The sequence below is a fragment of the Pelodiscus sinensis genome, chromosome 3 (genome assembly GCF_049634645.1).
Source record: "Pelodiscus sinensis isolate JC-2024 chromosome 3, ASM4963464v1, whole genome shotgun sequence".
NCBI lineage: Eukaryota > Metazoa > Chordata > Testudines > Trionychidae > Pelodiscus > Pelodiscus sinensis.
In genome coordinates this window covers 8,110,889-8,232,784 of record NC_134713.1, presented here as the reverse complement: position 1 = coordinate 8,232,784, position 121,896 = coordinate 8,110,889, and the positions used below count along the sequence as shown (strand labels likewise).

The window sequence follows — 121,896 nt, the reverse complement described above, 5'->3', positions numbered from 1 at the left end:
TTTCCTCTGGTCTCCTCAATGTGGATGATGAGTTTCAGAGCAGAGGGCAGGGGTCTAGAAACCAGGAAGCTCCACAGGAGGTGTTAGATGCTGTACAGCCAACCTGTGACTGAATCCTGCTCCTCTGATGACACAGAGGGAAAAGATTTGTAACCATCATAAGAAATAAAGATCCACCTATGAGCTCATTGGAACCAACAGAGATGGATGGTCAATGGCCTATAAACACCTACGTGTTGAAATAACATGTGATAGAGATATTTTTAAAGTATTTTCGTTTTAGTTGGATTTCTAGAGGAGAGTGATAGAAACAGTCCCCCTGCCTCCCACCAGTACACACACATCAGCAAAACGACCTTGAACCACTTTGCTTTTATTAAAAGGAAAAGTAACGCATTGTATAAGGGGGATGCTTGGGTTCTCTTCTGCAATGCCTTCAGCTCACAAGGGTCTTTACAGCCCAGATAAACAGCACTTTAGCATTCCACTGAAGCAGGGTTGGATGATTTTAGAAGCACGTGTCTGCCTGCCAGATTCCCGGAGATCCTGCCTAGACAATCAGTCAAAATCTCGCCTGCACAAAGAAAAGAGAATCAGATGTTTTGATGTCTGGCATAGAACAGGGTTAATATGATGTTTGACTGTAAATCAAACAGCGCAGCAGGAATTGCTCAGTTAGTCCATGGAGGAGAAGGTTCCTGGTTAACTCCAGCACTGGTAATTCATTTTCCCTACTGTGATATTCTGTACAGAGTTTAACTGGGGATAGTAATATGAATTAGGGATGCAAAAGGTTAACCAGTTAACTGGTTACCTGGTAAGTGTTAGCTTTACTTTCATGCTTATCCAGTAAAATGGACGGCCAAGCCCAGGGAGAGCAATCCCCCAGCTGCAATAGCCTGACTGGCAGGACCCTAACCATGGTGGGCCCGGTTGGGTGGGAGCAGCCTTCCACAGTTAACCAGTTAAATTATTAAAAGTATATTGTTTATCGGTTAACTTTTTTAATGGGCATTTACATCCCTCATATGAATCTAAACAGGTTGAATGGCTACCCTATAAAAATGACCCTGCAAAAAGAACATGATTGGGATGCCACAAATTTCTCTGCACGCAAAGCAAATCAGTCAAGAGAGTCACCTTGTAGCTGCTTAGTCTGGACACCTCAACCCTAGTTCCTATAGACCCCAGGGGCTCTCAGTTTCTCATCACCTGTCCTTTATCTGGGTCTCTAGTGCTTTAGTAGGTGGGAAAAATCTCTCCCCTTCCCAGATACTTCTCAGGGAGCTGTACCTCATGCAACATAAATTTGACCAGACTGGGAATTCTGTATAGTTTGAAACAAGCAGAGCAGGAATAAAAGGGGCTGCAGTTTTAATCAAATTAACTTTATAAAGGAGCCTTCATATTTAAAACATTTTTAAAAAACCCTTCTGAATAGTGTTCCCATTGATGTCACTGAGGTTTTTATAATTCCTTCCCTTGGTCTTCAAAAGGGGGGGACTATAAAAGGTTAAGACTCTGTAATGAGCTTCTTTAAGGATTGAAGGATGCACCAGCTCTGAAATGGCTTTAAATCCTCAGTGATGCTGTTTTAATCATTTTTTTTAAATAATGGAGATTACCTATCTCCTAGAACTGGAAGGGACCTTGCAAGGTCATTGAGTCCAGTCCCCTACCTTCTCAGCAGAACCAAGTACCATCCCAGATGAATTTTTGCCCCAAATCCCTAAATGGCCTGCGTAAGGATTGAACTCACAACCACAAGGATTGAACTCACAACCATGGGTTTAGCAGGCCAATGCTCAAACCACTGAGCTATCCCTCCCCCACTAAAGGCTAATGCTGCATCTAGACTGGCATGATTTTGCGCAAATACTTTTAATGGAAAAGTTTTTCCGTTAAAAGTATTTGCGCAAAAGAGTGTCTACACTGGCACAGATGCTTTTGCGCAAAAGCATCCATGCCAGTGTAGATGCTCTCTTGCGCAAGAAAGCTCCGATGGCCATTTTAGCCATCGGGCTTTCTTGCACAAGAAATTAACTTGCCTGTCTACACTGGCCCTCTTGCGAAAGAATACTTGCGCAAGAAGGCTTATTCCTGAGTGGGAGCGTCAGAGTATTTGCGCAAGAAGCGTTCTGATTTCATACATTAGAATGTCAGCGTTCTTGTGTAAATTCTCGCAGCCAGTGCAGACAGGCGGCAAGTTTTTGCATAAAATCTTGCCAGTTTAGACGCACCTTTTGAGCGAACACATCCAATGATATGCCTGTGTCACCCACTGGTCAGTGTTTGTTACACATCCCCTCTGTGTCTTAATGTGATGGAATGCCCTCTTGTATTTAGACCCTACTCATTATTGTAATAATCTTTGTACAAGGAATATGCCTTGTGAGGTATCTATCTATTCCTAGTAGATGTTGTTTAACACCCTTCTTAGTTATTAATGGACTATAATTCATAATCCTCCTGTAAGATCAGTACATCAATCTACTTCTTTTCAAATACAGAAGAGGAATACTTATTGAACACTTAGGGTGTATCTAGACTACAGGGTTTATTTCGAAATAAAGTGGCCCTTTTTTGAAAAAACTTCCCCTGCATCTAGACTGCTGCCGCGTTCTTTCAAAAGTAAATCGAAAGAACGCAGCCATTTTTTTGACTGCAGAAAACCTCATTTTATGAGGAATAATGCCTTTTCCGAAAGTGCTCTTTTGAAAAAAGGCGCTGTGCAATGCAAACTGTGCTTTTTCAAAAGAGAGCATCCAGTCTGCCTGGGTGCTCTTTTTTGAAAAAGTGGCTTGCTTTTTCGAAAGTACTGTACTGGTTGTAGTCTAGACGCTCTTCTTCAAAAAAGGCTTTTTCTTTCAAAAAAGCCTCTTTCGAAAGAGGCTTGCTGTCTAGACGTAGCCTTGAGGGTTTCGCCTCATTGTTAACATTTTTACCACCATCTAGGAATGAAGTCATTGCATTGTACAGATTTCTTTTCTTCTTGATATATTTAAAAATGCCTTATAATCCTTAGCTCTGTCAGCCTATGGAGTCTTCGCTAATGTCCTTAGCTTCCCTTATCTTATGGCTACACTTCATCACTTCTAATTTAGATTGATTGCTACCTATTTTCCATATTTCTAATTTGTTGTAGATGTTATTTATTTCTATTTTTTTCCTTCACTTCCCCTGTAGATTGATAGAATAGACTTAGTCCCTGCACTTTCTCCTGCAGACATTTATTTTCCTGCTAGATTGCTGTTTTGAAATATGAAAACAGTGTAGACAATGGGATATTTGGGTTCCAATCCCTGTCCATATATGAAGCTCTGGCTGCATAAGGAGTTTGTAAAAACACCAAAATGGCCTAGGGAAGAATTCTCCCAAAGCAGGAGCAGCACATGGCTACCATAATAGGGCAGCCGAGCCATAATAGGGCTGTGCTGTGCCTGTTGCAAACACTGGAGTTGGAATGGTGCTGGAAACATTGCTGGAGGCTGTCAGGCCTATGGGGGCAATCCCCGAAGCACTGAGAACTATGCAGAATCTGGACTGTTCCAAGCTGCGGATTAGCCTATAGGAAACATGGGTAAGGAAGGTGTAAATAAGAGCAGCCTTTGGTGGCCTTCTGCTCCTTTGTCCTTTACCACTGGACTGTGCTACAAGCACTGAACCTTCAAGAGCATTAAATGACAGCTTGGATATTAGGGAGGAGCAAATATTTGTTCACACTGCAATGTTTCCCCTGTGGAATGTTGAACTTACAATTTACAGCAGCTGTATCTTCGAGAGCATATTCCAACCAACTTATAATTGTCACGACATGGTCCACTGACACAGATACCCCCGCTACGTCTACATCGTCTCCTGGAGCTGCGAGCCTCAGAGGATCCTGCACAAAAGAAAAGTGTCTTCATCATCATTCTTCAGAACAGGATAAACACGAGTGGTGCTTCTTGGGTGATGGGTAAAGCCCTGCAAATCTGCGGACATCTGCTTTATATCTACAAGTATCCACATTTGCGGAAGTCAATGTGGATAGCCATGGCTCATTTTTGTGGCTACAAATGTGGATGCAGATATACATTTTGTATCCACACGGGGCTCTCATGACAGGCATTTCCCATTCACCGAGACCTGGGGAAGTCAGCCCCATTATTTCCCAATCTCACACTATTATCACAATCTCAGCACTATTTCCATGGCTACCTTTCTCTCCACATGCAGTGTCAGCCTCTAAGAAAACAGCTGAGTTAATTAAACAGGAGCACTGACTCTCAAGCTGCAGAGGTAAGAACCCTCTGAGCACAACTGTTGTTCACTGCCTCCTGAGTTTAAGGACTGGAAAGCAAATAGCTGCCTACATCACCAGCTTCCCTGAGTGGCTGCTACGCTGGCCCTGACAATGATGTGCCAGGCAGTATACTCAATGGAATTTGGCCAGGTAGGGTTGAAATGGCTTAGCACTGCATTGCATGATGACACAGTTTCAGAAGTAAGGGCCCCCTTCTGGTCTGAACACTTGCCTGACTCTGAGAGTTGGCCCAGATTTTATTATGAAGATTCACTTGGGTCTAGCATCTTCACGGCCATTCGCTAGTTTGTGTTTCTATCTGAAGGGTCATTGTTTTGAAAATACAGCTCAAATGTGCACAGCTAAATCTTGTAGATTTTTTAGGTTAGACCATTTAAGCTGGAGGTTGTTGGGCAACCTAAATTGTCATTGTCGTGTCAGCAAAAACGGTGCCACTCATGGGTGGCAAGTGTAAGAGGCAAGTGCCTTCTCTGGGTCTTAGTGCTCAACCGCTCATCCCTTTCTATCCCTATTCTGACTCTCCCTACAGGCTGCCACAGCAGGCTGTGGCAGTCTGATGAGTCTTCCTACAGCATGGATCTAGTAACTTAAAAGCGGAAAACCTTCCAGCTTTCCAGACCATTAACTGATAATGAAGCTCTTTAACAACCTGGAGGCGGAGCTCTTTAACAACCTCCTTTGCCAGCCTGGAGGTATATACAGTATTGTCAATTTCTGAATGTACTGACAAAAACAGTTGTGCCTTACATATTTACTCAGAACCTGTTAGTCTGCAGGCTAACCCTATGTTTAAAATGAGCTTTAAATATTTCATTAGTTTGTTGCTGAAGATTATAAAAATCACATCTCTAAAAAAAAAACCGTGCATAGATTTTTAGATGCACGGGTATTCACAATCCGAGTATTCAGCTTTAAATGTTTGGATCTTCAGAAACACAATTTTTAAAATAAATTCTTCGAAAGACCTCCTTTATCTAAAATATACATTTTAATTTGAATTACAATAGCACAAAAATTTGCTTCCAAAGTCGTCTTGTCAATCCTTGCTGTAATTTTTCTCCCTTCGTAACCCCTGTTGATGAAAGCCCTTAAAGGTACAAACCCTCTTTTCTTCCAGATAGGTGGACAAATTAGTTTCCCTTTCTTTATTTCTGACTATCTGATGAATTAGTTTTAAGAGAACCCTCCACAAAAAACAGTACCTTAGTAAGATATAAAATCTGATGTTATGCTTAAAATCTCTGGAAATACATTTTAACATAAACATATGGTGAACTTTCATAAACATGTCTATTTTTATGTAGATTACACAAAATAAATTAGCAAATAACATTGTTATGACACTAAACCACTCTCACGGATTAATTTAAAATAATATCTTTGTCATAATGTGTTAAATATGCAGTAATCGGGAATGATTACTTTATGAAGGCTTCAGAATTCATTTACAAATAAAATAAGCTTAGAAATACAGATGAAAAAAAAATGTAAAACAGAAGAGCTGCATCATGTATTCCATAATATTTAATGTTGTATTCATCAGGACAACTGACTTATCCTCACTACAAAGTTTTTGCAGATAAATCTCTGACCAACTTCAAAAAACCTGAGACTGACATTTTTTATTCCCAAATCTAATGTGTTTAATTTAATGCATGTCCCATCTGCACAATCTGGAATGCAGGGGAACATATGCTCCATGTTCTTTAAGGAAAAAACTGTAGAAGAGTTTTCTTTTTCAAATGTCATTTGCTACATTTGCGTTCAGGATTTTGACTGGAAGGGGGTGAGCAGGGAGGAGGAGGGAAGAGAGGAGGAGACAGTGGGGCTGGGCAGGGCCTGTGCAGAGTTGGGATTGGGCCTGGGTTGGAGTAGGAGTGGAGTTGGAGTGGGGTCAAAGGGTGGAAAACTTGCTTCTCCAAGTAGCAGCTTCACCCACCACTTATGGTCCAACTGCTTCCAGCCCTATGCACCTTCTGTTAGATCTAACGTTATAGTGAAAGAGGTTGCCTAAGCTTCATTTTTTCTATATCCCATCTGGGTGTTCAGGACTGTGATGGCCTGTTATAGGAAGACTATGTGTTTTGCAACTCCAATGTGGGGTGATTAAATTGCAAGTCTCAGCAAACTCTCAGGAGAAGATGGAAGGGAATTTTTTGGATAGGTTATCATTCAATCAAATCTCAATGATTCTTATTGGGAGCAGCAAAGACACATCTCTGATTTCAGGACAAACTTTCTAAAATGTCACATGTTGTCTGCAAACTGAAGAGGCGCTGGAACTCCTCAGGGAAAAGTCAGAAACTTGTGACTAATAGAAAGCATTGGACCGTAGTATATGTCCCCAGCTACCCCCCATCTCACCTTCCTTTTCATTTTCATCTTACCTGGGGCACCCAGCAGCAGCACGAAGATGAGAGCAGAGAGCAGATAAAGGATCTTCATGGCTCACCGTCAGCTGGGAACTCACCGTCACTAGAGGGAACAGACATCAAGACAGAGAGGAGACAGAATGGCCTTGTATTTCTTGGACACTGAGGCGTGTGATGTGCTGAGCTCAAGAAGTATTGTTCTAATCTAAGTTACAATGAGATGTTTTATAATAAGAACATAACATTAGAGTGGCCCTATTGGGTCTGACCAATGGTCAATCTTGCCCAGGATCCTGTCTTCTGACAGTGGCCAGTACCAGGTCCCCAGAGGGAATGAACACAGCAGGCAACCATCAACCTCCCCTGTCAGCAGGCAATCATCAACCTCCCCTGTCACCCTTTCACAGCTTCGCACAAAACAAGGCTAGGGACACTATGTCTCCCCATCTTGGCTATTACCTATTGATGGACTGCTCCTCCATGAATTTATCTAGCTCTTTTTTGAATTCTAAATCTCTGAGGGTATGTTTACACTTGCACCCTATTTCGAAATAGGGATGCAAATGCAGACATTCGAAATTGCAAATGAAGCCGGGATTTAAATATCCTGCACTTCATTTGCATAATCACGTTATGGCGCTATTTCGAGTTAGCACTATTTCGAATTAACAGATGCTGTGTAGATGCGGTTATTTCAAGAGAAAACCCTTCTCTCGAAATAACTGTTAAACCTCATTGTACGAGAAATAAGGGTTATTTTGAGAGAAGGGTTTTCTCTCGAAATAACCGCATCTACACAGCGTCTGTTAATTTGAAATAGTGCTAACTCGAAATAGCACCATAACGTGATTATGCAAATGAAGCACAGGATATTTAAATCCCGGCTTCATTTGCAATTTCAAATGTCTGCATTTGCATCCCTATTTCAAAATAGGGTGCAAGTGTAGACATACCGTATTTTCCGGCGTATAAGGTTACTGGGCGTATGAGACGACCCCCTAATTTTTTAGTTAAAAAATTTAGTTTGCCAGAGCAAAGCCTCAGAAGCGCGGCACCCCGCTGCTGCTTCGGCTTTGCTCCAGGTGCCTCTGGTCTGCTGGGGACCGTCTCCAGCAGACCAGGGACACCGGGAGCAAAGCCTCTGAGGACGCCCCGGTAGCGTGACAGCCCCGGCGCGTCTGGGCTGCCCCGCCGCCTGTATACCCGGCGTATAAGATGACCCCCGATTTTTGGAGGATGTTTTTTAGCATCAAAAGTTGTCTTATACGCCGGAAAATACGGTACCCTGAATGATAATCATGATTGCTATCAATATAGATCCATAGAAATACTAGAGAAATACAGTGCTATAAGGCAATACACATTTTAAAAACGGACATTTTGTAACTAATTGTAATTCACTAGTTTCTTAAATTAGGTTTCTCATGGTAATCTCATTCTCCTTAGCCAAAGTACAGACAGGAGAATTATGAAAGATGGAATGCATTTCGTTAACCAGTAGAATTGAAAGCAACTAAGAAAATACAGAGAGCAAAATAAAAGTGGTTGGATGCTCATGTTTATGACATTTATAAGAATGGATTCATTCATCATGTGATATTGCAGTTTATCAATAGATAATAAATCATATCAATTCTTTCCAGGTCTTATGATAGTCATGTTTCTCAATTAAACTTTACCTAAGTTCTGAACAATGCTGAGCAGGTGACTTTGGTACCAACATGGAACCCTGAAACCTTAAATGCAGATTTGTTTCCATTTCTAATTAAGCTGATCACCAGTGAAATCATTGGCATGGATGTTGGAAACTTTCAGATAAGTGGGAGTATGGCTAAAGGGGAATGCTGAGAAATTGTAGTGCTAGGAAGCTGGGGCAGGATGAACAAGGAGGACTAGACTAAGCCATGTGTCATGCCTGTACACGGCAGTGATGTGGAATCCAGTAGGGTGTAGACAGAAGCAGAGGCCAAAGGGAGGCAGAGACAAAGGTGGAGGAGAGAAAAGGGGAAGGAAAGAAGGAGGAGAGAGGGAGGAGCTGCAGGAGAGAGGAGCTTCCTTGGTTCTGCATGAGTGCTTCTCAGCACTGACAGCCTGGGAACCAAGCCACCCTACCTGTCACTGTTTGTACTGGTGCTTGCAAAACCCTGGGCTGTCAATGTCAGAACACAATCTAGCAGCACCTTCTCTCCTCCATTGGTTCCTCCCCTTTTCTCTCCTCCCTCTTCTCATTCACCTCACTCCAGCTTTGAATCCTTTCTTGAATTCCACCCCTTTCTTCCCCTGCCCTTTGCCCTCCTAATCTCTTCTCTGTTCAGCCTTCGCCTTAACCCCTTCATTGGTTTCTGTCTTGCCTGCTTACTCTCTCTTTCTCCTCACTTTTGCTCCCCTCTCCACCTTCTCTCTCATTCTTTCTCCTTTTTCTCGCTGTCCTCATCTCTGGCTCCAAAGTCCTCCCAAACTGCAGTGTAGTGTTATTTAACCAGGAGGTGATTAACTAACACAACACTACAGGAGAGATAGACTGGGCATTCAGATAAGTAGGATTTCTGGATGTAGGGAATTCAGACAACTGGAGTTACCCTGTAGATGGTTTTCCCTCAGTTACCTTTAAAATATGAACAATCTTTTCATTGGAGTAAGTACAACAAGTGCAGTTTTGCTACTTATCCATTTAAATTGGCATGATGGTGTGTCCTCCCGCTCAGCCTCCCAATCGCCCAGAGTGGTTGCTAGAAAATTTATGCAGGTAGTTCAATGGTGGCTTGTTCTCTCTCAGGATTTCACAGCTGTCTGCCTGGATACGACTTTCAAAGGAGAGTTAATCAGTTATTATCAGAAATGTGACTTTAGTACTCACCAGACAGGGGGTGCTCTCAGGAGCCAGCTGATGACAGTCCCACTGAACAGAATGAGGCTTTGAAGAGAACAGCTTGTTTTATACCATTGCTGAAGGGTTGGTTTCTTCTTGACAAAGCAGCTATGGATCAATCAGAAGGTGAGCCCTGCTTCTGGGGCAGATGTGAAATGTGCAACCGCCGTTTGGAGGTTGGAATTCTTGCAACCCTGGCTATGGAAAATTCCATGGTCTTTGTGCAAAATCTCTTGAGCCACCCCAGGTTGTGTAATACACACTCGACCACAGAAATTTGTGCAAAACATCTTAGGACATATAACACCCACCTCTGAACAGCAAGGGGCGTCCTCAGACCACTGTCCATAAGCCTCCCTGCCTCTCCGTTCTTGGCCAACATCTCCACGTCCTCCTCCAAGTGGCAGTTTCTTTGTTAGCACCTTGTGCTTCGTGCAGAAAGATCTTTCTTCTAGTCAGGAGGGATTCTATATGTAAAGTCCTTTCATGTTCCTGGATGATTCTTTATGTGTTTTACATCTCATCATGCAGCAACATAAAGCCACTTTACTCATTTGCATGGTGCATTGCTAATAAAGTTGGTATCAATTAAATCCATGGTAAAACAAATCATTCTAATGCCTCCGTATCAGTAGGTGAGGAATCTCTACATTTCATTTGTAAAATAGTAGAATTGAATGAAATATTTCAAAATACTAATAAATAATAGCAATAATTAACAATACAAATGTTAAGTTCCCTTTGCAGGTCACTCCTTGTTTACAGACCACCCCCTCCCAATCTAAAATACATACTAATCACACACCCCACAACAATAACATTAACACAGGAACCAATCCCTGCATCAAACTCCACTGCCAATTATGTCCACACATCTACCCTAGTGACACCATCATAAGACCTAACCACATTAGCCATTCCATCAAAGGCTTGTTCACCTTCACATGTATTAACGTGACATATGCCATCATGTGCTAGCAATGTCCCTCTGCCATATACATTGGACAGTATTTATGCAACAGAAAAAATAGACACAAACCAAACATCAAGAATGGTAAAACACAATAATTAGTGGGAGAACATTTTGACCTCCCTGGACTCTCAGTTACAGACTTAAAAGTTGCCATCCTGAGGCAAAACAACTTCAAAACCAGGCTGCAATGTGAAACTATCAAGCTGGAATTCATATCATAATTGGGCACTATTAGAATGGGTCTGAATAAATAATTTTCCAATTTAGGTATTCTCACTTATACACATCCACCTGGATTGAATTAGCTTTGATGTAATACTTTCAACGCTGTATCCCTATTGTCTGTTTCTTTTTCTTTCCTTCATGTATCTGATGAAGTGAGTTGCAGCTCATAAAAGCTTATGCCATAATACAATTTTTAGTCTTTAGAGCCCCGCTGGATCCTGGTTTGGTTTAGTAATAATAACGATTGTTATCTAGACAGCATCATTGATCTATCTCCTAGGAGAACTTCAGAAATATACAATTGTGTAATGCAAGATATTTTTTCAAACCGATGTTTCATAAATAATTTTAATTAAGCAGTTATTTATTTTTGGTTTATCATGGAAATCTCTTTTGTTCTGATCCAAAATACACATTGGAGAATTATTACACATGTATGCATTTTATTTGACAAAACAGAAATGGCAAGAATGAAGAAATGACAGAAAGACAAACAGAAGCGATTAGATGCTCATGTTTATGGAATTTATAAGAATGAACTCATCATGTGATGTTACAATTAACCAAGAACTAATCAATCACGTCAATTCATTCTAGGTCTTATCATAGTCTTGCTACTCTGTAAAGCTTGAACACCAGGTGGTGACAGGCAGAGTGGTGGAGACAGGCAGAGCAGACAGATCCCCAGCACGATCAGTCAGGAGAAGATGAAATCCCGGCAGAACTGATGCAGAATTTAGATGCAGGCATCAGAACACTTTACTTGAGCGTGTGTTGGGGTTTTTGTAGGGGAACAATAATAGTTTCAGAAGAGATTATTGACGCACAGGTGCAAGGGAGTACACAGATGGTTCAAGGAGTATTCTAAAGTTGTTTTGTTTAGGCTACACCAGGGATTCCCAACCTTTTTCGGTCCCTGTACCCCCTTGGCTTTTAGTAAACCTTCCCATGCCCCCTATTCAATATAAAAGGAAATAAATTCTAGACTCGAGAATCCACAACTTTTTTCACTAACGCTACTACTTTTGGAATATTTCAATTAGGATAATCTAGTTATTTACCAAATATTCCCCGTCCCTCCTTGACAAGCTTCTCGTACCCCCTGGGGGTATGCATACCACAGGTTGGGAACCCCTGGGCTACACAATGGGAACTGATCATTCCTGGTTATGGTTGGTGTTGCTTGGAGATGGCTCATAATGCAGGTAGAGAGCTTGAATATTTTGTCTACCAATTGAGGGTTTAATTACTGAAATTAGTCTGATTATTATTGTTCTGAGTGCGGACAAGAGTGGGTTCAGTAGCATCGGGAACAGAGACTTCCCAATGCTTTCCTGCTTTCTGTGTCCCAAAGTTCAGTGTGATTCCTGCTTTGGAATCTCTGTTCTCCGTTCTGTATGCTAATGGAGATGTCTTTCTGTCTCATCTTCCATGCAAATGAGGCTAGGGGTCTTTCCTCAATCCTGTCACCTTTGTCCAGTGGGGTTTAGGTGTGTCTTCCCCTGCCCTTTCATTGCTTTTTGCATTGGCAAAAAGCCCAAGCAGAGGCTGGGGAGAGGGATCTTCTATGAGTACTATGCCCTGGTCCCCCAAGAATACACAGTTGGTAGGTAACAATGACATGAAGGTGTGTACTCTGGTTCAGTCTCACAATAGCCCTGGGTAGTTTCTTTAGATTACAAATGTGTTCTTGTTCTCCTTCTGGATTTCACAGACCTCTCTCCGATAGGACATTAAAGAAAGCTGATGGAGTGATTTTCAGGGAAGAGACTTTAGTGCTTACCAGACAGACAGTGCTGTCAGTACTCAGGTGGGTTACACCTTCTGTCTCTCTCATCCATGGAGTGACACTTTGAACAGAATAGCTTGATTTTTTTTTTTTGCAGATTCCTAAGGCTTGCATTTTTCTATGCAAAGCTACTGCGGGCCAGTGAGAAAAAGATCCCTGCTTCTGAAAATGATTTGAATGTCCAGCCACGATTTGGGTATTGGTATTCTTGCAACATTGTGCAAAACTCCATGGTCTTTGTGCAAAACATCTTGTGTCCTCTCAGATTGTGTAAGACACGTTAGTCCGCAGGGGTTTGTGTAAAATGTCTTGGGACATCTAACGAACACAGGCTGGTTTAGCTCTGATCAGCAACTTACTTCTTAAGGCCCCTTTCTGGTGGCCTCCCTGAGGAGTGTGGTCCTTCACCAGCTTGACTTAACTCTGTGTCCTTCCTCATGTGGTAATTTCTGCATCAGCCGTTTGAGCTGCCTGCAGAACTGTCTATTTTGCAGGCAGGAGAGATTCTTTATTTACAGTCTTTTCACATCCTTTGATGATTCTGTATGTTTCATAGCTCATCACACCCGAACATAAAGTCATTTGACTCATTCATTATTTATAATGTTTTCATTACTTATAATGTTTATAACAATTAAATCTATAGTTAGACAAACCACTCTACATGGCACTGTACTAGTAGCTGGATACGCTCTTCTTTTCGTTTGTAAAATAGCAGGATTACATCATGAATTTAAAAATGCTCACAGTCCAGAATAACAATATAAGCTGCCTCTGCACCCGTCAGAACATTGATCAGGCTATGTTGTTGTCTAGGCCCCTATATTACATTTTAGCAGAGTTCACCTTTCGAATTTTCATTTCATATTGGCTTCAAATTTATCACTTTATTTGATATAAACCAAAGCTTTTGTTACATTTTTTATAATTAGGTAGGCATTATTGGTGATGCAGTACAGTGTTCCCCTGAAGATTTTCCATCCATGAGCAGAGTAAGTTTTGACAGGTGAACCAATAGTGAGGTCATCATGTACACTTGTTCAGATGTGTGTCACTATGGCACCCAAGTTATTAACAAATATATATTTTTAAAAACATAGCTCAGTGGTTTGCATATTGGCCTGCTAAACCCAGGGTTGTGAGTTCAATCCTTGCAGAGGCCATTTGGGGCAAAAATTTGTCAGGGATGGTATTTGGTCCTGCTGTGAAGGCAGGGGACTGAACTAGATGACCTTTCAAGGTCCCTTCCAGTTCTAGGAGATAGGCAATCTCCATACAATATATATATATATATATATATTGTGGAAGCACAGGGAATTGGTATGTAGCCATTTCAGGTTTGTCAGCAGTGAAGCAAGAGTCAAGCTAACTCTAACCCTAACAACGGGAGATCTGTAAAAGATCTCGCTTCTTGTCTGGTTTTAGGAGATAAGGATAGAATACTGACTCTTGCAGGGACTTTGAGATAAGGAGCATCTGGGTGGAACTAAAATAACTGTTAGCCATTGGTGTTTGTAATGGGAAGGAGACTAATTGTTTATTGCTATTATATGTAATGGACAGTATATAAACTGCTTCATAATTGTGTAACCCCTCCTGTTGGTTAGCCCAGTGGGAGGTTATTCAGCATAGGGGAAGCTTGTGACTTCTTACACCACTGTGGGGGGAGGGCTAGGCCTGAGGCTGCTTGGGGTGCTCTGCGTTGTGTATGTGTGAGTGCACCTCAGACCAGACCCACTCCGACAAATCACCAGAACAGGCTTTATTCTGTAAAAAACATAGAACAGGAAAACAGTTCAGCAGCCCCTTCTCTCAGCATGCAGCCTGTGTGCTGCTTCTAGCACAGTCCTTGCTGAGACCCTGCTGGGAGCAGAGGGCGCATCCTGGCAGGAACCAGGAAGTTCTCCCAACATGCTGCAGTTTGTAGTCCACAACTTGTAGTTCCCAGGGCTGCTGTTGAAACACACTGGACCTTGGGCTACAATTGCTTGCATTCAAAGATCTGCCAGGGAAGGGGGAGGGGGGGGGCTGTCCTCCCCCCCTTGCCCAAATCAGTTTTTCCCTTGCTGCAGCTCATAATAAAACTGCCTCTGGCTACTTGTTGCTTAAAAAGGCAAAGTGAAGGCTTGTTTCCTTCCTCTCTCTCTCTCTCTCTCTCTCTCTCTCTCTCTCTCAATGTTATGGAAGAAAGAGTACTAAAACAAGGGATAATTAACAAGGTGCATGGCTTGAAATGTTTACTTACTACGAAGTCAAATAAAAAGAAAATTAACACTGCAAAGTTTTCATTATGCTAGATTAGCCTCAAGGCTGCTCTAAATCTGTCCTGTCCACAGTCCCATAGAAGTCATGGGAGGCCAGGAAGAAGCCAACTACAACACTGCTCATTGCTTTAGTTTTCCTCCAAAATGCTCCCCTATTCCAGGAGCCTGGAGGGGAGGGCACACACACCACAGAGCCATTTCATTGGCTCTAAGCAAGATAGAGAGTCCCCTACCTACCCTGGGAATAAGACCCAAGTAGGGAAGGGAGATCACTGCCTTTAGGATAAGTTTGTGCCACCAAAGTGCCAAGTGCTTCTAGGACAAGAGAGAATTGAGCCTGTTATTCATTGTTTTATCTGTATTGTGAGGCTCTAAGGATACCCAGATCATGGGCAAATAATAAACAGTGTTCGTCAATATTTTGCAAACATCAACCCATATTGCCTGACTTTGGAGAATCTCTTTATGTGTAGCAGAATGTTGGTAAGAGACTATCAGGGAGGTCATAAAGTTTACATAGTTGGTGTGGCAGAATGTGATCATTTAAATTACATATCTAGGTATGCAAATGTAACCCATGCACTTAATAGGGAGCTATCCCTTTAGGAGACCCCTGTGTGGGAGGTAGGAGTGAGTTGAGCGTTACTGTTGCTGAGCAGATTTAGCACTCTACCCAGAAACTTTTGGAGGTGGGTCCAATAGTTTGGGGTCAGACTTCAGGAGGAAGCAGGCAGGATAGCTGCTTTTCTAAGGCCTGTGTGAGCTGGAAGTAGCTAAGCCAGGAGCAGAGAACTGTGCAGCAGGTAGTGATGTTGTTAACCCTCTACCAGTGATCAGGACAATGCTACTTAGAGCTAGGAGAACCTGGGAGGGGAAATAACTTCTGTGTGAATTGTTTGCTTTAAATGCTGTTTTGATTTTAGTCAGACTGTTCTAGTTCATTTTCTCAGTCCATGTGTTTTTTCCAGCTCCTCTGTAAATGTAGCAATGGGGAAGAGTCATTTCTATTGTGTGGGTCTCAGGTTTTTTGTATTTTCTTGTACTAGGGTTTCTTTAAGTCTGTTCACTTGTGAGCTAACTGACTAGTAATCAGTGAGCTGTCTGCCTAGCAGTGACCCTAGCAGAGGAAGAGTCTGCCTGGACTCCAACTGAGGATTCCCTACAAGCAAGTGGAGAGAGACATCAGACTCAGCGTATGGTGCAGTTTTGATGATCAGAGGCACACACTGAGACGTTGGTGAACCAAATCTAAGCTGTTGGGACCGTTCCGTCTTTTCTTACTGTGTTTGTGTGGACTGAACTGTTCACATTTCACTTTTACTTTTCTCTTTACTTATGTTTATTGTAATTCTAGATATTATTTGTGGGGTATAAAATAGCTGTGTTCTGTTGTAAGAATTAGATTATTTGTTTCTTCATAAAATTGTATAAAGTTATTTAATTAAATTTATTCTTTTGGAACTTGAATGTAGGGAGGCTGACACTGTGCAATCTTTGCTGAAATTCCTTACAGACTAAACTCTGGGTCTCCAGTACTGCAGTGGAAATGGGGGTTTCTTTAGACGCTGGAGAAAGGCGGTGATGTCTAGCCACTCCAGGTTACACAGGCAGGCTGCTACCTCCATTATGCTTAAATATTGTGACTTCTAAACAACAGGTGCTTTGTGTATTGCAGCAAATAGTTTTTAAGGTACTGGGGCTGTTCATGCGACTACACACAATGCTCGCTAACATATACTGACAGATTGGGCCATTGGCCTCCTAACCCAGCCATGTTTGCAGAGCCTGCACATATGTGGCATTCCAAAAGCCGCTCTTCGTGATGCATGTATCTGTAAAATGCCTTGCACACCTGTGTGTCTGACTAACAAAACCAACAAGTCAGTCATGAGAAATGTTGTCTGTGCATTTGGCCAATCAACTGTATAATCAATGTTGTGCATGCTTTACCAGTGCCCTTCTGAGGAGGCTACCCAGCTTCCTTCCCCCAGTGTCTGAGCCAGGCAGCCTTGGCCCCTGGAGCAGCTGCCTTCCTGCCTTGCAGCTGTGCCCCCAACCCCCAGCAGCAGCCGCCCACCCGCCACATCGCCATGGTCCCAAACCCTGGCAGCAGCCCCCCACCTGCCATGCGGCTCCAACCCCTAGCAGCAGCTGCCTGCCTTGCGGCTGCAGCCCCAATCCCTACCAGCCTCCTACCCACCATGTGGCTGTGGTCCCAACCCTCGCGGCAGCCGCTCGCCCACCTACAGCACCAACCCCTGGCAGCCCTCTGCCCGCCCATCACATGGCCCCGCCTGCCAGAGCAGCCACACCACTCACCTTCCAGGTCTATCAGGAAGGTGAGCACTGCTGTGTTTAACCCATTGTCAATTACTTACAAGGTTTCCAAACTTAAAATATTTGAAGTGGCTGGTGCTGTGAGGTGCAGACCATTTCTTTAAAGTAACAAGCTTTAAAACCCTGTTGAGGAAAACCAGTCTCTCCAGTGTATTACTAGGTACAAAAATGCTAGGCCTGATTACCTGTGAATACATCTGATCCAGCAGAATTCTGGGGACTACAGCAGCAGGGGACCAGGAAGTCCACTTGAAAGCTCCCAGCTGTTTAAAGTGATATCACCCAGTTTCTATGCACCACATAACTATTATATGTATTTGATTCTTTTAACCAATTTAACCTTCCTTCCTTCCTTCCTCTTTAGATTTTTCAGGAGGCATGAGGGATCCGTCTAAAAAGGATTTCTTTCTTGACAGATCCCCCTCTAGACTGCCACTTTTTGCAGACAAAGTGCTGAGTTGGCAAAAACGGTGGCCATTTTTATGCAAATTAAGCACAGGATAGTTAAATCCCCGTTTCATTTGCAGTGTCGACCTGCCTAATCTGCATCCCTCTGCCGACAGAGGGATGCAGTCCAGACATATCCTAAAAGACTGGCAACAGTACGATTATTGATTAAAGTCTCAGTAATCTATTAGCCTGAATGTATGGCTGGCCCTTTGGAATCAAAAGAACTCTTTGGTTGATGACATTGGTTTTCAGAAGCCATTCATCATTGAATTCCATGTTTTGTGTGGTGATACAAGTACTTGAATGCCAAAGGAAACTGCTTCTCTAGCTTCCTCTTAGCCAGTGAGGAGAAACAAGTTTACTTTTGTTGCTGGTTTGACATATCTTTTGGGGGGATAAACCACCAGTTTGGGGATGTATCTGCCCTATTCTTCAGTAGTTTGTCCTGAATTTGTTATGACCCAAAGATGCACTGCTACCCTATGTGACCCACAGAGGTACACCAGGGACGGGCAAGATATGGCCTGTGGTATAGATCCAACCCACCAATCAGGACCTGAGGGTGGGGGAGTACACGAAGTGTCCTCCCACCACTAGGGGTGTGTGGCACCTAAAGTTCCCTCTAGGCATTGCATGCCCCTGGCAGGATGGGTTGATGGGACAAGAGACTTTGTGCACTCCCCTACCCCAAGCCAATTGGAGTCTGGGGGTGGTGGTTTGCACAAAGTCTCCTTCCCCTGCCAGGGGTGCATGGCACTAGAGAGAACCACCAGCTGTTCAAATGGCTGGCGGTTCCCTCTGGGCACTGTGTGCCCCTGGCATAGCAGGGAGGGAGGCCGAGAGATGAAGTTATGATGACTTCAGTGGAGTTACCCGTGACTTATGACACCAAGGCCATGTCTTTGCTAAATGGAAGATCGAGGTTGCCATGAGCGATTTTAGTGAGTCTAGTTAAGATTCACTAAATAGAACTCAGAAGGCACCCTCATCGGCAGCCCATACTCCTGCTAAGGGAAGCCGATAGGAACATTTGCTCCCATTGGCCTTCCACCGTGGGGAGGATGGGAAAACTCCAAACAAGTTATGTCAACTCCAGCTATGTAATTAATGTAGCTGGAGTTGCGTATCTTGATATGACCTTCCCCTTTAGTGTAGACCAGCACTCAGTGTAAAAGTGAGCAGAATCTAGGCTCAAAGCAACTTAGATTGATTACCTCTGTTCTCCTCATTGTGGACTGTCATAAATAGGAGCTGCTAAGGAGAGTCAGACTTACCTGAAGAGTGAAGAAAGGCTTAAGCAACTGGAAATGCACCTAAGCAGAGGGCTCAGGCATTCAGCCAATGAAAGGCAGATAGGAATTTCAAATTGAGAGGGGGTGTGTGTTCTTTCTCTCTTCTTTGTTTGATATCAGAGCTGTTTTTTCCAGATATGGAGGGGATGGGCTTTCCCACGAATGGACTTATTGAAATGTGTAAGTAGGGAAAAGTTTAGATAGTCCATCAGGTTTTATTGTTTACCTTCTTTGGGGTGTTGGAAATCATGTCTGAGCTGGTTAATTGTTTTTTTTTGTTGTAACTAAGGATTACAGCCCAGGGATTTTCCCTGAGTCAATGTCACTTCATGGCTATCTTACATCTAGTCATTTACTATGGTTGCAACAGTAGTTTTGTTTTGATAATAAAACCGGCATTGGTTGATTTTTTTCAGGTATTTAAAAGGGTGTCACAAGGAGGAGGGAGAAAAATTGTGCTCCTTGGCCTCTGAGGATAGGACAAGAAGCAATGGGTATAAACTGTAGCAAGGGAGGTTTAAGTTGGACATTAGGAAAAACTTCCTAACTGTCAGATTGGTTAAACACTGGAATAAATTGCCCAGGGAGGTTGTGGAATCTCCATCTGTGGAGATATTTAAGAGTAGGTTAGATAAATGTCTGTCAGGGATGATCTAGATGGTGCTTGGTCCTGCTATGGAGGCAGGGGACTGGACTTGATGACCTCTCGAGGTCCCTTCCAGTTCTAGTGTTTTATGATCCTGTGATTGTTGTGTACTTAAGTTTATGTGCCTACTTACCCAGGCAGAGTCTATTGTTCTCTGCTGATTCCCTCAGTTTGTCTTCCCAACTCCAAGCAAAACAGAGGTTGGGGCAGGCTGAAGAACTTTGCCTTAGGGAGGAGATTCCCAAGTGATGTCTTTCCTAAAGAGGGGTTATTTTATATTTTCTTTTATTCACTTGGATGGTGGCAGCAAGAAATCAGTCTTTGGGGTTTTTGTGGATCTCAGAGGGACTGAGATCGAACAAGTTTGTCTCTGGGAATGTTAGAGACAGGTTTTACAGAGCTCATTCTACTAGCCGGCTCCCCATCTCTGCACTCGGAGGCTACGTCTACACTGGCATGATTTTCCGAAAATGCTTATAACGGAAAAGTTTTCCGTTATAAGCATTTTCGGAAAAAGCGCGTCTAGATTGGCAGGATGCTTTTCCAGAAAAGCTCTTTTTGCGGAAAAGCGTCCTTGCCAATGTAGACGCGCTTTTCTGCAAAAAAGCCCCGAACGTCATTTTCGCGATCGGGGCTTTTATGCAGAAAAGAAATCTGGGCTGTCTACACTGGCCCTTTTCCGAAACAGTTTTCTGGAAAAGGACTTTTGCCCGAACGGGAGCAGCATAGTTTTTCCGGAAAAGCACGGATGATTTTACATTAGATCATCAGTGCTTTTCCGGAAATTCAAGGGGCCAGTGTAGATAGCTGGCAAGTTATTCCGGAAAAGCGGCTGATTTTCCGGAATAAGTGGCCAGTGTAGACACAGCCGGAGTGTCGGGTTCGGGGAATTGAGCCATGACATGTACAGTGGTGTTTCAGAGCAGAGGGATAGTCCAGTGTTTCTCAACTTTTTTTTATAAATTACCCCTTTAAAAAAATTATAAGTACCCCAAGTACCAAGAGTTTTCAGACACACAATTACTTTTTCTACTATTGCAACACATTTGTTTAAACAACGTAATCATAGCCGGGTGGGCGATGACATTTTTGGGCATAAAAAGTACAAAAATAATAAAACACTGTAAAACTTAAAACAAAAATTCAGTTCTCTCCAATTTTCAGTTGTGTTGAAGTACCCCCCAGACTTCTCTCAAGTACCACTAAGGGTACTTTTACCACTGGTTGAGAAACACTGGAATAGTCTAGTTGAAATAGAGAACTGTGGTAAAGGCTACACACTGTACAGTTCAGCTGGGACTGAACCAAGCTCCTCTGAAACCACAAACTGTTAGGATTTGTAACAACTGTACACAATAAGGACCTATTCATAGGAGCTCTTGGAAGCCTGCAGAGATGTGTGAATTGTGGTTTACATATAGCCATGCGTGGTATTAACGTGTTATTTTGAATTTAATTTGAAAAAACTAATTGGATTCTAAAAGAAGAATGCTAGAAATAGCCCCCTTGCTTCCCATCAACACACATGCACACATGATGATCTTACACCAGCTTGCTTTTATTAAAAGGAAAGTAACAAATTTTATATGTGTAATACAAGGGCTCCCTTCTGGAGTTTCTCTACCTCACAAGGTTCTTTTCAGCCCAAATGAATGAGACTTCAAGGTTCCATTGAGGCAGGATCTGATGATTTTAGAAGCAAGTGGCTGTCTCCCAGATTCCTGGAGATCCCCCCAGGCAATCAGTCAAACTCTTGCCTGTACAAAGGAAAGAGAGTCAGATATTTGATGTTTTCCCATAGAAAAGGATTATACGTTGTTTGATTTGAAATCATATGGCATGGGGAAAAACGGCCCAGTCACTAAATGAAGTTCTTGGTTAATCCCAGCACAAGAAAGTGGCCACATTTTGTTACAGAATTATAACGGACATAGTATCTAAAATGCTGAACTGGCTGTCTACAACAAAGACTAAAGTTTAGAAAAGCATGACTCACTCACGTAGTAGGGTGTTTTATTAAGTGCACTATGTCTACAACTGAAGCTAAATTGACAGTTAGGTACTGTAATTTAGCCTTTTTGAGTTGGGGTCTACTGACCTACCAAAAAGTCAGTCGGGGGCCACACACAAGTGAGAAGCAAAAAATCCCCCAAACAAAAAAAAAACAAAAACCCAAACTAACACTGACATGGCCCCTGACTGAGAAGGAGAAAGATCCTTCCCACATTCCCCTCTCACCCCAGAGCCTAGGGGGTCCCAGGCTAATAGATTTTGTGTACTTCAGCCCCACGGATACCCAATGTTGGGGCGGAGGGGGCCCTGAGCCTCAGGGGCAAGATCCAAGCAAGCCAGGCCGGCTTTAGGTTCTCCACCTCTGATTTAGATGATACATAACTAACTCTTAAAGATTGCCGGGAAATTCTAATTCTACCTGAAGCCTGACTCTGTTGGGGTACCAGTTCTATGCTATCAGCCCTGTCTGGTGAGAGCAGGGATCTCTGGGTATATTCAGGGAACTTCAGGCATGTTCTGAGCCAGGAGATCATCCCTGTAGTTGGTAGCACGGCCACTCCAGCCTCAATCCTTGGTTCCCACTCTGCCGGCCCAAGGAGCTCCCAGTTTCACATTCTTGCCCCCCAGTGAGCTCCTCTGGTGTTTTAGTGGGTGGGAAAGTCTCTCACCCTCCCAACTGTTTCTCTAGGACCTGTTCCTGCTGCATCATGAATGTGACTAGCTGAGTGTCCTGCATTCGGTCAGAAAGAGGCGGAACAGGAACAGAAAGGGAGGCAGATGTGGAATGCGGCCGCGTTAACTTTACAAAAGGACGCTTCATGATTAAATTATTTGCATTCATGCTGGACAAAGTTAACATGGATATTGGCAAGGTTTCTATGATGACCTCCTCTGGAGAGAAAATAAAGGGCTAAGAGCTAAGCTGCTTTAAGGATGGACAGGTTCATCAGCTGTTCATGCTGCACAGCCTCCCGTTTGGAATGTGAGCTTACCTTTGGCAGCATTTGGCACCCACTAAGCATTTTGCAATGTATATGGAATTAGTGGGACATCTAAGGTAACATTTTCCCCCACGGCGTCTACATTTCCATGGGCTTATCCTAGCCTCGGAGAATCCTGACAAAGAAGAAGAGTGTTAATTATTCTCCAGAGGACGTTTAACATGGGTGTCATTTCAGATGTTGGTGGGGGGTGGGGATGACCTCTGCATGCTATGATGGGGAGAGGGGCAGTGAGGGGAAGAGAGTGAGAGAATGAGGGGAACAAACTGAGGACGGAGGCTTCAGCAGTTTTACTGACCATGCTTTGTACAAGCAAAGCACCAAATGGGTGGGGGGAACCAATCCCATCCGTGCTTCCCTCCTCCGCCCCCCCCCCCACCATCATCTGTATCCAGGGGCTACTAAGGCACTGGAAAACCCTACACTTTTGGGCAGAAAACTTAGCAGTTTGCTGAGAGGAGCACTGTATCTAATTCCTATATAAAAGAAAGAACATTAAATAAATATTGGACCCACTCAGCTGTAACACTAATATATTCTGACATCTGGTTAGCCACTCCTAGCTCCCTATAAATGGCATCCTTGAGGTGTAACCCACACTTCTCTGGGTGCGATGCACTGTCCCACCTAGTTGCACCAAGACCTCTCACAGAGACGATAATGAGTTTGCTCTGCAGCCTTGGCTACTAGCCAGCTGGCTTAGCTACTAGCTAGCCAGCTCATGCAGTAGAGGGTCATGCAGTAGAAGGTTCTAGGTTTGGCTCTTTCTGCAGATGACTGGGGTCTGCCAGCCTTAGAAAGGGAAAACTGTAGGAGAGATGACAGGCATCTCCCATTCACTAAGACCTGGCCAAGTCAGTCCAGTTACCTCCCAGTGTAAAACTATCACCGCTTTAGTACTATTAAATGGTTGTAGTTCTATGCACGTTCAAGGGCAGCCTCAAAAAAGGGAGTGGAGCGATTTAATTAATAGGGCACTGACTCTCCAGCTGCACATCTTAGAACTGTCTCGAACAGAATGGGTATCCTTTGCTGCTTCTTGCCTTTAAAGTTTAAGGCAATGGTGAGCAATCTGTGGGCTGCAGACCCACTGCCTATCCCCATCCCACCTTGCTCACTGGGGCACTAGAGCCCTGCACTTATCTGCTCCTCCCTCTCTCTCCAAGCACTTTCAGAGTAGCTATGAATTGCCTAATTTGCACTCCGTCTATGCCCCTCCCACTCCCTTCCAGAGTTGGAACACTGCGCATCAGCTGTTTGTGGCGTTCCAGATCTGGCAGGGAGAGACGAGCAGGAATGGAGCATAAATCAGGTAATTGGAGTGCTCTGGAAGTGCTGGGAGGGAGAGGGAGGAGCAGGTAAGAGCAGGGCTTTGGTACCCCAGTGTGAGTGGCACATGAGGGCATGGGGGAGTAGCCAGAAGGGGTGAGAGGCCACAGGTGGAACCCCATTTTGCCTGAACTTTTGCCTGAACGGGAGCAGCATAGTATTTCCGCAAGAAGCACTGATTTCTAACAGTAGGAAGTCAGTGCTTTTGCGGAAATTCAAGCGGCCAGTGTAGACAGCTGGCAAATTTTTCCGGAAAAGTGGCTGATTTTCTGGAAAAACTGGCCAGTCTAGACACAGCCTGAGGGGACATAGATTTTGTTTTGACTGATCATAATTCAGACAAATCTCAATGTTTTTTTTCTTGGAAGCAGCTGCTAGAGCGCATAAGAAAAATTAGAATAATTTTTCTAATGGAAAATGTTAGACAGTCCCAATCCAGGCTCCTAGTTGTCCCTTTGTGTCATCGTTTGTTTTCATGTATATCTTACCTGGGGCATCCAGGAGCACCAAGAAGACAACAGCAAAGAGCAGATGGAGGATCTTCATGACTTAAGCTTGGCTGGGGATTCAGTGCCACTAGAGAGAAGAGACACCAAGATAAAAAGGAGACAGAAGACACCGGGGATTGCGACATGCTGAGCTGTGTAAATATATCGTTAAATCAATTTACATTTTAATATGTGTTCTGCAGTCTCTCAAGAACAGTGTTTGTTAGCCATACAGCACAACAGACATCCTAGCAGGACTTCAGAGAAATACAATTGTGTGAAACGAGCTGTTTTGAAAGAATGACATTCCAGAAATAATTTAAATTAACCAATCACTTCTGTTGTGTTTCTCCCTGGAATCTCGCTCTGCTTAACCAAAGTATACACTAGAGAAGTACTGGATATTTTGTATTTTATTATCCAAAATACAATAGAAAACAAGAAATTACAGAAAGCAAAATACAGGTGGCTGGATGTACATGTTTATGCAATATCTAAGAATGAACAAATCATGTGATTGACCAAGAAATCATAAATAACATCAATTTAAGGCCTTATCACACCCTTATTACTGCGGAAAACATTGTGCCAGTTCTGTACTACATTAGGAAGTTGACTTCGCTACCAACATAGAACTGGGAACATTTAAATGCAGATTTTTGTTCCCTTCTGATCAGTCTGTTCACCAATGGAATTATGGGAGTGCCTGTACCAAGGCAACCAAAGAGCCAGACACATCATGCAGATGCTGATTTAAATCAGCAGTTTTCAGCCTCTTTTTAATCTTGCCCAGCATTAGCAATGATTTTACCTGCACCTGCCCTTTTACAATAGTGAGGATACTGCCACCTAGCTGTGATGATGTGCTTGTGGGATCGGAGGTCTTTTAAAGCACAATATTACCTCAGTATCCACACAGGTCTCAGGCCTCCATTTTTAACTTCAGCACCAAAGACTGCTCGTGGGTATTGTGAACCCGAGCACCAGGTCACAATCTCACCCACTCATGGGGTTGCAAAGGAGGGCGGAATTTGACTTGTGAATAGGCACTTCGGAGCTCAATCCAGTTCACTCAGATTTCTCTTGGCTATGCACAATGCCACTGAAAGTTGGCTTAGGTTTCCCTCGGTTGTGAGGGGGAAGGGCAGCTGGGCCGAATTTGAGTGAGTGACGCTGAGACACTTGTATTATTACTGAATTACAAGAAGGCTCAACATTGCCCTGGGGAAAGTGTGTCAGGTCTCTTCCCTGGGCTGACAACCTCTCGTTAACAACCTATTCCAATTTCCCCAGAATTTCTGCTCTGTCCTCCAGTTTTGGTCACTCTCATGAAACATTCAAAGGTAACTAAATATTCAAATAGTGGAAAAAATGTTTCCCTTTATGGACATTTAAGAACTTCTCCCTCTTTTTGCCCAAGTGCAGAGAGCAGAGTTGTGGCACATGTACATCCTATATATGTTCTAACACAGCCCTTAAAGCAAATAAGAATTCACAAAAAGGAGAAGGAAGGTGATTAGAGCATCAGCGTTATGACAGCACAGGAGTCAGGATCTGTCCCCATCCCTCACTGTTTGTTTTGGTGTTTTCTGAGCCTGTCGCTGTTGGCTGTGTTGAAACAGCACCACGGAGACCCCTGTTTCATGCAGCTACAGCCCCGCTTCCTGTCTTTCTTCTTCTTTCCTTTCCCTTTTCTCCATCTCCTCTCTGCATTCTACATTCCCTTCCCTCCTGCCCTGCTCTCTTTCCCTGAACTCCTGATCTGCCTTCCCTAGTCCTGTCTCTCCCTTAACCCGTCTCCTTTCATTCTTCACCTTAACTCTTTCTTTCTTTCTTTCTTTCTTTCTTTCTTTCTTTCTTTCTTTCTTTCTTTCTTTCTTTCTTTCTTTCTTTCTTTCTTTCTTTCTTTCTTTCTTTCTTTCTTTCTTTCCCCTCACTTTTCTACCCCCTTTCTCGCTGTCATCACTCTTAACTCTGTAAATCCTCCCAAACTGTATTTCCCCTAATCTTGAGTGTAGCTCATCAATGGGTGGTTAACTAATACAGGACCATAGAGAGCACACCTCTGGATAGACAGGATTTCTTGATAAAATAGAATTTGGATAGCTAGAATTAACCTGCAGACGGTTTTAACTTAGGCAGCTTTAAAATAACCAACTTTTTTTTTGGGAGGGAGGGGTGTTAAACACGACGCATGTAGCTTTTCTACTTTTCCATTCAAACTGTCAGATGAATTCTCCATTTCAGCCTCACTAAACTTGGTTTCTCGAGAGACCTAGAAAGTTCATTCAATTAGTTCACTCACTCAGTGGGTTCTGACAGTCATATTCTTCTCTTTCTTGATCTCTCAGCTGTGTCTCTAGACAGGACTTAAAAGGAAGAGGTGGCAGGGTGATTATTAGAGAAGTGACTGTAATAGTTACCAGACACAAGGCGTTTCCAGTAGCCAGGTGATGACAGTCCTGCTCACCGTCTCTTTCGTCCAAGTAGTTGAGCACCAGGGAGTTACACCTTGACCCAACCACCCTGTCTTATACAGTGGTTGAAGGCTTGGTTTTTGTCTTGGCAAAGCAGCTGTGGGCCAATCAGAAGGTGAACCCTGCTTTTGGGGAAGATGTGAACTGTCACCACAAACTGAATGTTGCGCTTCTTGCAACTTTGGCCGTGGAAAATTCCATGGTCTTTGTGCAAAAGATCTTGTGCCATCCCAGGTTGTGTAAGACACATTGGTCCACCATGATTTGTGCAAAACATCTTGGGACGTTTAACGAATACCTGCTGGTTTAGCTCTGATCAGCAATTTACTTCTGTAGGGTGATGCCTGGCCAACTTGACTCAACTCCATGTCAAACCTACAGTCTCAACAATAACAGTCATAAGTCCAGACACAGACTGTGTCTTGATGGACCTGACCTTCATATTGATGTGCTATGTCTGACAAAGCCAGTGGTGTCTCTCGGGGTTCATCTCATTTATGTGATGCAGGAATCTAGTAGGAAAAGTGGGTGGGCTTACTCTCTGCCTAGGAAATGTAAGGAAATTTAAAAGGGTTCTGTGATGGATGTGAAGATTACAGGCCTGCTTGCACATCTCTGCCCTCGCTGGTTTCTGTGTCACTCAGGAGTTTGGGCACTGACCCATCCTGGGAAAGAATTTCACAAGTCTCCCACTCTTGGGACATGTCTGCCCTGCAGTCGGAGGTGCATACACAGAGACACCCAAACTAGCTTGGATCTAAGTTGCTCAGTTTTTCAGAGCAGCAATGCCACAGAAGCACAAGCTAGCAATTCAGGTACATATACAGAATCAGGAGTGATTTTTAGAGCCCGTGCTGCTATTCAATACAACTACTTGTATTGTTATTCCAACTAGCTAGAGGAAAGCTAGCTCGGGAACGTCTAACTGGGCTGTAGACACATCTCTGCCTGCAGTGAAAACATTCCGTGTGAACAGGATTTACGTGCAACACCCCCATCTGTGCTATATTACCATGTACGTTGATCTGACTTGTGCATCTTCCCTGTGCCAAGAGCTGTACAGGGACAAACCACTTGCTGAAAACAAGGGGGCTTATGTAGCTAAGGGAAGAAGGCATTAGAGAAAAGGATTTGAAGTAATCAGAGTGATGACATTCATGTCTCTCACCTCATGCTTCATGGCACATTACATTAGATGGCATTTCTCTTTGAGTTACAGGAGTGAAAAGCTAATGGCTTGCTGAGTGGGGCAATTGACTGGCATATCTATACCAGTGCAATTATATGCCCGGATCTGGATGCTCTCACCCTCAAAGGAGTGCCTTTTCCTGGTTTATCGCATGTCTCTTTGGAAGAAGTTTGGAGGAGGGGTGACCTGTCCATCTATTGTCCCAGTCATTGTTGTTTACCACAGCATCTGGTGTGGAGGAGTGGGAGGGGGCAGCCATGGTGGCCATTTCTCCTGCCCCTTTTCCGCAGATGGAATGTCTACACTGCAGTGTTTTTCCAGAATAAAGGGCATTAATCCGGAAAAGCAATACTTGCGTCCACACTGCCATTGCGTTCTTTTGACAGAAAGGCGAAAGAACGGAGGAGTGTTTCCGACAGTGGTAAACCTCTTCCTACGAGGGAGAACACCCTCTTCCGAAAAAGTTTTTTCAGAAAAACGAGTGTGTGGAGGCGGAAGAGGGAGTTCTGTTGAAAAAAGAGACCTTCAGGAAATAACATGGATGCCCTGCTGGCTACTCCACCCACACTCATCACAACTCTATAGCTCCTGTCTCCCGGCAGCTCTTAAAGACGCAGGCACCCGGGACAAGGCTTGTGGCAGGAAGCATGCCCTGAGGGCTGCAACTCACTGCGTGTCTCACACTGCTACACTCCTTAGCACCCATGGGCCAACCTCACCGCCCTCCCCGAGAGCACACTGGCCTTCCCAAGGAGCATGCTTAGGGCTACCAGGATCCTGCCAGGGGCACAAAAAGACGAGTGCCATCATGGTCTAGGGCAGAGATCCTGGCCCTCCTGGAGGTATGGGGTGAGGAGGAAACCCTCCAGGATCTCTGCTCCAGACAGCACAATGCTGACATCTATGGCTGGATGGCCGAGGCCCTGGCCACGAGAGGCCACCACCCCAAGAGCCTTGAGCAGGCAGGGGGAGGGATAGCCCAGTGGTTTGAGCATTGGCCCCCTAAACCCAGCATTGTGAGTTCACCCCTTGCAGGGGCCATTTAGGGATCTGGGGCAGATCTCTCAGGGATGGTACTTGGTCCTGCTGCAAAGGCAGGGGACTGGATTCAATGACCTCTCAAGGTCCCTTGCAGTGTTAGGAAATAGGTGTATCTCCATTATTAAAAGGAGCTGCAGCAGGGCTGGGCCAGGGAGTGCAGCTCTCACTCTGGGGCAGAAGGCTGCCCCACCTCAATGAGCAGCACTGCATCCTGGGGGCCAGGGCAGCCCCTTCCCCACCCCTGGTTGTGGACTCAGGGCTGGAAATGTCCATTGTCACCCACCTGAGGGTCCCAGAGGACCAGGAGGAGATGGCCAGCACCCTCATACTCAGCCTGGAGCCAGTACCCTAGGGCCTGGATGTCTCCCAGGCATCCTCTGAGGCCAGGGCAGGATCATTAGGTCAGATCTCTTAGTTTTTCACATTCACATACACAGCGTGGGGGAGGCAGGCGCTGAGGAGCAGGAGTGCGATTGTCACTTGGCCTTCTAGGCCTGGCCCTGGCACTGCTGTCCATGCTTTATAATAGGCCGCTGATATTTACTGGAGTTCACATTAAGAATGGGATCCTGACAAAATTCCTGCTGACTTCCCTGGGGCCAGTATTTCACCTTCAATTGTAATTTCCTCTATGGAAGGATCTGTCTGTGTCTAGATGGTCCCACAGGTTGTTTGCCTGAAGATAAGAGGAGGATAAAAGACCTATGGACTGTATCGCAACACAAGACAATGGAAGACAGTGAAACCATTGATTTGAATGAGCCTCTCCTATCTTGTACAGATGACCTTCTGATCTTCTGAGCAGATGTTATTTGCATAGTGATCCTATCTAGTTTGCCAAGGTGATCAGTGCTGGCTGGCTTTGATTAAAATCAGAGGCCACACCCTCCTTTTCCCAGTGGGAGAGCTGACTTGAGCGGGACAGAAAATTGCGGTGGCTGCATTATAGATGTGAGCACATGTAATTATTTCTTTTGTTAGCAATATGCACTACAGTATGGCTGTGTCTACACTGCACCCCTTTTCTGGAAAAGGGATGCAGATTAGACACTTTGAAATAGCAAAATCCGCGGGGGATTCTCCGGAAAATAAGCCCTTTTCCGGAGGATCTTTTATTCCTACTTTATTCCTACTTTGAAGTCGAATTTACCATTAATAAGAAGATGATTTATTAGATGATGAGCTTTCGTGGGCCAGAACCTACTTCCTCAGATCAAATAGTGGAAAAAAATAGTCACAACCATATATACTTTGTATAAGTATATATGGTTGTGACTATTTTCTTCCACTATTTGATCTGAGGAAGTAGGTCTGGCCCACGAAAGCTCATCATCTAATAAACCATCTTGTTAGTCTTTAAAGTGCTACATAGTCCTGCATTTTGCTTCACCAGACTAACACGGCTACATTTCTTTTACCATTAATAATTATGTCATAGACATCCAGGTATAGTCTAGAATCCTTGGCCTCATAATTTTGGCCAAACTTCTTAATATAATTCAACTCAGATAGCCCCTACTGCCTGTGTGGTTTATAGTTGTTACATTGTGTAAGCAATGGTCACTGAATAAGCTAACCGCAAATTCATCCTAAATAGAGTAGTAACTTCCTCTTTTACCAGATTCTTTTACTTTATTACGTTTTATACCTAGAAATTCAAAATAGAGATATTGTAGAGTAAGCGCTTACCTGATAACATGTAACTTTTAAAATGATGTTGACAATCGAAACGATCTGTAACTTTCTGACTGAGCAAGATTCATTGCCAAGCTGGTCTCACTAAAACAAATATTGCAAGCAGTTTAGTCCTTGCAGTGTGTATGAAAATAGAAATGTTTGGAAAGATTCCTATGGGCAGAGGCTTGCAGAAATGTGCTGCTTCACAAAACCAGTAGGTGCTTAGTTTGTGTCACAACACATTTTGCACAAACCGCTGTGGCCTAACGTGTCTTATGGAAATGCGGTTGGCACATGATATCTTGCATGAAGACCATGGAATTATCTGGAGAGAAAGTTGGAAGAATTCATAAGAGATGCTTTGTATTGTCATTGCAGGGTGAAAAGGAACAAGATGTACTCTGGTTGTACATTTCTAATCTTCTCCAGAACTAAAGGTCACTTTGGGTACATCTACATTGCATGGCTATTTCTAAATAAGGTATGCTGTTATTCCGGAGGGATATACTGCAGAAAAGCCTCAAAATTAGTTCGGTGCAATCTTCCCTAATGTAGACGTGCTATCTCGATTTAGAGCCAGAGGAGGCACTGGGGAGGAATAACTGAGAATGGCCCTGGTGACGGGCTATTTCAAAATAGCAGCAGTGGAGCGGCTACACACACCTTATTATGAAATAGCTATTTCAGAATAGACGTTATTCCTTGTAGCATAAGGTTTACAGATTTTGGAATAAGCCATCCATTATTTCAAAATTATTGCAAAATAATGGAAAGGCTGTGTAGATGATCCCATTGTTATTTCAAAATAACGCAAGATATCTCCAAATAATGGTGCAGTACAGATGCACCCTTTCCGATTGACCCAGAGCAACTTTGATAAGTAGAGAAGCCAAGCGGTACCACCCTCAGAGATGATATAGACAGGCAGTTTGATTAAAGATGGTGCTTCTAAAAATTAAAATATCTGCATGAAGAAGGCAGACAGCACTTGACATCTCTTGGCCAATGAAAGCACCACCAGTCTGGTATCGGCTCAAGCTGGATCCCCGGTAAGCACTTCTGACACCTCTGACAACTCCATCCTTTAAAATCCTATTTAAGGTGATAGGTGCAAAATCCAGGAAGAGCACACAGCTGTCCCTCATTCACCCCCTGAGTGAATGGACTACTGAATGGCCATTAAGACTTTCTTAGTGCAAGAGTCTTCTGTGTTCAGACAGACGTGGGGGATGCACCTGGCGGCTCCCTGCTGTATGAGGCTGTCTCCTGAATACTGTAAACTCTGGAAGATGCTTTCTAGGGGATGTTTGCTGTGTCAGGTAAGCTCAGCGTCTCACAAGGGAGACCCTGCAGTATGAACAGAAAGATTTCCTCCAAGCTGTTGTTTAATGCTCTGGGTGGCACAACACACACAGCCCAGCCCACAACAGGTAGGAGAAGAAGCTTTTAGCTACTTCTGTGCTTCTCAGATTCTGGGTGGCCCCAGCGTATATTAGAACCACCCAGTTGGCTGCTGTTTCTTAAGAGGAGAATTACTCAGGCTGCCTGTGCAGGATCATCCCTAGAGAGATGTGGGGCCAAGGGTAAGCCCCCCCATCAGCACCCAAGGGGCAGAGCCTGGGGCAAAATCCTGCTGCAGGCTCTGCCCATGTCCTGCCCTCCTCCACTCCATTCCCCCCCACTTCTACCCTTAAACCCTGACTTCCTGAGACCTGGGCCACATGCACCAAGGTCATGATGCATCATTTGAAAATCACTGCTCTAGGATGAGGTCTCCCTGACATTTGGGTGGTGCTGCACCTGCACAGCTGACACCAGATAATCTGCTAGGCTGCTGGCATGTTCCCTCTGTTTTCTTATCCACTGAGCAATAAATTGAGGGGTGTATCACTGCTTGAATCTGGCATGCCCCCACATGAGTCACAGTCTTTGCTAAAGTAACCAAACCAGTGTGGCTCTTAACTAAATGAAGTGTCAATTAATACAAAACCTGCAAAAATCACAGCATAAATAAAGGATTGCCACACGGGATGGATGAGTATGAGTGTCTAACCCATACCCACCCAATGGGAGCTGTGTATTGCTAGGTACAAAAATGCTAGGCCTGATTACCAGTGAATACATCTGATCCAGCAGATTTCTGGAGACTACAGCAGCAGGGGAGGAGGAAGTCCATGCAAAGGCTCCCAGCTGTTAAAGAGATATCACCCAATTTCTATGCACCACATAACTATTATTATATGTGTTTGATTTTTTAAACAAATTTAACCTGCCTGCCTGCCTGCCTCAATCTTTAGATTTTGGATACTAACAGATTGGAAACACAGCGATTATTGGGTAATATCTGAGTGACCCATTGACCTGAACGTGTGGCTGGCCCTTTGGACTCAGAAGAACTCTTTGTTTTGACGAAATTGGTTTTAAAAAACCACTCATCTTTAAGTTAAATGTTTTGTGTGGTGATACAAGCACTTGAACACGGAAGGAAACTGCTTCTCTGGCTTCCTGTTAGCCAGTGAGGAGAAACAAGTTTACTTTAGTTGCTGGTTTGATATATTTTATGGGAGAATAAACCGCCAGTTTGGGAATGTACTTGCCCTATTCCCCAGAAGTTTGTCCTGAATTTCGTATTGACAGTTATGACCCACAGAGATACTGTTACACTAGGGTGGGCAAGATATGGCCTGTGGTGTAGATTCAGCCTGCCAATCAGGACCTGGAAGCAGATGAGGACACGTTGTGTGCTCCCCCTCCCCCAAAGGTTTTTGGCATCTAGAGGAAACCACAAACTGAACCTAGGCAGAGAGCATTCACCCAATGTATTGCAGAAAGGAATTTCAAACCGAGAGATGGTTTTTTTCCTTTTTCTTTTCTTTGTTTGAGATCAGAGCAGTTTTTTCAGATATGGAGGAGACAGGCTTTCCCAGGAATGAACTTCATGAAATGTGTGAGTAGGGAAAATTTAGATAGTCCATCAGATTTTATTGTTTAAGTTGTTTGGAGGGTGGAGGCGGGTACTTGGAAATCATGTCTGAATTGGTTAATTATTTTTCTTTGTTGTAACTAAGGATTACAGCCCAGGGATTTTTCCCTGAGTCAATGTCACCTCATGGCTATTTAACAACTAATCATTTACTATGGTTGCAACAGTAGCTTTGTTTTGATAATAAAAGTGTTTTCCTTTTTGTTTTGATTTACCAGGTTTGGTTGATTGTTGTGTCCTTAAATTTACATGCCTAGTTACCCAGGCGGAGTCCATTGTTGTCTGGGGATTCCCTCTGTTTGTTTTCCCAACTCCAAGCAAAGCAGAGGTTTGGTCAGGGGGAAGAGCTTTCCCTTAGGCAGGGGATTTCCAAGTGATGTCTTCTCTGGAAAAGGGATTATTTTATATTTTCTTTTATTCACTTGGGTGGTGGCAGCAAGAAATCAGTCTTTGAGGGTTTTTTTGGATCTCAGGGGGACTGAGATGAAACAAGTTTGTCTCTGGGAGTGTCAGAGACAGGTTTTACAGAGTTTATTCTGATAGCCACTCCCCAGCTCTGCACTTAAAGTGTCAGGTTGGGGTATTGAGCAGTGACGTGGACAGTGGGGTTTCAGAGCAGAGGGATAGTCTAGTTGCAATAGAGAACTCAGGTGAGGGCTACACACTGTACAGTTCAGCTGGGACTAAATCAAGCTCCTCTGACACCACAATATGTTAGGAATTGTAACAAATGTATGAAATAAGGATCTATTCATAGGAGCGCCTCGAAGCCTGCAGAAATGTGTGATATGTAGTTTACAGATACCCATGTGTGGTATTAACACGTTATTATGTATTTAACTTTAAAAAGATAAACTAACTGGATTCTAAAAGAAGAATGCTAGAAATAGTCCCCTTCCTTCCCATCAACACACACACACACACACACACACACACACACACACACGCACACACACACACTTTGGTTTGATGATGTTACACCAGCTTGCTTTTATTAAAAGGAAAGTAACAAATCTTATATGTGTAAAAGAAGGGCTCCCTTCTGGAATTTCTCTTCGTCACAAGGTTCTTTTCAGCCCAAATGAATGAGACTTCAAGGTTCCATTGAGGCAGGATCTGATGATTTTAGAAGCAAGTGGCTCTCTCCCAGATTCCTGGAGATCATTCCAGGTAATCAGTAAAAATACTTCTGTACAAAGGAAAGAGTCAGATTTTTGATGTTTTCCCGTAGAAAGAATCATATGTTTGATTTGAAATCATATGGCATGGGGAAGAACCGCCCAGTCACTAAATGGGGTTCTTGGTTAACCCCTGGAACAAGAAATCTGCCACATTTTGTTACAGAGTTGTAACAGACATAATATATAAAATGCTGAACTGGCTGTTTATTAAAAACTCTAAAGTTTAGAAAAGCATGACTCACTCATGTAGTAGGGTGTTTTATTAAACACACTTTGTCTACAGATGAAGTTATCTTGTAATTTAGATCAGGGGTGGGAATCCTTTTTTGGGTCGGGGCCCCTGACCCACCGAAAAGTTAGCAGCAGGCTGCACACAAGTGAAAAGCAAAAAAACCAACCAACCAACCAACCAACCAACCAACCAAAAACCAACCCTATCCCAAACAAAACAAAACAAAAACGAAATCAAACTAACCAACCAACCAGACAAAAAAACCAAACCATCACTGATGTTGCCCCGGATTGAGAAGGAGAAAGAGCCTCCACTTATTCCCTTCACAGAACAGAGTCTAGGAGGCCCGAGGCTAGTAAATTTTGTGCACTCCAGCCTCAGAGATATCGAATGTTCGGGGGGTGAGGAGCAGTGAGCCTCAGGGGCTGGATCCAAAGAAGCCAGGGGCCGGCCTTACGTTCCCCACCCCTAATTTAGATGATACATAATTAACTCTTCAAGAATGCTGGGAAATTCTAATTCTACCTGAAGCCTGACTCTTTTCTGGTAGCAGTTCTATGCTAACAGCCCTGCCTGGTGAGATCAGGGATCTCTGGGTATGTTCAGGCATGTTCTGATCCAGGAGATCATCCCTGTAGTTGGTAGCACGGCCACTCCAGCCTCAATCCTTGGTTCCCACTCTGCCGGCCCAAGGAGCTCCCAGTTTCACATTCTTGCCCGCAGCGAGCGCCTCTGGTGTTTTAGTGTGTGGGAAAGTCTCTCACCCTCCCAACTGTTTCTCTAGGACCTGTTCCTGCTGCATCATTAGTGTGACCAGCTGAGCGTCCTGCATTCGGTCAGAAAGAGGCAGAACAGGAACAGAAAGGGAGGCAGATGTGGAATGCGGCCACGTTAACTTTACAAGAGGAAACTTCATGATTAAATTATTTACATTCATCCTGGACAAAGTTAACATGGATATTGGCAAGGTTTCTATGATGACCTCCCTTAGAGGGAAAATAAAGGGCTAAGAGCTAAGCTGCTTTAAGGATGGACGGGTTCATCAGCTGTGAAACTGAAAGAGAATCATGAACCTTTCTGTTCATGCTCCACAGCCTGCTGCTTGGATTGTGAGCTTACCTTTGGCAGCAGACACCGATATAGCATTTTGCAATGTATATGGAATTAGCGGGACATCTAAGGTAACATTTTCCTCCACGGCGTTTACACGCTGCTCGGCTTATCTTAGCCTCGGAATATCCTGGCAAATAAGAAGAGTGTTAATTACTTTCCAGAGACGATGCGACAGGGGCTTCATTTCAGATGTTGGTGAGAGGTGGGTAGGTCCTCTGCATACCATGATGGGGATTGAGGGGAAAGGAGGAGTGCTGAGGGGAAGAGAGTGAGAGCATGAGGGGAACAGACTGAGGACAGAGGCTTCACCAGTGTTACTGAGCATTCTCAGTACAAGCCAAGAACCCAAAGGGTGGGGGAACCAACCCCATCTCCTCCCCCACATCATCTCTATCCAGGGTCTACTAAGGTACTGGAAACGCTACTTTTTTGGTAGAAAACTTAGCAGCTAGCTGTCACGAGCACTGTATGTACAGGCAGTCCCCGGGTTACGTACAAGATAGGGACTGTAGGTTTGTTCTTAAGTTGAATCTGTATGTAAGTCGGAACTGGCGTCCAGATTCAGCCGCTGCTGAAACTGATCAGTTTCAACAGCGGCTGAATCTGGACGGCAGTTCTGACTTACATACAGATTCAACTTAAGGACCCCAGGCATCCCCAAGTCAACTGCTGCTGAAACTGATCAGCGGCTGATTCCAGGAAGCCCGGGGCAGGGGCTTCCTGTAGTCAGCCACTGGTCAGTTTCAGCAGCGGCTGACTTGGGGATGCCTGGGGCAGAGCAGCTAGGGTGCTGCTGGGTTGGTCCAGTAGCGCCGCCGCTCCTCGGCGCTACTGGACCAACCCAGCAGCACCCAAGCTTCTCTGCCCCAGGCGTCCTGATTCAGCCGCTGCTGAATCTGACCAGCAGTGGCTGAATCAGGAGCCTGGGGCAGAACAGCTGGGGTTCTGCCCGGTTGGTCCAGTAGCGCCCAGAGCGGCGCTACGGGACCAACTGGCAGCGCCCCAGCTGCTGTACCACAGGTGTCTGGAGCAAAGCGGAGCGCACGATCAGCTGACAGCCCAGACGTGCCGTGGCTGTCCGCTGCCTGCGTGCTCCACGGCTTTGCTCTGCTTTGCTCCCCCCCCCTCCTCCTGGTCTGCAGACCAGGGGGATGCGGGGGGGGGGGGGGGCAAAGCAGAGCCAAGCCGCGGAGCGCGCTGCCAGCTGACAGCCCAGACGTGTCTGGGCTGTCAGCTGATCGCGCGCTCCGCGGCTTGGCTCTGCTTGGCTCTGCTTTGCCCCCCCCCGTCCCCCTGGTCTGCAGACCAGGGGGACGGGGGGGGGGGGCAAAGCAGAGCCAAGCCTCGGAGCGCGTGGGCAGCGGACAGCCCTGTCCGCTGCCCACGTGTTCCGCCGCTTTGCTTCCTCTCCCTGGTCTGCTGGAGACCAGGGAGAGGAACCCCGTTCGTAACTGCGGATCCGACATAAGTCGGATCCGCGTAACTCGGGGACTGCCTGTAATTCCTAGATAAAAGAAAGAAAATGAAATAGATATTGGACCAACTCAGCTCTAACACTAATATACTCTGATATCTTGTGGCAACTCACTTGAGAGACACTGGTTAGCCACTCCTAACCCCCTATTAATGGCATCCTTGAGGTGTGACCCACACTTCTCTGGATGTGATGCACTGCTCACCTAGTTGCACCAGGACCAATGAGTCTGCTCTGCAGCCTTAGCTACCAGCGAGCTGGCTTAGCTACTAACTAAGCAGGTCATGCACTGAAGTCCCAGGTTTGGCTCCCCCTGCGGATGACTGGGGTCTACCAGCCTTACAAAGGGAAAACTGTAGGAGAGATGACAGGCATCTCCCATTCACTAAGACCTGGCCAAGTCAGTCCAGCTACCTTCCTGTGTAAAGCTGTCACTGCTTTAGTACTATTAAATGGTTGTAGTTCTACCCACATTCAAGGGCAGCCACAAAGAAGGGAGTGGAGTGATTTAATCAAACTCTCCAGCTGCACATCTTAGAACGGTCTCAATCAGAATGGGTGTCCTTTGCTGCTTCTTGCCGTTAAGGCAGCGGTGGGCAACCTGCAGGCCACAGATCCACTAGTTATCCCAATCCCACCATGCATCTTGCACGCTGGGGCAATGGAGCACTGCGCTTACCTGCTCCTCTCTCTCCCTCCCAGCACTTTCAGAGTAGCCGTGAATTACCTAATTCACACTCCATCTTCGCCCCTCCCACTCTGTCCCAGAACATCCACACATCAGCTGTTTGTGGAATTCCAGATCTGGCAGGGAGAGGAGGAACAGGGATGGAGCATGAATCAGGTGATTGGAGTGCTCTGAAAGTGATGGGATTGAGGGGGAGGAGCATGTAAGAGCAGGATCTTGGTGTCTCAGTGTGTGAGGGGCACATGAGGGGATAGAAGAGCACAAGGGGCATGAGACCACAGGTGGAACCCCATTGTGCCATGGCCTGCTGCTGCCCATTGAAGTGAAGGCAGGCCACACATGCGGCCCACCTACTGCTTGTGGTTGTCCATTCCTGCTTTAACTTCACACAGGGATATGAGTCCTGATTTATGAGAAGTCAGCTTGGGAAAGGCACAGAATTACACACTTGTCAGTAGTAGAAGTTATACTTTAAGTCTCAGTCTCCTGACTCCTGATCCTATGCATCATCTCTCAAACCTTTGGGCTTATTGAACAGGGTTGTTCAGCATGGAATCCAGATGTTCAGTTCTGTGATGGCTCGTTATCAGAAGAATATATGCTGTGTTGAGATAATGGGGTGAGGTTTAAGCAGCACGCCTTACCAAGATTTGAGGAAAATGCTGAGGGGACATGGATTTTGTTGGGATTGATTATAATTCAGACAAATCTCAATGTTTTTTTCTTGGAGGCAGCCGCTAGAGCGCATAAGAAAAAGTTAGAATAATTTTTCTAATGGAAAATTTTAGACAATCCCAATCCAGGCTCCCACCTGTCTGCTTGTGTCATTGCTTGTTTTCATGTATATCTTACCTGGGGCATCCAGGAGCACCAAGAAGACAACAGCAAAGAGCAGATGGAGGATCTTCATGGTTTAAGATTGGCTGGGAATACAGTGCCACTAGAGAGAAGAGACACCAAGATAAAAAGGAGATAGAAGACTCTAGGACAGTGGAGACTGCGACATGCTGAGCTGTGATAATATATCTGTAAACCAATTTACATTTTAATATGTGTTCTGCAATCTCTCAAGAATAGTGTTTGTTAGCCATACAGCACAACAGACATCCTAGCAGGGCTTCAAAGAAATACAATTGTGTGAAACAAGACCTGTTTTGAAAGAATGATATTCCGGAAATAATTTTAATTAACCGATTACTTATGTTGTGTTTCTCCCTGGAATCTTGCTGTGCTTAGCCAAAGTATACACTAGAGAAGTACTGGATATTTAGTATTTTATTATCCAAAATACAATAGAAAACAAGAAATTACAGAAAGCAAAATACAGGTGACTGGATGTTCATGTTTATGCAATATCTAAGAATGAACAAATTATGTGATGTCACAATTTACCAAGAAATGGTAAATTACATCAGTTTATTTAAAGTCTTATCACAGCCTTTTTACTGCGGAAAACTTTATCCCAGTTCTGTACTACATTAGGAAGTTGACTTTGCTACCAACATAGAACTGGGAACATTTAAATGCAGATTTTTGTTCCCTTCTGATCAGTCTGTTCCCCAGTGGAATTATGGGAGTGCCTGCGCTATGGCAACCAAAGACGCTAGACACATCATGCAGATGCTGATTTAAATCAGCAGTTTCAGCCTCTTTTTAATCTTGCTCAACATTAGCAATGATTTTACCTGCACCTGCCCTTTTACAATAATGAGGATACTGCCGCCTAGCCGTGATGATGTTCTTGTGGGATCAGGGGGCCTTTTAAAGCACAATATTACTTCGGTAGCCACACAAGTCTCAGGGATAGCACCAAAGACTGCTCGTGGGTATTGTGAACCTGAGCACCAGGTCAAAATCTCACCACTCATGGGGTTGCAAAGGATGGCTGAATTTGACTTATGAATAGGCACTTAGGAGCTCAATCCGGTTCACTCAGAGTTCACCTGGCTATGCACAATGCCACTGAAAGTTGGCTTAGGTCGCCCCCTGTTGTGAGGGGGAAGGATTTGAGTGAGTGACCCTGCGACACTGTATTATTACTGAATTACAAGAAGGCTCAACATTGCCCTGGGGAAAGTGTGTCAGGTCTCTTCCCTGGGCTGACAACCTCTCGTTAACAACATATTCCAATTTCCCCAGAATTTCTGCTCTGTCCTCCAGTTTTGGTCACTCTCATGAAACATTCAAAGGTAACTAAATATTCAAATAGTGGAAAAAACATTTCCCCTAGCCATTTCAAAGCATCTCCCTCTTTTTGCCCAAGTGCTGAGAGCAGAGTTGTGGCACATGTATATCCTATGTATATATGCTCTAACACAGCCCTTAAAGCAAGTAAGAATTCACAAAAAGGAGAAGGAAGGTGATTAAAGCACCAGCGTTACGAAATAGCTCAGGAGGAGGGAGCTGACTCTATCCCTGACTGTTTGTTTGGTGTTTTCAAAGTCTACAGCTCTTGGCTGTGTTGTAACAGTGCCAAGGAGGCACGTGTTGCATACGGATACAGCCCCACTTCTTGCCTTTCTTCTTCTTTCCTTTCCCTTTTCTCCTTGTCCTATCTGCCTTCTACATTCTCTTCCCTCCTGCTCTGCTGTCTTTCCCTGAACTCCTGATCAGCCTTCCCCAGTCCTGTCTCTCCCTTAACCCGTCTCCTTTCAGTCTTCACCTTAACTCATTTTCTTTTCTTTTCTTTTCTTTTCTTTTCTTTTCTTTTCTTTTCTTTTCTTTTCTTTTCTTTTCTTTTCTTTTCTTTTCTTTTCTTTGCCCTCACTTTTCTACCCCATTTCTAGCTGTCATCACTCTTAACACTGGAAATCCTCCCAACTGTAGTTCCCTTAGCGTTGAGTTTAGCTCATCAATGGTGGGTAAACTAATTCAGGACTACAGGGAGTACACCTTTGGATAGCTAGGATTTCCTGATAAAAAGAAGTTGGACGACTGGAATTAATCTGCAGGTGGAGTTAGGCAGCTTTAAAATAACCAACTTTTCAGGGAGGGGTGTTAAACATGACAGAAGTAGCTTTGCTACTTCTCCATTCAAACTGGCAGGAAGGTGAATTCTCCATTTCAGCCTCACTAAACTTGGTTTCTTGAGAGACCTAAAAAGTTCATTCTCTTTCTTGATCTCCCAGGTGTGTCCCTAGACAGGTCTTTAAAGGATGAGTTAGCAGGGTTATTATTAGAGAAGTGAGTGTAATAGTTACCAGACACAAAGTGCTCCCAGTAGCCAGGTGATGACAGATCTGCTCACAGTCTCTCTTGTCCAAGTAGTTTAGCACCAGGGAGTGACACCCTGGCCCCAAAAACCCGTTTTATATAGTGGTTGAAGGCTTGGTTTTGTCTTGGCAAAGCTGCAGTGGGCCAATCAGAAGGTGAGCCCTGCTTTTGGAAAAGATGTGAACTGTCACCACATATTGGAGGTTGGGATTTTTGCAACTCTGGCTGTGGAAAATTCCATGGTCTTTGTGCAAAAGATCTTGTGCCACCCCAGATTGTGTAAGACACGTTGGACCACCATGATTTGTGCAAAACATCTTGGGACATCTAACAAAAACCTGCTGGTTTAGCTCTGATCAGCAATTTACTTCTGCAGGCTATATATGTCCTGCAGAGTGATGCCTGGCCAACTTGACTCAACTCCATGTCAAACCTACAGTCTCAACAATAACAGTCATAAATCCAGACACGGATTGTGTCTTGATGAACCTAATCCTCATGTTGATGTGCCAGGCCTGGCAAAGCCAGCGTTGCCTGCTGGTGCTAAGTGCCTCTTGGGGTTCGTCTCATTCATGTGATTCAGGCAGTCAGGTAGGAAAAGTGGGTAGTCTTACTCTCTTCCTAGGAAAATGTAAGGAACTTTAAAGGGGCTCTATGGTGGACGTGAAGATTACAGACCTGCTTCCACATCTCTGCTCTCATTGGTTTCTGAATGTGTCACTCAGGAGTCTGGGCACTGATCCATCCTGAGAGGGAATTTCACAAGTCTCCCACTCTTGGGGCATGTCTGTCCTGCAGTCGGAGGTGGGACTACAGCACACGCCAAGACACCCAAAGTAGCTTGGATGTAAGTAGCTCAGGTATCCATAGCAGCGATGCTACAGAAGCACAATTTAGCAACTCAGGCGCGCGTGCGCACACACACACACACACACGAACAGCCATGCTAAGTCAGACCAAAGGTCCATCTAGCCCAGTATCCTGTCTTTTGACAGTGGCCAATGCCAGGTGCCCCAGAAGAAATGAAGAAGAGCAGGGACACATCAAGTGATCTATCCCCTGCCACCTCTACCCAACTTCTGACAAGCAGAGGCTAGAGACACCATCCCTCGCCATCTTGATGGACCTGACCTTCATGAATTTATCTGGCTCTTTTTTGAACCCTACTAAAGCCCTAGCCTGCAAACTCTCTCTCACTCACCCACACAGTCCCTCACACATGGTCTCCCTTCCCACTTGCCAGTGCTTTATTTGTGTGTGTGCGTATTCATTGGTTGATCATTTAGTTCAGAGCTGATTTGCTTTTTTTACTTGAACAAGGATTTATGGGGGTGTGTGAAAGTCCCAGGAGGAGTGATCCCATCTCCCCCCCATAACTGTTTTGAATGTTCTTATTTTATGTTGCTTCAGAGGGGTAGCCGAGTTTCTGTAACTGGAAAATGGAAAATCCACTCAGCAATGCATCCCAAAGTCACTGTGTTGTTTCAGGCTAATGCCACAAGCCAAATACACAGGGAAGGTTAGGACCTTAACTTCATTTACAAGTTTGGGAGCCATCAAAAAGGTATGAAAAAAGACATTACCTGGCTAGCACACTACCTTCCTAATGACTTAACCAACCGACCAATGGGTATTTAAGCACAATTTGCACCTTCTCTATCCGCTTCTTGTAACTTGAACACTCTAATTCACTATTTTTTTTCTTTCCTTTCCTTTCCTCCCCCCCATCCCTATTTATTTTTGCATCTGGACTTTTAATAATCCATTCCTCTGAAGAAGAGGGGTGTACCCACGAAAGCTCATGATACCATCAGCATGTTTTGTTAGTATTTAAGGTACTGCTAGATTATTTGTTGTTTTTTAACATTTTCCCAGATTTGATGTGTTTGATTGGCTCTCTAGGGATGGCAGCCTGCTTCCTTCCTGTACGTGAGGAACCTTTCCTAAACTGCTCAGCTATAACTTTGACAGGCAGCATTGAAGTAAGCAGGGCAGTGGCATACAGGCCTGGGAGACTTCAAGGTGGGGGGGAGGAGAATGGAGGAGGCTTCGCACGCTCCCCGTCCCCCAGGCCCTAACTAATTGGCCTAGGGGCAGGGGAGTGAGGGAAGTCTCCTCCCATGCCAGAGGCATAGGCACCTTGGGGGAACTTGGGTTGGGGGAAAGGTACTCCCTCACTCCCAGACCAATCATAGTCTGGGGGTGGGAAACCCAGAAATATCTTGGCCCTGACCCTTCTGCTCGAAGCCCCGCCCCTTCCTGAGTGGCCTCGGGCCATTTCAAAAATTTCTGAAGTGGCCCCTGGCAAAAAATTATTACTTACCCCTATGCTACGGGCAAGCACTCCAAAGGAGATGCAGCAATAAACAGGAGTTTGACTTGCTCAGTGACACTTGTACAGTTTCTTATTTTAAACCTGTTTCAGTGGCTCTCCCTGCATCCCGATCCTTTCTCATTCATCTCTCACCTCCCGCCAGATTCCCAATATCTGTCAAACAAGGTGTGGTCCAGAACGGACCACACTATTCCTTGTGGGAGGACACCAGGGATGTGTAGAGACACGATTACCTCCTGGTCCAGAATGTTATGCCCCTCTGCAGGGAGCCCCAAAACTACTTTTATTTTATTTTATTTTATTTTATTTTATTTTATTTTATTTTATTTTATTTTATTTTATTTTTTGCTGCCAGATCACAGTGCAAATAGGTCTGTGCAATGGGTGTGCAGCATTTAGATGTTTTTCCAATCAAAGGAATCAGTTTTCTTTGGATGGTTGCAGGGCAGGATGCAGAAAGGGGTCTGGGAACATCAGAAGTCAGCAGTGCATGTTGATTTCGGATCTGCTGTTTATCTGCTCCGTGCAACACTTTAACTTGGTAATTAGGGGGTTCAAATGCATTCTCGGATGCAGAACACAGACTTATCTAGACCAGCACTTCGCTTACCGGCCGTATAGGGATGTCGTGAAATGGGTTGTATCCATATATTGACAGTGGTTCAGGTAGCCCTTTCTACACTACGATCTTATTTCAAAATTACCCCCCAAGTTGAATTTATAAGCAGAGCATGCACATTACCAACCCCATTATTTCAAAATAACAGGCCGCTTATTTTGAAATCTGTATGCCTGCTTTCCTTGGGGAATAATGCTAAGTTCAAAATAGTTATTTTGAAATAGCATTAGTGTGGATGCTCTGGTGCTGCTATTTCAAAACAACTACTCTCCAGAGTAATTTGAATTAATTGCTCCCTGCTGCTTCCTGGGGCTGTAAGTCAAGGTAGTGCATCCACATTAATGGAACCTGCCTCAGACTAGGTTTGAGGCTTCCCCATGGTGGGAACACACTATTTTGATTTTGTACAATCAGGCATTATTAAGTCGAATTTCGTTATTTCAAAATAATTTCCTAGTGTACCCATGCCCATAGAGTGGTACAACTTTTATGTTAAGACAAGCTGCTATAAATCCTGCAAATAAATCGCAGTCTAGATCAGCAGTGAAAGTAACTTAACATTTCTTACAGGTGCTGTCCTATTGCAATCCAGGCTCCTGACAGTTCTTTCAAAATCTCCCTGCTGGCTTTTGACGGTTCTTGCCAGAGCTGCCCACCAGGGCGCACCTTCTTCCTTTCATATCTGGTTTGGATACTGATCAAACTACACACCTGAGACAGGCTACCTGAGATCATTAAGAGTCTCAAGAGCCATAGCATTGGAGCTTGTCTACACATAAGCATTGTGATCTAGTGATTGGTCTAGGAAAGCAGTACAGCCTTGGCGGTAAGGAATCCATTCTATTGGGATAAAGATTCTTATTAGAGCTGGTCAGAAAAATTCTGATAAAACTAAATGAGGCATACGGTTCCCTGGGGATGCAAAGAATCTCCTGATCTGGAGATATCCTGCTAGGAGCCTTTTATCCTCCAGAAAGAGATTGGCTTGCCCCTTTTCATAAAATCTAGCTGTTGTGAAATGCTGATAAGCGCATGTGTGCCAATGTGGAATGTGAGTGTATGTGCGTGGGAGCCATTTCTATCCTTCTGAGAAATCCGTTGTTTGAAAGTAAAAGATAGTACAGATGAATGAAAACACACTGATCTGTATAGAATTTTGAAGGAACACATGGCAGCTGTTTGTGCTTTCTATGTCCTCACAGGGATTGACCTGAATTGATTTCATGTACATGCTAGAAATCTTTTCAATTTCTTGTTTTCAAGAAGAGTTAGTTCTGGCATAGTTTGACTGTCCCATCTATGACCGTCATGTCACTGCTTCATGGGATTATATTCAGGGCACACAAACGGAGAAGCTAGATCAAAACCATAAAATACTCTTCCTGGAAGACTGCAAAGAAAGTCTCCTTCATTTCTTAGACTTTAGACCAATAACAAACAGGAACCCAAACACACAAACACACACAGACAGACAAAGAAGGCTGCTCCCTGAAGGCATGTCTACACACACACACACACACACACACACACACACACACGAAGGCCGCTCCCTGAAGGTATGTCAACTAGACGATCCCTCTGCTCTGAAACCCTACTGTCCACGTCACTGCTCAATTCCCCAACCTGACACTCTGAGTGCAGAGCTAGGGGGTGTCTAGCAGAATAAACTCTGTAAAACCTGTCTCTGACACTCCCAGAGACAAACTTGTTTCATCTCAGTCCCCCCGAGATCCAAAAAAACCCTCAAAGACTGATTTCTTGCTGCCACCACCCAAGTGAATAAAAGAAAATATAAAATAATCCCTTTTCCAGGGAAGACATCACTTGGAAATCCCCTGCCTAAGGGAAAGCTCTTCTTCCTGACCAAACCTGCTTTGTTTGGAGTTGGGAAAACAAACAGGGGAACCCACAGACAACAGTGGACTCCGCCTGGGGAACTAGGCATGTAAATTTAAGGACACAACAATCAACCAAACCTGGTAAATCAAAACAAAAAGGAAAACACTTTTATTATCAAAACAAAACTACTGTTGCAACCATAGTAAATGATTAGGTGTTAAATAGCTATGAAGTGACATTGACTCAGGGAAAATCTCTGGGCTGTAATCCTTAGTTACAACAAAGAAAAACAATTAACCAATTCAGACATGATTTCCAACTACCCGCCCCCGCCCTCCAAACAACTTAAACCATAAAATCTGATGGACTATCTACATTTTCCCTACTTACACATTTCAAGAAGTTCATTCCTGGGAAAGCCTGTCTCCTTCATATCTGAAAAAACTGCTCTGATCTCAAACAAAGAAAAGAGAAAGGAAAAAAAACCCTCTCTTGGTTTGAAATTCCTTTCTGCAATACATTGGGTGAATGCTCTCTGCCTAGGTTCAGTTTGTGGTTCCCTCTAGGTGTCAAAAACCTCTGGGGGTGGAGGAGCACACAATGTGTCCTCACCTGCTCCCAGGTCCTGATTAGCAGGCTGAATCTACACCACAGGCCATATCTTGCCCATCCTGGTGTAACAGTATCTCTGTAGGTCCTAACTGTCAATACGAAATTCAGGACAAACTTCTGGGGAATAGGGCAGGTACATTCCCAAACTGGCAGTTTATTCTCCCATAAAATATATCAAACCTGCAACTAAAGTAAACTTGTTTCTCCTCGCTGGCTAACAGGAAGCCAGAGAAGCAGTTTCCTTCCGTGTTCAAGTGCTTGTATCACCACACAAAACATTGAATTTAAAAATGAGTGGTTTTTTCTGAGTCGAAAGGGCCAGCCACACATTCAGGTCAAAGGGTCACTCAGATCTTACCCAATAATCGCTGTGTTGCCAATCTGTTAGTAGCCAAAATCTAAAGATTTAGGCAGGGAGGTAGGCAGGAAGGAAGGAAGGAAGGTTAAATTTGTTTAAAAAATCAAACACATATAATAATAGTTATGTGGTGCATAAAAATTGGGTGAGATCTCTTTAACAGCTGGGAGCCTTTGCATGGACTTCCTCCTCCCCTGCTGCTGTAGTCTCCAGAAATCTGCTGGATCAGATGCATTTCAGAAGGGAGACCTTGTAAGCTCAGCATTTCAGAAGGGAGACCTTGCAGTGTGAACTGAAGGATTTCCTCCCCGCCTTCTTGCAGCCAAGCTGTTGTTTAATGCTCTGGGTGGTGCAGCACACACAGCCCTGCCCAGCAAGAGGTAGGAAAAGAAGCTTTTAGCTACTTTATGCTTCTCAGATTCTGGGTGGCCCCAGCATATATTAGAACCACCCAGTTGGCTGCTGTTTCTTAAGAGGAGAATTACTCAGGCTGCTTGTGCAGGATCATCCCTAGAGAAATATGGGGCCAAGGGTAAGCCTCCCATCAGCACCCAAGGGGAAGAGCCCAGGGCAAAATCCTGCTGCAGGCTCTGCCCATGTCCTGCCCTCCTCCATTCCATTCCCCCCCACTCCTACCCTCAAACCCTGACTTCCTGAGACCTGGGCCACATGTACCAAGGTCATGATCCATCATTTGAAAATCACTGTTCTAGGATGAGGTCTCCCTGACATTTGGGCAGTGCTGCACCTGCACTGCTGGCGGTCTGTTGCCAGCTGGGCTCCTGGTATGTTCCCTCTTTTTTCTTATCCAGTGAGCAATAAATTGAGGGGTGTATCACTGCCTGAATCTGGAATGCCCCCACATGCGCCACAGTCTTTGGTAAAATATCCAAAGCAGTTTGGCTTTTAACTAAGTTAACTGCCAATTAATGCAACCCCCCCAACAAATCACAGCGTAAATAAAGGATTGACACATGCGATGGATTCGTGTGATTGTCTATCCCACACCCACCCAATGGGAGCTGTGTATTGCTAGGTACAAAGATGCTAGGCCTGATTACCAGTGAATACATCTGATCCAGCAGAATTGGTTTCAAGAAACCATCTTTAAGTTCAATGTTTTGTGTGGTGATACAAGGACTTGAACACGGAAGGAAACTGCTTCTCTGGCTTTCGGTTAGCCAGTAAGGAGAAACAAGTTTACTTTTGTTGCTCGTTTGATATATATTATGGGGGAATAAGCCACCAGTTTTGGGAGGTAACTGCCCTATTCCCCAGAAGTATGTCCTCAATTTGATATTGACAGTTATGACCCACAGAGGTACTTTTGCACCATGGATGGGCAAGTTACGGCCTGTGGTGTAGATTCAGCCTGCCAATCAGGACCTGGGAGCGGGGGAGCACACAAAGTGTCCTCCCCCACCCCCAGGGGTTTTTGGCAGCTGGAGAGAACCACCAGCTGTTCTAAAAAGGAGGCGGATCCCTCCAGGCATCTTCTGCTCCTGGCAGGATGGGGCGGGGGAGGTGAGCAAGAGACTTTGCATGCTCCCCCATCCCATTCTGGGGGCCGGGGTGTGTGCAAAGTCTCCTTCCCCTGCCAGGGGCACATAGTACCAGAGAAAATCACCAGCTCTTCAAAATGGCTGGCGGTTCCCTCTAGGCACTGCGTTCCCCTGTTATGGAAGGGGCAGGGGCCAAGAGATGAAGTTATGATGACTTCAGTGCAGTTACTCCTGCTTTAGGAAGCCAAGGCCATGTCTTCACTAAATGGAAGATCGAGGTTGCCATGATCGATCTTTCAGAGTTCAATTTAGTGAGTCTAGTTAAGACTTGCTAAATCAAACTTAGAGGGGGCCCCATCGCCAGCCAGTACTCCTGCTTTTGCAAAGAGTAAGGGAAGCTGATAGGATCATTTGCTCCCATTGGTCTCCAATTATGGGGATGATGGGAAAACTCAAAACAAATTATGTCTACTCCAGCTATGTAATTAATTTTCTTTAGTGTAGGCCAGCGCTCAGTGTAAAAGAGAGCAGTATATAGGCTCAAAGCAACTTAGCTTGATTTCCTCTGTCCCCATTGTGGACTGTCATAAATAGGAGCTGCTGAGTAAAGACTGACTACCTGAAGAGTGAGGAAAGGCTTAAGCAACTGGAAATGCACCTAGGCAGGGAGCATTCAGCCAATGTATTGCAGATAGGAATTTCAAACTGAGAGGTTTTATTTTTTTTTTATTTTTTTTTGGTTATAACTAAGTATTATAGCCCAGGGATTTTCTGTGGGTCAATGTCAATTCACGGCTAGTTAACACCTAGTCATTTACTATGCTTACAACAGTAGTTTTGTTTTGATAATAAAAGAGTTTTCCTTTTTGTTTTGATTAACCGGTTTTGGTTGATTGTTGTGTCCTTGAGTTTACATGTTTAGTTACCCAGGCAGAGTCCATTGTTGTCTGCGGATTCCCTCTGTTTGTTTTCCCAACTCCAAGCAAAGCAGAGGTTTGGTCAGGGGGAAGAGCTTTCCCTTAGGCAGGGGATTTCCAAGTGATGTCTTCCCTGGAAAAGGGGTTATTTTATATTTTCTTTTATTCACTTGGGTGGTGGCAGCAAGAAATCAGTCTTTGAGGGTTTTTTTGGATCTCTGGAGGACTGAGATGAAACAAGTTTGTCTCTGGGAGTGTCAGAGACAGGTTTTACAGAGTTTATTCTGATAGCCACTCCCCAGCTCTGCACTTAAAGTGTCAGGTTGGGGAATTGAGCAGTGACGTGGACAGTGGGGTTTCAGAGCAGAGGGATAGTCTAGTTGCAATAGAGAACCCAGGTGAGGGCTACACACTGTACAGCTCAGCTGGGACTGAACCAAGCTCCTCTGACACCACAATCTGTTAGGGTTTGTAACAACTGTACGAAATAAGGATCTATTCATATGAGCACCTCTAAGCCTGCAGAGATGTGTGAATTGTAGTTTACAGATACCCATGTGTGGTATTAACATGTGTTATTATGTATTTGATTTTTAAAAGATAAACTAATTGGATTCTAAAAGAAGAATGCTAGAAATAGCCCTCTTGCTTCCCATCAACACACACACACACACACCCTTTGGTATGATGATCTTACACCAGCTTGCTTTTATTAAAAGGAAAGTAACAAATCTTATATGTGTAATACAAGGGCTCCCTTCTGGAGTTTCTCTACCTCACAAGGTCCTTTTCAGCCCAAATGAATGAGCCTTCAAGGTTCCATTGAGGCAGGATCTGATGATTTTAGAAGCAAGTGGCTGTCTCCCAGATTCCCGGAGATCATCTGAGGTAATCAGTCAAAATATTTCTGTACAAAGGAAAGAGAGTCAGATATTTGATGTTTTCCCATAGAAAAGAATTATACGATGTTGTCAGCCGACGGTCAGGGCAGTGAGTGGTGTGTATGTGTGTTATACACCCGAGACTTCAACTGCTGAGACCAGGGTCCCTTCGCAGCGGGCAACCTGAAGGAGGTTGACGGGCGCCCCAACAAGTTTACAGGGAGAGCTTATTACACCTCAGATTTGTACTGCCAGGATACATGATCCCTTCGCAGCGGGCAGCCTGGGGAGGCTGAGAGATGCCCCAACGGATCTGTCCCCTGGAAGCGACACGATCCAGCGCTCAGACTCTCCCTATATCTGTCCCTTATGATCGGCTGAAGTTCTTTTAAATTGTGCTTGGTTCTGTTACAGCACCTGAAGGAGTCAGGTTAAAGCTTAAACAGTTACTATATTATTGTTACAGGGTAAACTTAGCTGTTAAATGCTACTACTGTGTTACAGATAACACAGCCACTACAAAGGACAGGACAGAAATTACACTAATAAGTCACTTACAGGTACCATGAAACCCTTTTGGTTCTCTGAGCTCTTATTAAATGCATGCAAAATAGACACCTAGCAGGTATATATTCTCACCCCTGCGTTCCAGACTTGGCGTGGCCAGCGTCTTTCTCTCAATCCCTCGGGAAGAAGTAGGACAAGGTTGGGCGTCCCACAGACCTCGGGAGACAATCAATACCTGCCAGCAGGTGTAGATGATTGGAGCTCAAATGGGGTGGGCTTCTAAACCCCTCTTTATACCCCTTGGGTCATGTAGGCTTCTTCCTGGTCTCAAGTGGCCAATTAGGAAAAATGGCTTTGAACGCCAAGTTTGCCACGAAGGGTGCAAAGCATAATTCACTCTTGGGAAAATGCAGACAATGGGCACCTCTGGTATGTGATGGGCGAAGATTCCTCTCCTGGGACAGTGCAGGCGTGTCAACTACTGGTACTAGCCATCAGGGCGACGGGAGGCCCCGGGTCGTCAGCTAGCCCATTTACTGTCTGGTTTCTGTTTATGGTAGAGTCAGGGACAGGCAGTACACCTGCGTTACCAGGGCATCAAAGGCTGACTGCCTTTCTCTTGCTCTCTGGGGGGGGGGGGGAACCAAGTTGGGGTTCATGTCTGGCTACAGATGTTTGATTTGAAATCATATGGCATGGGGAAGAACTGCCCAGTCACTAAGTGGGGTTCTTGGTTAACCCCCGAAACAAGAAATCTGCCACATTTAGTTACCGAGTTGTAACGGACATAGTAACTAAAATGCTGAACTGGCTGTCTACAAAAAAGACTAAAGTTTAGGAAAGCATGACTCACTCATGTAGTGGGGTGTTTTATTAAATGCACTTTGTCTATAGCTGAAGCTAAATTGACAGTTAGGTATTGTAATTAAGATCAGGGGTGGGTTGCCACTTTTGAGTCGGGGGCAACTGACCCACCAAAAAGTCGCGGACTCCACAGAAGTGAGAAGCAAAAAAAATCAAAAAAACAAAAACCACCCAACCCCAAACAAAACAAAGAAAACCCCTCCCCTTATTCTCCTTGCACACCAGAGTCTAAGAGGTCCGAGGCTAGTAGATTTTGTGCACTCCAGCCCCACAGATATCCAGTGTTCGGGGGGTGGGGAGCCCTGAGCCTCAGGGGCTGGATCCAAACAAGCTGGGGGCTTACGTTCCCCACCCCTGATTTAGCTGATACATAACTAACTCTTCAAGAATGCAGGGAAATTCTAATTCTACCTGAAGCCTGACTCTGTTCGGGGAGCAGTTCTATGCTATCAGCCCTGCCTGGTGAGAGCAGGGATCTCTGGGCATGTTCAGGGAACTTCAGGCATGTTCTGAGCCAGGAGATCATCCCTGTAGTTGGTAGCATGGCCACTCCAGCCTCAATCCTTGGGTCCCACTCTGCCGGCCCAAGGAGCTCCCAGTTTCACATTCTTGCCCCCCAGTGAGCCTCTCTGGTGTTTTAGTGGGTGGGAAAATCTCTCACCCTCCCAACTGTTTCTCTAGGACCTGTTCCTGCTGCATCATTAGTGTGCCCAGCTGAGTGTCCTGCATTCAGTCAGAAAGAGGGAGAAAGGGAACAGAAAGGGAGGCAGATGTGGAATGCGGCCACGTTAACTTTACAAGAGGAAGCTTCATGATTAAATTATTCACAATCATCCTGAACAAAGTTAACATGGATATTGGCAAGGTTTCTATGATGACCTCCCTTAGAGGGAAAATAAAGGGCTAAGAGCTAAGCTGCTTTAAGGATGGACGGGTTCATCAGCTGTGAAACTGAAAGAGACTCATGAACCTTTCTGTTCATGCTGCACAGCCTCCCGCTTGGAATGTGAGCTTACCTTTGGCAGCAGGAACCGATGTAGCATTGTGTAATGTAGTTGGAATTAGCAGGACATCTAAGGTAACATTGTCCCCCAAAGCTTCTACATTTCGCTGGGCTTACCCTCGCCTGGGAGAATCCTGACAAAGAAGAAGAATGTTAATTACTTTCCAGAGACGATGCAACAAGGGTGCCGTTTCAGATGTTGGTGGGGGGTGGGGATGACCTCTGCATGCCATGGGGCTGGGGAAGGAGTGCTGAGGGGAAGAGAGTGAGAGCACGAGGGGAACAGTCTGCGGGCGGAGGCTTCAGCAGTGTTACTGAGCATACTCAGTAAAAGCCAAGCATCCAAAGGGTGGGGGAAACAACCCCATCTGCTCCCCCCCATATCATCTCTATCCAGGGGCTACTAAGGCACTGAAAAACTTTACTTTTTTGGCAAAAAACTTTAAGCTGACAGGAGCACTCTATCTAATTCCTATATAAAAGAGAGAAATTTAAATAAATATTCTACCCATTCAACTCTAACACTAATATATTCTGACTTCCTGTGGCAAGTCACTTAACGGACACTGGTTAGCCACTCCTAGCCATCTAGAAATGCCACTCCTAGCTGCTCCTTGCCCCCCATAACTGGCATCCTTGAGGTGTAACCCACACACTTCTCTGGGTGTGATGCACTGTCCCACCTAGTCACACCAAGGCGACTCATAGAGGCAATAATGAGTCTGCCCTGGAGCCTTAGGGTACGTCTACACTACAGTGCTAATTCGAACTAACTTAGTTTGAATTAGTTAATTCGAACTAAGCTAATTCGAACTAACGCGTCTAGAACCAAAAACTAGTTCGAATTAGCGTTTTGCTAATTCGAACTAGCATGTTTACATTAAGTGGACCCTGAACAAGGCTTAAGGATGGCTGGAAGCAGTGCCGGAAGGGCATCAGAGGAGGACTTAGAGCGTGGAGATGCTGTCTCAGGCTAGCTGAGGGCTGTGCTTAAAGGGTCCCGACCCCCACCCCGGACAGACAGTTCTCAGGGGTGCCCCGCAGGCTGCCATCTGGGGAGAGGGGGCAATTGGGGGACTGCAGGAGAGCTTCCACCCCCAGAAGCCCACAGAGCCAGCCCAGTCCTCCCCATCGGGGGCTCGTGCCCCATTCCTCCCTCACCTCCTTCCACTTACCCTTCCCTAGCCCCTTTTCTTGATGTACAAAATAAAGACAATTGTGTTCAAAAATGGAATCTGTCTTTATTGAACAAAACTGGGGGGGACTGGGAAAAGGAGGTGGGAGAGGGGAAGAGAGAGGCTGGGAGAGGGGAGGGCAACTACAATGACCAGAGGTTGGGAACAGGTCCCATATGAAGAGAGGCTACAGAGACTGGGACTTTTCAGCTTAGAAAAGAGGAGACGGAGGGGGGACAGGATAGAGGTCTCTAAAAGCAGGAGTTGGGTGGAGAGGGTGCATACAGAAAAGTTCTTCATTAGTTCCCATAAAGAAGGACTAGAGGACACCAAAGGAAAGGAATGGGTAGCAGGCTTGAAACTAGTAACAGAAAGTTGTTCTTCACAAAGCAAAGAGTCAACCTGTGGAACTCCTTGCTGCAGGAGGCTGTGAAGGCTACAACTAGAACAGAGTTTAAAGGGAAGTGAGATCAAGTCATGGAGGTTGGGTCCATGGAGTGGTATTAGCCAGGGGGTAGGAGTGGTGTCCCTGCCCAAAGTTTGTTGAAGGCTGGAGAGGGATGGCACGAAACAAATGGCTTGGTCACTGTCTCCGGTCCACCCCCTCCAGGGTCCCTAGGGTTGGCCGCTGTTGGCAGACAGGCTACTGGGCTAGATGGACCTTTGGTCTGACCCAGGACAGCCATTGTAAGCTCAGGGCTCAGGGTCGGGGGTCTCAGTGGACCACCTTGATTTTCATGCACTCCTGCTCCTGGGTGGCCAGGCTGGCAGCTCTCCTCCCTAGACGGCCACCTTCCTGTGCCTAGTGCGGAGATTGTGGATGAGGTCCACGATGTCCGCATTAGCCCAGGCGGGTGCCCGCCTCTTGTGGTCCCGGGCAAGCTCCCGGGAGCTGCCAGCCTGGTCCCGGGAAGAAGGGGAGGGGTGGGGGGCATCGGGTGGGTGGCTCGATCCGTGCCAGGTGCAGGGTCTGCTGGCTGGGTGCTGGCAGGCTTGCACCTGGCACGGGCACCGTAGCCAGCCCGTGCCCCTTTAAGGGGTCCGGGGCCGGGAGTGAGGCATAGAGTTTCCCTGGTGTTGGCCAGAGTGGCCACCAGGAAAACCTGGGAAGCCTTAGCCTCCCACTAGTTCGAATTAAGGGTCTACACAGCCCTTAATTCGAACTAGCTAGTTCGAACTAGGCTTAATCCTCGTAAAATGAGGTTTACCTAGTTCGAACTAAGCGCTCTGCTAGTTCGAATTAAATTCGAACTAGCGGAGCGCTAGTGTAGCGCCTATTAAAGTTAGTTTACTACACTCTGTAGTGTAGACATACCCTAAGGTACCAGCGAGCTGGCTTAGCTACTAATTAACCAGCTGATGCAGTAGAGGAGGTCATGCACTGAAGTCCCAGGTTTGGCTCTGCCTGCAGTCTGCCAGCCTTACAAAGGGAAAACTGTAGGAGAGATGACAGGCAGCTCCCATTCACTAAGACCTGGCCAAGTCAGTCCAATTATCTTCCTGTGTAAAACTATCACCGCTTTAGTACTATTAATATGGTTGTAGTTCTACCCATGTTGAAGGGCAGCCTCAAAGAAGGGAGTGGAGAGCTTTAATCAAACAGGGCACTGATTCTCCAGCTGAACATCTTAGAACGGTCTCACTCAGAATGGGTGTCCTTTGCTGCTCTTTGCCTTTAAGGCAGTGGTGGGCAACCTGGAGCACTGCACTTACCTGCTTCTCTTTCTCCCTCTCAGCACTTTCAGAATAGCCGTAAATTACCTAATTCACACTCCATTTTCACCCCTCCCACTTTCTTCCATGGTTAGAACACCAAGCATCAGCTGTTTGTGGGGTTCCAGATCTGGCAGGGAGACGAGGGGAAGGGATCGAGCATGAATCCGGTGATTGGAGTGCTCCGAAAGTGCTGGGGGGGAGGGGGAGGAGGAGCAGGTAAGAGCAGGGCTTTGGTGCCCCAGAGTGTGAGTGGTACATGAGGGAGTAGTCAGAAGGGGCGTGAGGCTGCGCGCGGAACCTCAGTGGTCCACGGGCTGCTGTTGCCCATTGAAGTGAAGGTGGGCCCCTCATGTGGCCCACTATTTTTGGTTGCTCATCCCTGCTTTAAGGGGTGGAAAGCCAATGGTGGCTTTTGCTGTTAACTTCCTTTTGTGGCTGGGGCATGGTTTTGATTCCCTCTGGCTCTCACAGAGCTGGGGCAGGCATTATGATCAATGCAATCTGACAATGTAGGGTTAAATTGACTTCCTAGATGACTGTAGCTTTTTGAAAGAGAAGGTTTTGAAAAAGTCCCGTCTGGCTGCACAGAAAGCCAAGTTGGCTGTTGTAGCAGGTTCTGAGAGAGGATGGGATTAAGGCGCTGAGATGAAGTGCTGCCATGTTAGAGATCTGGTTTCTATTCTCAACCATGTACCCCCTCAAAGGGACATGAGACCTGATTTATGAGATGTCAGCTTGCGAAAGGCACAGAGTTACACACTAGTCAGCAGCAGAGGTTATATTTTAAACCACAGTCTCCTGACTCCCGATCCTATGCACCATCTCTCAAACCCTTGGACATATTGAGCAGGGTTGGTCAGACTTCATTTGTCAGCATGGAATTCAGATATTCAGTTCTGTGTTGGCTCGTTATGGGAAGAATATGAGCTGCGTAGACAGAATGAGGGGAGGTTTAAGTGGCACACCTTACCAAGATTTGAGGAAAACGCTGAGGGGACATGGATTTTGTTTTGACTGATCATAATTCAGACAAATCTCAATGTTTTTTTCTTGGAGGCAGCTGCTAGAGTGCATAAAAAAAGTTAGAATAATTTTTCTAATGGAAAATGTTAGACAAACCCAATCCAGGCTCCTAGTTGTCCCTTTGTATCATCTCTTGTTTTCATTTATATCTTACCCAGGGAATCCAGGAGCACGAGGAAGAGAACAGCAAAGAGCCGATGGAGGATCTTCATGGCTTAAGGTCTGCAGGGAACTTAGTGCCACTAGAGAGAAGAGACACCAAGATAAAAAGGAGAGAGACGACACTAGGACAGTGGTCCCCAATGCGGTGCTCGCAGGTGCCATGGCGCCTGCCGGGGCATTTATGTGCACCCACCAAGTGACCAGGGCCGGCCCAAGCCACTCTTGTGCTCCAGACCTTGGGTAAGTGGCACATGTGCGGCTCCCGCCCCGGGCGCACGGCACATGAGCGGCCCTGCCCCCGGGAACCTGGCAGCCCCAAAAGGTGTGGGACTACTGCACTAGGACACTGGGGATTGTGACATGCTGAGCTATTGAAATATATCTTTAAACCAATTAACATTTTAATATGTGTTCTGCAATCTCTTAAGAATAGTCTTTGTTAGCCATACAGCACAAGAGACATCCTAGTAGAATTTCAGAGAAATACAAATATGTAAAACAAGACATGTTTTGAAATAATGATATTCTGTAAATATTTTAATTAACCAATTACTTATGTTGGGTTTTTCACTGGAATCTCGCTCTGCTTAGCCAAAGTATAGACCAGAGAATTACTGAATATTTTGTATTGTATTACCCAAAATAGAATGGAAAACAATGAAGAAATTACAGAAAGCAAAAAAAAGGTGACTGGATGTACATGTTTATGCAATATCAAAGAATGAACAAATCATGTGATGTTACAATTTACCAAGAAATTGTAAATCACATTAGTTTATCGAAGGCCTTATCACAGCCTTTTTACTGTGGAAAACTTTTTCCCAGTTCTATATTACATTAGGAAGGCAATGTTGCTAGCAACATTGAACTAGGAATATTTAAATGCACATTTTTTTTCCCTTCTGATCAGTCTGTTCACCAATGGAATTATGGGAGTGCCTGTGCTATGGAAACTAAAAACCCCAGACACATCATACAGATGGTGATTTAAATCAGCAGTTTTCATCCTCTTTTTAATCTTTCCCAGCACTGGCAATGATTTTACCTGCATTTGCCCTAGTGAGAATACTGCCACCTAGCCGTGATGATGTGCTTGTGGGATCGGGGGTCTTTTAAAGCACAATATTACCTCGGTAGCCACGCCAGTCTCAGGGCTGTATTTTTAACTTCATCACCAAAGGCTGCTCTTGGGTATTGTGAACCTGAGCACCAGGTCACAATCTCACCCACTCATAGGGGGCCGAATTTGACTTGTGAATAGGTACTTCGGAGCTCAATCCGGTTCACTCAGATTTCGCCTGGCTATGCACAATGCCACTGAAAGTTGCCTTAGGTCACCCTCTGTCGTGAGGGGGAAGGGCAGCTGGGCCGAATTTGAATCAGTGACCCTGCAACACTGTATTATTACTGAATTACAAGAAGGCTCAACATTGCCCTGGGGAAAGTGTGTCAGGTCTCTTCCCTGGGCTGACAACATCTCATTAACAACCTATTCCAATTTCCCTGGAATTTCAGCTCTGTCCTCCAATTTTGGTCTCTCTCATGAAACATTCAAAGGTAACTAAATATTCAAATAGTGGAAACAATGTTTCCCTTAATGGACATTTAACAGCTTCTCCCTCTTTTTGCCTAAGTGTTGAGAGCAGCGTTGACTCACATATACATCCTATATATGCTCTAACACAGTCCTAAAAGTAAGTAAGAAATCACAGAGAGGAGAAGGAAGGTGATTAAAGCATCAGCTTTATGACATAGTACAGGAGGAGGGAGCTGTCCCCATCCCTCACTGTTTGTTTTGGTGTTTTCAGAGCCTATAGTTCTTGGCTGTGTTGAAACAGCGCCAAAGAGGCCCCTTTTGCATACAGCTACAGCCCCACTTCCTGCCTTTCTTCTTCTTTCCTATCCATTTTCTCCATCTCCTCTCTGCATTCTACATTCTCTTCCCTACTGCCCTGCTTTCTTTCCCTGAACTCCTGATCTGCCTTCTGCAGTCCTGTCTCTCCCTTAATCCGTCTCCTTTCAGTCTTCAACTTAACTTTTTCTTTCTTTCTTTCTTTCTTTCTTTCTTTCTTTCTTTCTTTCTTTCTTTCTTTCTTTCTTTCTTTCTTTCTTTCTTTCTTTCTTTCTTTCTTTCTTTCTTTCTTTCTTCTGCTACCTTTACCCTCACTTTTCTACCCTCTTTCTCGCTGTCATCACTCTTAACTCTGGAAATCCTCCCAACTGTAGTTCCCCTAGCCTTAAGCGTAGCTCATCAGTGGTGGGTAAACTAATTCAGGACTACAGGGAGTACACCTTTGGATAGCTAGGATTTCCTGATAAAAAGAATTTGGACAACTGGAATTAACCTGCAGGTGGAGTTAACTGAGTCAGCTTTAAAATAACCAACTTTTTGGAGAGGAGGGTTAAACATGACATATGTTGCTTTACCACTTCTCCATTCAAACCGGCATGAAGTTGAGAATTCTCCACTTCATCCTCACTAAACTTGGTTTCTTGAGAGACCTAAAAAGTTCATTCTCTTAGTTCACACAAAGGGTTATGACAGTTGTATTCTTCTCTTTCTTTATCTCCCAGCAGTGTCTCTAGACAGGACTGTAAAGGAAGAGTTAGCAGGGTGATTATTGGAGAAGTGACTGTAATACTTATCAGATAGGAGGCGCTCACAGTAACCAGGTGCTGAACGTTCTGCTCAGGGTCTCTCTTGTCCAAGTAGTTTAGCACCAGGGAGTGACACCCTGACTGAACCAGCCTGTTTTATACAGTTGTTGAAGGCTTGTTTTTGTCTTGGCAAAGCTGCAGTGGGCCAATCAGAAGGTGAGCCCTGCTTTTGGAAAAGATGTGAACTGTCACCACAAATTGGACGTTGGGATTTTTGCAATTCTGGCAGTGGAAAATTCCATGGTCTTTGTGCAAAGGATCTTGTGCCACCCCAGATTGTATAAGACACGTTGGGCCACCATGATTTGTTCAAAACGTCTTGGGACATCTAACAAATACTTGCTGGTTTAGCTCTGATCAGCAATTTACTTCTGCAGACTACCGCCTGCAGGGTGATGCCTGGCCAATTTGACACAACTCCATGTCAAACCTGCAGACTCAATAAAAAGAGTCATAAGTCCAGACACAGACTATATCTTGATGGACCTGTCCTTCATGTTGACGTGCCACTCCTGGCAAAGCCAGTATTGCTTGCTGATGTTAAGTGCCTTTTGGGGTTCATCTCATTCACGTGATGCAGGCAGTCAAGTAGGAAAGGTGGGTGGGCTTGCTCTCTGCCGAGGACAATGTAAAGAAATGTAAAGGGGTTCTATGATGGATGTAAAGATTCCAGGCCTGCTTGCACATCTCTGCTCTCATTGATTTCTGAATGTGTCACTCAGGAGTCTGGACACCGACCCATTCTGGGATGGAATTTCACAAGTCTCCCACTCTTGGGGCATGTGTGCCCTGCAGTCGGAGGCGGGACTGCAGCCCTGGCCAGGACACCCAAAGTAGCTTGGATGTAAGTATCTCAGGTATCCATAGAAGCGATGTCATAGAAGCACAAGCTGGCAACTCAGGTACATACACAATCTCTCTCTCTCTCTCACACACACACACACACACACACACACAAACAGCCATTCTGGGTAAGACCAAAGGTCCATATAGCCCACTATCCTGTCTATGGACAGTAGCCAATGGCAGGTTCCCCGGAAGAAATGAACACCCTCTGTCGCTCATTCCCAGCTTCTGAGACGCAGAGGCTAGAGACACCATCCCTTTCCATCTTGATGGACCTGACCTTCATGAATTTATCTGGCTCTTTTTTTGAACCCATTTAAAGTCTTGGCCTGCAAACTCTCTGTCACTCACGCGCACACTCCCTCACACTTGGTCTCCCTGCTCATTTGCCAGTGCTTTATTTGTGTGTCTTCGTATTCATTGGCAGATCATTTAGTTAAGAGATGAATTGCTTTTGTTACTTGAACAAAGACTCGTGTGGGAGCGTGAAAGTTCCAGGAGGAGTGATCCTGCCTCCTTCCCCCAATAACAGTTATAAAACCCTTCAGCTGTGTTAGTCTGTACAGGATAAACTAAAAAAAACCAACAAATGGTCTGGTAGCACTTTAAAGACAAGCAAAACATATAGATGGTATTGTGAGTTTTCGTGAGCACAGGCCAGTTTTTCACATGACTGGTCTGAAGAAGTGGGCTGGGCCCATAAAAGCTCATGATACCATCTATATGTTTTGCTTGTCTATAAAGTACTTCCAGACCATTTGGGTTTTTTTGATTGTTCGGATTTAATGTTACTTCAGAGGGGTAGCTGAGTTAGTCTGCAACTGGAAAAGGGAAAATCCACTCATTAATGGATCTCAAAGTCACCATGCTGTTTCAAGCCAACTTCATAAGCCAAATACACAGGAAAGCTTTGGAACTTAACATCATATACAAGTTTGAAAGCCATCAAAAACTTATGAACAATAACATTACCTGGCTAGCACACTACTTTCTACATTCTAATGACTTAAACAACTAAACAATGGATACTTAAGCACAATTTTCACCTTCTCTATCAGCTTCTTGTAACTTGAACAATCTAATTCACTATTTTTTTCTTTCCTTTCTTCCCCCCATCTTCTGTTTATTTTTGGATCTGGACTTTTAATAATCCAGTCATCTGAAGAAGTGGGTTGTCCCCATGAAACTGATGATACCATCTACATGCTTTGTTAGTCTTTAAGGTGCTGCTAGATGATTTGTTATTTTTTAAGATTTTCCCAGATTTTCTGTGTTTGATTGGCTTTCTAGGGATGGCAGTCTGCTTCCTTCCTGTACACTAGGACACTTTCCCAATCTCTCAGCTATAACTTTGACAGGCAGCATTGAAGTAAGCAGGGTAGTGGCGTACAGGCCTTGGACACTTCAGGATTTCATCAGCAGCTGTGCTCTCTGTGCCTTTGTTACTTCAGGAGTGACACATCAACTAAAATGACCAATGCCTGTGTAAAATGGTGCCAGTGTCCACTGCCTTTGCCTTGCACGTGTAGTTCCACACAACCGAACAATTTTGTGGCCATTTGCCTGACCCTGGCGTGCTATACCCAGCTGGGCTGGTGCTGTGTGTGGTGCTACGGGTAAGCACTCCAAAGGAGATGCAGCAATAAACAGGGGGTTGACTCGCTCAGTGCTACATGTATAGACTCTTATTTTAAACCTGTTTCAGCGGCTCTTCCTGCATCCCGATCCTTTCTCATTCATCTCTCACCTCCCGCCAGATTCCCAATATCTGTCAAATAAGGTGCAGTCCGTAACAGACCACACTATTCCTTATGGGAGGACACCAGGGATGTGTAGAGACACGATTACCTCCTGGTCCAGAATGTTATGTACCTCTGTAGGGAGCCCAAACACTATACTTTTTGTTTGTTTGTTTTGCTGCCAGATCACAGTACAAACAAGTCTGTGCAATGGGTGTGCAGCATTTAGATGTTTTTCCAATGAAAGGAATCCGTTTTCTTTGGATGGTCACAGGGTAGGATGCAGGAAGGGGTTTGGGAACATCAGAAAGTCAGCAATGCACGTTGATTTCTGATCCGTTGTTTATCTGCTCCGTGCAACACTTTAACTTGGTAATTAGGGGGTTCAAATGAATTTTGGGATACAGAACACAGACTTATCTAGACCAGCACTTTGCTTACCAGCAGTACAGGGATGGCATGAGATGGGTTGAATCCATATATCTGCAGTGGTACAGTTATCCCTTTCTACACTGTCCTCAGAGGCCAAGGAGAACAAGTTTTCTCCCTTCTCCTGAGAACACCGTTTTAGGTACTTGAAAACTGCTATCATGTCCCCTCTCAGTCGTCTCTTTTCCAGACGAAACAAACCCAATTCTTTTAGTCTTCCCTTATAGGTCACGGTGTATAGAAGAAATACAAACCCTACATACACAATATGGCCTCACCCCAGTGGAGCTGTTTTCTGAATTCCTCTCTGTACCTTGAGTCTTATCCAAAACCCACTGAAGACAATGGGACTTTTTCCCTTCACTTCAGTCTGCTTTCTACCAGGCCAATGCTGATTATTAGGTTCCATAATGAGAATGTGAGCCTGGCAAAATTTCTGCTGACTTCCCCCTGGCCAGCATTTCCCCTTCAATTGTGATGTCCTCTATAGAAGGATCTGTCAACTGAAATGATGACAGAATAATAAGGAATGTTACTATTAATAATTATGTCAGAGACATCCAGGTATAGGCTAGAATCCTTGGCATAACTTTGGCCAAACTTCTTAATATAATTCAACTCAGATAGCAGATACTGCCTCTGTGGTTTATAGAGTTGTTAGATTTTGTAAGCAATGGTCACTGACTAAGCGTAACACAAATTCAACCTACATAGTGTAGTAACTTCCTCTTTTACCAGATTCTTTTATTTTATTTTGTTTTATACCTAGAAATTCATAATAGAGATATTGTAGAGTAAGCGCGTACCTGGTATGGCAGTGTAACATATAACTTTAAAATGCTATAGACAATTCAAACGATCTGTAACTTTCTGACTGAGGAAGATTCATTGCCAAGGTGGTCTCACTAAAAAAAATATTGTAAGCATTTTAGTCCGTGCTGTTACCAGATTAGCCCAATACTCTGGGGTATGCTCATTTATTAAGGTTACTCTTATGGGACTGGGGGAAGGTTAACAATTCGATCAGTGTGCTGTTGGTGCTTACTTGTGCTCTCATATGGAGGTGAATTCTCCCTGCTGCCAATTCCCCCTCCCACTGGAGCTCTACTGCAGGAACTAGGTTCCTCAGGATGGGGTTCTTCCTACCTTAGCAACACACAGAGACACTCACACCCACTAATCAGAGCACGTCATGGCACAGGTTGACTATGCGCTGTGTGAAGAAGAATGAGGAAGACAGGGCTTCTGAAAGAGTGTGTTTGCATTCTGAAAAAAAAAAAGTGGAAAAGGGAACACATTCCCTAGACGTGGCAGAATTTTTCTGGGATCCCTCCGGTATCTCAGAAAACCCCAACAGTGTAGACATACCCTAATTGACAGGGCTGAAGAAAGATGTTTCTAGTAAGTGAGCATCAGACTGAAAGTGGGAACCTGCTGTCCCAAAGTGCTGGACTTTCGTAAAAGACAGTGCAGCTAACCATGAGGAGAGAACAGCCTCTGCCTAAGGCTGTGATTAGTTTTCAAAAATAGATTCCTCACTTTTTGATGCACGAGCCAATGACTGAGGCATGTTTCAGGGAACTGTTGGAGTGGGGTCAAACATGGCTGGTGGGAGATCATGGGACTAAATATAAGGGCAGAAATCTTCTCCTTTTGTGTAGTTGTTCTAGTCTTTTTTGAACATCCAGGAGCTTGATTCTCAAGATCTCCTTTAATGTCAAAACATCAGGTGCTGAGGCACACAGGTGTGTATTGCATGCTCCCGAGGAACCTGGGGAGGTAAGTGGGGAGGTAACACAGATAATGATGTAAACTAGCAGTGCTCATCTTTTTTTTTTCCAGCCATATCCTATCTGTTAATTTATTTTTACCTGCATTTCCTCTTGGCCCTTTCAGAGTAGTGAGAACGATACTGGTACCTAGAAGTGGTAATGCCATTGAGGTATCAGGTGGCCTTTTTAAAGCCCATGCCACAATATTCACAAACTTTCCAGGGCTGGGCCGTGTCTCTTAAGGGTGTTGTGACCCTATGTGCCAGGTCACAACGTCACTCACTCATACGGTTGTTCCATGACAAAGAACCAAATTTCAGTGAGTTCTCTCACTTACTGAGTCTCAGCACCACTCATTCAAATTTGTCCACCCGCAATATCACTCAAAGTGGGCCCAGTTGCCCCTCTGTCCTGACGGGGAAGGCATTTGAGTGAGCAGCATTGTGACACTGTGAGATTACTGAATTACTAAAAGGCTCAGTGCTACTCCATAGAAAATGTGACATGACCCTACCCCAGCTGAGAACCTCTCCTTGAAACTGTTCGAATTTCTCTGCAAGTTTACCAGAAACGTTTGGTTTTACATGACTTCTACTAAACCATCAAGGGTAACTACATATTCAACTAGCAGAAATAATGCCTCACTTACCAGCCAATTCAAAGCTCCTTCCTCCTTTGTGTCGGATGCAGAGTGGAAAATTATTGCATATTTACATACTTTAACATAACACTTACCACCAGTAAGAAATTATGGAAAGAAGAAAAGTGGCTAGATGATTATATGTCAGATATTTCCCGAGACTGACAGTGTTGGAGGAGGGAGCTGACCCATCCACTCACTACTTGTACTGTGCAAGCAACTCCTGTGGCTACCCCCTTTCTTCCTGCATCTCTCTTTCTTTCCTTCCCCTTTTCTCTACCTCACCTTCCTCCCTTCATTCTTCTCTATACTGCCCTGCTCTCTTTCCTTTAACCCCTCCTCTGGCTTCCTCTGTTCTTTCTCCCCTTGAACTCTTCCCCTTTCAGTATTCACCCGAACAACCAATTTACTTGTTTCTTTCTTGCCTGATATCTTCTGCCTCATTCCCTCACACCTATTTTTTTCTATGTTCTCATCCCTTACTCTGGAAATACTCCCAAATTGTACTTCTTACAACTTTAAGATTACTTCAGCAATTTGGAGGTTAGAATTCTTGCAACTGTCTGTGGAAAATTCCACAGCCATTGTACAAAACATCTTGTGCCAACCCAGATGGTGTAAGATACACTGGGCTGCTGTGGCTTGTGCAAAACATCTTGGGACATGTAACGAACACCCCCTAGCTTAGCTCAGATCAGCAGTGTATTTCTGCAGGCCACTTTCTAGGAGTATCCCTGAGAGCTTCAAGCTGTAGTCACTGGTAAGCGTCAGTCTTGGGCTGGCCTGAAGTGCAAATGGAAGTACCTGAAGTGACTCCAGGTAGGTTTAGAAGTTAAAATAAAAAAAGAACAAGTGAAAATTTACTTAGAAATTTAAATGTCTGCAAGTCACCAGGGCCTGATGAAATGCATCCTAGAATACTCAAGGAGCTGATAGAGGAGGAATCTGAGCCTTTAGCTATCATCTTTGAAAAGTCATGAAAGTCGGGAGAGATTCCAGAAGACTGGAAAAAGGCAAATATAGTGCCCATCTACAAAAAGGGAAATAACAATCCAGGAAACTACAGACCAGTCAGTTTAACGTCTGTGCCAGGGAAGATAATGGAGCAAGTAATTAAAGAATCCCTGCAACATCTGGAAGATAATAAGGTGATACATAACAGCCAGTATGGATTTGTAAAGAACAAATCATGTCACACCAATCTGATAGGTTTCTTTGTAGGATATTAAGCCTTGTGGATAAGGAAGAAATGGTGGACATGATATACCTATAAGAGGGGTAGCCGTGTTAGTCTGGATCTGCAAAAGTGACAAGGAGTCCTGTAGCACCTTATAGACTAACAGATGTATGGGAGCATAAGCTTTCGTGGACAAAGACTCACTTCATCAGATGCATCTGCTCCCGTTCTGGTAACTACACTGGATGCTGACTGAAATTGTGAAATTTTGATGTTATGTTGTTCGAAAAGTGCTCCCCCCCACTCAGATACCACAAGCTCATCTCCACAGCTAGGTGGCAGTATCCTTCTCACTACTGTAAAAGGAGAAAGGGCAGAAGAAGGTGAAAGCAAGATTTAAAAAAATGATTGAGAATTGCTGGGTTGAGTCATTATCTGCATTTTGTGTCTGAGGTTTAATGTGTGAGAACTTACTGAATGATCAGTCTTGGTTACATAACTTGTCTGATTTTCTGAATTTCTAATGTTAGAAATCTTTGCTTGCCATGGCACAGACAATCCCTTAATTCCATTGGAGAACAGACTGATCAGAAATGAAATGAACAAGAATCTGCATTTAAACATTTCTATTTCAGCGTTAGTGGCAAAGCTATCCGGCCGTGGTGGTACAGAACTAGGATAAAGTTCTTCTAAGTTATAAGATTCTGTTGAAACTCTAAATGAATCACTGTGTTTATTGGTAAATTGTAACACCACAATCAGTTCTTTAGGAATTTCATAAACATTAATTCTCTGTAATTCATTAATTGCTTTTAATTCTATTTTGGTTAATAGATAATTCTGCCTTCTGTACTTTGGTTAAAGAAAAAGAGATTTTAATGAGAAATCTAAAGTTAATTAAAATTATTTACAAATTATTTACCTCTGTTTTATAAGGTATGTTGCCTCAGACAATTGTATTTCTTCTGGAATTCTTCCAGGATAGTGGTCACCGACTGGTAGATACAGATCTACCGGTAGATCTTGGAGCCTCTGACAGGTGATCCTGACTGGTTTGGCCAGGAAGCTATCAAATGCTGTCACTTCAGTTGCCCCTCCACCCACTGTCATGCTGTTCCTGCCCTCTGCCTTGGAGCTGCCCTGTGGGAGCCTCCTGCTTCCTGTGCACAGTGTAGGAGGGAGAAGAGAGGGACACTGATGTCAGGGTAGCCCTCCCCCCACCTTCTGTATCCTATCTCCACGCAGAGAGAAGGGAAGAGGATGGAGGGAGCTTGGCAATGCAAAACTGCATTGTGTATCTCTGGTGTGTATACATGGTGTGTATCTCTGTTGTTCTCACAAATACACACAGTCCTTCACTCTCATCTCCCGACCCAACACATACGTGGAGGGTTGCTGTTACTTCTTTTTGGTTTTTGACTAGTCAGTGCATTTCATAATTTTCATGGATGTTGCCGGAGCAGAGAATCCCAGTTAAGAGAGTTTCAACCTGTAGCTGCTTGATGTGTCCTGCATCGTGTCTGTGAAGCAAAAGGGTTTCTCTTGCTGACGGTGTGGAAGGAGCAGGCGGAGCGGCTATTTGCTGAGTTTCAAAAGCCAATCCCAGGGGCTGTGTCTAGACTGGCAAGTTTTTCCGCAAAATCAGCTGCTTTTGCGGAAAAACTTGCCAGCTGTCTACACTGGCCACTTGAATTTCTGCAAGAACACTGACTTCCTACTGTCTGAAATCACTGCTTCTTGCGGAAATACTATGCTGCTCCCGTTCGGGCAAAAGCCCTCTTATGCAAATCATTTGCGCAAGAGGGCCAGTGTAGACAGCACAGTACTGTTTTGCGCAAAAAAGCCCCGATGGCTAAAATGGCGATCGGGGCTTTTTTGCGCAAAAGCGCGTCTAGATTGGCCACGGACGCTTTTCCTCAAAAAGTGCTTTTGCGGAAAAGCGTCCGTGCCAATCTAGATGCTCTTTTCTGCAAATGCTTTTAACGGAAAACTTTTCCGTTAAAAGCATTTGCAGAAAATCATGCCAGTCTAGACGTAGCCAGGGAGTTTGAAACAGCAGTTTGACAGCAAGCCACAGACACATGCCAGGATGTACTGTGCCCAGCCTGTCCCTGGGGTGTTCGTTGCCGCATTGAGCACCATAGATTGCAAGTTCAGTGCTCACTGGAGACCCAGATAGGAAACATGGGGTAGATCAGCTGTATCTTTGCTTTATTTCAGTTTGCTAGCTTTTAAGGATCTACTCTGTCAGCAAAAGAGGGATGGCCAGACTTGCCTGATATTTCTAAGCTCGATCACAAGCAGAACCGCCCCTCCCCCACCATCAACTCTTCACAGTCACTGATGCCTTATAAAGAGGCAAAAAGGAGCCAGGCCCAATTTAATTTTCACCTTTGCAATTAACCTGCAATGACCTGGCTAAGTATCTGCAGGGTAGTTGAGCATTAGGAGGGCAGGTGGATATTCCTCAGACTTTGTTACATTTCACTCCAGCATCCAGTTGGGTTTGAAAGGAGGCCAACGTGGGGTTTGTTTGGCAGTGGCAGGGGAAGAGGAGACATTTCGTATTTGTGCAGGGGGTGATTGTGATTTTACCTGGAGACGTTCATCCATCTGGAAGTGTGACAACCACATTCTCCAACGCCTTTCAAACCCAGACACAGTCAGCAGGGCGACAGCCAGGTGCCATTTAAAGGTAAATGCTTGGATTCCAGTCAGCAGCTGCAAAGGACCAGACTTGAGTATCGGCACCTGAAGGGATAGAAGAAATCAGAGACAGACAGCCAGGCTGATGTGTCTGTTTCTTATCTCCCCACAGAGCAGGGAAGTGGGATGCTTATTTTGAAATAGGGGGCCTCTAGTCCTTCCCAGGGTGCCCTGCTGGCCGCCCTGGCCACAAGGTAACTTCTGACCTAATGCCCTGCTGGAATCAGTTCTGGCTGGCCTTAAATACGATTCAGCATCCAATCAGTGCGGACGCGCTATTTTGAAATAGCAAAAAGCTATTTCGTAATGCATTTTGTGTGTAGACGCGTTATTTCAAAATAAGATATTTTGAAATAATGCTGTAGTGTAGACATACCCTGAGGGACTCAATGGGCAGGTCACCCCTGCACCAAACCCCTTCCAAAGAGCCAAATTACAAACCTGCAATAGGCACTCAGAGAAGCCGTCTAACTTTACAGACAGGACAACATAATGTTAAAGGAGTCTGAACAGGTGTCAGCTCTTTGTTGTCTTGCGATGATTTTCTCTGATGCTTTGCTCCATTTGCTAAATAAACCCACTTGATTTCAGAGAGCTGTTTGTCATTAGCTCTTTTCATAAGCTCCCCAGGGCAAGAGGAACAAGCGAGACTGTATAATAATAGGTGTTTGGCATAGATGGAGGGCTGTCCCCAAATCCTCATCTCAGGGCAAATCTTCACTGGAGGCAGAGCTGTGTCTGCAGCCTGTGGAGACGTACCTCAGCTAGCCTTCTCTGGTTGGCTGGAATAACAGTGGTGAAGCCACCGCCACTTGGACAGCAGCATGGGTTGTAAAAGACACAGAGGAGCCTGGAAGCCTACTTGTGTTGCTAGGCTGTTCTTCTATGATGTCTACCATGACCTAGCTAATCCAAGCTCATTCTGGTGTGTACGTGTGCTGTGGTCACATCACCAGTTGCAGGGTAGACCTTTCTGTAGACTGGGAGACTTGTGAAATCTCATCCCAGAATAGTCGAAGCCTGAGGCCTAAGTAGCCTCGTATTTTGATATCCGCTATAGAACACTTTGAATATGTCTTATATTTCCCTGGGCAGAGGATCAGCCCAGCAATTTCTCTTTCTTTCTTATATGAAACATGTGAATGAGAAGGATTTAGCATTAGTAGGCACCATTGGCTTTGCCAGGCTTGGCACATCGAGAATTTGTGTCTGTACTTATGACTATTATTGTTCAGATTGAGGGCTTGACATGGAGTCGTGTCAAATTGGTCAAGCACCACTGTGAGGGGTACCCCCAAGAAGTGGCCTGCAGAAGTAAGTTGCTGATCTGAGGCAAACGAGCAGTTGTTCGTTAGATGTGCCAAGATGTTTTGCAGAAACATGGTGGCCTAATGGGCCTTACACCATCTGGGGTGGCACAAGATGTTTTGAATAATGATCATGGGATTTTCCACAGCCAGAGTTGCAAGAATTCCAACGCCCAAACGGTGGTTGGACATTTCAAATCTTTCCCGGAAGCAGGGGTCATCTGTTGATTGGCCCACAGCAGCCTTGCCAGTAAGACACCAACTGTATAAAACAAGCTGTTTGGGTCAAAGTATTTCTCCTGACTCTAAATTATCTGGACGAGCGAGACGGTGAACAGAACTGTCATCACCTGACTCCTGGGAGTACCCCTGTCTGGTAACTACTATTATCACTTTTCTCATAATCTATTAACTCTTCTTTTAAAGTCCTGTCCAGAGAGACAACTGTGAGACCCCTGAAGAGAAGAACAGAGTTGTCATAACCCCTTGGGAGAGTGAACTACCTGAATGAAATTCCAGGTGTCTCATGAAACCTTTTGGGGTTGTGTGAAGCTAGAGAACACGTCTTCATGCAACTTGGAATGAAGTAGTAGCAATACTACAGCTGTTACGGTTACCACAGTGAAAATTTGGCCATTTAAAGCTATCAGAGTTAAAATCAGCTACAGGAGATTCAAATTATCCAAATTGCCTTCATCAGGAAAACCTAATACTCTAATTGCAGTGTGTCTCCTCTAGCAGTCCAATGATGAACTAACGTGAAGACTGCAGGAACTGCAGTTTGGGAGGGTTTCCAGAGGAAGGGATGATGGTAGCAGGAAATGGGGTTGTAAATGAAGGTGAAGGTAGGGAGGAGAGAAGATGGGGACAGAGAGAAAGAGAGAGCAGGCAAGAAAGAACTAGATAAAGGGGTATGGTGAAGACTGGAAGGCGAAGAGAAAGGGCAGGGAGGAGGTAAAGGAAGAGAACAGGTTGGATGGAGAAGAACAAAGGGAGGCAGCAATAAAGATAAAGAAGAGAAAAGGGGAAGGAAAGAAGGACAGATGAAGGCAGATGGGATATAGCCACATGGGACAGCAGCCTCCTTGGTGCTGATTAAGCACTTGCAAGCACTAGCAGTCCAGTTGCCTGCAAACATCAGCACAAATAATGAGGAGAGGTGGTGCTGGAGCAGCTCACAGCACTGTGAGTGCCAGGAAATAAAGCTGATCATCTAACCACCTTCCTCCTCCTTCCTGTGCTTGCTTGCTTACTTACTTTAAGGGCTGTGTTAAAGCACATAAAGTGTGTCAATGTGCGATAATGCTCCACTCTACACTCTGACAAAAGAGGAAGAACTTTTGATTTGTCTAGAGACTGAACCATTGTTTCCAGTATTTGCATATTTACTTACCTTTGAATGTTTAATGAAAGTGTCCTAAAATGGAAGATGATTGGTAAAATTCCAGAGAGACTGGAATGGTTGCAATGAGAGCTTCCCAGCTGGGAGAAGAGGCAAATCACACTTTCTACGGGCTAACTGTGAGCCTGCTAGTACTTCAGTAATTACACAGTGTTACAGCCCCACTCACTCAAATTTGGCCTGGCTGCCCTTCCCTTTCATGACAGAAGGGCAACTAGACCACATCTGAGTGAGTAGTGTTGTGCCTTCATGTGCCAGGTAGCAAAGCCACTCACTTCAATGTGAGTGGCTTTGCCCTCCCTCATGACTACGTATTTACAGCCCCGTCAGTGAGTGACATGGGGACTGGGCACAACACCCACTAACAAATCCAACCCTGAAAATGTTGTGGCTATTGATGTGTATGCTTTGAGAAAGCCCCTTGATACCACAAGCCATTGCTGCAAAGAGGTGGCAGTACCCATCTCTATATTGTAAAATAGCAGAAGGAAGGTGTTGGTAAAATAGGTGCTAATATCAGGCAAAATTGAAAAAAAGGTTGAGAACTGTTGGTTTAAATCAATATTATCATGATTGTCTGCAGTTTAATGTGTGATAGCTAATAGAATTGAGAATTTTGTCTGAGTTTACAAATTCTAACAGTTCTTTGCTTGCAAATTCTCACATTCCTATAATTCCACTGGGCTGATCAGAAATGAACAAAAGAGAACCAGGATAAAGTTTTCCTAAATAATAAAACCATCCATGAATTGATGTGGTTTATTATTTCTTGATCAATTGTAACAGCACATGATGAATTCGTTCTTGGAAATTTCACAAACATGAGTATCTACCACCTTTCTTTTGATTTCTGTAATTTCTTAATTGCTTTTAATTCTCTTTTGGGCAATAAAATGCACAAATATGTGATAAATCTGCAGTCTGTACTTTGGCTAAGGAAAAAATAAATTCCAATGCGAAAGTTTATATAATTGATTCATTAAAATTATTCCCAAGACATCTCATTTTAAAAGAACACCTACCAAAAATGTTTAAATTAAAGCAATATTTCCATAGTTTAGCAGCTCACAATTCTCAATGTTCTAGCAACTTCCATCTCCTTTCTGTCTTGGTGTCTCTTGTCTGCAGTGTCACCGAGTTCCTGGTCAGCCTTCCGCCATGAAGATCCTTCATCTAGTCTTTGCTGTTGTTTTCTTGCTGCTCCTGGATGCACCAGGTAAAATGTCAATGAAAACAATCAATGATATAAAGGGTTACCTGGGAACCTGTATGAAGATTGTCTAGTGTTTTCCATTAACATTTTTTTCTACCTTTCTTTGAGCTCTAGCATCTGCCTCTAAGAATAACCATTGAGGTTTCATTGATCTATGGCCTGTCAAAACAAAATCCTTGTCCTCTCCATTGTTTCCTCATATCTTGCTGAAGTATGCTGTGTAAGCTAACCCACCTTCTCTCTGCATGGCATACACTCTTCTCAAAATGGGCAATCACAGAACTGAGCATCTGGCGTTAAATGGAGTCTGACCAACTCCTTATATACTCATGGGTTCTGCTTCTGACTGTTGTTAATAATTCTCTGCCGTTTTCAACCTGACTTATTATGAACCTGGTATCGTGTCCCACTGAGAAGTTATACTGCAAAGAAAAGAATCCAGGTCCTTAAAGTGGCAGTCTCCCTCTCTTTGCCCCAATGTTTCTCAATACCTTTCACAAAAATGTGCTTGTCTTTCCCCGCCCCTCCCAAGAAATAATATCATCTCTTTGTGGGACAATATTTGTAGATGTGTCAATGAAGCGTGTAGGGTTTCAGTTTCTATCCTTTGGCGGAAAAGAGTTTTGGGAAAACACAACTTAGGGTGTTCAAAATATTCTAAAATATTTGGCTGTCCACATTTGGGCTGCCCTTTCAAAACAACAGGTCAGTCAGGGAAAACTGAACACTGCCAGTTAGGTAGAAACTATTCATGAGGGCATGGGCCATTGGTGAAGGCAGGGCTGGAAGGCCCTGCCCCTCCTATTAGGCCCCGCCCGTGGGATGTGGGGTGGTATGCCACATGCATGCTCCCCACTTCCAACCATAGGGCTTGGAGGGGAATGGATGCATGTTTGCCATAGCCTGCCCAACCCTGGTGGAAGGCGTACCGCGCCGCATGGCCTGGCCAAGTCCAGGCCAGCCTGGAGCACTGGGGAGAGGGAGGAGGCTGGGCTGGGCCGCACTGCATGCTGGGATGCGCAGAACACCAGAGAGGGAGGTAGTAGGACGCACTGCTCCACATGGCCTAGCCTAGCTCAGCCCAACCCAGCCTCTTGAGCACCAGGGGAGAGAGGAGGTAGGGTGTGCTATGCCTTGCGGCTTGGCCCGGCCCAGCCTCTCCAGCCCCAGAGCACTGGAGGAGGAAGAACGATGCGCCACATGGCCTGGCCCAGCCTTCCCAGCTCTGGAGTACTGGGAGGGTGAGCACTAGGGGCAGCAACACTCCACCCGCAGAACATGGATGGGACTATGCCTGGTGGTTTGGGAAGGCAGAGCCTTCCCCCGCCTTCCATACCTGTCGCCCATGCCTCAGGGAATCTTTTGAAGAAAATTTGAGTGGAGTCTCATAGACAGGCAGATATTTATCCCCGAAGGGACTTTCTCAAGCCCTTCTCCCTCAGAAAGTTATAGTCAACCAACCCGGCACAGAGCCAGTCAACCCTCCTTAGCCAAACTGCATTGCTGATATCACATGGCACATGACTGTGAGAGCCAGAGGGAATCCACACCTCAGCCCATCCAGAAAGAGAAGTTAGTAAAGTAGGCAGCCCCTAGCTTTCTGTCCTTTATATTCATGGGCCATTGGAGGATACCCATACTCGGAGCTACGGTTCTGAAATCTCCAGCTAGAAAATCAGTGCCCCAGTTTATTTAAATTGCTGCTTTCCATTCTAGGAGACTGCCATTGAACTTGGAGAGAACGGCAGCCATTTAAATAACCCGTGGTAAACGTTTGGCCTAGAAGATAATGGGGCTGACTTGGTCCGGTCTCAGTAAATGGGAAACGCCTGGCATCCTGAAACCACAACCCTTCCTTTGCCCTGCTCTGCAGAATGATGATTCAGACTCTTTTTTTCTTTCTTAGGATTCTCCAAGGCCAGAACGACCCCAGGGGACTGTAGATACCGAGGTGGATCCTGCTTCCTTTGGCGATGTCCCACCCCTTCTATATACATTGACAAATGCATTCCGTTTGGCCACTGCTGTCAGAAGTAAGCTCGGCGTTCCCCGGGAGTGACTCTGCCGTGTGAGCGGGAATGTTCAATGTTCTCTTTCCATATAACGGCCGATGAATCCTTCCCTCCTTAAAGCAGCACAGTTCTTAGCCCTTTAATTCCCCCCTTTCACACACTGGGGCGAGTGGTCATTCGACAAATCTCGGTGATGTCAATGTTAACGTTATTCAGAATGAATGCAAAGGGTCTAAGCAGAAAGGTTTCTCCATAAGGTTAACTTGGACACCTTGCAAATCTGCTACCCCTTTTATTTCTGTTCTGTTTCTTTCTGACTGAATGGGCCCTAAGTTACAGAAGATATTCAGCTAGTCAAATTTATGTTGCAGCAGGAACAGGTCAGACAGGGCCATCCTCAGACATACGCAGCATACACAATAGCACAGGACACCTGAAAATTTGAGGCAGCCCCAAATTATCCCCTCCTTCCCTGCTCACTTGCTCCTCTTAGACAGCTGGCCTCTGTGCCCTCATTCCAGAGTGTAGAGGAGCCATTGGGTGCTTCTAGAGAATTTGCAAGCAGCCGCTTTTGTGCAAAAACTTGCCAGCTGTCTACACTGGCCACTTGAATTTGCACAAGAGCACTGACTTTGTAATGTACTTTGGCTCCCGCTCGGGAAAAAGCCCTCTTGCGCAAGAATACTTGCCCAGCAACACCTGTATCCAGTTGCCCCGCACCTTCTGGCTATCGTGCCCTGGGCATGGGCCCAGTGTGCCCATCCCTAAGGCTGGCCCTGAGGTCAAGGGAAGCTCCGGGCCCTGAAACAAGCCAAACAAGGAGAGTGGAAGCCCCTCTTCCCTCAGTAGTCCCCTTCAGGTAACTTTCATTAATCCCCATAAGTTGAAAGAACAGTTCTGGTCCTAGAAATGGAGTTAGGAGGGTAAGAGATTTTTTTCCACCCATTAAAATACTAGAGAGAGGGCAAGAGACATGATGTTGTGAGCTCCTTAGGGCTTCAGGGTGTGAGCAAGGGTCTTAGGCATGGCTTCCGGTGCTAGTAGCTGTAATGCTAATCTCTTGGCCAATTCACTGAGCATGCCCAGAGAGCCATGCTGGCGGAGCCGCTAACATTGAACTGCCATCAGAACTGAGGCCTTACTAGACCTGCTAAATTGAATGCCAGAAGGTAGATCTTCACCTTCTACCTGCACTGGAGATCCATCTTCTGACATTTGATTTAGTGGGTCTAGTAAGGACCTGCTGAATCAAACACTGAGGGTGTCCCTAGGTGGTGCCAGTACTCCTTGATTTGTGAAGAGTAAGAGAAGCTGATGGGAGAATTTGCTCTCGCCAACCTTCCACTGTGGAGAGAGTGCCAAACTCCACTTAAAGTACATTGATTCCAGCTATGTTATTTATGTAGATGGAGTTGCGAACCTTAAGCTGACTTTCTGGGTCTAGTATAGAAGGGTATGTCTACACTACCCTCCTAGTTCGAGCTAGGAGGGTAATGTAGGCATACCGCACTTGCAAATGAAGCCCGGGATTTGAATTTCCCGGGCTTCATTTGCATAAGCAGGAAGCCGCCATTTTAAAATCCCCGCTGGTTCGAACCCCATGCAGCGCGGCTACACGGGGCTCAAACTAGGTAGTTCGGACTAGGCTTCCTATTCCGAACTTCCTATTCTGAACGTCCTATTCCACGAGGTGTACCGGTAGTTCGGAATAGGAAGCCTAGTCGAACTACCTAGTTCGAGCCCCGTGTAGCCGCGCTGCACGGGGTTCGAAGCAGCGGGGATTTAAAAATGGCGGCTCCCCGCTTATGCAAATGAAGCCCGGGAAATTCAAATCTCGGGCTTCATTTGCAAGTGCGGTATGCCTACATTACCCCGCTAGTTCGAACTAGCGGGGTAGTGTAGACATACCCGAACTGGCCTGTGTTAGGCTGTAGGTAGAATTAGACTTTTCCTACATTCTTTCAGAGTTAGTTAGTTATCACCTAACTAAGCATGTCTCATTTTAGGTGCAGCTGTAGACAAGATGTCTGTTTGGTAAAACAACTATATGGATATACATTGTGCTTTTCTATATTATATAGGCTTTGTAGGCAGACAGATCATCTGTTTAAGATGCATATAACTGTTCATTTTGAAATGCCAAAAGGATGTCGCAGTGGGGATAAAGGATATTCTGTGCTGGGGCTAATCAAGAACTTCTTCACTCACCTTTCAGTGAATGGGGTGTTCTTCCCAGGCCATATGATTTGATACAAAATCAGATCCTTCTTCCATTGGAGGACATAAAAGAATCTGATTCTTTTGTCTTCATACAGGCGGTAGTTCAATTGATTGTCTGAGCAAGATCTCTGGGAATCCAGCAGACAGCTACTTGCTTCTAAAATCAACAGATTCTGCTTCAACGGACCCTTGAAACGCTATTAAGTTCAGCTAGAAAGAAACCTGTTAGCTGGAGGAATACCAGACGAGAGCCCTCAAAAAATATAAATCAAATATTTGTTACTTTCCTTTTAATAAAAGCAAGTTTGTATGATATTGTTGTATCAAAATGTGTGTGTGCTGTTGGGAGACAAGGTGGCTGTTTCCATACTTCTTCTCTTTAGAAATCTACCTGATTTAACTATAAAAAATACAATAAAATATTCTAAAAGTTACCCCTCCCATGTTAATACCACCCAAGAGTATTTGTAAACAATGGTCCATATCTCTTTAGGTTCCAACCAACTCCTGTGGGTAGTTCTTTATTTTTATAGTTATTACAAACCCTATCAGTTTGTGGTATCAGAGGAGCTGGGTTTATTCCCAGCTTGACTGTACGGTGTGTAGCCCTCACCCCAAAACTCTATTGCCTTAGACCTTCCTTCTGCTCTGAATTCCCGTCGTCCAAAATGAGGAGAACAGAGGAAACAAAACCCAGTTGGGGTATGTCTACCCTGCATGCTTATTTAGGAATAAGCTATTCCGGAAGAAATACTCCAAAATAGCTTATTTTGAAATCACACGTCTACACTACAGGGAAGCCTCAAAATTACTCTGAGGCAGGCTCCCCTTATGTGGACACACTACCTCAATTTAGAGCCCCAGGAAGCACTGGGGAGTAATTACTTAGAATGGTCCTGGTGAGGAGCCATTTTGAAATAGCAGCAGTGGAGCGTCCACACTACTGCTATTTTGAAATAGCTATTTCGGAATAGGCGTCATTCCTCGTGGAATGAGGTTTACAGAAGTCGGAATAAGCTATCCGTTATTTTGAATTCATTTCGAAATAACAGAATTGCTGTGTAGACCAGGGCTCCTCAACTTTGGAAGCCCTGGGGACCACAATGATGCTCACAGCACATGCCCAGGGCTGCAAATTAAGTGTGGTTGAATATACTTGCAAATATATGCAAATAGCTTCTTTCACACTGACTGGCATGAATACAAAAATTAAGCCTTAACCTGCAGCGCTGGACCCAAATGTGGCGAATGGGAGCCAGTCAGCACCTCTCAGGCTCTGCCCATAAGGCTAAGCAGCCAGCACTTCCCATAATGCCCCAGTGCTCCCAGCACCTCCTCTCTGGGGGCTAGAAATGCCAACACCTTGTGCCTGCCTGTTCCAGCCAGCCCGTCCTCGTGCGTCTTTCAATTCTCACCTCGCCTGGGCGACACCTCACTGTGGTGGAGAGTGTTCCCAGTGGAAGCCATGTTCAAAGGATCCCACCTCTGGGCCATATATGGAGCCTGGTGTAAACCCAAATCACACCGCGGGCCTCAAACAAATGGGCTGCAGGCTGCATGCGGCCCATAGGCCACATGTTGAGTGGCCTTGGTGTAGATGCTCGCATTTTTATTTTGAAATTACGTCAATTATTTCAAAATAACGGAAATAAGACGCACCCTTGTTTAAGATCTGAGCCTCGATTCCGCTCCCAGTCTTTTTAATCTCTTTATATGGGACCTATTCCAAACCCCTCATCATTTTTGTTGTCCTTTTCTGAACCTTTTCCGTGGGCCCAGCAAAACTACTTTATCCTGGGAGTCCATCTTGGTTGCAACAATCTTATGGCCCATTGAGATGAAGGAGGGCCATTTATGCAGCCCACTCACTAGTCTGGGTTGCCCATCACAGAACTAAAATGCTTTCATTATTCTTTTTGGTGTGATCACTATATTTCCACAGCAAGTCAGTGTTTCATCTACTACAGGCAGTCCCCAGGTTACGTACAAGATAGGGACTGTAGGTTTGTTCTTAAGTTGAATTTGTATGTAAGTCAGAACTGGTACATATTGTAGGGGAAACTCTAGTCAAACATTGCTCCAGAGCTCAGTTTTATTCTCCCACACCTCACTTCCCTCTGGGTACGTCTACACTACAGCGCTAGTTCGAACTAACTTAGTTCGAATTAGTTAATTCGAACTAAGCTAGTTCGAACTAACGCATCTAGAACTAAAAACTAGTTCGAACTAGCGTTTTGCTAGTTCGAACTAGTAAGTCCACATTGAGTGGACTCTGGACAGGGCTTAAGGATGGCCGGAAGCAGTGCCGGCAGGGCATAAAAGGAGGACTTAGAGCATGGAGATGCTGTCTCAGGCTAGCCGAGGGCTGCGCTTAAAGGGTCCCGACCCCCACCCCGGACACACAGTTCTAAGGGGTGCCCCGCTTGCAAAGAAGTTCTGGCTTGGAGTGCCCTGAGTGCCCACACTGGGCACATCACACCACTCGGCCATCAGCCCGGCTGCACTTGCCGCAGGCTGCCATCTGGGGAGAGGGAGTAATTGGGGGGCTGCAGGAGAGCTTCCACCCCCAGAAGCCCGCAGAGCCAGCCCAGTCCTCCCCATCGGGGGCTCGTACCCCATTCCTCCCTCACCTCCTTCCACTTACCCTTCCCTAGCCCCCCTTCTTATTGATGTACAAAATAAAGATAACGTTTCTTCCAACATTGACTCTGTCTTTATTGAACAAAACTGGGGGGGACTGGGAAAAGGAGGTGGGAGAGGGGAAGAGAAAGGCTGGGAGAGGGGAGGGCAACTAACATGATCAGGGGTTGGGAACAGGTCCCAGATGAAGAAAGGCTACAGAGACTGGGACTGTTCAGCTTAGAAAAGAGGAGACGGAGAGGGGACAGGATAGAGGTCTCTAAAAGAAGGGGTTGGGTGGAGAGGGTGCATACAGAAAAGTTCTTCATTAGTTCCCATAAAGAAGGACTAGAGGACACCAAAGGAAAGGAATGGGTAGCAGGCTTCAAACTAGTAAGAGAAAGTTGTTGTTCTTGACAAAGCAAATAGTTAACCTGTGGAACTCCTTGCTGCAGGAGGCTGTGAAGGCTACAACTAGAACAGAGTTTAAAGGGAAGTGAGATCAAGTCATGGAGGTTGGGGCCATGGAGTCCTATTAGCCAGAGGGTAGGAGTGGTGTCCCTGCCCAAAGTTTGTGGAAGGCTGGAGAGGGATGGCACGAGACAAATGGCTTGGTCATTGTCTTCGGTCCATCCCCTCCAGGGTCCCTAGGGTTGGCCGCTGTTGGCAGACAGGCTACTGGGCTAGATGGACCTTTGGTCTGACCCAGGACGGCCATTGTAAGCTCAGGGCTCAGTGTCGGGGGTCTCAGTGGACCCCCTTGATTTTCATGCACACCTGGTCCTGGGTGGCCAGGCTGGCAGCTCTCCTGCCCTAGACGGCCACTTTCCTGTGCCTAGTGCGGAGATCGTGGACGAGGTCCACGATGTCCGCACTAGCCCAGGAAGGTGCCCGCCTCTTGCGGTCCAGGGCAAACTCCCGGGAGCCGCCAGCCTGGTCCCGGCAAGAGGGGGTGGGCTGGGGGGCATCGGGTGGGTGGCTCTGTGCCGTGCCAGGTGCAGGGTCTGCTAGCTGGGTGCTGGCAGGCTTGCACCTGGCACGGGCACCGTAGCCAGCCCGTGCCCCTTTAAGGGGTCCGGGGCCGGGAGGGGGGCATAGAGTTTCCCTGGTGTTGGCCAGAGTGGCCACCAGGGAAACCTGGGGAGGGCTAGCCTCCCACTAGTTCGAACTAAAGGGCTACACAGCCCTTAGTTCGAACTAGCTAGTTCGAACTAGGCGTTAGTCCTCGTAAAATGAGGTTTACCTAGTTCGAACTAAGCGCTCCGCTAGTTCGATTCAAATTCGAACTAGCGGAGCGCTAGTGTAGCACCTATTAAAGTTAGTTCGAACTAACATCCGTTAGTTCGAACTAACTTTGTAGTGTAGACATACCCTCAGTCCTTTATTCTCAAGCTGAGGTGTCTGCTGAGAAAAGCCGTTCCGAGTCTCCCTGGTCTGCTGCTGGGGGGGGGGGGGGGGGGGGCACTAGCTTCACGTCTCCCTAGTCTGCTGGGGGAAGCAGCTAGTGCGGGGTTGCCTCACCCCGTTTGTAAGTGGGGATCCAATGTAAGTCGGATCCATGTAACCCGGGGACTGCCTGTATGTCTTTATTAAACAACAAATGGCACAGCCCACTTCTCACGAAAGCTCACGATACCATCTACATGTTTTGTTAGTCTATAAAATGCTACCAGAGCATTTGTTGTTTTTTAAGTTTATCCTGTACAGAGTAATGTGGCTACTCCCTGAAGCTTCTTCTGTCTTCATTGTGAGTTCCTAGGTACGTAGCACATAACATGCAAAAAATAAAACAAAACAAAAAACCCAAACAAATCCAAAACCCCCACCCTGATAAAAGATAAAGTTGTTTCCCAATTAAAGGAGAATTTGTGGTTAGCTTAATTAGCAATGGTTGCTTACACAATCTAACTCCTCGGTGAAGCACAGTTGCATCATCTGCTATCCAGGATGTCAGAAGGAGTTTGGCCTTAGCTATGAAAGGATTCTGGTCCATGCCTGGCTGTTGAAGACATTCTTGTTAATTATAAATACCGTCTTCTCTGTGGCATCTTTACAGTTGACAAACCCTTGCCTGAAGGAAAGTCCAGTGGAGGGTGAAATGCTGGCTCTATGGTAAGTCAGTGGGCGTGTTGTCATTGATTCCGTATGGCCAGAATTACACCCTGAACATCGGCACCAACTGAAGAGCCTTGGCCTAGTACAAATGTGCCTGAAATGAAGGGGAAGACAACTGTTGTCGTTTGTGGGCTTTGGATACGGCCGAGACTAGAGAGAGCAATTAAAAAATCAGCTGTTCTGAGAAGTGAGCGGCATGAGATTTCCGGGCATGGAATTCTGTATCTTTTATGCACCATAGTGGGGGCTGGCAGACTGTCTGGGCTGCTGGGCCAGATGGGACGCCCTGGCTCCATTCTCCCATAAGGGGCAACGGGCAGGTTGGGGACTAGCCTCCCCCAGCCAACCCTTCAGCACTGCCTGGATTGTGCTGCCTGGGGCTCTGGCAGGGATTTAAAGGGTCCGGCTGCTGCTGCAGTATCAGCGATGGTCACTGGGAGTCCCTGGCCCTTTCGAATCACTGCCTCCTTTGCAGTTTAAGCACCCATCCCTTATGGAGAGGTTGTTAGAACAGTGGAAAAATGGCAAAATAACCTTACTCACGGTTCATACCATTGCTGGAGGGCAGCGGGGATACAGCCACTCTGTGGAGAATGGCTCCTTCAGAGCTGTACAGATACCCACGTGGGAGCCAAGAGGGCTGTGGGGCAGAGGTGCTGGCAGTGAAGCAGCTGGCAATATGGAGGGGGAAGGCTGGGTGGCACTAAGCAGAGGCAGGTACAGAGAGCAGCGGGCCCAGCACCCACACCCTGTGCTTTTTCCTCTAGTTCTCCTCTATAATAATGGGGCTGGAAACCTGGATGCCACGTGTGATGTATTTAAAATGGGGTTACACTTACACGCTATCAAATGAGGTTTGTATGGGGCATTCTGCTGCTGCTTGTGGGCTTGGGGTTTTGGAGGGAAGGGTGCAAGCTGTGAATTCCACCCTCAGTCTGCAGAGAGCCATGGCAAAAGGCGTTGGGATGAGTTGAACCCCATCGTTGAGGGAGCAGCCTGCTTTCTCGCTCTCTATATTCCAGCCTTTTTGTGTCAGTGCAGCGGTTCCTGGCCTCTTTGACACTAGGGACTTACAAACCCATTCACCAACTTTTGGTGGAGCGGCAACATTTTATTGGCATATTTGCATATTCATTATGGTGGGCCGGCGGTTGGGGACTGCTGTGTTTGGGTTCTGGGCCATGCTTTGTTTGATAGATATTAGGAACCTAGGAGGAGGCGGGAGCAATCCATGTAGTGGGGGTCCTGAGAACCGCTCAACCAAACTGTAAACTATTTCCAGCCGCAGGTTGCGGTAGCACCCCAGCATCCCCACTTCCAGCCCCTGGGGGAGGAGGTTAAAGAAACGAGGAGGGTTCAGGAAAGGGGCTGAGCCAGACTTTAAAGTCAATCCCAAAGCAGGGTGAGACAATGAGGGGGGCTTACAGCTATTTAGAGGATGTGGCCACCCAGCAGGGAGAGAATTATGGAAGCTGATACAAGGGAGGCTGACAAGGACTGAGTAAGACTTCTGTAAACTATTCAGTAAACTGTTTCCCATCTCTGAAAAGTTCACATAGAAAACAACTGGCCTGAATTTTCTGGTTTGTGCTTGTAACAGGGTGGCACTCACTTCCCTCAAGCTCTGGCTGAGCGCATGGGCTTCTCTATTGCTGTTTAAAGGCTCTTTGGTGACTCAGCCCTCCAGCCGAGTCTCACACACCCTGGGTGAGAATCACACAAGACCTTCTGGAGTATGCATTTAACAGGGGCCCATCTTGGTGCCCTCTGGAATTGACCCTCTGAGTCTGTTCCCCAGGTCTTCCTCTCCTGGAGCAACATCCTCTCCCTTACCTCAGGGCTTTATCTTAATGTCCCAACAGTGTCCATCGGTCTTCACTAAGCTCTACCCACAGAGTTGTGTGTGGTGCTGTGGCTCTCTCAGCCAGCCAGTTCCCCAGTCTGCACACCTTGAGGACTCCAAAGACACTGACTAGCTCCTTTTATAAGGCTTTCCGGGCTCCTAGTTTTCTGATTCCTCTGCTGCCACTCTAGCCTGCTTGGAGGATTTCCCTATTGCCTTAAGGGGTGGGGTGTGGTAGGACCACAGGGCTTCTGGCAGGAACCACAAGGCCTGATTCCCCACCCTGCCATCACAGTGCACCAGAATATTTGGAGTGGGATCAAGTACGTCTTTTGGGAGATGTGATTGATTGAAATAGCTGAAGGATTTGCCTTTGGTAAACTTGCTCTAGTCTTTATATTGAAAAACATGGGTTTGATTCTGATCTCCCTGACACCAGTTTTACACCAGTGTAAATATGATGGTTTCAGTGGAGTTACTCCTGACTTGTACCAGTCAGTGTAAAAGAGAACAGAATATTTGTAGGGGACAGATAATGAGCCAACTTCCCAGTAATATGATATCACAACACATGGTGCTTAGGAACAAATCTCCTGATTTTAAGAGGAATAAGGGATCTTTCGGAAAAGGCTTTATTTTCTGAAAGATCCCCGTCTAGACTGGCGCTTTTTGCCGGCAAAGCCCCGAGCCGGAAAAAAGCGGCAGCCATGTTTATGCAAATGAAGCGGGGAAGATTTAAATCCCCGCTTCATTTGCAATTGTGCTGTGTCTAATTTGCATCCCTTTTACAGAAAAGGGGTGCAATCTAGACACAGCCGTTGAGCAAAAAAACAACAAGGGGGGGAGGCTGGGTCACCTTGCACTCCCCCTGGAATTTCTTCACACCCCCCAGTTTGGGTACCCCATGCTCTGAGGTGTCACAGGACTACTTGTTGTTCTAACACTGCTCCTCCTCAGAGATTTTTTACATCTAAACAGGTGTTCCGGCTCTTTTTTCTCTTGAATTCTTTTTCTCCATTGCTTTGTTCCATTTGCTAAATCAGCTTTCTTGTTCACAGAAGATGTGTTATCTCCAGAGATGGGTTATCTGGCACAAGCCAGACTGACTTAATAATAAGTGGTTGACATAGATGGAATATTGCACCTACACCATGGTCACAAGGTGTGTCCCTAGGTTGAGGTGTGTCTCCAGCCTGTTTTGAGGTACCAGAGTTAGCTATACCTAGCTAACTAGAATTACAAAAGCAGTGAAACACTGGCAGTGTAGGCAGCAGCAAGGACTGTCAAAGTCTACATGGTATCACTTGGCTATGTCTAGACTGGCATGATTTTCCGCAAATGCTTTTAACGGAAAAGTTTTTCCATTAAAAGCATTTGCGAAAAAGGGCGTCTAGATTGACATGGACGCTTTTCCGCAAAAGCACTTTTTGCGGAAAAGCGTCCATACCAATCTAGATGTGGTTTTGCGCAAGAAAGCCCTGATCGCCATTTTCGCCATCGGGGCTTTTTTGCGCAAAACAGTTTTTAGCTGTCTACACTGGCCCTTTTGCGCAAAAGCATTTCCGGAAAAGGGCTTTTACCTGAACGGGAGCATGAAAGTATTTGCACAAGAAGCACTGATTTTGTACATTATGAAGTCAGTGCTCTTGCGCAAAATCGAGTGGCCAGTGTAGACAGCTGGCAAGTTTTTGCGCAAAAGCGGCTGCTTTTGTGGAAAAACTTGCCAGTCTAGATACAGCCACTTGAGTTTCTAGACTGTGCTTCCGTGGCATTGCTGCTGTTGGTACCTCAGCTAGGTAGCTCAAAGCTAGAGTGGGTGAGTGTCCCTATATTGTAGTGACACCTCTGATTTCAGAGTAGACATATCCTGAGCTTGGGAGAATTGTTAAAGTTCATCCCAGGACTGTTGGTATCAGAGGCCTGACTCCTGAGGGGGACATTCAGAGACCAGCGAGAGCACGGCAGAGCACGCAATCCTCATCCTTGACTTCTATCATAGAACCCTTTTCTTGCATTTTTTTTTTCATTTTCATAGGCAGAGTGTCAGCCCACCCTCTTCTCTTTCTCTCCTGCCTGAATCATGTGAATGAGACAAACCTGGAGAGGTGCTTAGCACCAGCAGGTACCATTGTCTTCACCGGGCTTGGCACACAAACAATTTGTATCTGTCCTTTTGACAATTATTGTTAAGTCTGATGGAAGTGGCCTGCAGAAGTCAGCTGCTGATCAGAGCCAAACCAGAAGGTGTCCGTTAAGTGTCCTAAGATATTTTGTACAGACCACTGTGACCTAATGTGTCCTACACAATCTGAGATGGCACAAGATTTTTGGCACAGAGACAGTGGCATTTTTCATAGAGTTGCAAGAATCACAACATCCAGACTGTGGTTGGTTAATTGAAATCTTCCCCAGAAGCTGGGGTCATCTTCTGATTGGCTCAAAGCAGTTTTACAAAATCTATAAAACAGGGAGTTTGGGTCAAAGCATCACTCTGTGAAGCTAAAACATCAGGACAAGAGACAGCAAGCTGGACTGTCATCACTTGGTTGCTGGGAGCGCTTCCTCTGTGGTAACGACTATAGTCACTTCTCTGATAATAACCCTGCTAATGTTTCCTTTAAAAGTCCTGTCTAGGGAGTAGACCGTGAGACCAAGAAACTGAAGAATAATATGGCTGTAACCTCTTGAGTGAGTGAACTGCCTGAATGAACTTTCTAGGATATCATGAGAAACTTCTTGGGGTGTGTGTGTGCGTGTGTGTGTGTGTGTGTGTGTGTGTGTGTCTGAGCTGCAGAACACACCTTCATGCCAATTTGACTGGAAAAGTGGCAATACAATTGTTATCTTTACCACAATGAAAAGTTGGTTACTCAAAGCTACAGGAGATAAAGCCATCTACAGGTTAATGTCAGTTACTCAAATTGCTTTTATCTGGGAATCCTAGGTATTCTAGTTTTATCTGGTAATCCTAGTTATAATCCTAGTCATTCGAATGGCTAGTGTGTCTCCACAGCAGTCCTGAGTTAGTTAATTGCCCATGGATGAACTTGAGATTTCCAGAGAAAGGTATGATGACAATGAGAAAGGGGGATATAAATGAGGGAGAAGGTATGGAGGAGGGCAGAAAGATGGGGAAAGAAAGAGAGTTAACAGGCAATAAAGAAAGAGAGTGGATATGTCTAGACTGCATCCCTCTGTCAACAGAAGGATGCAAATCAAGCTCGTTGAAATTGCTAATGAAGTTGGGGATTTAAATATCCCACACTTCATTAGAATAAACATAGCTGCCGCTTTTTATCGAAACAAAGCTTTTCGAAAAAAAAGGCAGTCTAGATGCTGATCTGTCGAAGAATACATCCTTTTTCAACAGATCCTGTATTCCTCAAAATATGAGGTTTACAGGATCTGTCGAAAAAGGGTTTATTCTTCGACAGATCCGCATCTAGACTGCCTTTTTTTCCGAAAAAGCTCCATTTTGAAAAAGTGGCAGCCATGTTTATTCTAATGAAGATATTTAAATCCCTGCTTCATTAGCAATTTCGACGTGCCTAATCTATATCTCTCTGTCAACAGAGAGGTGTAGTGTAGACACAGCCAGTAAGGGGATATGATCAAGACTGAAAGGGAAAGATTTCAAGGAGAGAAAGGGCAGGGAGGAGTTAAAGGGAATAGATGGATGTAAAGGAACAAAGGGAAGCAGAAATAAGGGTGAAGTAGAGAAAAAAGGAAAGAAGGAGAGACGGGCGGGTGTAGTCACATGAGAGAGCAGCCTCCGGGGTGCTTATTAAGCACTTGGAAGCACTGTCAGTCTTGGGCTCTGCAAATACCAGCACGAAAAATGAAGTTTGGTGCTGAAGTTAAAAAATGTGGCCCTGAAAACTTGGCAACTATTGATTATGTGCATTGAAATGCTCCCTGATGTCACAAGCACATTCCCACTACAGCGTGGCAGTATCCCCACTATTGTAAAAGAACAGAGGTCAGGTGCAGGTAAAATGAATGCTAATATTGGGCATGGAACAAGATGCATGGAACAAGATAGAACAAAGGTGGAGAACCGCTGCTGTAAATCATTATCTGTACGTCTGGGGTTCATTGTGTGACAGTGTAAGTTCTTATGTGACTTGTCTTAGAGTTTCTAAATTCTAACCTTAGAGTTCTTGGGTTGCAGTGACATCAGGACTCCTGTAATTCCACTGGAGAATAGTTTAATCTGAAATGAGCAAGAATCTGCATTTAAGCACTTCTACATTAATGTTGGTAATAATGTCACCTCCCCAGTGTATCACAGAATGAAGATCAAATTTTCCTAAATAATAACACTATGATAAAACCATTATTATTTCTTGGTAAATTGTATCGGCATATGATGAAGTCATTCTTAGAAATTTCATACATGTGAGCATCTAACCGCCTTTCTTTAGTTTTGGGTAATTTCTTAATTGTTTATAATTCTATTTTGGGCAATCAAACGCATAACTATGCAACGCATCTCTAGTCTGTACTTTGGCTAAGGAAAAAGAGATTTCCTTTAGAAAGTGAATGAAAGTAATTGATTGATTAAATTATTTACAAAACACATGAAAAATATGATTTCACGGAATCATAGAATACTAGGACTGGAGGGGACCTCGAGAAGTCATTGAGTCCAGTCCCCTGCCCTCATGGCAGGACCAAATATTGTCTAGGCCATCCCTGATAGACATTTATCTAACCTACTCTTAAATATCTCCAGAGATGGAGATTCCACAACCTCCCTGGGCAATTTATTCCAATGTTTGACTACCCTGACAGTTAGGAACCTTTTCCTAATGTCCAACCTAAACCTCCCTTGCTGCAGTTTAAGCCCATTGCTTCTTGTTCTATCCTCAAAGGTCAAGATGAATAAGTTTTCTCTCTCCTCCTTATGACACCCTTTTAGATACCTGAAAACGGCTATCATGTCCCCCCTCAATCTTCTCTTTTCTAAACTAAACAAACCAAGTTCTTTCAACCTTCCCTCATAGGTCATGTTCTCTAGACCTTTAATCATTCTTGTTGCTCTTTTCTGGACCCTCTCCAATTTCTCCACATCCTTCTTGAAATGCTGTGCCCAGAACTAAACAAAATACTCCAACTGAGGCCTAACCCGTGCCGAGTAGAGCAGAAGAATGACTTCTCGTGTCTTGCACACAACACACCTGTTAATGCATCCCAGAATCATGTTTGCTTTTTTTGCAGCAGCATCAGACTGCTGACTCATATTCAGCTTGTGGTCCACTATAACCCCTAGATCCCTTTCTGCCATATTCCTTCCTAGACAGTCGCTTCCCATTGTATATGTGTGAAACTGATTGTTCCTTCCTAAGTGGAGCACTCTTTTCATTTGTCTTTATTAAACTTCATCCTGTTTACCTCAGACCATTTCTCCAATTTGTCCAGATCATTTTGAATTATGACCCTATCCTCCAGACTAGTTGCAACCCCTCCCAGCTTGGTATCATCTGCAAACTTAATAAGCGTACTTTCTATGCCAATATCTAAATCGTTGATGAAGATATTGAAGAGAGCCAGTTCCAAAACAGACCCCTGCGGAACCTCACTTGTTGTACAGCAATTTAGATTACAGCAATATTTTTATAGTTCAAGATGCCACCATTCCCAATGCCCTAATGCTCTCTGTCTTGGTGTTTTTTGTCTTCAGTGACACCGAGTTCCTGGTCCAGCTTCAGCGATGAAGATCCTTTACCTGCTCTTCTCTGTTGTCTTCTTGGTGCTCATGAATGCTCCAGGTAAGATGTCAATGAAAACAATCAATGATACAGAAAGCTACCTAGGAACATGTACTAAGATTGTCTAATTCTGTCCATTTTAATTTTTTTCTACATTCTTTATAAGCTCTCGCCCCTGCCTGAAAGAACAGCCATTAAAGTGTTATATATTCTATATAGATAGAACTATCTATAACCATAACCAGGGCTTGCCAAGCTGCGGCAAACCCCGCTCACCAGCCGCGCGGCTCAGCATGCTGCGCATGCACTGATCGTACTGCGGCACCATGCCGGGCTATAATCTACTTGCCCATGGTGGATAGATTACCTATACTGTCGAGTCCTGACTATAACTATATAACACATTTATACAATGTGAGTTGGTAGATACTGATACAGATACATGCCCTCTCAGGAATGTCCTTTTTTTTGAAAGTTCAGATATGATAACCCTACAGTTACCCCTCTTTAGCATTGTTGATACAATGTGGCACATCACGGTTAGAGCCAGAGGGAATCAAAACTACAGCCCATCCACAAAGGGAAGTTATGTAGGCAGCCACTTGCTTTACGTCCCTTAAAGGCACGGGGCAGGGAAGGACATCCCTGCTCAGGGCTATGGTTCTATAATCTCCAGCCAGTCAGTGTCCTAGTTTAATTAAATTGCTCCATTCTCTACTTAGAGGCTGTTGTTGAATTTGGCAAGAACTACAACCATTTAAGCAGTGCTAGAGCCATGATAAACTTTTACAGTGGAAGATAATGAGTCTAGCTTGGCCATGTCTCGGGAACTGAGAAATACCTGGTATCCTGGAGTCACAGCCCTTACTTGTCCTTTTCAGCAGAATGGTGATTCATGCTTCTTTTCGTTCTCAGGATTCTCCCGGGCCATAGTGACCCCTGGGGGATGTAAACACCGAGGGGGCTTTTGCTTCTTTTGGCGATGTCCCACCCCATCTGAGTACTTTGACAAGTGCATTCCATATGGCCACTGCTGTCGCAAGTAAGCAAAACATCCCTCAAGGGCGTATGAGCAGGAATTTTCAAAACTCTCTCTCCATTTAGGAACTCATGAATCCTTCCCTCCTTAAAGCAGCTCAGCTCTTAGCCCTATATTTTCCCCCATTTGAAAACCAGGAGAGGTCATTAGTAGAATCTCAGCAATGACAATGCTTGGATTGTTCAGAAGAAGGTGAATGTTTTAAGCATGAAGATTTCCTCTGTAAAGTTAACATGACCACATTGGGAATCTGCTTTTCTCCTTCTTTCTGATTGCTGTAAAGCACGGGTTCCCAAACTGGGGGGCATGCCCTCCTGGGTGTGTGTGAAGAAATTCCAGGGGGGGCGCAAGGTGACCCAGCCTCCCAATCAATCTCCCCCTCCCCAAGTTTTGCTGCTATTTTTGTTTTTCTGCCCTTTTTTTTTTTTTTTTGCTCAGCAAATTTTTGCTGCTATTGGGGTGCGGTGTGAGGGTTTCTCAAAAATCAAAAAGGGGGTGTGATGCCGAAAAGTTTGGGAACCACTGCTATAAAGGCTGTTCAGCTGATCAAAATAAAGTTGCAGGAGAAACAATTCCTGGAAAAAGAATTGGGAGGGAATAAGGGACTTTCACACTAACTTAAATCCCAGAAAGGATGAGCGGGGCAAGAGAGGTGAAGCTGTGATATATATATCCATGCATTTTGAAACTTTAACATTATGTTGTAGTGGGGACAGTGGATTAACCAAGAATTAACCCAGAACCTTTTCACTCATCTTTCAATGCTAGCATGTTCCTTTCATGGCATTTGATTTGAAAGGAAGCATCATACTATTCTTGTTTTATAGGAAGAAACATCAGAATCTGATTCTTTTCTTTTTGTACAGGAAGTAGTTTGACAGATAGCCACTTGCTTCTAAAATCACCAGGTGGATGAATCACCTCAGTGGAACCTTGAAGTGCCATTCATTTCAGCTGGAAATAAGAAATTCCAGAAAGGAGCCCTTGTATCACCCATAAATGATTTGTTATTCTCCTTTTAATAAAAGCAAGCAGGTGTGAGATAATCATGCCAAAGTGTGTGTGTGTTGACGGGAGACAAGGGGACTGCTTCTATCATAGGGGGAGAGGAAGAGAGAGAGAGAGAAAGAGAGAGAGAGAGAGAGAGAAACTTCTGTCTAAAACACACAGCATGGTCTAAAATGCTTTCAGCATTTTTTTGAGAGATCATTTTGGAAATGAAACTTTCTCAGCCTGCAGGGCTTTGTTGCAGAATATCTAGGATAAATTTTAATGCTCTCTATCGTTTCTAAAGTCACATATTATTTCTCCACCACAAGTTAGTGTTTCGTATACTATGTCTTTATTATGAATTTCTAGGCATGTAGCACATACTATGCAAGAAACTGGTAAAAGATAAAATTGCTTTACAATTAAAGGGGAATTTGTGGTTAGCTTAATTAGCAACTGTTGCTTACACAACCCAACTCCTCGGTGAAGCACATTTGCATCATCTGCTATCTGGGATGTCAGAAGGAGTTTGGCCTAAGCTATGAAAGGTTCCACGAGGCGTACAGGTAGTTCGGAATAGGAAGCCTAGTCCGAACGACCTAGTTCGTGCCGCGTGTAGCCGCGGGCACGGAGTCCGCACTAGCGGACATTTAAAAATGGCGGCACCTGGCAACATGCAAATGAAGCCCGGGCTTCATTTGCAAGTTCGCATGACTACATTAACCACCCTAGTTCAACCTAGGGTGGTAGTGTAGACATACCCTGGGAGTGTTGTCATTGATTCCATATAGCTAGAATTACACTCTGAACATCTGCACCAATTGAAGAGCCATGGCCTAGTACAAACATGCCTGGAATGAAAGGGAAGACAACTGTTGTCTTTCCTGGGCTTTGGATAGGGCCAATAGTACAGAGAGGACATTCAGAAAAAGCTCCTCTGAGAAGTGAGAAGCACCATGGTTTGTATCTTTTAAACATCCGGACTAATATTCATTGCATTTAGTTTATTTTCCAATTTAAGGACCTAGACCTGGAAGAGAGGCTTAAAGTAGTGCTAAATGGCAAAATAACCTTACTAAGGGTATGTCTACACTACAAAGTTAATTCGAACTAACAGCCGTTAGTTCGAATTAACTTTAATAGCAGCTACACATACAAACCCCTAGTTCGAATTTAATTCGAACTGGCAGAGTCTTAATCCGAACTAGGTAAACCTCATTCTACGAGGACTAATGCCTAGTTCGAATTAACTAGTTTGAATTAAGGGCTGTGTAGCCACTTAATTCAAACTAGGTGGAGGCTAGTCCTTAGGGTCCCAGGGAAACTTTTCTGTCCCCCTCCCGGCCTCGGAGCCCTTAAAGGGGCACGGTCTGGCTACGGTGCTCGTGCCAGTTGCAAGCCTGCCAGCACCCAGCCAGCAGACCCTGCACCTTGCATGGCATGAGCCAGCCACCCGCTGCCATCCTGCCCTCTGCCTCTTCCCAGGACCAGGCTGGTAGCTCCCAGGAGCCTGCCCGGGGCCACAAGAGGCGGGCGCCCGCCTGGTCTAGTGCAGAGATCGTGGACCACATCGAGGTTTGGGGGGAAGCCTCTAATGTCCACGATCTCTGCACTAGGCACAGGAATGCGGCCGTCTAGCTGCCAGCCTGGCCATCGAAGGCCACATGCGAACCCAGGAGCAGGTGTGCATGAAAATCAAGCTGGTCCAGTGAAACCCCTGACCCTGACCCCTGAGCTTAGAACATAAGAACATAAGAACGGCCGTACTGGGTCAGACCAAAGGTCCATCTAGCCCAGTAGCCTGTCTGCCGACAGCGGCCAACACCAGGTACCCTGGAGGGGATGGACCGAAGACAATGACCAAGCAATTTGTCTCGTGGCATCCATCCCCAGTCTTCCACAAACAGAGGACAGGGACACCGTTCCTACCCCGTGGCTAATAGCACTCCATGGACCCAACCTCCATGAATTTATCTAACTTCTCTTTAAATACTGTTATAGTTCTAGCCTTCACAGCCTCCTGTGGCAAGGAGTTCCACAGATTGACTATGTGCTGTGTGAAGAAGAACTTTTGCTTATTAGTTTGAAACCTGCTGTCCATTCATTTCATGTGGTGTCCTCTAGTCCTTCTATTATAGGAACTAATGAAGAACTTTTCTTTATTCACCCTCTCCACACCACTCATGTTTTTATAAACCTCTATCATATCCCCCCTCAGTCTCCTCTTTTCTAAGCTGAAAATCTCTTTAGCCTCTCTTCATATGGGACCTGTTCCAAACCCCTAATCATTGTAGTTGCCCTTTTCTGAACTCTTTCCAAGGCCAAAATATCTTTTTTGAGGTGAGGAGACCACATCTGTACACACTACTGAAGATATGGCGTACCATAGTTTTATACTTCCCCTCCCCCTTCTTCCCCTGGCTTCCCCCTTCCAGCTCCCTCCTCCCAGGTTTCCCCCTCCCCTCTCCCAGCCTCTCTCTTACCCTCTCCCACCTCCTTTTCCCAGTCTCCCCAGAGGTTAATCCCCCCCCCCCAGTTTTGTTGAATAAAGAGAGTTTCTATTTTTGAACACGTGTCCTTTATTTTTTACATCAGGAAAGGGGGCTAAGAAGGGTTAAGTGGAAGGAGGTGAGGGAGGAATGGGGCACGAGCCCCCAATGGGGAGGACTGGGGTGGTTCTACGGGCTCCTTGGGGTGGAAGCTCTCCTGCAGGGCCTCCTGGATCCTGACAGCCCCCAAATTGGCCTCCCCGGATGGCAGCCTGCGGCAAGTGCAGCCGGGCTGATGGCCGAGTGTAGGCACTCAGGGCACTCCGAGACAGTACTGCTTTGTTGTCCCTCATCAAGGTAGACAAGCAAGCGGGGAACTCTGAGAACTGTCTGTCTGGAGTGGGGGTCGGGTCCCTTTAAGCACAGCCCTCGGCTAGCCTGAGGCAGCAGCTCCACACTCTAAGTCCTAACCTGATGCCCTACCGGCACTGCTTCCGGCCATCCTTAACCTCGGTTCAGGGTCCACTCAATGTGGACATGCTAGTTCGAATTATCAAAGTGCTAATTCGAATTAGTTTTTAGGTCTAGATGCACTAATTCGCATTAGGTTAGTTCGAATTGACTAATTCGAATTAAGTTCGTTCGAATTAGTGCATACCCCAACTGTTCACACCATTGCTGAAGGGCAGCAGGGATGAAGCCATGCTGTGGAGAACGGTTCCGTTAGAGCTGGGCAGATACTGGGTGGAAGTGAAAGGGGAGGGCTGTGTGATGGGGGTGCTGATGATAAAGTCACAGGCAGCATGAAGAGGGTCTAGCTCGGCTGTGCTGAGCAGGGGCTGGTATAGAGCATGGAGAGTCCAGCACAGATGCCCCAAAGTGTTTTCCTCTAATTCTTCATTACAGTAATGAGACCAGAAATCCAGCTGCTGTTCCCACCCTGGGACTTCAAGTGAAGACAGTGCTGGCCCACACAAGATTTTGCAAATACCCTGCCACTGCTTAAAAACTCTCCAAGGTCACAGTCTCTTGGACCTTGGGCACATTATGACTTTCGTGGGCCCCTCCCACCATAATAATATCAATAGTAACAATTATATTTTATATAACTTTAAATACGTCAACATTTTTTTTTTCTGTTTTAGGCAAAATTCAATAGATTTTCGTGGGCCCTAAAAGTTTCATTTTTTTCTGATGTGAGAAAAAAATTAAAACGTTTTCTTCGACCCTAAAAGTTCATTTTTTTCTTCTGATTTTAAAAGAAATTAAAACATTTCCATGAATCCCTAAACGTATCGTGGGCCCTAGGCACTGTGCCTAATGGATAAGTCAGCCCTGCTTGGATGGTATGCTGCCACTGCTCAAATGCAAAACCACCCTGAAGCCAGCAAGTCACACTTGGGAACGTCTTCCTGTGGGGTAACCAAAAGCTCTTTAACCTTCCCTTAGGAGAGAGCTTGATAACAAACTAATCTTTTAATAGCAGACATTCAGTTCAGGGACATGGACACAGAACCTCCTGCTTCTAGGATAAGGAAATCAGAGTATAATCTTAAAAAGTGATTTTATTAACAAAACAAAGAAGATGCATTTGGCAAAGCAGACCTGGTTGCTAGATGTTACAGAGCAACTAAAACCAGATTAAAGCAAAGAGCATTGCTTCCCTGGGATTTAGTTTCAATTACAATGGACAGGGATTTTTTTTATAGCAGCATAGAAAAGTCCCACAAACCAAGAAAATAAGCTGATCATGTCTGTCTAAGCATTCCTTTTTCTACTTACATCTCTGCTGGTCCACGTTTAGGTTTTCTTTCCTGAGTCATTGATATTGCTGGGAAATTCATGCCACATTCCTGCTCCATCCATTTATTTCCCAGCTGCTCTCTGTACTCACAGACCAAGGAGACTGAAACAGGCAAAATTTGTTTTATTTAAAAAAATCTTTCACTCTCTTCCCATTGGCTCTCCTGGTTCACTGCCAACACTTCCTGGATGCCCACTGTTCTGGATTTAACCCTTTAGTTACTGATTGCTGGGATGTTTGGAAAAGGGTGGCACCCCTCCCATCCATCACAGTTATGTATGGAGAACTGGGTTAAAATTACTAGCTATCAAATGATGTCTGAATGGAGGTATTTTGCTGCATCTTCTAGGGTAGGAGTCATGGGGAGAAAGGTGCAATCTATGTATTCAGAACTCAATCTGCAGCCAGCCAGCCTAGAATGAGGTGGGATGAGTTGACATTTATTTTAGCGACCAGCTTGATTTGGCTTTCTCTGTTTCGGGTTCTTGTGCATCATTGTTCTGAATTTCAAGAAATGAAGCGGGGTACATTGTAACCTTCCAGGAAGAGTGTTTTACCTCCCATCTTCATTTATGTGCCATGAATGTAATCCCATGTAGCAATGTCATGGAGATGATGCCAGAAAACCTCCCTGTATTTTGGAAAAAGTTTCTCACCTATGTAATAGCTGAGTCCTTAGATCAGTTTAACCACAAACTCACGGCTCCTTTTTGTTATGAAGTATCAAAGATTTTTATTGAGAATATTAAATACTGGGGGTGGGGAAATCAAAGACTATCTAGGAACCATAAACACCTTCCCAAAAAACCCACACCTGCTTCCCCCCATGACTTTCTGCCCTTGATGTTGTCTATCTACCCAAGGTGTAGAGACTGAGTTCACAGTTTTGGTGACCCTTCCATTAGGGTTTACTAACTCCAATTCTACTACTCTTCAGTAACACAATAGCAATGACATTTTATAGATTCATAGATTCTATGGGCAGAAGGGATTCCATCACTCCTGCCTCCAGTATGGAAGTGAATTTTAATCAATACCATGGTAAAGGAGGTGTGTCTATGCAAATAAGGTCTGCTCAGGAGATTTGTTTCTTCTGTTCATCAATGGATGATCAGAGAAAGCTCATTCTGACATAAATGGCCAGGCTTATGCTGTGGAACCAGAAAGACAAACATATGCTAACCAATAACTTAGGTTAAAAATATGCAGGGCAGTAGAGCATTAAGAGAGTGGGTATATTTTCCTTAGACTTTGGTCAGGTTTCATTCCAGCATCCAATACGTTGTGAAAGGAGACCAGAGTGGGGTTTGTTTGGTAGTGGAAGAGGAAGAGGAGGCATTTCTTATTGCTTGTGCAAAGGGTAATTATTTTAGCTGGAAGTGTTTGTCCATCTATGTGACACTCCTATTCTCTAGCCCATCCTACGATGAGGTGTGGTCACCAGTGCTACAGCCAGGTGCCAGTTAAGGGTAGATTCTGGGATTCCAGTTAGCAACTGGAAGGGACCATCTGGAGCATCAACACATGGCTGTAGTAACAATAGCAGTGAAGTTCTGGAAGCTTAGGTGGCTGCATGGGTCATTCTGGCCCCTGGATCCATACTTGAGTTGCTAGCCTGTGCTTCTATGGCGTTGCTGCTACACAGGAGAGCTGACAGGCCCCTGGGCAAGGTGCAGGAGACGCTGGGTTCATGCTCCCAGAAGGGGTGGGACCTCAGGCAGAAGGGGTGGGATCGGGGTCAGCCAACCTTCCATGCCACTTAGACCATGGTGCAACCACACACAGCCCTCAGAGGTGATTGGAGCACAATGCACAGTGCTCTGGCAATGATTTCAAAGGCCCGGTGCTCCAGCCTGTTGAATTGCCAGGCCCTGGGGCACATGAGCGGCAGAGATGCTAGGTGGGCCAAACCACCAGCCTAGCCCTGCCCACATTCTTCCCCCAGAACTCCTACTGTACTCATACTGGGGGGGAGGGCAGAGTGTTGCTGCTCCCAAGAACCCACCCTCCCCTGTGCTCCAGACCAGGGATGCTTTGCTGGGTGCCGCCCTACCTCACCATGGTGCTGTGTGTGTGTGTGGTTTGGCTTTTGTGTGTGTGTGGGGAGCCTGGGCAGAAAGGGCAGGGCTGGGGACTTGCCTCCCCCAGCCCTACCTTCACCCACCACCCATGCAGGGCAATTGCCCCATTTGCCCCTCCTGTCAATGGTCCAGCTGCTCTAGGTACCTCAGCTAGCTAGATCCAGGCTAGTTTGGGTGTTTGTACATGTGCTGCAGACACACCTCTGATGGCAGGGCAGACATATCCTGAGAGTGGGAGACTTGTGGAATTGCACCTCAGAATAGGTTAGTGCTCAAGACTGAATGCCTGAGTGATACACATAGGGTGTGTCTAAACTACATGGCTCCATCAATGGAGCCATGTAGATTAGGCTGATTGGCAAAGGAAAATGAAGCCGCGATTTAAACAATCGCAGCTTCATTTAAATTTAAATGGCTGCCGCGCTGAGCAAACAGCTGATCAGCTGTTTGTCGGCTCAGCGCGCTAGTCTGGACGCTCCCGCGCCAACCTGAAAGCCCTTTATCGACCTCCCCGTTATGCCTCGTAGGATGAGGTTTACTGGGGAGGTCTATAAAGGGTTTTCATGTCAGCAGGGGAGCATCCAGACTGCCCTGATCTGCCAACAAACAGCTGATTGGCAGAGCGGGGCAGCCATTTAAATTTAAATGAAGCCGCGATTATTTAAATTGCGGCTTCATTTCCCTTTGCCGAACATTTCCATCGACGTCAACAGAGCCATGTAGTTTAGACGTACCCTCAGAGGCCAGCAAGCAGGGAGTCAAGCAGTGTTGTATCTTCACATCCATCACAGACCCTTCAAATGTTTCCTACATTTTCCAGCCAATGGAAGCTCAACCATTTCTCCTTCTCACCTTCCTGAATCATGGGAACGAGAGGAAACCTGAGAGGGGTTTAGCACCAGCAGGCACCATTGGCTTAACCACGCTTAGCACATCAACGATTTGTGTTTGGACTTGCAAATATTATTGTCGAGACTGCAGTCATGTCAAGTTGGCCAAGCACCACCCTGCAGAGCAGCCCCCGGGAAGTGGCCTGCAGAAGTACATCACTGATCAGGCTAAACCAGCAGTTGCTCGTTAGATGTCCCAAGATGTTTTGCACAAACCACGGTGGCCGAGTGGGCCTTACACAATCTGGGGTGCACAAGATGTTTTTCACAATGACCATAGAATTTTCCGCAGCTAGAGTTGCAAGAATCCCAACGTTCAAACCGTGGTTGGGACTGTGGCAGTTCACATCTGCCCCAGGAGCAAGGCTCACCACTGTAGCTGTGCCAAAAAGAAACCAAGCCTGCAGAATCTGTATAAAACAGGCTGGTTTGGTCAAAGTGCTAAAATGTCTGAAAGAATGAAACGGTGAGCAGGACTGGCTACTGGACGTGCCCCTGTCTGGTAACTACTATAATCACTTCTCTTATAATCATCCTGTAAACTCTTCCTTTAAAGTCCTCTTTAAGGAGATGGCTGTGAGAATCAGAAAGAGAAGACCACAGCTGCCATAACTCCACCAGTGACTAAGCTATCTAAATGATCTTTTTAGTTATCTCAAGAAATCACCTGGGCTGTATCTAGACTGGCCAGTTTTTCCGGAAAATCAACTGCTTTTCCAGAAAAACTTGCCAGCTGTCTACACTGGCCACTTGAATTTCCGCAAAAGCACTGACTTCCTACTGTAAGAAATCAGTGCTTTTTGCGGAAATACTATGCTGCTCCCGTTCGGGCAAAAGTCCCTTTTGTGCAAAACTTTTGCGCAAAAGGGCCAGTGTAGACAGCAGAGATTTGTTTTGCGTAAAAGCGCATCTAGATTGGCCACGGACGCTTTTCCACAAAAAGTGCTTTTGCGGAAAAGCGTCCGTGCCAATCTAGATGCTCTTTTCTGAAAATACTTTTAACGGAAAACTTTTCCGTTAAAAGTATTTCCAGAAAATCATGCCAGTCTAGACGTAGCCTTGGAGTTCTGTGCAGCTGAGGTGGAGAAGTAGCAAAACTGCACACGTTTATACCAGTGCAAAGCTAGTTATTTTAAAGGAACCTGAGTTAAAACCATCTACAACAAGATAAACTTTAGTTGTCCAAATACATTTGGAAATCCTTATGTACGGTGTGTTTCCCTGCAATCCTGTATTAATCACCCATTGATGAACTAACCTTAAAGGTGTGGGAACTAGAATTGGAGAGGATTTGTAGAGTTAGGGATGATGGGAAAAGGGGATGAGAATAAGGGAGAAGTCGGGGCAGAGAGACAAGTAAGGAGGGAGAGAGAAATAGACAGATAATAGGCAAGAAAGAAACACAAGAAGAGGTTAATGTGAAGGCTGAAAGAAGCAGGATTCAGGGAGAAATCGGACAGGGAAAAACAGCGTTAAAGGGGAAAGAGTAGGAAGGAGGGAGAGGAGGGAAAAGAGGCAAAGAGGAAGGTGAAGGAAGGAGAAGGAGAGATGTAGGAAGAGGGAGTATAACTCCATGAAACAGGGGCCTCTTTGGTGCTTCTTATGCACTTACAAGCACTGTTAGTCTTGGGTTCCTCCCTCCCCCAGTACTGTGAGTCCCTGGAAACATCATAAACACGATCACCCAACCATCTTTATTCTTCTTTCTGCAGTTGTTTACTTGCTGTGAGTGCTTTGTTAAAGTATGTAACTGTATGAGAATTCTCCACTCTGACACTGACCAAAAGAAGAGCAGCTTTGAATTGGTTTCTAAGCAAAACCTTGTTTTCACTGCATGAATATTTAGTGACCATTGAACGTTTAACAAACGTGGGCTAAGACTGAAGGTTACTGGTAAAAGTCCAGTGAAATTGGAATGGCGGCAATGCGAGATTCTAGACCAGCAGGAGAGAGTTTCCATCAGCGGCCACATTGTGCACCTGGGGTTTAAGGTGTGAGAACTAACGAATTGTCAGTCTTAGTCCTTACGTAACTTGTCTGAGGTTCTAAATTCTGACATTAGAGTTCTTTGAAAAGGCACAGACACATGCCTAATGCCATTGGTGAACAGGCTGATCAGAAATGAACAAGAATCTGCATTTAAACATTCCTAGTTCATTAACATAAGAACATAAGAACGGTCATACTGAGTCAGATCAAAGATCCTATCCTGTCTTCTGACAGGGGCCAAAGACAGATGCCCCCAAAGGAGAGAGAGGAGGGCAGAAGGGAGGGAAATGAAAGGGGTTCCCTTCTAAGTCATCTGGCCAATGTAGCATGGAGCCAGAATATATTTTTCCTAAATAATAAGTATAAGACTGATTGTGATAAAACCTTAAATGAAATAACACGATTTACTCTTTTTTTTTTGGTAAATTGTAACATTTCATCTTGAAATCCTTCTTGGAAATTTCAGCAAAGGAGAATCCAATTACCTTTCCCTGGCTTTCTGTAGTTCCTTAACGGCTTTTAATTCGATTTTGGGCAATAACATATATAAATGTGCAATAACCTTCCACTCTCCACTTTGGCTTAGGAAAAAAAGATTGCAGGGAAAACCTCTGTTTTTTAAGAGAACTTCTCTTGCAGAAGTTCATTTTTCTGAATTTTTCTGAGGACATCCATGCTGCTGTGTGGATAAGAGGCAGCACAAATGCTAAAAACATCATTTGTGATTAAAGCATTATTTTTACAGTTCTGCATATCCCAAAGCCTTGTGCCCTCTGACTTCTAGCAGTGTCTCTTCTTGCCAGTGACACTTAATTCCTGTTCAGCCTTCAGTCATGAAGATTCTCTATTTGCTTTTGCTGTTGTCATCTTGCTGCTGATGGATGCACCAGGTAAGATGTCAATGAAAACGATCGATGATATAGAGGGCTATCGGGGAACCTGTTCTAAGGTTCTTTAAAGCTTTCTGTTTTTAAATATTTTTCTTACTTTTTTCTTACTAGCTTGCCCCCATAAAAACCATTGAGATTTGACTGGATTAAAGCCAGTCAAAGCAAAATCCATGTCACCTCAGTGTTTTCCTCAGATCTCAGTGATTAATCTTCCTACATGCTATCTGCATAGTTCTTACTCTTCTTATAATGGAAAATCACAGTAATGAACAGCTGGACCAATTAAGTCTGGTCATCCCCTTTCAATATCCCCCTGGTTTTGGGAGCTGGTGTACAAGGCTAGGAGCCACTAGATCATGACTGAAATTATGGCTTTGGCTGCTGACCTGTGTTAATAATTCAATGTCTTTCACAGCCTGACTTATTATAAATCGAGCTTCACATTCCACCGAGAGATTATACCGGCGGGAACAGAACCCAGGTCTGCAAAATAGCAGACACCCATCTCATCTGTCTCAGCTCCGCTGTGTCACAAACCTGCCCCAACAAGATGTTTTCCTTCTTTTCGAAAAATGATGTCACCTGGGGGCGGGACAGCATTTGCAGACCTGACAAGGAATAGTGAAGGGTACCAGTTTCCGTCTCTGGGTTGCAGACAACGTTGTGAAAGCACGACTGATGTTCTAAGCTAAATATTCGGAAATCTTTGGCTGTGCACATTGAGGCTGTCTTTTCGAAGGAAGAGTCCCTTGAGGTATAACCATGCATTGGGCTGTGCTTGTGGGGAAGATTCCCCTCCCCGCCAAGGAGTACGTGGCACAGACACATACATGGCTCCAGCAGCCAGCCCTTCTGAGTGGCATGTGGGGCCACAACAGCCAGGAAGCCTGGTCCTGCTAGGCCGTGGAACATACGTGGCCTAGAGTATCCTGGTAGGCTAGCTATGGGGGGGGAATAGCTCAGTGGTTTGAGCATTGGCCTGCTAAATGCAGAGTTGTGAGTTCAATCCTTGCAGAGGCCATCTGGGGCAAAAATTCATTAGGGATGGTACTTGGTCCTGCTGAGAAGGCAGAGGACTGGACTCAATGACCTTTCAGAAGGCAGAGGACTGGTCCTATCCAGTTCAAGGAGATAGACAATCTCCATTATTTTTTTCTTATGAAGGTTGGGCAGGCCATATTTTGCCTTCACTTGCTTAAAGGCATGGGACAATGAAGGATACCTGTGCTCCCAGCTACGGTTCTAAAATCTACAGCTGGGGAGTCAGTGCCTCTCATTAAATCACTCTAGTCCCTGAGGCTGCCATGAATATAGGTAGAACTAAAACCAATTACACAGTACAGGTTGAACCTCTCTAATTTGGCACTCTCTGGTCCGGCAACATGCGTGGTCTGGCATGATTTGAGTTAGCCAGATGTCCACTTAGCATGGGTGTGGCCAAGTTTTCCATGGTCCCAAAAGTTTGTTTATTGCTACCAGTTTTGGCTCTCAGTGTTCTGTGCTGTTATTTAGCTCTAATTTACCCCAAATGTCCTCTAACAGCCCAGAAAGCAGCAGAAGTGTTGGTAATGTTGCTAGACAATATTGGCCACCTTGCAAATTCTCTGGTTCAGCATTAGATCCTGAGGGTGACAGACTAGAGAGGTTCAACCTATAGTAAAGGTGTAATAAATAATTTGGCCAGATCTCAGTGAATGGCGTATGCTTGTCATTCTGCAATCACAACTGCAATTGACCCTGCTCTGCAGAAGGATGACTAAGGATCTTTTTCTTTCTCAGGATCCACTCGTGCTTTGGTGATCCGAAGGGAGTGTACAAGCCATGGGGGTGATTGTCGCTTTTGGCAATGTCCCTACGGTGCTATATACATTGACAAGAGCATTTTTGGCCATTGCTGTCAACTTCTACAAATGAGACCCTGAGTGTGAGCAAAAATGTGTATTCACTGTCATTGAAAAGTGGACAAAACCTTCTGTCCTGAAAGCAGCTCAGCTCTTTCCTCTGTATTTCCCCCTTGGGGCAAACCAGGCAAGATAATTATAAAACTCTTGGTGATGACAATGTCAATGTTCTTCAGAAAGAATATGAATGTTTTAAGTATGAAGGTTCCCCTGTAAAGTTCACTTGGCCACATTGCAAATCTGTAGCCCTTTCCTTCTTTCCGACAGTATTTTCCATAAATTATACAGGCCACTCAGCTGAGCAAATTAATGTTGCATCTGGAACAGGCCCTTGAGAAACAGTTGGTAGGATGAGAATCTTTCCCAGGCTGTCCTTTGGATTTATGTGGCCCTGTGCAATACTATTAAACTGATGTCCTATGCTTGATGCAGCTGGGGGAGGGATGATATTTTAGAGAGGTGAGTCATCTTCAGCAATGCATGAATGAAATAATTTTAAAGCAAATTTTAAATTAACGTCCTAAGACTAACACAGTAAAATCAGAAACTGACAGTATGTACCGGGGTTGGCAACTGCCTGTTTAAATGGCTTCGTTACCACATGAATGGCTCTTTCACAGGTTTGATGTTCTGCTAATAATTCTGGCAGGCTTTGTCACTTTAAGTTAACTAGATCCTCTCCGGAGTGGGAATGTGAAATATCATGTAAAAACATTTATTATTGTGCTTATTAGCGATGAGAGTTGAGTTGTTACCACACAGAGGATGCTTTCAGTGGCCGACGTAATGCCAGATACTCTCTGACTCTTCCATGCAGAAGTGAGCTTTAGAGAGCAACATGTTAATTCAGGCAGCCTTTCCCTCTGTAAAATTCCAAGATCTTCATGCAAGATATAATTGGCCATCGCTATAGTGTAAGACATGTTAGGTCACAGTGGTTTTTACAAAACCACTTGTGACATGGCCTTCTACAGGCCTCTTCCTATAGGATCTTTCCAAAAATTAAAAAAACGCATAGCATGATCTAAAATGCTTGCTATATTTGTTTTAGTGAGATGACCTCAGCAATAAAACTTCCTCAACTTGCAGAGTCATGTATCAGAATGTTTAACTTAGATTTTAGAGAAGAGCAACAGGAATGATTAAAGGTCTAGAGAACATGACCTATGAAGGAAGGCTGAAAGAATTGGGCTTGTTTAGTTTGGAAAAGAGAAGATTGAGAGGGGACATGATAGTGGTTTTCAGGTATCTAAAAAGTTGTCACAAGGAGGAGAGAGAAAAATTGTTCTCCTTGCCCTCTGAGGATAGGACAAGAAGCAATGGGCTTAAACTGCAGCCAGGGAGGTTTAGGTTGGACATTAGGAAAAAGTTCCTAATTGTTAGGGTGGTTAAATACTGTAATAAATTGCCCAGGGAGGTTGTGGAATCTCCATCTCTGGAGATATTTAAGAGTAGATTAGATAAATGTCTATCAGGGATGGTCTAGACAGTATTTGGTCCTGCCATGAGGGCAGGGGACTGGACTCGATGACCTCTCAAGGTCCCCTCTAGTCCTAGTATTCTATGATTATGTAGTTTCTAAAGTTATACTGTCATATCTCATAAGTTTTTAATCTGTAGTATCTCTATTATGATTTTCTAAGTACAAAGCATGTACAAAAAAGCTGAAAAAAGTTGTTTGCCACACACCACAAGATGAATTTGTGGTTACTTTAGTCAGTGAGTGTTGCTTACACAATCTAACTCCTTTGTGAACCACAGACGCACCGTCTTCTATGAATCTATTATCTCAAATAGAATTAAATCTAGTCTCCTGCACAACTAAGTATTGTCCAAAGTGTTACTGAGAGGTTTTTTTTCTTGTTCCAGAAGCACTTGATTTCCCTTGACTACAATATCTGTACCAATTCAACATTAAACTCAGAAACACAGTTTTTTCCCTCAGCTCTCTGTTGCTGTTTGTAAATTTGTTACTCTTAATGACCTGAGTGGTGTTTGTCCAACTTGCTCTTTAAAATCTCCAATGATGGAGATTCCACAGTCTCTCCTAGGCAATTCATTCCAGTGGTTAATCCCCTAGGCAGCTAGGTGGTTAAGCACTGGATGCATCTGATGAAGTGGGTCTTTGCCCATGAAAGCTTATGCTCCTACACTTCAGTTAGTCCATAAGGTGCCACAGGACTCCTCGCCGCTTTTGCAGATTCAGACTAACACGGCTACCCCTCTGATACTAGGCAGCTAGGAAGCTTTTCCTAATATCCCACCTAAACCTCTCTTGTTAAGCTCATTGCTCCTTGTTTGCTCTTCAGAGGTTGGTTACTAAGGACAATTTACCATCTTCCCTCCTTGTGACATCCTTTTATGTATTTGAAAATTGTTCACCTACTCCAGCTCAGTCTTCTCTTCTCCAGACTAAAGAAACCCAAATTTTCAATAGGTCACACTAATTCACTCCCTATTCCAGGGAACTCCATTGATTTGATGGCCTTTTGTATTAGCTACCCCCCATGCTACCCTGGCTGGCAGGCCACAGGAAAGGAGGCATTCAGGAAAGACACCTGTCTAACTTTACATACACTGAAACATTGTTAGCTGAGTTTAAACATGAGTGTTGGCTCTTTATTGTCTTAAGACCATTTTCTCTAATTCATTCTTAACACTTGATAAATAAAGGCTCCTGTTCTCAGAGGGTGCATCTAGACTGGCAAGATTTTGCGCAAAGGCACTTGCCAATCAAGACGCGCTTTTGCGGAAATACATTTAACGGAAAAACTTTTCCATTAAAAGTTTTTCCACAAAATCATGCCAGTCTAGATGCAGCCAGAAGGTGTAGCTCTTGCCAAAGCTCCCAAAAGCAAGAGGCACTAGTGAGCCAGACTTGCATGGTAGTAAGTTGTTGGTGTAGCCAGGGGGTTGTACATCATCCCAGGTCACAGAGTATGTCTGCACTGTTGGCCGAGGAGCGTCTGCAGCCTGTTTAGAGGTACCTGAGCTAGCTTTAGCTAGATAGCTGAAATAACAATAGCAGTGAGGCCCTGGCAGCTTGGACAGCAGAATGGACTTGCAAAAGTCTATCCAGGGCCCAGGATACCTACTTACGTTACAAGTCTGTGCTTCGGTGGCATCATTGCTCTGGGTACCTCAGCTGGTTCTGGGACGTATCTATGAACTGCAAGCACACCTCAGATTGCAGGGTGGACATATCCTGAGAGTGGGAGACTTAGGACATTCCATTTTAGGACAGGATGGTGCCCAAGGTGTAATGCCTGACTGGCAAATTCAGAGATCAGCAAGGGGACAGAGGTACAAGCAGCCCTGTATTGTCACATTCATCAGAGAACCCTTTGAATTTTGTCCTGCATTTTCCTAGGCAGAGTGTCAGCCCAATCATTTCTCCTCTCCTGCCTGACTAATGTGAATGAGAGGAACCTGAGAGGGGCTTAGCACCAGCAGGCACCATTTGTGTCTGTACTGGACTGTTAATGTTACAACTGAGGGTTTGACGAGGGGTCATGTCAAGTTGGCCAAGCACTACCCTGCAGGGCAGCCCCCCCCTCCAGGAAGTGGCCTGCAGAAGTAGCTGGTCAGAGCTTAGATGTGCCAAGACATTTTGCACAAGGCACAGTGGCCCAACGTGCCTTACATAATCTGGGATGGCACAAGATGCTTTGCAGAAAGACCATGGAGTTTTCCACAGACAGAGCTGCAAGAATTCCAACGTCCACGCTGTGGTTGGACAGTTCACATCTTCCCCAGAAGCAGGAGTCACCTTCTGATTGGTCCACAGCAGTTTTGCCAAGAAGAAACCAAACCTTCACCAACTGTATAAAACTGGCAGTTCTGGTCAACATTGATGCTTAAATACTTGGAAGAGACAGGACTGTCATCACCTAGCTACTGGAAGCAGCTTCTGTGTGGTAACTATTATAGTCACTTCTCTCATAATCACCCTTTAATTCTTTATTTAAAGTCCCGTTTAGGGAGATAGCTGTGAGATCCAGAAACAGAAGAAGAGCACAGCTGTTTTAACTCCACTGAGCAAGTGACCTCCTTCAATGGAGTCTCCAGGTGTCCACCTAGGGTTCGGAGAGGCTGAGCTGGAGAACACGCCTCACGTCACTTAGAAGTAAAAAACTACATGTGTGATGTTTACCAGAATGAAAAAGTTGGTTCTTTTAAAGCTGCCTGAGTTAAAACCATAGACAGGATATTTGAAGTTATCAACGTTTCTTTTATCAGGAAATCCTAGTTATCCAAATGAACAGTGTGCCCCCCGCTTCAGCCGTAGATGAACTAACTTGACAGCTGTGGGAGCTAGAACAGGAGAGGATTTCGGGAGTGAAGGAGGAGAAAGGGAGAGGAGGGGGATGAAAGAGAAGGTAGAAGAGGAGAGAAAAGCTGGGGAGAAAGAGGGAAGAGAAAACAGGCAAGAAAACAACAAATAAGGAATTTCAGATGAAGTTTGAAAGAAGGACTGAGCGAGAGAAAGGACAGAGGAGACAGAAGAGGGGTTCAGCAAAAGAGAGCAGGTCCTCAGGGCAGGGAACGAAGGGAGGCAGTGAGGAAGGTGGAGGAGAGAAAGGGGAAGGAAAGAAGGAGAGACGCAGGAAGAGTGGGGTGCGTCTGCATTAGGCAGGCACCTCATTTGATGCTGCTTCAGTGTTTCCAACCAAGGTCAAATCTGGGCTCCTTAAGACAGTGAGGGGCGGGGCCAGTTCCCTCCTCCATCTCTGTGAGTGAAGACCAAGACTTTATGTTGATGATGTTGTTGTGATGATCAGGACTTTAACAGGGTTCAAAAGAGAGTTAGAAAAATTCATGGATGTTAGGTCCATGAAATGGCTATTTGCCAGGATGGGTAGGAATGGTGTCCCTAACCTTTGTCTGTCAGAGGCTGGAAATGGATTACAAGAGAGGGACCACTTGATGATCCCCTGGTCTGTTCACTCCCTCTGGGGCACCTGGTGCTGGCCACTGGCGGCAGACAGGATACTGGGCTGGATGGACCTTTGGTCTGACCCAGTATGGCCGTTCTTATGTTCTTATGAATGATGGAAAATAGCATACAGCTGATAATCTAATCCTCTTCTTCTGCAATGCCTTACTTTAAACTTGTAGACGTGCTGTGTTAATGCATATCAAATATGTCAATGTGGGATAATTCCCAACTTTGACAGAAAGAGGGAGAAGCTTTGATTTGGGTGGTGAGGGAAACATTTTTGCACTATTTGAATATTTAGTTAACTTTGAACATTGGATGAAAGTGGCCCCAAGACTGAAGGATACAGGTACAATTCCATAGACATTAGCATGGTTGCAATGAGAGATTCTCCGACTGGGAGAGGACATGTCACATTTTTTAGGAAGGTGTACCGAACCTTCTAGTAATTCAATAATTATAAAGTGTCACAACACCACTCACTCAAATTTGGCCTGGCTACCTTTCCCCATCATGATGGAGGAGCATCTGGGCCAAATTTGAATTGAATTGATAGTAGCTGGTTTAAACAAATTACTCCATTGTATGCCTGTGGTTTACAGTGTGATAACTAATTGAATTGTCAGCCTTACTACTTAAATAATTTGTTTGACTTTCTGAATTCTAATGGTGGAGTTCTTTGGTTGTAGTGACACAGGAATTCCTGTAATTCAGTTGACAAACAGTTGGCTAGAAATGAATAAGAACCTGCATTTAAGCATCCCTACTTCAATGTTGGTAGCAAAGTCACCTCCTTAGTATAGAACAGAATCAGGATAAAGGTTTCCTCAATAATAAGGCTGTGATAAAGCCTTAAATGTATGAATGTGATTTATTATGTGTAACGTCACATGATTAATTTAGACACATGAGCACCCAACCAGCTTTATTTTGCTTTCTGTAATTTCTTCGTTGTTTTCAGTTCTATTTGGGATAATAAAGCACATACATGTGCAATAATTTTCCACTCTGTACTTTGGCTTCAGATAAAAAGATTTCAATGAGAAATGTAATACAGTAATTGGGGAACTAAAATGATTTACAAAAGCTCTGTTTTTAAAAGCTATCTTGCCTCTCATAACTGTATTTTTCTGAAATCCTCCTAGGGCATCTCTGGTGCTGAGAGGGTAATTATCAGAACATATATTAAAATGTTATTTTGATTAGAGCAAGATTTGTACAATTCACCATCTCTCAATCCCCAGTAACCCAGTGTCCTCTGTCTCCTCCCTGGCTTGGTGTTTCTTCTCTCCAGTGATACTGAGTTCCCAGCCAACCTCCAGCTATGAAGATCCTTTATCTTCTCGTTGCTGTTGTGTTTTTGGTGCTCATGGATGCCCCAGGTAAGATGTCAGTGAAAACAAGCAATGATATAAAGGGATATTTGGGAGCTTGTACTAAGGCAGTCTAACACTTTCAACTAGAAAAACATTTCTAACCTTAGGAGGTCTAGAAGCCCACTCGCAAGAAAAAAAATATTTTGGACAGAATTATGACCAGTTAAAAAAAATCCATGTTCCAGCAATGTTGTCCTCAGATCTTGCTGAGGCTTGCTGCTTAAGCCACAGCCTATTCTATCTGTATTCACTTTTCTTTTAATGGGCAATCACAGAATCTGGCTGGGGTAAGGACAAACAAAATCTGGCCAGCACCTTTCAATATACCTTTGGGTATATTTGGCACAAGGCTCAGGATGAGGAGACCATGAATAGAAATGTATCTTCTGTTGATGACTTTCGTTAATAATTCTGTACTTTTCAGCACCTAACTTCTCAGGTCTCATGTCCCACTCAGAGGTTATGGTGCAGGGCACAGAACCCAGATCTCCAAAATGGCAGCTGTCCAGATCCGTGTCTTCACCCCTCTGTGCCTCAAAACCTTCCACAAACAGCTTGGCTAGCTTTATTATGAAATATGATATCATTGGGGGGGGGGGAGGGACAGTGTTTGCAGACATGACAAATGAACGATGCAGGGGTTCCGTTTCCATCTGTTGGTTGTAGATAATTTTGTGAAAACACAATGAATGTTCTAAACTTTTTAGAAAACGGCTTTTTCAAAAGAGCAGGCAAATCAGCTATTACCAAACCAGGGCAATTGGTCATGAAGAAGCAGTTCCAGAGAGCACCTAGGGTATGTCTAGACTACAGGGTTTTGTCGACAGAAGTTTTGTCGACAGTATCTGTCGACAAAACTTCTGTCGACAAAGAGCGTCTAGACACATTCAGTTCTGTCGACAAAGCAAGCTGCTTTGTCGACAGAACCCTGTAGTCTAGACACAACCCTACATGCAATAACACCTTCTGTCAACAGAACTCTGTCGACAGAAGGTATTATGCCTTGTAAAATGAGGTTTACCAGCGTCGACAAAACTGCTGAGTTCTGTCGACATTATGTCAACAGAACTCAGCGGTAGTGTAGACGCAGGTATAGTTTTGTCGACAAAAGTCCACTTTTGTCGACAAAACTCTGTAGTCTAGACACACCCCTAGTGAGAAAATCTGAGCAGAATCTCAGGGTGCGTCTAGACTACAGGCTTTTGTCGACAGAGGCTTTTGTTGACAAAGCTTCTGTCGACAAAGAGCATCTAGACAACATCCAGTTCTGTCGACAAAGCAAGCTGCTTTGTTGACATGAGAGTGTAGACGCAAAGGACAGTGTAGGTGCAATAATGCCTTCTGTCGACAGAACTCTGTCAATAAAAGGCGTTATTCCTCATAGAATGAAGTTTACCACCGTCAACAAAACTCGGTGGTAGTGTAGATGCAGATATAGTTTTGTCGACAAAAGTCCATGTTTGTCGACAAAACCTTGTAGTCTAGACACACCCTCTGGGTATGTCTACACTAGAAAGTTAGTTCGAACTAACGGACGTTAGTTCGAACTAACTTTCCTATGCGCTACACTAGCGCTCCGCTAGTTCGAATTTGAATCGAACTAGCGGAGCGCTTAGTTCGAACTAGGTAAACCTCATTTTACGAGGACTAACGCCTAGTTCGAACTAGCTAGTTCGAACTAAGGGCTGTGTAGCCCTTTAGTTCGAACTAGTGGGAGGCTAGCCCTCCCCAGGTTTCCCTGGTGGCCACTCTGGCCAACACCAGGGAAACTCTATGCCCCCCTCCCGGCCCCGGACCCCTTAAAGGGGCACGGGCTGGCTACGGTGCCCGTGCCAGGTGCAAGCCTGCCAGCACCCAGCTAGCAGACCCTGCACCTGGCACGGCACAGAGCCACCCACCCGATGCCCCCCAGCCCACCCCCTCTTGCCGAGACCAGGCTGGCGGCTCCCGGGAGCTTGCCCTGGACCGCAAGAGGCGGGCACCTTCCTGGGCTAGTGCGGACATCGTGGACCTCGTCCACGATCTCCGCACTAGGCACAGGAAAGTGGCCGTCTAGGGCAGGAGAGCTGCCAGCCTGGCCACCCAGGACCAGGTGTGCATGAAAATCAAGGGGGTCCACTGAGACCCCCGACACTGAGCCCTGAGCTTACAATGGCCGTGCTGGGTCAGACCAAAGGTCCATCTAGCCCAGTAGCCTGTCTGCCAACAGCGGCCAACCCTAGGGACCCTGGAGGGGATGGACCGAAGACAATGACCAAGCCATTTGTCTCGTGCCATCCCTCTCCAGCCTTCCACAAACTTTGGGCAGGGACACCACTCCTACCCTCTGGCTAATAGGACTCCATGGCCCCAACCTCCATGACTTGATCTCACTTCCCTTTAAACTCTGTTCTAGTTGTAGCCTTCACAGCCTCCTGCAGCAAGGAGTTCCACAGGTTAACTATTTGCTTTGTCAAGAACAACAACTTTCTCTTACTAGTTTCAAGCCTGCTACCCATTCCTTTCCTTTGGTGTCCTCTAGTCCTTCTTTATGGGAACTCAGGAAGAACTTTTCTGAATGCACCCTCTCCACCCAACCCCTGCTTTTAGAGACCTCTATCCTGTCCCCCCTCCGTCTCCTCTTTTCTAAGCTGAACAGTCCCAGTCTCTGTAGCCTCTCTTCATCTGGGACCTGTTCCCAACCCCTGATCATGTTAGTTGCCCTCCCCTCTCCCAGCCTTTCTCTTCCCCTCTCCCACCTCCTTTTCCCAGTCTCCCCCAGTTTTTTTCAATAAAGACAGAGTCAATGTTGGAAGAAACGTTATCTTTATTTTGTACATCAAGAAGAAGGGGGGCTAGGGAAGGGCAAGTGGAAGGAGGTGAGGGAGGAATGGGGTACGAGCCCCCGATGGGGAGGACTGGGCTGGCTCTGCGGGCTTCTGGGGGTGGAAGCTCTCCTGCAGCCCCCCAATTACTCCCTCTCCCCAGATGGCAGCCTGCGGCAAGTGCAGCCGGGCTGATGGCCGAGTGGTGTGATGTGCCCAGTGTGGGCACTCAGGGCACTCCAAGCCAGAACTTCTTTGCAAGCGGGGCACCCCTTAGAACTGTGTGTCCGGGGTGGGGGTCGGGACCCTTTAAGCGCAGCCCTCGGCTAGCCTGAGACAGTATCTCCATGCTCTAAGTCCTCCTTTTATGCCCTGCCGGCACTGCTTCCGGCCATCATTAAGCCCTGTTCAGAGTCCACTCAATGTGGACTTACTAGTTCGAACTAGCAAAACGCTAGTTCGAACTAGTTTTTAGTTCTAGATGCGTTAGTTCGAACTAGCTTAGTTCGAATTAACTAATTCGAACTAAGTTAGTTCGAACTAGCGCTGTAGTGTAGACGTACCCTCAGAGACAGGCAGGTGTTCAAACCTGGAAGGAACTCTCTCAAGCTAATTTCTCTCAGATCTGTAGTCATCCAACCTAGCACTGTGGACGTTCTACCCTACTTATCCAAATGGCATGGATGATCCTGCCTGGCACATCAATGGCTATTAGGCAGGAGGGGCAGGAATGGTGTCCCTAGCATCTGTTTCTCAGAAGCTGGGAATGGGTGACAGGGAGGGATCTCTTGATGATTCTCTGCTTTGTTCATTCCCCCGGAACACCTGGCATTGGCCACTGTCAAAAGACAAGATATTAAACTAGATGGACTTTTGGTCTGACCTAGTATGTTCTTCTTATGTTCACACCCCACTCACAAGGGGAAGTAAGCAATACAGGCAGCCCCTTTCTTCCGGTCCTTTAAAGGCATGCTCAGAGCAGAGGTTCTAAAATCTGCAGCTGGAAAGTCAGTGTCAATGTTTTAATTAATCATGCCATTGTTTTCTTAGAGTCTGCTACGGAATGTGGGCAGAACTACTAGTATATAAACAGTACTAGACCTGTGATAAACTTTTGCACTGGAAGATAATTGGGCTGACTTGGCCAGGTCCCAGTAAATGGAAAATGTCTGTCATCATGCCATCACAACTGTAATTTATCCCACTCTGCGGAAGGATGATTAAGGCTTGCTTATGTATGTATGTATGTATGTATGTATTTTGTTGCCAGGATTCTCCCAGGGCGTGGTGACCCGAAGGCAATGTCGACGCCAACAGGGTAGCTGTCACTTTTGGCGATGTCCCACCCAATCCATATATATTGACAGATGCATCATTGGCCATTGTTGTCGAAGGTAGGCTCCAGGTTCCACAAGGGAGACCCGGCAGAATGTTCACTACTCTCTTTTCATTGAAGAGGGGATGGATCCTCCTCTCCTTCAGGCAACTTAGCTCCTAGCCCTCTATTTCCCCCCTTTTGCGAAGCAGGGGAGGCAATTATGGAAATCTCGGTGAACACAGAGTGAACATTCAGAATGAACGTGAAGGTTTTAAGCAGGAAGTTTCTTCCGTAAAGTTAATTCGTCCACCTTGCAGCTTTGCAGCCCTTTCTCATCCTGTTCTGTTTGTTGCTAACCGTTGTAGAGGCTGGCCAGCCAGTCAAATTAATGTCGCAGCAGGGCCAAGTCCTAGAGAAACAAGAGGGAGTAGGAGACACTTTCCCAACTATTAAAATACCAGATTGAGGATCAGGGATGTCATGCTGGCAGCTACTTTGGCTACAGAATAAGAGCAAGTGGCATAGGCTGGAATGATCCTGCTAATTCACTGAGCATTCCCAGAGAACCCTGCTCTCATTCATCAGGTCTGCTAACATGGAACTGGCCCTAGAAGAGAGTCAGGCTTTGGACAGAATTAGAATTTCCCTAAAATTCATTCAAAGTTAACTTTCCATGACCTAAGTGTGTCTCCTTTTAGCTTCCACTGTAGACAAGATGTGTGTTTGATAGAACAACTCTTCAAGGATGTGAGTTGTGCTTTTCTATAGTGTGCTGCTTATAGGCAGCCAGTGACTGGATGCCTGTAACGATCCACTGAGAAACTCTGTGACATAGTTGATGCTCACGCTTTTTCGTGAGGCCTCCTCTGACGTGTCCTTAAAACTCCACCATCTACCTGTACCACAAATGGTTTTCTGCATCTGCAGGAAAGCAAAAGACTGGATTAAATGAATAGTTATACAGTTAAACACACACATATAATACAACAAAGGACAGGAATATATAGGTACAAAATTTAAAAAACTGAATAGTATTCTTGTTTTCTTGATGCAGGTCGGAAATTATTCCCGATGGTAACAAAAAGATTGGGTGGTCCTCTGAGGTGAGTCAGGGAGGGGAGGTGGCATTCTTTCCTCCAGGCCCACCACTTAAGGCTGAAGCCCTGTTTATTTTGGTGGATCCCTCAACTTATTTGTGGCCCCAGCCTCCGGCTGCGAACCCCAGCTATAACCCAATGTTGCAAGAGGGGCGAGGGATTCCCTATACTTGGATCACTCCTTCCACGCCATTTGAATCACAATCAAACTTGGTATTAACCTTGGGAAAACACCAAAAACATTCAAAGCTGATTCTTTTTTCTTTGTACAGGTGATTTTCTGATTGATTGTCCAGGGAGTCTGGGAGATAGCCACTTGCTTCCAAAATCATCAGATCCTGCCGCGGTGGAACACAGAAGTGCGGCTGCTCATTTGGCCTGCACAGAACCTTGAAAGTTGGGAGGAAGTCCATGAAGTTCCCGTATAAGATTTGTTACTCCTCTTTTAATAAAAGCAAGCTGGCGTGAGGACATCCTGCTGAACTGTGTGTGTGTGTGTGTACTGATGAGAGGCAAGGGGGTTGTTTCTATTATTCTTGTCCTTTAGAAACCCAACTTATTCAGGTTTCTAAAATTAAACATAAAATGCAATGAAATGCCCTAAAAATTCCCAACCTTATGTTAATAGAACACAAGTGTATTTATACGCCATGATTCATGTAATCCTAGGAGAGCTCACTTTCGGAACATGTTGGCCTCAAGTTTTTTGCAGTTCTTCAGTACCAGCTGCAGGCTGTAGTGATTGTGACATTCAGAGATCCTAAACCCCCCAGTATCTACAGGACAATGTCTAGGTTGGATCTGAGAGGGTGGAATCTCCATCCTTGGAAGATTTTAAGGCCTGTCTTGATAAAGCCCTTGCTGGAGGGATTTAGCTGGGGCTGGTCCTGGTTTGAGCAGAGGGTTGGACTAAATGACCTTTGAAATTGGGTAGGAGATTTGAAAGAGCAGGGCTCTTGAATCTAGATCAAGGAAGAGCTGCTAGAAGCTGACGCTAGGTAAGAGTCAGGCTAGGAATAGGATGCACAGATTTAACTGTGGGGGTAATTCACCTTTCGGGGAGCTCACCTAGGGACATGAATTCTTAAATCAGGACAGGGCATTTCTTTCTAAGAGTTCTGCTCTAGCTCAGCCAGATGCTTGGGGCCTGATGCAGGAATTGCTGGGTGAGATGCTCTCAAGAGTTCTGACTAATCAGCTCCCCTCTGGCCTTATACCTCTATCAGTCTGGACCTGTGGGAGCAGCCGGAAGTTTCAGCCAAAAGCCCCCAAGAAGCCAAGACAACGGGCCCCTTTCATGGCCAGTGCAACTCCAAATGGACGGGAGCTGGACGATGGAGGGAGCTGGCCCAGGGAGCTGAAATGCCTCCAGGCCCCATGCAGCCATAGGAAACCCTCCACATCTGGAGGTGTTGGTCGTGTGTGTGATGTAATGTCAGTACCTTGCTGGTTGCTTGGGCTATGGGCTGTGAATGACCCCTGCTGGCCTCTGTCTGTAAGCATGGCCCAGCGGGGGGCACCTGGAGGGCCCCCATGACAGTGACCGAACCGGTCTTACCGGTTAAGGGAAGGGACGGAACAAAGGAAGTGCGTGTTGGGGGAAAGGGCAGTCTTGGGCTGGAACCATGAAGGAGACAGACTAAGGAGGGGATTGGGAGTCTAGGGGCCCAGGCACCCCATCTCAAGGGGTCTGAGGCATCCTGATCGTGACTCCTGTAGCCACATCACGTCTATGCTGTGCTGTATCCTGGAGAAGCAATAAACCCTCTCTAATCTACTGGCTGGCGGAGCCTGTTCTTGCTGCTACGGGGCTGCAGAATCGGGGGGGGACCCCCAACACGCCATCACAGTGTACCAGGGACAACTGGCATCCACAGCTGAGATCAGGCACCGTTGTGCTGGGCAAACACTCAGCAAGAGACAGAGGGGATCAGCCTGGATGGGGGACGGAGTGGATGTGAGGCAACTAGCAGAGTCAGGGAGGAGAGAAGGCATGACAAGGCCACAGCCAGCTTTCCCCAGTCCAATCCTCGCACACTGCTATTGGCAACAGATGGAGAGGGACACAAAGTGGGCACTCATCACTTTACCCCCTCCCTATGTGATTCTTCCCTGTGTCACCCCTAGCCTGGGGAGAGTCCTGCTTCTTTCTGCCCAGCTCTGACTCCACCCTCACCCCAATGACACGCCTTCCCCTAAGATCCCGCCCCTCCTCTGCCCCCATTCCACCCCTTTCCCCAGGATCCCTTCCCCTAGTGATGCAGCCCTCAGGGTCAACGGGGGTCTGGCACAGGCTCCAGGGTCAGAGGCCCCCTGTACACACCAGCTGTGGGTGGAAGTGGATTGTTACAGAAGAGGAGGAGAGCACTGTTCAAAAGTCTGGCATCTACCTGGTAACCACAGCAAGCAGACAGTTCCCATGTGACTATCCGCATTCAAATCCTGTAGCAGAATGTTGCAGAACTCCCTGTTTCGGAGCTAACAGGGAACGACTGCATTCATCTTTCAGGGACGGGGGGATTCCTGCTGTGGCTTTTATCTGAAAGGCAAGGTCCTGTTTTCCCTGCTTTTATAATAGAGCAACAAAAATCGGAATGGCCACGCTTTGTACAAGCAATGGCATGGCTGATTTTCAGCCCCCGCCATGTACTTCTAAGTGCCATTTCCCAGACTCCAGATCCTCACCCCACCCCGGCTCACCCCTTGTGCCTTTGGAGTCTTCTGGGAGAGGTCCCAATGGCCTGACCCTCATCCTATCTTCAGGCTGCTCAGCTACTCCATCTCCACTCTTCAGAGGGTTGCTCGAGAGGGTGGAGAGAGGTGCTACCCTCCTAGTCCAGAGGGAGGACTGACAGATCTTCAAGGGGAGAGATGGGAGCCAGCCCTACATGAAGACTGAGCTCTGCTGGAACCAACTCGGCAGACCTGAGAGTATCTCCGTCAACTGTGGTGCCCGAGTTTCCCTACCGAGGTGAAGGGGAAATCCCCTGTCAGCAGAAAAGCTGAACAGTGTGAATGAAACTAACTCTGAGAGCCGCGTGTCACCTGCAGGCCCTGAGTGCTGTGCGCCCTTTTATCTGCATTGCTAAGGCTGGAGGAAAGTCTCAGAAGAGGTAGCTATGTTAGTCCGTTACTGTAAAAACAATGAGCGCTCCTGTGGCACCTTAGAAACTAACAGATTTATTAGGTCATGAGCTTTCATGAGTAAAACTCACTTCAAGTGACTCACTCCTCATTGCTTTTAAGGATGGAGGATTTGTCCTGGGAAAATAGAGGGGAGAGATCCCGGCTTTGATACAGCTCCTATTGGCTGCGGTTCACCAAGAGGAGCTGCAGGAATCCAGAGGCAGATGTCAGTGGTTTTAGTGCCTCTGGGTTGTACACATACAGGCATAAAAACATAATCCTTGACAGAATGTAGGCACACGTCCTATTGTATCGTGTCTGAGCTTGACAGAGGAGTTAGATTGAGTAACTACAACGATCACTCACAGAGGTAACCACAAATTCTTAGTAAGTTGTGAAGTAACTTCAACTTTTATCAGTTCCTTCTGTATTATTTGCTACTTGCCTAGAATTTCATAACAGAGACACAGTAGATGAACTCTTATTGGTTATGGCAACATATTGTTCAATTTTAGAAACTAAATAGAAAATTATAATCTATCTTGAATATTCAGCAACAGATCCCTGCCACCTGAGGAAGTTTCATTGCTAAAATGATCTCATTATAAGGAATATTGTAAGCATGTTGGGCAGTATTGTGTATATACAACTGATCATTAACAAAGTTATAACAAGGCATTCTTTTACAATAAAGAATGCAACACCCTCAATTTATATGTTACAAAGCTGGGAAAAAGTGAAAGTCTGTAAAGTGAATCTCACTGAATTATTATAAGAACTTAAGAATGGCCGTACTAGGTCAGACCAAAGGTCCATCTAGCCCTGTAGCCTGTCTACCGACAGTGGCCAGCACCAGGTGCCCCAGAGAAGGTGGACCGAAGACAATGATCAAGCGATTTGTCTCCTGCCATCCTTCTCCAGCCGCTGACAAACAGAGGCCAGGGACATCATTTTTATCCCTTGGATAATAGCCATTTATGGACCTAACCTCCATGAAATTATCTAGCTTCTCTTTAAATTCTGTTTTAGTCCTAGCCTTCACAGCCTCCTCTGGCAAGGAGTTCCACAGGTTGACTACACGCTGTGTGAAGAACTTTCTTTTCTTAGTTTTAAACCTGCTACCCATTAACTTCATTTGGTGTCCTCTAGTTCTTCTATTATGGGAACTAATAAATAACTTTTCTTTATTCTCCCTCTCCACACCACTCATGATTTTATAGACCTCTATCATATCCCCCCCTCAGTCTCCTCTTTTCTAAACTGAAAAGTCCCAGTCATTTTAACCTCTCTTCATATGGGACGTGTTCCAAACCCCTAATCATTTTAGTCGCCCTTTTCTGAACCCTTTCCAAGGCTAAAATATCTTTTTTGAGGTGAGGAGACCACATTATTCAAGATGTGGTCCTACCATAGTTTATATATTATAAGGCCCATATGGATGGCCAGTTCTAATGAGATCTTATAATGTGTGTAGCCATCTTTATAACTATCAAAGGAATTGCAAAGAATAATCAGGTTAGTGTACACAGGTCAGAGTTATTTTGTGTTATACTCCAAGACTTGCTATCAATATTTTTTGTGCCCAACCAAAAATGCATCAAATTACATTGTTCTATTGTGGTTAATAAAACTCATAATCTTGAAATAATTTTCCAGACTGTATTTTGGCAATGGAATGAGATCCAAAGAATTTCAGGAAACCTAATGTATGTAATTGGGGTAAGTAGGGCCTGAATCAATGCTTTCATTACAGCCAGCTGAAATGGGAAAGAAATCCGGGGATATGTTTATGTAAATACAGTATGCCCCTGCTTTGCTTAGGCCTGCTAGATATTAGAATAGTGTTCTGCTTCTTGGCTGTTGTGGGGTCACAAATTAAGTTTGCCAAAAAAGCAAACATGATTCTGGGATGCATTAACAGGAGTGTTGTGAGCAAGATATGAGAAGTCATTCTTCTGCTCCTCTCTGCACTGATTAGGTCTCAGTTGGAGTAATATGTCCAGTTCTGGGCATCACATTTCAAGAAAGATGTGGAGAAATTGGAGAAGGTCCGTAGAAGAGTAATAAAAATGATTAAAGCTCTAGAAAATGTGAGCTATGAGGGAAGGCTGAAGGAATTGGGCGTGTTTAGTTTGGAAAGGAGAAGACTGAGAGGGGATATGATAGCGGTTTTCAGGTATCTAAAGGGTGTCACTAGGAGGAGAGAGAAAAATTGTTCTACTTGACCTCTGAAGATAGAACTAGAAATAATGGGCTTAAACTGCAGTAAGGGAGGTTTAGGTTGGACATTAGGAAAAACTTCTAACTGTCAGGGTAGTGAAACACTGGAATAAATTGCCTAGGGAGGTTGTGGAATCTCCATCACTGGAGATATTTAAGAGCAGGTTAGACAAACATCTATCAGGGATTATATAGACCAGGCTTGGTCCTGCCATGAGGGCAGGGGACTGGACTTGATGATCTCTCAAGGTCCCTTTCAGTTCTAGTATTCTATAATTCTGCGATCAGTTTTATGTTAATGTAACTATGATGGCTTCAGTGCAGTGACTCCTGTTTTCCAGCAGTCCATGTAACAGGGAAGAGAATCACACATGAGACTTGAATGCAGTTTGGCCTGATTTTCCTTTTCTCCTCAATGTAGAGGAGAGCTGGAGGGGGTTTAGGTACCATGCAACTCCATCATAGAGTCAAGCTTTGACTGAATACAGCCCCTCTGGCATCAAATACTGAAAAGGCTTGCAACAATGATGAGAAATGGAGAACTACGCACAGGAGCTCACTGAAGCTGACAGAGATGTATGGGCCACAGTCTACAAACACAGAGGTGTTGAATTAAGATGTGACACATATGTTTTCAGGGAATTTTATTTTGAATTTTAAAATGGCTTTCTAAAGGAGACAAATTATAAAAACAACATTCTTCCTCCTCCCCCCCCCCCCAACACACACACTTCACCATGATTAGTTGGAACCAGCTTGCTTTTATTAAAAGGAAAGCAGCAAATCTTATATAGTGATACAAGGGCTCCCTTCTGGAATGTCTCCAGCACACAAAGTTTTTTACAGCCCAAATAAACAGCATTTCAGCATTTCATTGAAGGAGGGCCTGATGATTTTAGAAGCAAATCATTGTCTCTCAGCTTCCCAGAGATCCTGCCTAGACCATCAGTCAAATAATTTCCTGTACAAAGAAAAGAGAATCAGATTTATGTATGCTTTCCCCCCATATAACAGGGATAATGTGAAGTCTGAATTCAAATAAAAAAGCACAGGAGGAATTGATCAATTGCTCTGTGGTGGGCAAAGAGTTTGCTTGTTAACTCCAGCATGGAGAATTGATTTTCCCCACTGCAACATTCTGTTACAGAGTTGTAAGAGGAATAGTCATGTGTATTTAAACAGGTGAACCTAGATGCCTATAAACCCTGTACTGCAGAAGACCACAACTCACATTCAGATACAGCTGTTCTATCATGCACACCTTGTGCACAGCAGCAGCTAAAATCACAGAGACCTACTTAGGTGACACTTAACTTACTCTTCCAGAATGAAAGGAAAATTGCAATTCTCGCTGAAGGCTTACTCCTTCCTGGTGGCAGTTGCATACAAGCAGCTGCTG

General features: G+C 45.1%; 1 protein-coding gene and 6 long non-coding RNA genes across 13 annotated transcripts; 3 read left to right on the top strand and 4 right to left on the bottom strand.

The window, feature by feature from the left end:
• Nucleotides 1-359: 359 nt before the first annotated feature.
• Nucleotides 360-9,692, bottom strand: LOC102456597 (uncharacterized). The gene is made up of 4 exons (XR_332968.3): nt 9,536-9,692; nt 6,694-6,781; nt 3,757-3,883; nt 360-574 (listed from the first exon to the last, which is right to left on the bottom strand). It is a non-coding gene; the product is annotated as an uncharacterized LOC102456597 (long non-coding RNA).
• An 11,368-nt stretch (nt 9,693-21,060) lies between these two features.
• LOC102456435 (uncharacterized) lies at nt 21,061-26,933 on the bottom strand. The gene is made up of 4 exons (XR_332967.4): nt 26,778-26,933; nt 24,355-24,442; nt 22,529-22,652; nt 21,061-21,280 (listed from the first exon to the last, which is right to left on the bottom strand). It is a non-coding gene; the product is annotated as an uncharacterized LOC102456435 (long non-coding RNA).
• Nucleotides 26,934-34,681: 7,748 nt separating this feature from the next.
• Nucleotides 34,682-41,718, bottom strand: LOC102456260 (uncharacterized). Its single transcript, XR_332966.4, has 4 exons — nt 41,610-41,718; nt 39,262-39,349; nt 36,254-36,374; nt 34,682-34,910 (listed from the first exon to the last, which is right to left on the bottom strand). It is a non-coding gene; the product is annotated as an uncharacterized LOC102456260 (long non-coding RNA).
• Nucleotides 41,719-50,492: 8,774 nt separating this feature from the next.
• Nucleotides 50,493-95,936, bottom strand: LOC102455932 (uncharacterized). 6 transcript variants are annotated; one of them, XR_012902466.1, is made up of 6 exons: nt 95,845-95,936; nt 72,834-73,014; nt 68,992-69,147; nt 57,128-57,215; nt 53,073-53,193; nt 50,493-50,711 (listed from the first exon to the last, which is right to left on the bottom strand). It is a non-coding gene; the product is annotated as an uncharacterized LOC102455932 (long non-coding RNA). The 6 variants fall into 6 exon arrangements; XR_003086916.2 differs by lacking the exon at nt 95,845-95,936 and adding an exon at nt 77,245-77,380; XR_003086917.2 differs by lacking the exons at nt 72,834-73,014; nt 95,845-95,936 and adding an exon at nt 69,862-69,979.
• LOC112543701 (uncharacterized) lies at nt 70,415-77,490 on the top strand. The gene is made up of 4 exons (XR_003086915.2): nt 70,415-70,785; nt 72,940-73,027; nt 74,931-75,057; nt 77,352-77,490. It is a non-coding gene; the product is annotated as an uncharacterized LOC112543701 (long non-coding RNA).
• Nucleotides 85,981-91,675, top strand: LOC102455772 (uncharacterized). The gene is made up of 4 exons (XR_332963.4): nt 85,981-86,402; nt 89,517-89,604; nt 90,460-90,586; nt 91,450-91,675. It is a non-coding gene; the product is annotated as an uncharacterized LOC102455772 (long non-coding RNA).
• An 11,447-nt stretch (nt 95,937-107,383) lies between the features above and the next one.
• On the top strand, nt 107,384-115,622 carry LOC102455367 (lingual antimicrobial peptide-like). 2 transcript variants are annotated; one of them, XM_006137011.3, is made up of 5 exons: nt 107,384-107,534; nt 109,851-109,938; nt 114,007-114,130; nt 115,109-115,157; nt 115,424-115,622. In XM_006137011.3, exons 2-5 carry the CDS (start codon nt 109,881-109,883, stop codon nt 115,433-115,435), a joined length of 243 nt encoding a protein of 80 aa, XP_006137073.1. In that variant the 5' UTR covers nt 107,384-107,534; nt 109,851-109,880; the 3' UTR covers nt 115,436-115,622. The 2 variants fall into 2 exon arrangements, with proteins under 2 accessions (XP_006137073.1, XP_006137074.1); XM_006137012.4 differs by having other exon boundaries at nt 107,443-107,534; nt 109,801-109,938.
• The last annotated feature ends 6,274 nt before the right edge of the window (nt 115,623-121,896 follow it).

Bases quoted from the DNA above. Each gene is read 5' to 3' on its own strand.
- LOC102455367 (XM_006137011.3), top strand. From the start codon at position 109,881: ATGAAGATCCTTTATCTTCTCGTTGCTGTTGTGTTTTTGGTGCTCATG. The intron at 109,939-114,006 runs GTAAGATGTCAG...TTTTGTTGCCAG, and splicing joins GGTGCTCATGGATGCCCCAG to GATTCTCCCAGGGCGTGGTG. The intron at 114,131-115,108 runs GTAGGCTCCAGG...TTCTTGATGCAG, and splicing joins ATTGGCCATTGTTGTCGAAG to GTCGGAAATTATTCCCGATG.